General features: G+C 43.5%; 3 protein-coding genes across 4 annotated transcripts; all 3 read left to right on the forward strand.

The window, feature by feature from the left end:
* Positions 1–975: 975 nt before the first annotated feature.
* On the forward strand, positions 976–65077 carry Pgap1 (post-GPI attachment to proteins inositol deacylase 1). The gene is made up of 27 exons (XM_075956390.1): positions 976–1281; positions 7595–7748; positions 9526–9701; positions 14271–14442; positions 18445–18602; positions 21141–21193; positions 22243–22309; positions 23681–23786; positions 24407–24462; positions 25970–26053; positions 28133–28182; positions 28982–29033; positions 32909–32986; positions 34928–35003; positions 37750–37823; positions 37935–37986; positions 38543–38609; positions 39009–39117; positions 40398–40436; positions 45997–46090; positions 49213–49303; positions 50824–51021; positions 52104–52239; positions 53747–53797; positions 54367–54554; positions 58080–58184; positions 59907–65077. The coding sequence occupies exons 1-27, from the start codon at positions 1135–1137 to the stop codon at positions 60043–60045; spliced, it is 2772 nt and encodes a 923-aa protein (XP_075812505.1). The 5' UTR covers positions 976–1134; the 3' UTR covers positions 60046–65077.
* Positions 65078–75987: 10910 nt separating this feature from the next.
* Positions 75988–79218, forward strand: C22H2orf66 (chromosome 22 C2orf66 homolog). The gene is made up of 3 exons (XM_075956388.1): positions 75988–76162; positions 77345–77547; positions 79087–79218. The coding sequence occupies exons 1-2, from the start codon at positions 76040–76042 to the stop codon at positions 77522–77524; spliced, it is 303 nt and encodes a 100-aa protein (XP_075812503.1). The 5' UTR covers positions 75988–76039; the 3' UTR covers positions 77525–77547; positions 79087–79218.
* Positions 79219–83513: 4295 nt separating this feature from the next.
* On the forward strand, positions 83514–116797 carry Gtf3c3 (general transcription factor IIIC subunit 3). Of its 2 annotated transcripts, XR_012908802.1 has the most exons (19): positions 83514–83690; positions 84573–84675; positions 86259–86446; positions 91064–91187; positions 92508–92699; positions 93611–93776; positions 97188–97335; positions 97777–97849; positions 99173–99276; positions 100293–100464; positions 105251–105453; positions 106749–106850; positions 107656–107791; positions 109704–109941; positions 110738–110928; positions 111574–111698; positions 114223–114375; positions 115406–115804; positions 115905–116797. XR_012908802.1 is itself a non-coding variant. In XM_075955906.1 (18 exons), exons 1-18 carry the CDS (start codon positions 83589–83591, stop codon positions 115526–115528), a joined length of 2643 nt encoding a protein of 880 aa, XP_075812021.1. In that variant the 5' UTR covers positions 83514–83588; the 3' UTR covers positions 115529–116797. The 2 variants fall into 2 exon arrangements, 1 of the variants encoding a protein (XP_075812021.1); XM_075955906.1 differs by having other exon boundaries at positions 115406–116797.
* The last annotated feature ends 2369 nt before the right edge of the window (positions 116798–119166 follow it).

Here is a 119166-nt window from a genome sequence, read left to right on the forward strand (position 1 = left end):
AAAATTATTCTAAAATCCTGAAGTTAGCAACACACACACACACACACAGAGAGAGAGAGAGAGAGAGAGAGAGAGAGAGAGAGAGAGAGAGAGAGAGAGAGAGAGAGAGAGAGAGCGTTTTGAAGCTGTTATAGGTATTGCAAACGGGTTTGTCCTGCCTTAAAAAAAAAAAAACCCTTTGTGTAAAGACAAAGTGAAATCCTTTTAAATGAAAGCTTGGACAAAATCGCCTTCTAACGCCAATATTGAACCGATCCCCCAGAGACATGGAGGATCCAGAGAGCACCAGTTAGTGTCAACCTCGTCCAGCGTAAACCAACTGGGACGTCCATGCTGGTGGGCATTTTCGTAGTGTCTTTTAAAGACCACCCCTCACGTGACTTAGACTTCCACCAAGAACAGGGTTTCCTCTGGGTCTTGTTTTAATGAGCCGGTGCTTTCAAGTGTTATTACCTACATAGGGCCCCAAGTTGGTGGTCTAAAAGGCCGGGTGAAAGCGATTTGTCTCCTCCGGAGTCAAGCTAACTGGTCCAAGAAGGCTTGGGATGAAACAGCGGAGACCCGAGGCGGTTCGAAATCGATCAGGAAACGATTTTTTTGAACTGTTGCAGGGAATGGTGTCTGTGATGTGACAGCCACTGGACACGCTTTTAATGTGCTGCCCGCCTCCCTTGGCCAGTCAATACTGGATCATAAACATTCTCTGCACTCCGGGGCGTTATCCTTGGCCCTGGCCAAAGCCTTTGGTACCCACCCGGCCCATCCCCGCCTCCTGCCTCTGAGATCCCGCGCTCCCATCCCTCCTCCCTTCCTCCCCACCCCATTTCCCTTTTTCCTCGCCCCCTCCCGTTTCTCTCCACGCCCTCCAGCCCAGCCCACTCCGGTTTCCCACTCCATCTCCCCGGGGCGCACGTTCGCGTTCCCGCTGCAAACGTCTCCTCCGTGGGCGGCGCCGCGGGCTGGCTGTGCGCAGGCGCGCTGAGCGGGGCGGGCGAAGGGGAGGGGCTGCTGGCGGTCTCCGCGCACGCGCGCGCGCGACTGCTCTGCTGGGCACGGCTTGGCACGGGCGGCTTTTCCCTGGCTCGGTCTGGGCGGCTGGGCTTGGACGGCCGTGGAGAGGCGCTCAGCAGCACCATGTTCCTGCACTCAGTCAGCCTCTGGAACCTGGCGTTCTATGCCTTCATGGTGGCTCTGGCCACCCTGGGGGTGTGGGATGTCTTCTTCGACTTCGAGGAGAACAAGTGTAGCATGAGCTACATGTTTGAGTACCCCGAGTACCAGGTACGGCCCTCCCTCACCTGCTCCTCGCCCGCTCCCCTCGGGCTCAGCCCGAACGATCCCGGGTCGGAGCCCTCCGGGACTTGCAGCCAGTCTCCTGCCTCGTGCCGGGTAGGGCATCCTGTGCTCGCCTCCTGGGCCCCTCGCCCCCCCCCCATTCCTGCGCTCCCAGACCCGGGACCCCGACTTCTGACCCGCTGGACTGTGCATCTCTCTCATCCCCGGAGAGCCACCCCCGGTCCCTGTCCCTAAACTAATCCTCCTCCGACACTCCTTTGCTTGCATGGAGATGAATTCTCTTCACGCCCAGTGATGGACATGTCAGATTTCGCTTTTCTGGAAAGAAACCCCGCGTCTGCAGAGTTGCCAGGGCAGATCTAAAAAGAGGCTCCAGGGTTTTATCTCTAGGTGAAGTGAAAGGCTGCCCTGGTGAATAATTAAACTGGATCCTGTTTAGTTCCCTCCTGTGGAGATTTCTGCGGATCCACCTGTTCTGTAGGTTCCGAGTCCGTGGGTGTGTGTACCTGTGTTTTCGCAAGCCTCTGAACAGCCGGTGACTTGCACTATTAAGATACCTGTTACAATCAGTTGCATGCGCACTCAATTTCGTGCTATTATTTTGTTTTCTCGCTGGGTTTAACAGGCGCTGCCACCCCTCTCACCGCCCCCACCTCCTCCGTTTCAATTTGAATGCTTTCAATTAATGGCTTCATTTGTTCAGCGTAGTAGAATCTAGGATTTCATTCATGACCAGCTGTAGAAAGAGATGATGACAGATTACACAGCTGTTCGGGGGAAATTTCCCTCCGATGATATTTTTGTTAGGATTTCTAAACGAATCTCTTAATTTTGAAACATCTATTATAACTCCTATAAAATATACACAATAGGTTTTGATAACGTGCGTTCTTAGTATACTTCTAAGATCACTGAAGATTTTCCTGTAGGATGAAGAATGAACGTCAGGATTGCTCCCGTGTTTAGGTCCTTATAGAGGGGGCCTGTTTGGTTGCCTCTCTTACTTGCATTTAGAAGGTGAGGTTTAAATTGGTGGGGATCATGCTTTTCCATGGATATTTTGTAGGGCCAGCGTTCTTACCTTGATTTTGCATCTGTGGCTATGAGGGAATGGGAACATTGGATTTCAGATGCTCTTGGAGATTTTAACAAGTTAATGCTAATTCCAAAGCCAATGAACTGACGTGATGTTGGTTTCTGTGCGTTCGCCTCTTAGTAGTTAAATATATGAACTTTAGTTTTCTTAAACTGGAAGTAGATTTTATTATAATTTCATTTTATTGCCTAGCCTTTCATAATTGGGAAGCTCTCAGTGGATTGAAGTAGGCCACTTTGGTTTAGTCCTGTATTAAACACAGATTTTGGTTAAAAGGCTATCATTTTGGAACAATCACTTCCATTTATTATCGACTCTATTTTAATATTTTCAGTAGTAGGAGCGCCTTCCTTCCTGCTGGGCGCAAAGCATATGGAGCTCACAGATGTATTGCTTGCCTCGTGGAATTGACTAGAAAGAGAAAATTAGTGTCTCTCACACACAAGAGCTGTTGGGCTTTGGGTTGAGTAGTGAGTATTTAGTTCTTTTGGTTCGATTGCCTTTTCCGAGTCTGACACATTGATTTCTGAGTATAGTAATCCCAGTGGTAGAAGTTTTGGCAACATATTTTTAGCAGATGATTGTGGTTTTTTTTTCCTTTTGCTTTGAATGAGTCGGGTTATTTCACAAAACAGAATTAAGAATTACCTATAGAAATGAGCCCTTTGGCATAAATAATGAGACTTTTAAGGTAACCGAGCTCATTCGGTTAACAGCCAAATGGTTTTCATAGGAGTAAAAAGGTTCCAAGTATAGTTTATGTATCGCCAGTCGTTTATGTATTGCGGATAGTTTATATATCGGCCGTGGTTGGTAGATCGCCTTTTAAAGTAGCGTTTTCTGCACCATTCTAATTGTTCACGGTTGGTGTCCCTCGGTGGGCATGTCCTGCTCATTGCGTTTTCGTCTTCCTTGAGGCCTTTTTTGTCGTCTTTTAAAAACATTGCTCATTTGTACCTTTCTTCGTCATCGGAAAATGATCAATGGCATTCCTTCTTCAAGTGAGAGAGGAATTTGGAACTCTGCAAAAATGAACTTTCCAGTTTAACGTTGTTGATTATCTATACAGAGAAACTCTGTCTCAAAAAAGAAAAAAAATGGTTTATTTTCTTTCCTGGTCCCTTGCCTGTAATTTCCTGGATGCTCTGATTTGGAGTTAATTGATTGTTTCTCGGTCAGAGCTTGAGTCTGTCACGTCACTCAAAGCTTCCTGCCTTATAATACCAGTAGGGCCACACTGTTGCCTGGCCGCACGTAATTTTAGACTAGCGGTAGAATTTGAGAAGAAACAGCCGAGTTCTTTTTCTCTCGTGTGGATGTGGCCTAATGATGGCGCTCTGAAAGGAAATGCAGATGTGGAAAACATCACGTTCTAAAATAAAGCGTGCTGGTGTTTATTTAGACGACAGTCATTTATTGAATGCCTGGGTATACTTGGCATGAGGGAATTAGTGATAAAAGCCCCTATCCCTGTCATGTTTATATTTTAACAAAAAGAGAGATAAGAATCTAAAAACCAGTTATCATATAATAAAGCAAGAGTCTATGTACGAGACTGTTTGGAGAAGAGAGAATATCCTTGTTTGTACTGGGTTTTCGAGGCTTTGGAAAGATGAGAATTGAGGGGCTGAAGAGATGGCCCAGAGGCTAAGCACTTGTGGCTGTTGCCGAGGACTCGGGAGCAGTTCCCAGAACCCACATGGTGTCTTACAACCGTACTCATCTCCAGTTCCTGGGGATGCAGCACCCTCTTCTGGCACCATGGTACCATGCAGGCAAAACATAAAATATAAAAACTAAATGAATTGGTGGCAGGGTGTGAATTTGGACATATAGGTCATTTGGTTAGGATATAGAGGAAGGCAGGCATCAGAACATATTATCCTGTCAACATTTATAATAATAATATATAATATAATGATTTCGAAGGGAGAAAATAATCTATAAACATATTCACCTGTATGTGTCCAAAATACTTGGCAGCACACGTAAGTTGATTGACGTTGGTTGTCGTCTGGGATGGAGGAACTGGATAGCCGAAGGACATTGGGTAAGAGACATGCTTTTTAACGCATTTCCTTTCAAAATTGAAAAAAAAAATCAAATATATTAAGCCCAAATTTTAAAACATGGCCTGTGTAAGTTATAAGAATGAGGCAGATGTTGGAATCCAGTTTTAAAAGCTCCCTCCTCTGAAGGATTTATGTTTTGTGTGTACAGTATGGAAACACATGGGGTATGTGTTTGATCAAGAAATTTTGGTAGCAGTGTGGACTGGATTGGAGCGCAGAGATTCTGACGAGAAGAAAGGCCTGTCTGAAAGGTTACATTATGTGTAGGTGTTTTTGCCCATTCTATATCAAACAGGAGTCCCTGGCACTGCTCTTAGGAGTAGCCAAGGGCTTAGGAAGAGCTTCAAAGTTGCATTCATTTTGATACATACTTTTTCCTTTTTGGTTATATCATGACTATCAAACTTTTATCATTCTTCTTTACAGATGAAAGATAGGTGCATACACACACACACGCACACACACACACACGCACACACGCATACACACACACTATAAAACAAGGCCTCTGCCTCCGTAAGGCAGCATCCTTCAGCAGGTGAGGGGTTGTTAGGACGCTTGTCTTTTGGAAGGGGTGTAAGTTGGTGATGCGGACAGTTGAGGGGCAGTCAAGGCATGGCAGATGGCAGGGTCGGCACCGTGGATGAAATATGTCCCGTGAAGGTCGCTGATCTTCATTAAAGGGCCCTTGTGGGTGAGAGTCTGATTGTTTCAAACTATCCGTATAGGATAATGTATCTTGGAGCCATTTAGCAGGTTTCTCTATGCCTCCTTTTTCTCCCCTGCGTCCCTCCTGTGGGTTCACACGTCACCAGGCGTTTTAGCTGCCTTTTGTCTTCTGGACACTCTGTTCTGCCTGCTGTCATTTTGCCATTTGCCTACCGTTCTTGCCTCCCTTTCTGCCCTGCACTATTGACTCTCCATCTCCCTACCTTTCCCCCACCTGTATGTTTTTAATATATATAAAGTTAATTTTTCATGCTATTAATATTTTATAACAAAATTGCCCTCAAAATAATATGCTATGAAATATGCCAATATGTTGTTTTCCCTGCTTTTCATCTTTAATGGTTTTTTTAGATATATTTGGTAGTTTCTTGCTTTCTGAATTAATATTCAGCTTAACTCAAACTTTGTCTACTAAACTAGAAAGTCACGATCCTATTATGCATGTGGCATTGCATCAAATCGTGTCCTTGTTTGGGAGCAGTTCAGGAGTTATTTCTTTATTCTGTTAATATTTTCTTTTTGCTTGGTTTGGACTCCAGTAAATAAGATATTGCATCGTTTCGTTTTTACTTGCACTCTGCATAAATTATTGGAACTAATTTGACTTCGAGTACCAGTGTGCTTGTACAGCAGACAGCGCTGGTTTTTCTGGTTTTTGGTGTATTGGAGAGGGTAATTGGAAGTGCTCATCCCTTAAATAATAGGTACATAGCAGTCCTGTAGATGCCCCTGGAGTGTGGTTGGTCCAGATTATGGTAATATCCTTAAAGGAATAGTCTGGAATCTACACAAATGATTAGATTTTTTTTTAGAATTTTTCAGCAGTATTAACATTTACAGGTTTTAAAATTTTTATGGTAAAATATTTCATCAAGTACGTATATGTTTGACATTGCTAGATTATTAATGTATTGATACTGCTTAAATCTATGATTCAGTATAATTGTTATTTTTGAAAGTGGCACCCTTTTTTAAACTTTATTTTCATTGTACGTGCACTGGTGTTTTGCCTGCATGTCTGTGTGAGGATGACAGATCGCCTGGAGCTGTAGTTACAGACAGTTAGCAAGCTGCCATGTGGGTGCTGGGAATTGATCCTGGGTCTGCTGGAAGAGCAGTCAGTGCTCTTAACCGCGGAGCCATCTCTACAGTGCCCAATGACTTGTTGTTAATAATTTCTGTTATTAAAAAGAGAAAGAAAGGAAACACCAGGTAGGATGATGTACGCCTGTCATTCCCAACAGTCGCCAGGGAACATGGGGTGGCACAGTAGCGAGTCAAGACAGCTGAGCCTACATAGTGAGAACGGGCCTCAAAGGGTGGGGGCGGAGCAGAAGAGCTTACACTTTGTACATCTTTGATGGATCCTGGCCTTTGGGGAGGATATATGTTATACTGGAAAGAATTCTGTATACAACTTTAGGATTTGCCAAAGTAGCTTAAGACTTGCTCACAGTCTGGGTGCTGGCCCCTGGTGTGGAAGAGCTGCCAATTCAATGGTAAGAAGAATGTTCATCTCTTGATTGTCAAGTTCAGGTAATTTTGTTATTTTGTTAAACCATCATAGTTAAAGCACCGAGAGCTCAGAAGGTTTTATTGTCAAGCCAACTTTCTGGGGCTGTGGAATTAGTTTCGCAGAGGAAGGGCTTGCCTAGCCATCGTGAGGAAGGCTGGAGCTCATCCACAGAGCACAGGTACATAGCTGGACAGGGTAGTCTGTGTTTGTAATCCCAGCGCTGGGGAAGCAGAGGAAGGCCAGGCAGTCTAGCTGAATCTGCGACCTCCAGGTTCAGGTGGAGAACAGTTGAGGAAGATACCCACTGTTGGCTTCCGGCTTCCACATGCACATACACACATCTGTATATGCCTGTGCACACACGTGAACACATGTGCGTGCTCACACACACAAATGAATGTATGTGTGCACACACCACAGCTGCAGTACGTAGGGGGGCCTGAATAAAAAGGAGATACTTTAGAAAGGAGTATAAAATTACAAAAAGAATTGATTTGGTTGTGGAAAGCGTTTACCATCGTTTCAAAGTGTAATTGATAACTGACTAAATGAAATGCATTCCGGTTATGCTTATGTGAAACTTTCTGACGTGTACCAGTGACATACAGCTGTTGTCAGGCACTGTTTAGACTATTGAGCATGCGCTAGAATCTCAACTATATGTGTTTGAAGTTTACACCATTCAAGATCCACATAATATAAGAGTAATCTCCTGCTCGAAACACGGCAAGGAGAACTTGTTTTGTGCCTCAAGTGTGGTTAATATCGTTGGTGATCTTTTTCTGTTGCACGATTTCAAAGTTCTTTAGTTTACGTTTGCGTTGAATCTGAGCTGTATTAACAAAAGTGATTAAAGTGGACTTATTTATTACTTCCTTTCTGTAGAAAATCGAACTCCCGAAGAAGCTGACAAAACGCTATCCATCCTACGAGCTCTATCTGTATGGAGAAGGGTCTTATGCCGACGAGCACAGAGCTCTCCCTTTGACAGGAATTCCTGTTCTCTTCCTTCCTGGTAACGCCGGCAGCTACAAGCAAGGTAGGTGCTGGAAGAGCAGAGTTAACGCTGTGAAATTCAGACTTTGGAGGGTGTGTGTGCTGCATGAAGCGAGCAGGGATAGATAAAAAGCGTGTCCCGCTACCTCCTGGGAGAGCCACGGGAATGCCACCTCCTTCACAGGAAAACACACAGTGAAATACAAGGAAAAGACGAGATGAAGACTATTTAGGATAAGAAGAGGCAGATGCCCAGGGTAGGGGGAATAGATTAGCCAGGTATTCAGGACAAGCAGAAGGAAAGGCTGGCATTGGAAAATAAGTTAGACAGAGAGAGTGGAATCCGAAGCTTCAACAGGGAAAATAGTACCTTACGTTGTGCTGAATGGGACTAGATCAGTGTCTTTCCCTGGGTGGAGCCTGTCGCAGTGTGGAGGGGTTACAGAATGGCGGGGAGAAAGAAGTGATGTGTTCAGGCTCCAAACTCAGCGTTTGGAATGTCAGGAGTTTCTGGCCTAACAGGCAGACATCCCAATCTGTAAGTCATTACACACAGAATCTCTGTGTTGGTTCTTACAAACATTCTAGGAATTGTTAAGTAATGAACCCACAATTGTTTCAGCATGTATGGTGATTCCTTATGTTTCTTTTTGATTTTCATATACAAAACACTTGTGGCATGTTGGTCCTGAGCCAGGGAGTATTCTAGGTATTGATGGTCCCGAGTAGAACAAGACAGCAAGTCCCTCCCTCATCAAGCACATGTTCTTAAGGGAAGACAGCCACCAGTGGAGGTTTCAGTAATATTAAAAGCTACAAGAAATATATCCGTAAATCACTGAAGGGGGCAGACGGTATTTAATAGGAAAGAGACCTGTTGAGATGAGGGGGTCAGGAAAGGCCATGGCCGGGAGGTGGTGTTTGAGGGGAGCTTGAGCAGTACAGTTTGGGGACGTTCCTGATGCAAGACTATATCCGGTGCCCTGAGGACCATAGGTCACAGGACTAGAGAAAAATGAGACGAGAATGGAGAGGTCGCTATGACCTATAGATAAGATCTGGAAAGACTGAATGTTTATTTGAGAGGGATGTGAAACATGGGTGCTTTGGGTAAGAAATGATATAATCTGATTTTTGTTGCTAGCTGTCACGCTTGAAATGATACACTTTCAGTTATTACAGGGTGAACTTACAGAGAACTGAAGCCTCAGTGAAGAAGTAGAAAGTTGCCAGCACCCTGCCAACCCTGTGTGTTCCTTCATGACTAAAGCTTTCCCCCTTACACACACACACACACACACACACACACACACACACACACACACGTACATTTCCACAATCCTGGTTTTAAGGTAGCATTTTCATAAACTTTCTTTATAGTCTTAATCCCTAAGTGTGAATCCCTAGTATACTCTTTTTATTGGTTTTTAATCTTTATAATATATAGTCTGAGCTATTGAGGGGCTTTAAATAAATAACCCTATCATGAATAGAAACAACTTACTTCAGTGTGGTACACAGTAACCGTATTACCTTAGAAGCTCAGCTGCTAACTGTTAGCATTTCCTGTATGAAGACCCTGATCTCAGATCCCAGTAAACCCCCCACCCCAGAAGCTCAGCCTTCAATCCCAACAGCGGCAGGCAGATCTGAGTTCGAGGCCAGCCTGGTCTACAGAGCGAGTTCTGGGACAGTCAGGGCTACACTGAAAAACCCTGTCTCAGAGACAAAAAAACAACAAAGCAAAACAAAGCCTTTCAGAACAAAGTGGGAAAGGATTCTGGGGTGTCTTGTACAGTGAGCTCTCCTCTCCTCTCCAGTCCGCTCCATCGGCTCCATCGCGCTGAGAAAAGCGGAGGACATTGACTTCAAGTACCACTTTGACTTCTTCAGTGTGAACTTCAACGAGGAACTGGTGGCCCTGTACGGCGGGAGTCTTCGGAAGCAGACCAAGTTCGTGCACCAATGCATCAAAACAATTCTCAAACTGTACAAGGTAGGCAATAAAGATGCAGATCATCAGTGTAACCTATCAACAGTGTCGTCTTCTTTTAGGGATTGATTTTAAATAGTATATTTGTTTATATTGTGGAAGTTGAAGCAATACAAAAACGGCAGTACTTTTTTTTTTTTTAAAGTGGCATCTTCAATCCAGTGCTACTTTAAAGATCTAAGTTGAATTTACAGTTTCCTGGTCCATCGAGAGATAAGGTGGAGGGCCAGTGAGGTGACGTAGGGGGTAAAGGCACCGGTGTCCAGCATGATGGCCTCTCTTCAGTCCCTGGAGCCCACATGTTTGAAGAAGAGAAACTGCCCCCCCCCCCACATTGTCCCCTGAGTCACATGCGTGCTCATACCACACAATCAAAAACTAGAATGACTAAATTACCATCTGTTCAATACATTTTAGGGAAAGGCATTTCATCGGGGATCAGTGTAGACGCTCTAGAGACTTTGATTTTCATCCTCAGGTCCTGTCCCCACAAGAAAGACATTTCATAATTGCAAAAGGGTCGATGTATCCAGGAAACAAAGCAATCATTTGTGTGCCTCTAATCCTTCCAGATTCACAAAGCCAAATCCAGTAGAACCAAGGAAAGATATTATCATTGTTAGCACAATTAGTACGAATGATTTCACTACGAATCCGCCCAATTTTCTGATAGAAGAGTTCCGTAAAATTCTGGATTTGAACACCCTTCACCACCTCTGCTGTATGTTTATTAGTAATAATAGAGTGCTGTGCTCAACAACTATAGAAACATTCTCTTTCAGTGCACAGTGACCATGTACTAAGGTGTCCTCTGTGCCAGGCCATATATGGGTCACGGGTATTAATAATCCTCAAAGTGCTAAAACTATGCAATGCCATATATTTTCTGAAAATAGCAAAGTTAAAAGTTAAAAAAAAATGCCTAAAAAAATTCTTCTAGCCAGGTGATGGCACACAACTTTAATCCTAGTACCCAGAAGGCAAAGGCAGGGGGTTCTCTGTGAGTTTGAGGTCGGCCTGGTCTACAAAGCAAGTTCCAGGATAGCCAGGGCTGTTACACAGAGAAACCCTGTCTCGAAAAACCAAATTAAAAAGAAAAAAATTTCTATTACTGCTAGATTACCTAACATTTCAAAAAAAGTAAAATTTGAGGATACTATGTTATAAATTAAAATGAAAATACATATCAGAATTTATAACATTTTATGTGCACAAAATTGTCAAATAATAAAAAAAAGAATTTATGAGATTGGGTAATTGTTAAAAACAAATACTGCTTTTGAATGCTCATAAAGTAAGATTTCAAGTCTGTGACTGAAGGCTGCAGGCTTTGTAAGCCAGAGGGAAAAGAAAGTTACCAAAGCAGGTAGAGTAAGGAGTCATGATGAAAGTGAAAATTAAAGAAATATAAAACAGGGCTGGAGAGATGGCTTAGTGGTTAAAGAGCATGGCCTGTTCTTCCAGAGGTCCTAAATTGAATTCCCAGCAACCACATGGGATTACATACAACTGTCTGTAATGAGGTCTGGTGCCCTCTTCTGGCGTGCAGGCAGACATGCAGACAGAATAAACAAATAAAGGTAACCGTCTCAAATATATAAAACAGCAGAAAAACTCACTTCTGCCAATGGTTGATTCTTAAGAAAGATCAACTGCTTGGTAAATTTTGGCTAGACTGACTTGAAAAATGAGAAAAAGTAATGCTATCAGGAACTAGTGACGGCGTGTTTCTACACAGTCTACCCCAGCAAATAGGACAGTGAAGGAACAGGCACACTTTGATGCCTATACATAACATAAATTAAAAAGCTGACATAAGAAGAAACAGAAAGTCTGGTTAGCCCTGTATCTGTCAGGGGTGTGTGTGTAATGGAAAATCTTGCCACTAAGAAAAACCTAGGGCAAAATGACTTTCAGTGAAATTCTAGTCCTTATTTAAGATACAACAGTTATTGATCTCAAAACAACAGCAAAATCAGCTTTCAGAAGAATAGAGGAAGAAACAGACTCATTGGACGGATAAAGTACAGGTACGGAAAGACTATTCTGGGCAGAGAAAACCTCATTAATCAGAAGAGTCTAAGTAGATACAGCCATGTAGAAAACAGAAATGCGGCTGGGGTGGTTGGGGAGATTGTAAAGACACAGAGACAATTTTAATGTTTTCCCCCCTTTTATCTAGGGTGGTAAGGAAAACCACTGGGCAGTGACACGTTCTTACTTCAATTTTAGTAGGATGATTTCATTCTGGTTATTTTCGAGGATAAACTGGAGGGGCATAAGGTGGAGACAGGGAGACCAGAGAGAAGCCTGTTGCAGTCTCTCAGACAAGAGCTAATAGGGCTTTAGGTTAGGTTGGTAGCAACTGAAGTCCTGGGGTACTAGTATCGGGGCAGAGGCAGCAAACTTAGCTTGGCAGATTGCAGGTTAAAGTTCCATAGAAAGGAGAAACAAGAGTTAATGATTCCAAGTTTTTTGTTTGGCTAACTGGAGGGATTGAATTGCCTTGGACAGGAAGGAGGAAAAGGCTTGGGGGTGATAAAAGTCCAATTTAAGACAGACTGAGTGTGAGATCCATGAGAATATTCCCAGTACAGCAATTACACAAGAAGAGTTCGAGGCAAGGACTCCAGCAGAGAGATCCAGTGGAGATTAGTTGGTGGGTGGTTAACTGTAGGTAGATGTATTTACAGCCAGGGGAGTAGATGAGGTTAGTGTGGCCAATATTAGAGAGTGTGTGTGTGTGTGTGTGTGTGTGTGTGCGCGCGTGCCAGAGAGATCAAAGAACCAATCACAGGCCATTAAGGGGTCAGGAAAGTGAAGGGGCGCAGCACTAAAGACTAAAAGTGATCACCGGTGGACAAGAGAACAAGAAGTCTGGGTGCAGAGGGGGGTCGGCCCTCACCGTGATGAACGCTGGGATCCCCAAGGCCATCCCCAGGCAGGCTGGCTTGCTAGGGACGTTCACAGGACTCAGCTTGTATCAGACTTAGGGCTGTCACACAGGGAAAGCCCGTGAGGAGAAGCGCAGGGAAGAAATCGGAAGAAAGCAGGTGTGAGCTTCCAGAGGCTCTCCAGGGATGGAGGAGACGGGATGGACACGGACGCATTTGTACTTCGTTCCTCCATCTACAAATTGAGTGAGAAAGGTTACCTTGGAGGGGCGAGGGGCGCAGTTAGAGACGCAGTGCCCCAGAGTTTTATCGGGAGCTAATTCCAAATCTGCTTAACACAGACCAGAATTCTAGCCTGGAAGGCAACAGGTGTTCAGCATAGGCCGTATTGCTTGCATTGTGGGCACTGTGAACTGTCTAAAGAGTGGCAAGAGCCCTCCGAAATATAAGGTCCCAGGCTGCTCTCTGTAGCAGCCTTTCCTTTAGATCATCCTAAGGATAGCAACCCCAGGCCTTCCGGGTCAGCTCTGTTTTGCGCAGCGACCGAAGGAAAGGCACGTGTGGAGGACCAGTGTTGTGGGAGACATTTCTACAGTCTAGTAGGAAGATTAAGGAACGCGGCTGACCCAAGCTTGTTTTTGAGATGGTCCTCGCTATGTGGTTCTGGCTGGCCTCGAACTCACTAAGTTGACCAAGCTGGTCTTGAACTCACAGAGATCCGCTTGCCTCTGCCTCCTGAGTGCTTGAATTAAAGGTGTGCACCACCACACCAGATAAATAAAGATTATTATTGCTTTTTAAAAGTAATTAACTTTTGGTGTGTGGTTATTTTATCTGCTTGTATGTCTGTGTACCGTGTGTGTGCCTGGTGCCTCTGCAGGCCCGAAGAGGGCACTGGGTCCCCTGGGACTAGAATTACAGACTGCTGTCCTCATCCACCATGTGGGTGATGGCAACTGAACCCCAATTCTCTGGAGAACCAGTGAGAGTAACCTCTGACATCCACCGTGCAGGTGATGGCAACTGAACCCCAATCCTCTGAAGAATCAGTGAGAGTAACCTCTGAGACATCTCTCCAGCCCCAACAAAGATTACTTTTGAGGCGATGCTTTTTTTTTAAAGAATTACATAATGTGTGACTAAATGTTTAAGATGCTATCTTATTTTTTAAATGCCAACGCATTGTAGAGAAATGATTTAGAGATCCATATGATGGTAATTGTCTTTTAAAACTATTTCAGTTTTATTTATTTCAAGAATAAGAATATTTGAAGTAAATATATTTACATATATATTATATATAATATAATATTTTATATTAAAAATAATGTGTATTATAAAATAATATTCTATTCTATATTTAATATACTTCAGATTATATGTAACCTAGCAAATGAATACAAATGTGATTCACTAAATCAAGGATTCCAGTTTCAGTTTAGAAAATCATAACCAAAAGTATAACTGTTAAAATTAACACAACCCAAAAGAGGATTTGTTTATTGCTTAGAACTGTGTGCAGACAGATTTTTCTCTCTTTTGAGGGATATTCCCATGGTTTATCGTTGCTATTGTATTGGTCATATGCAAGCAGAAGTACTGAGTAGTTTTCCTATGATACTAAGAATCCTATCATGGTGATTTTTCCCCCTTTCTCCTTTCCTTTCTTTTCAAATAGGGTCAAGAATTCGCTCCCACAAGTGTGACGATAGTTGGTCATTCTATGGGTGGCCTCGTGGCCAGAGCATTGCTTACGCTGAAAAACTTTAAGCCAGATCTGATCAACCTTCTGGTCACCCAGGCCACTCCTCACGTGGCCCCCGTGATGCCCTTAGACCGTTTCATCACGGGTGAGTACGAGCACCTTCAAACTTCCCTCTTCCGTCCGGGTGAGGCTGGTTCCTGAGAGTTTAATCCATGGGTGAGGCTGTCCGGTTACACATCAGCATTCCCGTTCTCAGTGTCGTTCGTCTCTTTCAATCTAGGCTTACTGGGGATGGCACTGACTTCTCTTTCCAGCCGGTTAACGCGTGTTTGCTAAGCCCAAGGTTCTAGGACTCCAACTTCGTTCTTCCTGGGGACGATTCTGTCTTTTTAAGAGTTACTTGTTTATCGCAGTGGGTTTTTGATCCTACTGCACGTACTGGCTTTGAGGGAGCCTAGGCAGTTTGGATGCTCACCTTACTAGACCTGGATAGAGGTGGGCGGTCCTTGGGCTTCCCACAGGTCAGGGAACCCTGATTGCTCTTCGAGCAGATGAGGGAGGGGGACTTGATCAGGGGAGGGGGAGGGAAATGGGAGGCAGTGGCAGGGAGGAAGCAGAAATCCTTAATAAATAAATAAATTTAAAAAATATAAAAAAAAGAGTTACTTGTTTGAAACTTGCCATATCAGATTCTCACAGTAATGAAATGAAGAGATTTGTGAGTAAAATTGCTTAAATCTTTTGTGCTGCTTCTACTAATGTTGACTGAGTATTCATTTAGGGAAAGAATCAAAAACTACAAGTCAGTTTTGTTACCACCCTTTCGGTTGCATTTTGCACAGTTCATATAGATGAGCCGTGTAGTTAAGGTTAAATGATTCCAGATACACTTAAAATAATAAGTCAGCAGGAGTTAGTTTGATATGTCATTTAGCAGCAGAATAGTAGGCCGTCCCTTAGGGACTGTGGCCTATCTAGCTATCTAGCCGTAGGTTCCTAGCCCAATAATGGTTATAAAGTATGACTTTCATCTTGTGGAACAGGATTTAAATTTGAGCAAAAAGTTATTGGTTACTCCCATGGTGTCCCTGCCACTATTGGACCAGTGAGCCTGTCTTTCCGGACCCATCATCTCTATAGCTTTCAGGGTCATAGCTGGGTGTGGTTGATAATGACTTTCTCCTCTGAGAGTTTGTAGAGCATCTTGTAGCGTTATTAGAGACAGCCAGCAGGGACGAAGCTTCCAGGTATGTGTCAGCTTGATCTCACCATGTTCTGTGACTCAGTAGCGTGGCCTCTTCAGCAGTAGGACCTTTTTAAAAATTTCTTTTAAGTTCTTCTCTCATGTTTTACATCCCCTCTCCCCAGTTTCTCCGTCTCGCCTCCCCTCTCCCACAGATCCACACCTGCTCTGCCTCCCTTCAGGAAAAGGGACATCAACCAAATACCACATAACATGCTACAATAAGACCAGACACACACAATCCCATCAAGGCTGGGTGAGGCAGCCTAGGAGGAGGAAAAGGGTCCCATAAGTAGACAGAGGAGTCAGAGACAGCCATGCTTCTACTGTTAGGAATCCCACAAGAACACCAAGCTACTCAGCTATAACATATATGCAGAGGACCTAGGTTAGATCCTACGGGCTCCCCAATCTCTGCAGTGAGTCCCTGTCAGTTGATTCTGTGGGCCATGGTCTTGTGATGTCCCTGACCCCTCTGGCTCCTCCTATCCTTCCTTCCCCTCCTCCACAGGACTCCCCACCCTTTGCCTAATGTTTGGCTGTGGGATTCTACATCTGCTCCCACGAGTTGATGCTGAAGTCGCTCTGACCTCTTTGATGAGGGTTCTGCTAGGCTCTGGTCCCAGAGCACTCTGCAGGCGGTACAAACTGTAGGTCAAAGGTTTTGTTGCTGGGGTTATATTCCAAATCCTCCACTTTTGAGGTCTTGCCTGTTACAGAAGATTGCCAGGAGGCTTTGATAGGGTTACTCTTGTAGATTCCATGGAGTTTTTCATTGCATTAACTTTCCACTTTGCTCCCCAGATGCTGCCCAATTCCAGTCATTTCTCCCAGTATTTTCTACCTCTCAGCAGTAGACTCTTGAAGTCAAATGGAGCCTTGTATTTGCTTAATAAATCACACCAGCACTTGGGAAGCAGAGGCAGGTGAATCTCTGTGAGTTCAAGGCCATCCTGGTCTACAGAGCAAGTTCCAGGACAGCAGGGGCTGTTAGTAATTCTGTCTCAAAAAAAACCCCAAAACAAAACAAAACAAAACAAAAAAACCAAAAATGTAAACAAAATCAAAAGCAAGCAAGCGAACAAACAAAATCACACCTTGAACTATATCTGCATCCCCCAAAGAAGAAATGTATTTTCAATACTGTCAGGCTTGAATCATTGATAGCAATGATCACCTTTGAAAGGGATTCCTAAGCTTGGGATGCTTTTCCTGAGTTAGAGAAAGTCCGGTCTCTTTCAACTTCCTGGTTTCTTATTTCTTTAAATTAGAATGGGGAAAAAAAAGTATTTAAGTAGCGAAGGGTTTCATGTTCTTGAGAGGTACATATGACTTCCAGAAATAGAAGCCCTGTTTATACTTGGTAATGCTACCTTTAAATGCGGAAAGTGGTCCAGGGTCATCTCTGACTACACCCCTCCTCACAGGGATGGGATGCATCCACCAAACAGCCTTTCTCCTTGTGGCTCATGCTCTTATGCTCAGATCGTGATTCTGGAAACCAAATCTCCAGATTGCCCGTTTACTTTCTTTTGGAGAGTGTTGATGTAGCCCCCTTACGATCCTGATCTTCCTGTCTCCTCATGGCTGGGTTTACAAGTTTGCAGCACCATGCCCAGCTCCTGTGCCCAAGCTCTTTCCAGGGCCGGTGTGGGCCTCTTACATGTCTTTATTGTAAGAGCAGTGCACACGAACCTACAGTGAACTACGGCAAAGTGAGGCTCTGTGGTGGAGTTCGGACATTCACACAAGGTCCTTGGGATGTCAGATAGAATTAGCTTGGGAAGAGAGAGAAGGTACCACAGCAGTGGACCCGTGGTGTGCTTCTGTGTGTTCTCACAATCTAGGGCTAACTTTGAAGACTCTGAGAATCTTAACTCCATATGACGTCATCTCAATGATCCGTCAAGGAAAGCATAGAAAATACTTCATTTAGTGGTCTCATAACTGTTTTTGGTTTTAATATTTAGACTTTAATACTTAGTTTCATTGATATTTTTCCCAGGTCCTCTAGATGTCAGAGTTCAGTAGACTTGGTGGTGTCTCAGATACATACTGTTGAGATCTTTAATGAGGAGGGCTTTACATACCAAATGTATGAAGGCATGAATGGGATCTGATGGAGTTTGATGCGGAGAAAAAGAAATTAGGGCTCTGTTTCCTGATCTCAGTTTAGTGATCAACAGACTTCCTAGTTTTAGTAGATAAAGTGAAAATCTGCTAAAGTTTGCTGCTAACTTTAATGGGTAGAACCCTAAACCTGAGATTTTCTTCAGGAGTGTAATCCTAAAATTAATATGTCGCTCTTATGATAGGTTGTTTCTTAGGAGCTTACGTAGTGAGGTGTGGTGACGGTTATTCAACACAGGGTTGCTAAGCCTTGAAAGACCGGGCACTTCTGTGACCGGGAGAAGTGAATGTCTCTTTTTTTGAAGACTACTTTATTGAGGGTAATTCATAGGCAAAAATGCACGTATTTAATATATACAATATGGTGGGAGTGAACACGGCTTCTATCATGGCACTAGCGTCATGGATGTCTACAACGCCTCTTTGAAGGAACTCAAGGGTTTCTTTGTGATGGTGTGGGGTGGTGCCGGTCTTGTTGGCTGCAGAGACGTGTTTGCACGCGAACTCACTGAAAACTGGTTCCGTGTGGCCTTTCTCTTTAGTGACACCTTCGGTAACTCTCGGTATTTTACTTCAACTCATTGCCGACGTGGATTTTTGTACTCTGACTTGTATGCAAAGCTAATGATTTTTTTCTCCAAATATAGAAATGTGAATGATATTTATAGACCAAATAGCTTAAGCAAAAATTCAGATAAATATTAGTATTACAAGTATGGCTGCATGAAATGGCTTAACTTTCAGTGTTTCCTTTTCCCTTTCATTTCCTTCCAGAGTTCTATATGACTGTAAACGACTATTGGATTTTAAATGCTCAGAATATAAATCTGACTACGCTGTCCGTAGCTGGAGGATTCCGGGATTACCAAGTTCGTTCAGGACTGACTTTTCTGCCAAAATTAAGCCATCAGACCAGTGCCCTATCTGTCGTGGTAACTATCTTAAAGGTTCTATATAGTACTATAGTAGACACAGGAACGTCCGCGTGATGTAACTGTATTGCTAGTAGAATGGCCGACGCATCCCATCCTCCTAATGCTAGCTTTGAGTAAAGACTTACCAGCTGCCAGATAAAATAACGCTCTTTGATAGTTGACGAACAAATAGAAGCCCTATTAACTTGCCGATTATTAATTACCCTTCCCTGCCAGGCCATTGAGTGTTTGATCTTTAATTAGGATACTTAGACTTTGGAAAGTGAACTCAAATTTCCCTTAGAATCTCTTACCTTTAACCATGGGGACTGGGAAAATGATAAGAAGTTAAGACCGCGATTGTGTTCAATTGCTATAATATATTCCCTTGTAGATAATAGTATCATAAATACAAATGACCTTTTGCTGCGTAGATCGGTGTGTGGTTTCTGACTCAGGGACCTAGGCTGATGCCAGACACCCCATCTGCAATGCTTTATTTCCCAGATCACGTTAGTCATCACTGGATCAAACAGAGAGAGGAATCAGAACAGGGAAAGGCACCCAGGGCTTCTCTTGCCCATGGCTTCTCCCGCCCGTGGCTTCTCTCGCCCGTGGCTTCTCTCGCCCGTGGCTTCTCCCGCCCGTGGCTTCTCCCGCCCGTGGCTTCTCTCGCCCATGGCTTCTCCCTCTCGCCCATGGCTTCTCCCACCCGTGGCTTCTCTCACCCGTGGCTTCTCCCACCCATGGCTTCTCTCACCCATGGCTTCTGCTCACCGTGAAAGGAAATGCTATTATGTCTTGAAGAAGAGAGGCTGAAGGATTGAGCCATGTTGTTTGCTATAGAGCAGAACGAACGCCTTTTAGTGTACAATTAATGGTTCCATGAGCAGCCACCCTTATAACATGTCTGCATTTTTTATTAACTTCATTCTTTAACAGTTGCATAAGTGAATATTCTGACTCCTCTCACCTCTTATGGCCCTCCCACTCCTACCGACCTCCTCCTTCCCCACAAATCTCTACGCCATATTCATGCCTTGTGTGTGGCTTGTACCCCCCAAGGGCTGTCTGTGTGACCACAGTGTGGGTCTATCCATTGCAGCCCAGTGGTCTTCCTGTAGGCACACAACGGAATGCCTTGTCCAGAATCTGTCAGTAGTCAATGACTAAGCAGTAGGGCTGGGGTCCCAGCAGCTTCTCCTTCATCCATAGCTGACTGTCGGCAGGGCTGGGCTTGTTAGTAGCCACAGCTGGTGTGAGTTCACGCTTGCACTGGCTGTGTCCTGCCTAGAAGGCAGCTTTTCACAGGTGTTCCCCCTCAGTGGGGCTCCTGTGTTCTTTCTGCCCTTCTACAGTGTTCTCTGGGCCTGAGAGGGAGGAGCGGGTGGTGTTTGTGGTGCCTTTACCAAGCCAAACAAAATTGTAGGAGGGGGTCGCTAGTTTGTTCCCGGCCGCTTAGCCCCGAAATAATTACACAGAGACTGTATTAATTAAATCACTGCTTGGCTCATTAGCTCTAACTTCTTATTGGATAATTCTTACATCTTAATTTAACTTATTTCTATTAATCTGTGTATCATCACGTCGCAGTGGCTTACTGGGTAAAATTCCGTCCAGCTCTGACAGGGCTATATGGCTTCTCTCTGAATCACCTTCTTTCTCCCAGCATTCAGTTTAGTTTTCCCCACTTACCTCTCTTCTATCCTATCAGGCCAAGCCAATTTTCTTTATTCGTTAATGGTAATCACAGCATACAGAGGGGAATTCCACATCAGAAGATAAAGCACGTTTATTTACTTGATAATGGTAAATGCTACCTACCAGTGGTTGAGCTATTATTCTGCTCAGTGGCTAGTAAAATCTTAGAACCATAGAGGACTCTGGTGTCAGATTTTTTTTTTAGTAATTTATCATCAGTAGTTCCTAAATATATAAAATGCCTATAAACTCATCAATAAGAAGGGTGCAGATAAACAGGAGTTATAGAGTATGGAAATGATCAATCTCTATTATGCAAATGTGGAAATGTCGTAATCGAACTCCTTACTTTGTGTAGTTAATACATATAATAAATTTACATATAGTTAATACATATGATAAATACTACATGCTAATACATATTTCTCAGCACACCCCTGTTTATCAAGTAGGAGTTCAGTTCAAAACTAAAATCCTGAACTATCTACTGGAACATCTACAGTCATGTAAAAGTCAAAGTCTTACTTAATAACTTTATTTAATAAGATTCTTTATTAAAGGAATATTAAGCTCAACTTTTTAATTGTGCGTTTAAAATGTTAGATATTAAAACCTCAGCATAGGCTCTTCGGATATATTAATTTTTAAAGGGTAATATAAGTCTGAGAACCAGAAATAACATATACGGGGTTATGTTATGCATGGAATAATATATTAGGATCACCTTTTATAAAAATGGATCATTTTAATTATAGACATATACAGTATAGTGAAATTTTTAACACGTGTTTCTAAATATCAGTGTATGAGAGCCAGCAAATCGTCATGTACTTGAATTTTTTCTTTTCCTTTCAGAGCTCAGCAGTGCCTAAGACCTGGGTCTCAACAGACCATCTCTCCATCGTGTGGTAAGTACGTTATAACTTACGCTGCTGGTTTGTCTTATCACCATAATTAAGTCCGAGTGAAAGATTAATAGAGGTTCGCGCTCAACACTCAGCTCTTGCTTGTTGGACCTGACAACCCGTAACATCGTCTTCTGAAGCACAAGTAACGTCACTCCGAATGGCGCCAACATCAAATACTAAACTTTAGGGCTTGTCTTAGGTAGGCAGAGTCAGATGTGCCCCGAGAGGACGTTCAGAGCTCCCAGCCAATCATTGCTCTCCGATAGGGTTAGATTTGTGACGGCTGCTGTGGGGAGCGATGGGAACCAACCAGAAATCAGATCTCTACCTAATAATAGTAGAAACGTAAGAGGTTACACGTGGGTCAAGGAAAGCAAAGACTCCAGTCTCTAGCTCCTTGTGCTCTGGCTGTCAGATTCTCTTTTGTCCTTCCTCTGTCTGGACAAGCCACTGTCTTCAAGGTCCACGCAGGGCAGGCGCGTAGGGTGGCGCAGGCTTCACGTGTGCCTGGAGCTGGAAGTCACGTGGGTTGCAGAAGGCCGTTTGGCTGCCAGACATCTAGAAAGATTTTGTTTGCTTTGCTTCTATAGGTTAACCTTGATATATACACTTAGTAGGAATGACTTGTGTGCCTTCTTAGTGCACAGCATTAAAGCAATAGAACGTGCTCCATTAACTGATAGAATTGTGCATATTTGCATCAAAACTGGCGGTTGGTGGCTTCTGGGGGAGGGAGAGTCGCTTGTCTTTGGCGGTATGGTGACCTTAGGGTTCACCCGTCCTAATGCATAAGTGGATGGGACTGATTGGGTTTAGGGAGTTAAAAAACTGAATTAAATTGAAGAAGAGGACATGAGGTTGAGATGGAGAGATGATGTGGGGGTTGTGGGGAGAGCTGGGGAGGTATAAAATTCTCACAAAAGAGAGTACGATCATTTCCAACATAGATTTTTGTCTTCCGTTGTGTTGCCGCCTAAGTAACAGTTTCACACTGAGAAAGGCCAGTGTTTTACGAACATTGTATCCGTAACACTTCCTTTCCGCTCTAGGTGTAAGCAGTTACAGTTGACCACAATCCGAGCCTTCTTGGATCTCATCGACGCCGATACCAAGCAGGTAGGTGTTTTTAAACTGAAAGCTTGTTTTAGCGAAGCGAACGCTTCGGTTGGCGCTCACGGATTCCATACTAACAGAACCCTCATATCAGGTGAATTAGTTCTGAAATAGAAGTATCTTTATTCCTTCTGATGTAATGCATAGACCATTCATTCAGGAAGCGGTGAAAATAAAGACCAGAATGGCTGACTCTTCTCTCAGCACATTCTCTGCACAGGTCCGAAATTGGATGCCTCTCTCTCCAGCTCTCATTTTTAATTTAAGAGAAATATTTATGACAGACTCTAATGGGTTTTCTTAGTAACATGTGAGAGCATCATAATCTATCCTATGAGGTACTCTTGAATGCCTATTAAAAGTTATCTTTGACGTATTGGTAAGATCAGAATGCATGCTATCCTCAGTAACTCACTCACCAAAGAGTCAGCTCTGTATTGGCCCGGGTTGAGCCATTTCTGTCCTGAGATCTCTGTTCCACCGAGGTTTCCAACTTATCAGTTAGCAGAGCCTGGGAATCACTTGCTGTATCCTGTACAGGACATCATGGTTTTTTTTTTGTTTTGTTTTCAAGACAGGGTTTCTCTGTGGTTTTGGAGCCTGTCCTGGAACTAGCTCTTGTAGACCAGGCTGGTCACGAACTCACAGAGATCCGCCTGCCTCTGCCCCCCAAGTGCTGGGATTAAAGGCATGCACCACCCCCGCCCGGCTCATTATGTTTTTTTTTTTCGTCGCTTTCTTGACTGCTAGATGACCTGTCCTAGGGGCGGCTTCAGCATGATTAAGGCCTTGGGTTCAGCAGCTTCAGTTTCTGCTGTGCGCTGGGAAGAAGCTAGGGTTTCTCATCTTCAACTGCCTTCCCCTGGGTCATTTTACAGTAAATATCTGTATATAGTGTTCTGGGCACCAGATCTCATTATAGATGGGTGTGAGCCATCGTGTGGTTGCTGGGAATTGAACTCAGGACCTCTGGAACAGCAGTCAGTTCTCTTAACCTCTGAGCCCTCTCTCCAGCCCCTACAGTAAATATCTGTTCTGTGGGAATGGTTTTGAAAGCCATGGCTCTGGCTTCATCCCCCTTCTGGAGAAAACATGAGCTTTTGAGGTCTGTTTGATTGTGACAGAGCATTTTAGCCCCAAATCTTAATAACTGTGTGACTTTAGAAAAATGTCTATTTTTCTGTGCCTTAGTTTCTTACAAAAAGGCAGATACATACTATCGGAGTTTTTGTGAGGATGAGCGTTGATACCATGTTGTTTTAGGACAGTGCCTGGTCCAGAGAGAGTAAAATGCTGACTCTTTATTACTTGAAGTAATGCTTCATCAAGTCATCATGCTGTAGACGATGCAGACCGTGTTAATGTTCTTTCCAGATAACCCAGAAACCTAAGAAGAAGTTGTCGGTGTTGAATCACCACTTCATAAGACACCCAGCGAAGCAGTTTGAGGAAAACCCATCCATAATTTCTGACTTCCCAGGTTTGTGATGGTGACCTTTAATGTGGATCTCTTCACTGTTGTTTCTGATAAGTGTGCAGCTGCGCCCAGCTGTTAGTATTTGAGAAACTGGGATGCTTCAAGTATTCTGGTCCTATTTACCGATTTTCTCTGTCGTGGTACTAGCAAGTTCTTGGTTTGAAAGGGAAACATAGAGAAGCAAATTGTTAAGACACTGATCAAAGTTTGCACTGGAAATAAGTTGAGGAATAAAGGTTTTAGAATTGTGTGCCCTTGTTTGCGGATAGTCACCAAAAGCAAGAGCTGTGCTATTTATAACGTCTTTGTTTCTCGGTATCGTTTACTCCCCAGCCATCTGAGTTAACAGCACTTCATTTGCTTGGCAAATGTGCTCATGTTCTACTCACAAGGAAACCGATCCTCGTTTCCTTCTGTTGAGAGGTCAAAGACTCTGATAGGAATTGCTTATTCGTGTTAAGCACAAAGAACATGTTTCTGGATCTCATGTTTTAAAGTAGCCAATATTCAAGGAACCACGTGTTTGTTATTGTTAATGAGTATTTATCAGAATTCAAAATAGAACAACAATTTTAATATGGAAGTAATTGCATATGCAATAACTGCATTTCCTCTCCATTAAGGGTCATCCAAGTGGGTTCTAGTGAAAATGTCCAGATGGTCCTACGTGGCTCAGAATGTAGGTATTCTGTCGTCGTTTCTGTCCAGACTGATTCTTAGATTTACCTTTAAAAGTTAAGATTTTTTTTAAATTACATTTTCTCACAATTTACTAAGAATACCTTAATAATACCAAATCTGTTCACATTCCCTATTTTATCGTAAATTTGGACCCCTTCTTCTTTGTTTTTCAATTTATTTTTTATTTAGCTAAGCACCCAATGAGGCGATAGATCACTGTTTGATATTCCTCTTCAATATATTTCCCACTCCTTTATTTTCTTTGGAATTTATTAATAAAGTTTCTGTCACTTTTTATGATGGGATTTCATACTGGTTTGATTTTGCTGACTGCATTTCCGTTGTCATTCAGTATATTCCTCCCAGCCCTTCATAAGATTTAGTAATTGGATCTAAATGCTTGATATATTCCATTTTTTTTATTAGAATTGTTTTGCTTTTCCTGGGCTCGCTTCTGGAGATCTGAGCAGTTGGTAGGGGATGTCTGAATTAATTACTGTAGGAGGATACAAAGACGACGATATCCTGTTTCTCTTCCGTGTATTGATCAGGATACTGATCAGAGAAGTTTCCCTTTACTAAACTTGTCGAAAGTAAGACAAACCCCACAGGAAAGAACGATCCGTGCCTGACTTCTGGCTTCTACCTTGTGTGCGCTGGCTGTTAGACTAGCGGTCGCCCTGGTAGCATTCCTCGTGGGTGACAGTTGCTAGCACACGTATGTAAATATGCTTGCATTCGTTGTTTATTGATTCTAAGGTTGTTCTTTGCCTGACAAGCTGAAGCCATTCCAAGTGTGGCTCTTTATCTTTCAGTACAGCTACTTAGAGGCACTTTCTGTTAGTGCCCTCGTTCCCCGGTGTGGCAGAATGTTTCAGCTCAGTTTTTGCCTCTCCCCTTCTGGGGCTTGAATTTGGTGTTTATATAAGGAATTGTTTTATGTAGGAAACGATACCTGCAGACCCTGGCCTGGCTCTTGGTGACTAGGTTGTTACTTATGGACCTTTTCAGTAACCAGAATGATTGAGAATTCAAATATCGCAGCCATGCATAGAGGTGCAGACAACACTCTTAATCCCAGGGAGGAAGAGGCAGGAGAATTACTGAAAGTCTGAGGCCAGCATGATCCACATGGCAAATCCTGGACCAGCCATTGGTATAAAATTGAAACCCTGTCTCAAAAATGAGACAACAAAAACATTAAACAAAAGGTAAATCATCATCATCAACACACACACAGACACAGACACAGACACAGACACACACAGACACACACACACACACACACACACACACACACACGAATGCATTAACCCTGGTGCTTGCCTGTCAGTTCCGGACTACTGAGTTTTTACTTAACCTTTTCCCTCCTTATTCTTTACCTTCCATTCCCAACCAACTGGTTCTTAGTAATAGCAATAATATATAATTTATTCCCATTGCCATAAGTTCTTGAATGATGAAATTATTTGCTCACTATAGTTATTGTTTTCTCTCTTTTTTAGAACTCTGAAAAGAGTTATTTCGCATTTCCTCTTGCGAATCACAGGAAGAGCTACACTCATGCCTACTGCCAGAGTACCATGTTGGTAAGATGCTTGGCACTGTCTCTTTTCAATTTCCAGCTAGGAGGTGTGTTCTCTCCGTGGTCACCGTGATAAAGTACCTGAGAGAGGCATCTTAATAAGGAAGAATTTGCGTTTGCTTATGGTTTAAGTGGGTACCACCCGTCATATTAGGGAAGGTGAGGCAGCCCATGGCAGTAGAAGGTGATGAGACCCGCCCCCCATCTCAGCAGATTAGGAAGCAGAACTGGGAGCAGAAAGGAGGCTGGCCTGTAGCTCTCAATGCCTGCCCCACACATCCTACCTCTTCCAGCCAGGCCTCACCTCCTAAGATTCCACAAAATATCCAAAGACAAGCCTCTAGGGAACGGCTCATATTCCAGCCATAGCCGGAGGTCAGCATTGTATTGAGGAAAATGCTTGTCGGATTGCAGCTCATGCGTTTGAGTGGTTAGGGGGTTGTTTTCTGTATTCAGCGTCTGCGGATGTGTTAGCTTAAATGAGAATAGATTCATATATTTGAATACTCAGTCCCCGGTTGGTAGAACTGTTTGGGAAGGATGAGGGGGCGTGGCCCTGTTGGAGGAGATCTGTCATGGGGTGGACTTTGAGTTTTTAAAAACCCAAGCCATTGCCAGTTGGTGCTTTCTACCTGGGCTTGTAGATGGAGCTGCAAGCTCTTGGCTATGGCTCCAGCCTCTTGCCTGCTGCCATGGTCCCCTCCGTGGTGGTCATGGGCGCTAGCCCTCAGGAACTATGACCCCCAAATGAAATGCTTTCTTCCATAGTTGCTTTGGTCATGATGTTGTCACATCGGTAGCAAGTAACTAAGTCAGTTGAGTATTAATTACCGTAAGAGAACATGCAATTTAAATCTTTATTTCAATTTTTTTTGTAGAACTTGTAAGTCTGTATAAAAGTAGGGAGAAAATATGATAATGAATTATTTTGTAAGCAGAACACAATTTTGAACAATTACCAGTTCTGCCATTCTGACTTTATTTATTCCTGGGATTATGAACTAACTTTTACAGCTCTGGCCTGACCTCCTGCTTCAGGATCTCTCATTATTGTTCCAAGGAGCCAGAATCGCACAAGCATTTTTGCCTGCAGGGAGAAGAGAGAAATACTTAATTGTTATTTTCTCTTATTCTTAAAAAAAATCATTTTTTATTTAAACCTCATGAAATCAGATACTGACTGCCTGACTCACTGTTTTCTCTGAGACCTTAACTTTTTGGTCCTTAGAATGAAATTTATAGACGTTGGTTCCATGAAAGGATTGATTTCACCATTGCTTTGTTTGAGATTCCGAGGCAGCTTACATAGTTGTCTTGACCATGCTCCCCATCATCCTACACTCTGGTGGGATTTCAGTAGCGTCAGATTTTGGATATCATGTTTTCGTCCATAAAAGCTGGAGTAAAAATGCCAGGTGGTAGTGCTTTTTAAATAACCAAAGCTAACTGTGGCATGCTTTAAGAAAGGAAGGAAGGAAAGCAAGCAAGCAAGGCAGCACATTTTGCAGCCTCTGTTTCAGTGCTGATGCCGATGGCTACCTTCAGTGTCCAGCCTTGCAGTTGGGTTTCCGCCTAGCCACATTCCTGGTGATATAGGAGTTATGTCCTGGTAGTCCAATGAGAATGGGGATAATAAAGTAAAAAGCCAGCTTTTCAAATTAGAGGTGTTTGTTTTTTAACATCCTGGCTGTGGGTGTGTGTTTCTAGAAATGTCTATCTCTGGTTCATGCTTACTTTTGTTAGGATGTAGATTACTGCGTGTAACTACAGCATAGATACTGCGAGGCCAGACATTGGGGGCACTGGTTAGGAACACTTAGGTCATGGGCTGCACAGATGCCCGAGGCCAGTCTCGTGCTGTGGGTCAGCTGCTCATCCGCTCGACCCAAGTTAGTCGCCAACTCTTGGCCTACCCTCAACCTGTGTGTCTTTTAAAAGCACATCGGATGCTTCTTAGTCATAAACCACTACTTTGTTTTCTGTGATTCTAACCATTGATGTTCCTATATGTGATATATATATATAATCGGTGTGTATTTGAGATGCTTGTTTTATAACATTGTTTTCTATTATTAACCAACAGGATACAAATAGTTGGATTTTTGGCTGTATAAACAGCACATCATCTATGTGGTAAGTTTTTGGATCACTTGTTCATTTTTTCTTAACACAAATAGTGCTCAGAAATTACAGTTTCAGAAAAGGTATATGTGTGTATGTATACATGTGTGCATATATGTGCGCACATGTACACACACACAATATTTTTTCTCTTTGATTTTTGAGATAAGGTCCCATTCTGTAGCCTGGGATGTCCTGGAACATACTGTGTACTCTGGCTGGCCTGGAACTGAGCGTTATTCTCCTGTATCAGCTTCCCCAGTGCTGAGATTATAGACACGAATCACAACAAATGGCACTTTATATGCTCGTTATATGATCATTTTTGCTGCTGTATCAAATTGTAATTTTTATATTTTAAATTTTGATTATTGTGTGTATGTGTGCATCTATGATGTGCGTGTGTTTGTGCTCTGGGCGTGTGTGTATGCAGTGTGTGCTCATGCATGTGTATGCTGCGTGCATGTGAATATATGTGTGTTCATGCGCTCTGTGTGTGCGCATGCATGCATCTCTGTGTGTGTGTGTGCATGCATGAGTACACACGCCATGGTATATGTATAAAGTTCAGGCTGTCAAGCTTGCCCTGCAAGTGCTTCTTCCCACTGACTCACCTCCCTGGTTTGTTTTGTTTTGTTTTGTTTTGCTAAGGGAGCTTCACGAACTTGTATACAGACTCTACACTCATGGCAGCCATACAGTCTCTCACTTCCAGGGATGCAGATCTTTTTCTCTTTGCTCTGAAGTTTCTTCACAAATTATAATACTTGAACATTTGCCCTCTAATCATACCTTCATGTTTATTTCAAAGCCGGCAAGGGATTGATTTATCATGGAAAGCTGAACTGCTGCCAACAATCAAGGTAAATGTTAGCCTTAGAATTTTATATTTCGGTTAAAAAAAAAACAGTTGGTAGACCTTTTAGAATTGGCTCTTTAAAAAAGTCATAGGAGTCCTTTCTTTGGAACTGTGTTTGATGAGGCACGGCAAACAATTAATTAGCTGTGTTTTGTTTATCTTTAGAGATTAAAAACTGTAGGTTGAGAACTTGCTGAACCGGTTGTAATGTCATTTACTGAAGGAGTCAGGGACACTTTTTAAATTACTTTTTTTTTTTTTGAGCACATGCTTAAACAGTTTTTTTCTTAAACTATAAACCAGTTAGTGCATTCTATTGAGAATTCATTTGGGTGGAAGGACCTTGCAGTGGGAGGTGAGATTTCAAAGAGACACCAAATAATTCTCTAGATTACACCACATTGTGGTCAGGTGGCTGGGTAACTCTTGTATTTAGTTCTCCAGGGTGGCAAATCACAGCCTGGATTTACTTCATCGTTGTTAGTGGTTTCCTTAGGTGACTCCAGTAAGTTAGCAACTCTTTTTATTTTTCTTCTTCTTCCTCTTTAACAAATACTAATTTGTATATTCTCAAAATAAACTGCGGGAAACACAAAATAAGCCTGTAATCTGAGGATAATGTCAGTTCTAATTTACAAGCTTGTGTTTATTATAATTTACGGTCTTGTCTGGGTTTGGTGGATTCAGTTTTCACATAAATCCACACCTTAAAATAAAATACACTCTTCTGATGAGCTCAGACTTGAAACAGACGTCTGGCTGCTCCCATCCCTCTCCCATTGATTCCAATTGAGTAATTTTTTTTTCTCACAGATACTCATTTCCCTATTGAGGGAGCAGGACTAGGGACCATCCTCCAGTTGTGTCCTCTCCATCCCTGAGACACATTCTCAGCCTTTTGCTTTTTATTTTTGAGATGGGGGAGGGGTCTCGCTGAGTGTACTTGCTGACTATCTATCTATCTATCTATCTATCTATCTATCATCTATCTATCATTATCTATCTATCATCATCTATCTATCATCTATCTATCATCTATCTATCTATCATCTATCTATCATCTACCATCTATCTATCTATCATCTATCTATCTATCTATCTATCTATCTATCTATCTATCTATCTATCATCTATCTATCAATCATCTATCTATCATCTATCTGTCTGTCTGTCTATCTATCTATCTATCTATCTATCTATCTATCTATCTATATCCCACATAGGCATTGAACACATGGTCCTCCTGTCTCAGTCGCCTGAGTGGCTGGAATATTAATTTGTATAAACAGTTTACCCTGTGTTAATTGCACTATTAGAGAGAAACTTTACAAGATGAATAATGTAGGAAGAATAATCTCTTTAAAAACTTTTGGTTTTTTTTTGTGGGGGGGTTGCTTTGTTCACTCTCTGTTTATTTGGAAACAGTTAACAATGGTATTTGTAAAACGAATGTATAAAGAAGCAATTTTACTCAATAGCATCTTTAAAAAAAATCTATCCTTAGTCTTAAATTTCTATGTAAAAGCAAGACAGACAGAAGCATTAGGATAGATCTAATTGTAGAATCTTCTCTCATTCTCTTACGTTTCCAACTTGAAAATCCTATCCCTTTTATAATTTCCAAAAGCAATGGGTACCTGAAGGCCTTAAGAAACACACTCTGCCCCTGCATTTTAAATGCACCGCTCAGCTGGGTGTGGTGTGCACCTGTAACCCAGTGTCCAGCAGTGGAGGGAGGACAAGAGCCAAGAGGTAGAGGCAGCAGAGTTGCTGAGTGAGGACTTGTCTCTGTATCATGAAAACTTTTCTCATACAGTTTAGATTTTATAAGGAAATACTGTTCCTATAATTCTACAGAGACTGAAAAGTGTGTTTACCAAAGGGTAGGGCCCTTAAGTTCTTAAGTTAGGGATCCCATGTCTGGATAGCCAGAAGACAAGATGTTCCAGCCTCCTGCTCTTAACAGTGATTTCTGGAAGAGCAGATTGCCGTATTCTTCAGGCTTACGCTAACACTAAACAGAAACCAACTTTCCCATTATGCGAACAAATTTTATATAATGTGTTCGCGACTTTTAAAGAAGCCCAGTTTTCTTTTAAGCTATAAAAACGAGGGAATAAAGCAAAGTGTGGTGGCCCACGGTATGTGTGTTACACAGTAAGTTCAAGGCCAGCTTAGTACACGGAACCCTGTTTGCAAAAGCGACTGATAAATAAATAGCAAACTAGTGTAGGCCATCCTGAAGGCAAGGATACTTGCTTAAAGGAGAAAGCAGTGTTTGTTGAGACTTAACAGACCTTAAACATCCTTCTAGGTTTTTGCCCGAATACAAATGCTCTTAATGGGCTCAGGCTGCCACTGTTTGCTTAGTTTTCCCCCACGTGACCAGCCTTGTAGCCTTCGGGATCACCGTCAAGTGTGACTTTTCTCCTTGATTTAGGACAACATGACGTATTCTCACCAGGCAGTAACCTTTCTCTCCACCACGGGTGTACAAATGGAGAAGCGTGCTGAAATGATTAAGTGGGAATATTTCGTAGGAGCAGAAGTAATACCATGAGAATCATCACCCTGGGGTGCCTCTGCTGACTGTACTTTAATAAATGGGCGGAGTCCTCCAGTAAATGGCCACAGATTCTCAACGGTCGTGAGAATCCGTGTTCAGGAGCCCTTAGAGCCGACTGCCACACGGAACAACTCAGTTCTTCATGACCAATTTATCGTTCATGCGCTCTCCCCAGCGTCCGTAGCTGTAATTTACGCAGCACCTTGAACACTCTTCGGTTTCCATGAGGACTTAGGAGTTTGTTGCTTAGTTGGGCGTCTTGTCAGGCCTTTAGAGAGACGCTCTCAGGTTTTCAGCCTCTGCGCCTATGTCCGGCTGCCCACGTCGGTGTTTCTGAGAGAGAGTGAGGAAAGCCAACTCTGTAGAAACTTCTTTTTTTTAAAATATTTATTTATTTGTTATGTATACAATATTCTGTCTGCGTGTATGCCTGCAGGTCAGAAGAGGACACCAGACCTCATTACAGATGGTTGTGAACCACCATGTGGTTGCTGGGAATTGAACTCAGGATCTTTGGAAGAGTAGCCAATGCTCTTAACCTCTGGGCCATTTCTCCAGCCCCCTGTAGAAACTTCTTAATGTGCACATTTTTTATTCATTGCAATGCTCCATCCACATCCAGAAATCAAGGGTTGGAGCCTTGGCAATTGTTGGAGAGGCTAGTCTCCAACTTGTCCATTCCCCGAATGTGGACTATAAAATCTGGTCTTCATTTTTCTGTGGTAGAACCAGTTGGTTGTTATTTGGTGAGACGCATCATTAGCAGTGTGTCTTCGTCACCTACTGAACGAATTTTATTGAATGGTGTTTATGTATTTAGCCTGTGACTCTTTGCTATTTCAGCTCAGTCCGAGTCCTTGGAGATTAAGTTGCTAAGTTTTCCCTCACATTTAACACCATAAATGTAGAAATAAAACCATAACGTTCTCTGCAACAGATAGCCAAATTACAGTTAGTACACTACACTTGGAAATATTATGCAAAATCATTAGCTTTAACGTTAAACATCCTTTGTTCTATGTGAAGAGATATTCAAGGAATATTTTAGGTGATTTATATTTAATAGTAGTTCCTGTAAATTTGTCTTTTGTAGGGTTATTGATGGGGTGGATATAAACCTGATTTGTGTGTGTGTTGTGGGGGAATGCGGGGATAAGTTGAAAGCTAAATTCAGGGCCTCGTGCCTGTTAAGTGAGTGTTTTAAGAGACGATTTTTAAAATAACTCATCGAGAAATAAGTTTTTATAATTTTTCTTTGACATGCGTTTTCTGCCTCAGAAGTAAAAGACTCTATCTTCACTACTGTCTTTCAGTCTCTGACGCTAAGGCTCCAAGACTACCCGTTTCTGTCACACATTATTATCTACATCCCGTCTATCCACGGAAGCAAGGTAACAAACCTGTTAAGGGTTCTGTGGGCATGCGCGGGGTCCGTCTGTCCACGGAAGCAAGGTAACAAACCTGTTAAGGGTTCTGTGGGCATGCGCGGGGGCCGTCTATCCACGGAAGCAAGGTAACAAACCTGTTAAGGGTTCTGTGGGCATGCGCGGGGGCCGTCTGTCCACGGAAGCAAGGTAACAAACCTGTTAAGGGTTCTGTGGGCATGCGCGGGGGCCGTCTGTCCACGGAAGCAAGGTAACAAACCTGTTAAGGGTTCTGTGGGCATGTGCGGGGGCCGTCTGTCCACGGAAGCAAGGTAACAAACCTGTTAAGGGTTCTGTGGGCATGCGCGGGGGCCGTCTGTCCACGGAAGTAAGGTAACAAACCAGTTAAGGGTTCTGTGGGCATGCGCGGAGGATGCTGATGTGAAACTATTTCTTGATGATTTCTGAACAGATACAGGATTATCTACAGTGATGGCCAGAGTGCTGAGCCCCCTGGTGTTGTCATTAGAAAGTCCCCTCCCTGTGAACTACGTAGAATAAATACAGATCCTTAGCAGCTTTATGGTTTGGGAACTGCAGTGTGGAATTTAGCTGCAATTCCCTGTGATCACAAACCCATCAGCAAGCCCAGAAACCGACGTCAGATATTTTAGAGACATACCTTTGGGTTCTGCCTTTCTTGGCTCAGGAGCTGTTTCGCTACGCAAAGCTAAGAGCACAGCCACGTTTTAAAGTAATAAAAAAAGATCCTAGTATTTGAATACCTTCAGGTACAAGGTTGGAACTGCTTTTGCAAGCCACTTCACCATCTCACGATCCCCCCCAAACGTACTTTGTAAAATACGGATGATCCTGTTCACTCAGTGGTCTCTAGTCCTGGTGTGGCTGTTTTCTGTAGTGGGAGGATTTCTTGTTTGGCTTCTGAGAAGGAATGAGAGCAAAGCCCTTAGCATGGTGGTTTTGTTTCTCAGCACCACACATGTGGACAGGTCTAGTAGAAGTCTCCCCCACCTCCTGTCCAAATTCAGAAACAACCGACCATTCCTTCCGTGGGCAGAGGAATTACCATAGCGGAGACACCTAAGGTGGAGTCGTCACAAAAGCCTGGGGTGGACTCTGGTGACGACCATTCTCTTGAGACAGAAAACCGTCTTCTAACTATCATGAAGGTTATATTCATTTATTTTTCATCTCCTCCTACTGGCCAAAACAATCCTGTGGCGCTGTGATTCTTTACATCCTTGTGCCTTTCAGGAACTGTTCCTTCTGTAGAATGCCGAAACAGGCTCCCTGCACATGTCTAGAAATGTTGCTAGAAAAAGAAAATGTTGTCAAAATAAAAATTGTAGTGGCATTCCACATTCTAGGTTTCCATTTGTGGGGGGGGAAAAAGCACATGTATTCATAAGTGAGAATTCATTTTTCCCATTTTCTGTAATAACTGCCTCAACTGTAATATTCTCATAAACAGCATTAGCTATAGATGAATGTAGATGAGTGACTACAGATGCCTTTTACAACCTGATTAAAACTGTAGATTAAAATTTATAGTATTTAATAAAAAAAATCATAAGTAACAAAGTTACATTCCCCTTTTGACTAGGAAAGTACTCAGAGACATATTATCTAAACCCTTAATTAATCTTAGATTATTTTGCATCTCAGTGCTTTGATCTACTCTTTAATAAACACCGATGTTATAATAAACCTTTGCAATGACTTTGTTATGAAAATGACCTTCAGATAATTTGATATATTCGATTGAGAGATTGCTTACCTGGTCTTCTCAGCATAGCCTCTGCTTGAGGGATTCTTGCCAGAGCTACAGTGTAACCCGTGGTGCTTTCTCCAAAGCTAAGGTTTTATTTTTTTTTTCCTCACACAAACGTCAAGATTTTTTGCTAAGTTGAATTCTGTATTTTCTAATAAATTAATGTTGTATCTCAGTTTTTCCTAGACTGTGAATTCTTTAAAAAAGAAGCAAGATCCATACAGCTTCCTGTAACTCATCTTTTTTCCTTTGGTAAGTATTTCATTTTTGAAGCTTAAGCATCATTTTAGCAGTGCCAATTTATTTTGCCAGTCACAGAATATTAAATATTAGTATGTTTCAAGTATAGTTCTTAGGAAAGTATGTAGTCAGGTTAAGTGGTTGGATCCTCGCTAAATGCTAGGCCAGAAACCACATCACAACTAATTCCACCTCCAGGAGATCTGACACCTTTAGCCTCAGCAGGCACCTACATTCATGTACACATGCCTAGATATAGATACACACAGAGATAATTTAAAAAAAAAATAAAAAAGATTGTGTTAGACAAACATGGCAGAGAAGGCTCTATCCTAGCCCTCAGGAGACTGAAGCAGGAGACTTACAAGTTTTAAGGGTAGCCTGCCACATAGCAAGCCATTGTTAACAACAAAACAAAACAAAGGATTGTATTTAAGAAAGAGGTCAACATCAGGAAAAGATTGGTAAAGGATATAAAAGAAATCTGTACTCTTTCATAACAACTATGGGTCTAAAATTCTTTCATAATAAAGCTCATAGGAACATTTAGTTGGGGGGTGGAGAGATGGCTCGTGGCTAAGAGCCTGCTCTTCTAGAAGACTCAAGTCCAGTCAGTTCCCAGCAACCACACAGTAGCACACAACCACCTGTAAGTCCAGTCCCAATTCCCTCTTCTGGCCTCCACAGGTCCTGCACACACATGGTACACATATATACATACAGGCAAAAACACCCATACACATAAAAACTAATAACATATAGTCATGAGTCCTTCATAAGACAGACAGCAATCTAGATATACTATGTGTCCATGGCAGAACCAAGTGTGTGGTTTCCTATGGATAAGCAGAAAAGTCAGGATGACTGTGCTGAAGCCACAACACAAAATCAGAAAGAAATAAACGAGACTTGTTCACGCAATAAAAACCAAAGCTAGTTCTATGGAAAAAACTATAAAATGCAACCAGGTTTGGTAAAAATTTCATATAATACTCTACACATATAGAAGCGCTTGGTTACTGCAAGTTTATATAATATGGAAAAATACAGAGGTGATTTGGAATGAGAACGGCCCCTGTGGGCTCCTGTGTTCCAATACTTTGTCCCCAGTGAGAGGAACAATTTAGAAAGGATAGGAGGTGTGGCCTTGTTTGAAGAAGTATTCCACGTAGGTGGGCTTACAGGTGTCAAAAGCCTGGGCTTTGAGGTTTCAAAAGCCGGCTGTGATTTTCAGTCTCTCTCTACCTCCCTCCTTCTTTGGGATCAAGATGTGAGGTCTCGGCTGTTCCAGGCTCCAGGCCTCGGCTTTGCCATTATGTCTTCTCATTGGAGACTTTGCTTTCTAAGATGCCTTGGTCATAGTGTCTTATCACAGCAATAGAAAAGCAATGAGAAAACATACCTTCTGAGTTCACTTCTCGGGAACCCAGCTGTTCTCAGCCCCAAAATATAGTTTTGAACCTAAATTAGTATTGGTATGATATTTAAGAACCTAAGCAGGCCTTATTTATTGCCAGCTTTTGCTTCTGGTCCTCCTCTAGGGTCCTGCATTGGGTTTGATTGTGTTTCCTGTAACTCAAGTCAATTCCTCAGTCTTCCCATGACCTTTATCAATTTTAAGCATTTCAAGAGTACCTAGTGACTTGTAGAACATCCCTTCATTTGGATTTGTTTGCTATTGTGACATTTTCAGGTTGAACTTAAATATTTTTGCCAAGAACAACACAAAATTAATGTGCTTTCCTAATGTGTCAGGATGCACAATGTTAATAAATCTAATTGCTGTGGTGTTAATTTTTTACCTTTGGTTAATTAAGGTGGTGTCTACTAATTTCTATACTATGCAGTTACTGTTTTATCATTACCATTAATAAATATCTTGGAAGAAATAATTTGAAAAAATGTTCAACTAATTAATTTTAGCATACAGTGGGTCACTTAGTCTTTAGCAAGTAATTACTATTGTATTCTCCATTTATTGAAATCCTGTCTGAGATAGAGTAGCCTCATCTCTCTTATTTATTCATTTATTTTTAAGACCGTATGGATTACTGGATATATATTTTGGGTGGGGCCTAGCTCAATGGCGGAGTGCTTACTTAGCATGGATATTTTATTCAGGGTTAGATGTGCTCTTGCTTTGGTTGTTCCAGCTTTGGCTTTTAGGGGCTCTTTTAGCTTCATTACTGTACCTTTTCGTATGCTACATCCTTCACACATGTACACAGACACATGCATACACATGTGCGTGTATCCCTTTCGTGAAAGGGATAGGAAACTTCCTTTAAGGTTTTTATCCCCCTTCTCCCACCTGGGTCCCTGTTTGGAGTACAGAATGCTCAGAAAAATACAAAGGTAATGACTCTGAATTACCTGTTTCAGTTAAATGGCATGCTTTAGAAAACACATCTTCCTAAAATTGGAAATAAGTACTTGACTTAAAAAAAATACCTCCAGCATCAGAAAGTCATTATAAGTACTGTTTTATTCAGCATTTTCTGCATGAGAATTTATTTTTTGTTTCCTTTATATCAGCAGTGAAGGTCTGTTAACTTCTATTTTAGACAGTCTCCGTTGTAGCCCAGGTGGCTTCAAAAGTTCATCACCCCTGCTCACACACAACCACACCACACCACATTCTAACAAATTTTCTCCTAATTTCAAAATTCTCTTGTTAATTTTAAATGCTTTTTAAGCAATCAGTATATTTTTGAAAATTCTCCAGCTTCTAAATAATGCAGTACTTTCCATTCAACAGGATTGACTTCAAGGAAGGTCATATTAAATCTGAGTGGCCTGTACTACAATATAGAGCTTCTGAACTTTGAACAGGTAATTCTCTTGAGTAGAGCAGGAAGAATTTCATCTTCATTTGCTCATTAAATAAATTTGCTTCATTAAACAAATCAACTTTGGGTTTTTGTCTTTGTCAAACTTCATCAGATATACCAAGCTTTTAAAGTCAACGTGGTGAGCAAGTGCTCCAGAAGCAAAGGTGAGTGTGTGTGTTTCATGTGAGGAGCCAGTGAGTTGCTTCCAAGTCTCTAGAATGCTTATTTCATCTTTTTTCTTTCATATATTTTATATAGAGTAAAATTAAATATATGATCATAGGGACATGTTTCTGTTTTCAAGGAATTTATCCTAGACTCTTTCTTCATACTAAACCACATTCATGTGTTTAAAAGATATATGTATTTGGGGATGGAAGAAATGAATGATCCTTAAGAAGTACCTCTGACCTCCAACAACCATGTGCGCTCACACGCAAGCCTCATACACAAACATAATAGTAATCATATTTTTTTTTAAAAAAAGTTAAAGTACTGTAGATTTTTTTTACAGCAGCAGGTTCAGGTTTGGCTCTTGAATTTTGTTTTAGATTTTTAGTACTAATTTGCTTTAATATTTTTATGAGCCTGATATTCAGTAATTCTTCCTGTGCACCCATCTTTTTGTAAAAGGACACTTTATATACAGTAGTCTTATAGTTGGCATACAAGTTAAGGTAACACTCAAGAGTAACGCTTCTCCCCTTTGTTTCTTAACAGAAGAAAAAACCAGTATCTATAAGCTTCATATTCCCTGGTCTTACGAAGATTCTCTAACCATCGCACAGTAAGTACATGAAAGAATTTACTTAACTTCTATGTCTCAAAGTGGAGCCTGTGCTTTGTTTATTTAAGTCATATGCATTATTAAAATCCTTTTAGGACAGTGTATGTATCCTTTAATGCCATGTCCTTTAACATATATGTACAATAATCTATTGGAAGAACCGAGCACTTACGTCTTGCTTGGACATGTGTGTCTCACCTTTATTTCCACAACTCCACAAGTGCTGGGGGCGGGGGAGCCAAATAACTGTAGTGTGCATGGAGGTGCCCACACGCAATAATGCCTCTGTCGTTTCCCTTCCTCTACGTTAGTTCCTTATATTGTGCTGAGAACTGGCTGGGCCTTGGCTGTTGGCCAGCGTTTTATATTTGAGGACTGATATTTCCATAATCTCTTCAGGGTTCCATCGTCCACAGAGATTTCTCTGAAACTTCACGTTGCTCAGCCGGAAAACGACAGCCACGTGGCGTTGTTAAAAATGTACACAGTGCCAGACTGTAAATATGAGGTAAGACATACGTTTGCGTCACTAAGTATGGTTTAGTTATAGACAGACGGAGACTGTAAATATGAGGTAAGACATACGTTTGCGTCACTAAGTATGGTTTAGTTATAGACAGACGGAGACTGTAAATATGAGGTAAGATATACGTTTGCGTCACTAAGTATGGTTTAGTTATAGACAGACAGAGACTGTAAATATGAGGTAAGATATACATTTGCGTCATTAAGTATGGTTTAGTTATAGACGGACAGAGGTCTTTTTTTTTCTATTAGCTGATGTAGAAGCCCATAAATATGAGAAATGAAACTGCTAAATTTTTTCCACTTTGTTTCTTTAGTATTTCTGCAAGTAGATTGTATGAGCATGTGAGCATCATATAAAAGAAGAGGAAGGGGCTGGAGAGATGGCTCAGAGGTTAAGAGCACTGACTGCTCTTCCAGAGGTCCTGAGTTCAATTCCCAGCAACCACATGGTGGCTCACAGCCATCTGTAATGAGATCTGGTGCCCTCTTCTGGCATGTTGTATACATAATAAATAAATCTAAAAAATAAATAAATAAACATTAAAAAATAAATAAATAAAAGAAGAGGAAGCTTAGTGGTCTAAATAATTAGAATATATTTCAAACTTTAAATTTATGAAAAGGTTATTCTAAATTTCAAAGCCCAGAATCAAGAATCTTTCCTAAATTGAAGAGCTTCATTTAATTAGCCGTCATGCTATATAGTATAGTATATTATAGTTAACTATAGTAACAGTCATGGTGCCTACTGGTTTATACCAGTACTGGTTTAGTTTAAGGCTTTTGTATTTCCTAAAGATCTGTATGCTTTTCAGTGGTGGCATAATGCCACTCTGGCTTATGTGAAATATCTTATTCCTGGTTGACATACCTCAGTAATTCTGTAATGGAAGTCTCTTCTGTAGGGCGGAACAGGAGCTAGCACACTGGCGGGATCTGTCCTTCCCGCCAACTTTCAGGTGCACCTCTGTAAAGAATTCATTTGCATCTCCTGGACTTCACGGATGGTATTCTGTAGGGAAATCTGGGTTTTAAGAATTGCTAGTTTTTACCGTTGAGGAGCAAGTATATTACAAAATATACAGAATGGAAAACTGTCCTTTAGACAGTCAGTATGGTTTGGGACGTTCTGGAAGATCTCTTGTATGATTGTTCAGAAATCACCATATTTAAAGGATATGCAGATGTAGTCAATTTAATAAAACATGAAATGCGTTTGTGAAAATTAATCTCTTTTTTTAAACAATTATTTTATACTAGGTGACAATTAAGACTTCCTTTCCACAAATACTTGGACAGGTAAGAGACATTAATGTAAGCTGGTTGATTATTTATTGCTTTGTGATTTGAAAGGGATTTCAGTTTTTTCAATAAACTAGTAGTATTTTAAGTAAGACTACAGATTTTAGTCTTTATTATTAGAACTTGCAGAATTACACAATATTAAGACAGAGAAATTAATAGAAATTAATACAAAATTTATATTGGCACTCTGATTTTTTGAACTTTGTATTTTGTATCTCAGACATACTACTTTCTTGAATCATAAGATAATTAGTTAATATTGATGATTTTGTACTTGGTCATGATTGTAATTTAATCCTTTTTTGTAATCCAATTCTTAAAATTGAGTTGGAAACATTTTTGTATGCATTATCTCATTTGAACCTTACAACAACCTTTTGAGAATTAGATTTTAATTATTGTAAAGTTTGTGTGATATAATAAAATTCAGTTAATGTATAATTTTTTTATAAATCATAAAGAAACAAGCGAATTTTAGTTTGAGTTATAAAATAGCGTCATAAATACTTAAAAATTCAGAGAGTTAAAGAACCAATTAAAAATTATTTTCTGCAAAATAAAATAATTCCTGCTCTCATGTTTTCAAAGTCTGCAGAAGACTTGTCACTTGCATAGAGAGAAGGTGGATATCAGCTCTTATCCATAGCCCCATGGCCCATATTTCAGATTAGTGATGAGAAAATTCAAGTTACCAGAATATGCGATGGTCAAAGACAATTGTACCAAAAGAGGACAGCGTAATATTTATGTTTAGATACAGAAACCTTTCTGAAAAGTAAGATTGTATTAGCGTCGTAAGAGCAAAGGTGTGTGCTTTATTAAATGTCAAATAAAGAACTTGTGTTAATTAAGTCCAAAGTTACAAAATGGAAAAGCATAAATTCTTTTTTCGTCCTTGGTTGCTTGGCTTATGGATCTAGGAGAATGAGTTCCTGTGTAACATGGCTAACTCTTTGGTATATGTGTATTTTTAGATTTATTGCCTAAATTAGCACACAAAGTATGATTGGATGTCATCACGACATTTCAAACTGTTTTGGTAAATTCTTCTCCCCCATTCAACCCCCTCTGCCCTCCCCACCTTAACTCTCCCGTCTCCTTTCCATTGTTGAGGAGAGGGATCTCTGCAAACACTAGGGCCAGCAGAGGGTAGGTGGAGACTGCTTGCTCGCTTCCTCACTGCTCAGATCCGAATAACCACACAGAAACTATATTATAACATGGCTTGGCCTATTAGCTCAGGCTTCTTATTAACTAACTCTTACATCTTAAATTAACCCATTTCTATTGGCTGTGGCCTACAGGTAAAGGTAAAGGTTCTAGCGTGTCTTTCTTCAGCTACATGGTGTCTCCTTGGCTCCACCTACTCTCTTTATATCTCTGTTTGGATTTCCCACCTGGCTTTATTCTGTCCTGCCATAGACCGAAACAGCTTTATTTATTATCCAAGCAAAGCAACACATATGCATAAGGACATCCCACATCAGCAGAGTAACTCTCTCCCTGTCTCCTTCCATTGTCGGGGTTGGAGTCTCTGCAAGCATTGTGGCCAGCAGAATGAGGAGAAGGAAGTCTGGGTCACCATAACTCAGTGGACAAAAGGAAGTCTGGTTCGCCATAACTCAGTGGACAAAAGGAAGTCTGGTTCGCCATAACTCAGTGGACAAAAGGAAGTCTGGTTCGCCATAACTCAGTGGACAAAAGGAAGTCTGGTTCGCCATAACTCAGTGGACAAAAGGAAGTCTGGTTCGCCATAACTCAGTGGACAAAAGGAAGTCTGGTTCGCCATAACTCAGTGGACCAAAGGAAGTCTGGTTCGCCATAACTCAGTGGACCAAAGGAAGTCTGGTTCGCCATAACTCAGTGGACAAAAGGAAGTCTGGTTAGCCATAACTCAGTGGACAAAAGGAAGTCTGGTTCGCCATAACTCAGTGGACAGTTTGGGTTTAAATTACTAGAGTCTGACATTGGGTAGTTTATTTTACAACTATCTAAGCACAGCACAATTCGGAGAAAAGTTTCCTGTGATAAATTAACTTTTTGCGTACAACAAAAGCTTAAGACATGACTACATCAAAATTCTTGTAAGGCACAAGTAGCGTCGTCCATAAGGACAGGTTTTCTGGATTAACTGAGGAAACAGGCACAAGGTAAACAATGCTCCTGATCTGGGTCTGGGGAGGCTGGAGCTCTAGACGGACTGAGATAAACATCTGGGTCTTGGAAGGAGAGAGCTCTATATTGACTGAGATAAACATCTGGATCTGGGGGAGGAGAGAGCTCTAGATTGACTGAGATAAACGTAAGAGTGGGGGGGAGGCTAGGTCTCTAGTTTGACTAATATAAACATCCTGGTCTTGAGGAGGCAGTGTGGCCTGACGGCACAGACAGTGCAGAGGTCACCAGACCATTAACCACCTCTTTCCCAGCCTTCTGGACAGAAAGAGGTCATACATCCTCTACCCTCAACAAGACCACGCTCCACGTCTGGTGCTCATCTGTGAGCACAGTGAGCTCCGTGTCTTCTGCACATCTGCATGGCACGCGCACCCTCACACCCTCTCCCTCCTCAGCACCTGTTACTCCGTCTTGGTTTCCTTTTTCATCTTTTCCAGTTCCCAGCCATCTGTGTGCATGGATGCCTACATCACAAGCTGGGATCTACACAGGAGAAGAAATGCGCTCCTGCTTTGAATCTTTTTGAGCTTGCGTCACCTTGCTCTATCTCTAGATCCATACGTTTCCCTGCAGATTTCATAATTTCTCCTGTTTCCAGTCAGGTAGAATTCTGTTATCTATATGTAATCTATGTATGGAACATTACCCACTTATCTGTTCACGAGCTTGCTCTGCCCCGTTGTGATTGTGGGTGGAGCGGCAGTGGGCACAGGCGTGCAAGCTTGACATGATTCTTTTTCTACTTTTTTCATGAATTAAATCTGTTCTTGGGCCGTTCCTGATTACTCCCACCCCACGGTTACTTACTAACCACTCCCCATATGATGAGAGAAAAGAAATGTTGAGGAGGAATTAAGAATAACCACTTGAGAGAAATTTCAGCCTTTAGATAGATGACTTTTTTCATAGAATTATTTTTTTCTGAGAAAGAAGAGATTGCATCTTTAGTATGGTCCCCGGAGAGAGGACAAACAGCAGCCGACGAATTCCTTCAGCTGCAGTCACTACAGGAAGGAAATCCGGTGCTACCTAAAATCTCGGTTTTAAGAACTTCAAGTTTTTACCTTTGACATACACTTCCAATTCTAAGCAAACACCGTGCCAGGTAAAAAGCCAAAAGTATTAGCTCTAAAGACCAGCTTCTGATTACTGATGTTGTACCTTACGGACCAGCTAGATTCCAGCCTAGTACAGCATGCTTCTAACAATGCCCTTCGTTGTTAAAAGCAATCTTGTGTTCAGAACACACAGTAGGACTCTGTCCAGGGTTCTAGAGACAGTGAAGGATGCCTGTGACTGGTAACGATTCCTGTTTTCCATCACTTGTGTATGTCAGTTACCATTTCAAGTAGTTGCGTAGTGTGGATGCACTTAGCGAAGCCTTCGCCCCGGGCGGTCAATGCTGTTCATCTCTTGCTGATGGAGGGAGAAAGGTCAGAGAGTGTAGTAATAAGGAGCGGCGGCGGGGCTGCGTCCCCAAACACCCCAGCCGCCTGCCCTGCCCGGCTAGCTTATGCCCCGAAATAATTACACGGACACTGTATTCTTTTAAACACTGCTCTGGCCCATTTCTATCTAGCCTCTTCTAGGCTAATTCTCACATATCAATTTAGCCCATTTCTAATCATCTGTGTAGCGCCCCTAGGTGCGCTTACCGGGAAGATTCTAGCCTAAGTCCATCCTGGGGTCGGAGCTTCATAGTGTGCGTCTTCCCTGGAGCAGGTAGCATGGCGTCTCTGCTGCGTCTGCTCTGGAGAGCAGAGCTGCAGAGTCTGACCTCACTTCCTCTTCCTCCCAGCGCTCTGCTCTGTTTACTCCACCCACCTAAGGGTGGGCCTATCCAATGGGCCTAGCAGTTTCTTTATTGCTTAGCCAAAGAAATCAACAGATTGATATATGACACTCCCACATCAAGAGAGCCTTGTGCCAGGACAGACAGCCCAGTGAGACGGACAGCTGGACGTAACTGTGAGCCCTCTAGGCTGCTTAACTCCCCTGCTATACTCTCCGTGATCAAGTTCCAGGGATGCTACTGCCTCAGCCCCCTGTGTGGCCACACGCAAGCTTTCCTTCTGCTCTCTGTAACTAGAGGGTTCTTTACGTTTTCCTTTGACATTAGCTGCAGTGAATGTTGTTTAGGTTGATTGGCTGAAAAATGGCCTTTTCTACCTTCGTCATTTTTCTCTTCCTTCCACTAAAGCTATAAGCTGAGCATGGGCTATGCATCTGCATCATTTTCTGATCTCCTTTGACCCGGAAGCCTCTTCCCTATCAACATTTCTAACCGCAGAAGGCTCTTGGTCTCTGAACCTAAACCTGTTTTGCCTGCTAAGTGGGGAAGAAACTCCTTCAGAGGACCTGGGGGGCTGGGACGTGAGATGGTGCCTGTGAAATGCCTCTTCCAGTCCCGAAACACTAAACACCCAGCAAACCTGTCTTAAATAGTGCAAAAACCAGGAAGATGCTGCACTTTTTGAAGTTTTGTGCACTGTTTTGTGTTAGGCTTCAACTTCCATAGGCTGTTATCAGGTTACCAGATAGTGTGTGTTATGAAGGGACTCTGTGGAATGGAGGGAAACTCGAAGCTAAATTAATTTTAGCATTATGAGAAGTACTTAATGCGCCTGTATAAAAATATCACAACCGAGCCTCTCATTTTGCTTAGTTATCATATGCCAATGGAGCCATTTACTCAACATCATTTTTAGTACCGTCTACCGTAAGCAGGGTAATGCCCTCTTGAAGCCCTGGAACATACGGTTGTGAGCTTAGGCTACGTGAAGTTCAAGTGTCGTGGGATTTCCGCATTTAGAGAAGGTTCATAGTGGCCGCTGTGGATTTCTGATGGCTTATCTCGAGAGAGCTGGCGTTCTAACTGCTCTAACCAGGGGCTGTACCTCTATAACCACCTGTAAGCACTGGTATTGTCCCCCTTTTATTGATAAGCACACAGGTGAAATAAGTTAACCATTCAAACATTTGTAGTGGTACAAGGTACGGAGCTCCCCATACCCGAATTCTTCTGCACTTAAAATAGGGATGAAAATCACTTCCAAGGGTTGTTTTTTGAGAGCATGAGATAATGCATACAAGGTGTCAGGCGTCTTCACTGAACCCTGGGTGCTCAGTAAGGATGCCGTGAAAAGTACCGTGTGCCGTGGGAATTCATCTGTGCCTCTGCTGAGAAACTCAGCTGTTTCTATGACGCTATTCATTATTAATGTTTGTTTCCTTAGAGTTTTGATGCTCCTTACTAGAAATAAGGGATGTGGCCCAGCCAGGGAAAGTGCAAAGTAAAGAATAACCTTTTTATCCTGTGTGAAAGTTTCAGCAGCATCCATGTTCCGTCGCTGACGTTGGTCTGCCTGTTTTCCAGGTAGTTAGATTTCACGGTGGAGCTTATCCCGCCTACGTGGTGTCTAGCATCATGCTTGCTTATGGAGGACAGTTGGCTTCTCTCCTCTCAACAGGTAAAAGTCCCAACACCGTCAGAGTTAGTTTTGCTTTCGGTGTTAAAGTAGAGCCGTTGTTAGTTCTGTGGCATTTTCCCTGTGGATTTTGTTTGGTTTTGTTTTTTCCGGTACTGGAGATCAAAACTAAATCTTGTGCAGTCTAAGAACTGCCACTCGGCTTTATTATTCCCAAGGTCATATATATTTAGGTTATGCTGAATTGGACGGCACAATAAGAAAGTTCTTAGGATTAGCTGCCGCCACTGTCCTTGGAAACTCCAGGATGGTATGTGGCTTTGTGACCAGTCTTCAGGTCTTTACGGTGTTTTCAGTACCTTTGCCTTCCTCTCCTCCCCTTCCTCTCCTCTCCTCCCTCTTTTCCTCTCCTCCCCTTCCTATCCTCTCCTCCCTCCCCTTTCCTCTCCTCCTTCTTCCTTTTCTCTCCTCCCTCCCCTTCCTCTCTTCCTCTTCCTCTCCTCCCTCCCCTTCCTCTCCCTCCCTTTCCTTTTCTCCCTCCACTCCTTTCTTCTCCCTCCCCTTCCTTTCCTCTCCTCCCTCCCCTTCCTTTCCTCTCCTCCCTCCCCTTCCTCTCCTCCTCTTCCTCACCTCCCTCCCCTTCCTTTCCTCTCCTCCCTCCCCTTCCTCTCCTCCTCTTCCTCTCCTCCTCTTCCTCTCCTCCCTCCCCTTCCTTTCCTCGCCTCCCTCCCCTTCCTTTCCTCGCCTCCCTCCCCTTCCTTTCCTCTCCTTCCTCCCCTTCCTCTCCTCCTCTTCCTCTCCTCCCTCCCCTTCCTTTCCTCACCTTCCCTCCCCTCCCTCCCCTCCCTCTCCTCTCTCTCCTCCCTCCCCTCCCTCCCCTTCCTTTGCTCCCTCCCTTTCCTTTCCTCTCCTCCCTCATTCCCCTAGCCTTTTTGTCCTAAACTTTAAACCAATGCTTCATTACCAAACACTTTAAAACTCTTACACATGGCGGAAGAAGACACAAGATACAGTCACTGCTGCCTGGCCTTGCAGGGGAAGGTGGGGAGATCTTAGCCTCACTTCTTCCCTCTCTCCCATTCACTGCTGTTGCCCAGAGGCCTCCAGAGCCAGCAAAGTGAAGGACAGAGCGGCTGTGAAGAGATGCAGAATATGGTTCCCAAGAGGCTAACTCCTGGACAGTCTCAAAGGAGAGGGGAGGTGGGAGAAGAGTGAGGCCAAGCTACAGAAAGCCAGGAATCTTCCCCACCATTTGTGTGTGCCAAACCTTCTTCTGACTACTCCGTTCTTGTAAAGCCCTTCACGAAACTTCAGTGGCCTTTGCGAATTTATTGTTCATATTTAATCTGCTAACCCATATTCTGCAGAGAGGAAAGAAATGTGGTCTGCCCCAGAACCATCCATAAAAAAAAAAAAACAACTGGTGTTTTGCCTGCATGTATGTCTGTATGAGGGTGTCAGATTCCCTGGAACTGGAGTTACAGACAGGTGTGAGCTGCCATGTGGGTGCTGGGAATTGAACCCGGGTCCTCTGGAAGAGCAGCTTATGCTCCTATGACTGAGCCATCTCTCCAGCCCCAGAACCAGCCTTTTTTTAAAAAAAAAATACGATACAAAGTATTAAATACTGTAACTGATTTATATAACTGAAGTATATTATAATTGATTTTCCCCTAGTCTCCCCCTTCCATCTTTTGGGACCCCCCCTTTCGTGTCACATGACCCAGTGTAGTCTTCCCCTGCCCCCTCAGTGCCTTTTCACTCTTGGTCTCCTCTGCATTTTAGGCCCCACCCCTGTTCGCACCCACTTACACGCATGCACACACGCGTGCAAACTAGGCTCTTCATAGGGAGCACATGCAACTGCTGTCTTCCCAGTTCCAGACCTAGCCTCGTAATGGTGGAGCTAGTCTGGAAGTGTGACGTCAGCCAGGCCCTTAGGGTGCACGTTGGTCTTTGGAAAGAGACTTCGTACTGCTTTGTTGCCGCAGACTGATAATTGGTTCCGAATCGCAGAGAACTTGCCCGGGCTGTCTGTGGAGACGCTTGGACATTGGAAACTAGCTCTTCTAGAGGATTTAAATGTATGAGCAGGTCTCAAACAAACGAAGGGACCACTGTGCACCAAGTATGCAAATCCCAAGTCACCTGCAGACGGTACCCACTGCAGTGAGCCCAGTAAACGACAGTATGCTAATAAGGAAGTGGAGAGATTGCAACCGCCATGCAAATCTGTGGGAAACAGTCTGACCGTTCCTCAGCTGATGAGCAGGGTTGCCTTGTAACCCAGCACCTCTGTTCTCAGGAACACGCCAAGGAGAACTGAAAGCCTTCATTCACATAAGAACGTTCACAAGTGTCCACAGTAGTTCTATTCATAATAGCAAAGCAGTCGCTGAAAAGATGCGTTCACCAATAAAAAGAAAGAAGGGCCGAGGGTGTCGCTCAGTGGTAGGGTGCTTGCCCAATGGCTCTCACTGCGTTTGGTTCCTAACACCCCCCAAAATCAATCAATCAATCTATCTATCTATCTATCTATCTATCTATCTATCTATCTATCTATCTATCTATCTATATTAATATATTAATTTAATATATAATATTAAAATATAGTTGAATCTTGACAAGTATTGATTGAAAGAAGCTGATGACAAAGATCACATAGCCTATGATTCCATTAACATCACATGCCCAGAATACGGACGTCTTGAATGACAGCATTTAGATTAGTGACTGCCAAATGGTGGCTAATTTCAAAGCAGACATTGTCTCTAAGGTGATGAAAATGTCCCGAGACTGACTGTATGTGAGGAGGCATGACCAAATACACTAAAAGTCCTTGAACCTATGGACTGTGATGGATGGATTCTGTGGCATAGGAATTGTATCTCAATAAAGCTGTTCTTAGAGTCACCCGCTGATGTTTATAGAAACACTGTAAAGCCCTGGCCTTGACATCTCCCCTTGCTTGATGAAGGCTCACTGTGTGGGCTGCGGTGACCCTTCCCAGGAGGACTCTCTGTGGTAGGACGAGAGCCCCTGGAGTTTCCGGTGTGCAGTGCTCTTCTTTTGTTGTGTGTTACGTTGGCATTCAGAGATAACGTACATTTGTTTAATTACTGTGATTTCCTCATAGCCCACAAATGATTTTCTTTAATCCCCAGGTTATTGCTTAGAATACGCAACCATATTGGATAAAGAGGCCAAACCATACAGAGTGGACCCTTTTGTGATTATGATAAAGTTTCTGTTGGGGTAAGTTGTATTATCTGTGATAGTGATTTAATTTTGTTTGTAAGATAATTGTGTTTTTATTCCATAATGTAGTATGAATTTTTATATGTATTTGGCAATTGATTCTTTTTTATTAAACTGGAACTTTTAGGGGAAAAAAAGCCCAATGTATCTATTAACATTTATTCCCAGTAATGTGATCATTTCAAAAGTAATTGCAGACTTTTATATATAAGTAATTATATATTATATGTGTCTAAAAATCTAAAGCTTAAAGTTTAACCGGGTTAATATCTGTTACTGATTTTCTCACATTTGGTCATTTTTTACTTTTATCCTGTCATTCTAAACAGCTCTTGACTTCCTGACTTTAAACATGTAAATACTGTGTTAGTTCATGCTGCAAGCAATTGATAGGAGTAAGGTGGCTCCCAGGCCCTTGGTCTTGGATACTTAAAGGATTATGAGCCAAGGCCTGGGACGTTTGCTTGGTGGGTAAAAGTACTTACTGCAGAGAGTGTGAAAAAGCGGTTGTGGATCCCAGCACTCGGGAGGCAGAGGCAGGCAGATCTCTGTGAGTTCGAGGCCAGCCTGGTCTACAAGAGCTAGTTCCACGACAGGAACCAAAAAGCTACGGAGAAACCCTGTCTCGAAAAATCCAAAAAAAAAAAAGTGGTTGTGGCTGTGTTTGCTTGTAAAACCCCATTGTTGAGTGGCCAAGGATAGCCGGCTCCCAAGAGCTTGCTGGCTAAAATGGCAAGCCACCAGTTTGGTGACAGACCCTCTCCTAAGGGAAGAAGGCATAGAGCTGTAGAGGAAGGTGTTCAGTACCCTCCTCTGGCTACCATACACACCGCGCACACACACACACATACACACGCGTACGCACATGCACATTGCACACACATACACACACGCGTACACACCCATACACACATGCACACACATACACACACGCACACGCGTACACACACACACATACACATGCATACGCACATGCACATTGCACACACATACACACATGCACACGCATACACACCCATACACACATGCACACACATACACACGAGTACGCACATGCACATTGCACACACATACGCACACGCACACACGTACACACACACACATACACATGCGTACGCACATGCACATTGCGCACACATACACACATGCACACGCGTACACACCCATACACACATGCACACACATACACACGCGTACACACCCATACACACATGCACACACGTGGAAGGGAATGAAGTAAAAGCCATGCGTACTTGGACACACTTGTAATCTCAGCATGCAGAAGGTAGAGGCAGGAAGAGCTGTCCTTCAAAGCTAGCCTGAGCTACATAAGTGCTTATCTGAAAAACAAACGAGAAATAATTAAGATTTGTTTTCAGTATATTTTGCAAACTGTCTTGGCCCTTTAAAGCTTCTAACAGACGGGCTGAACATCTCAAATAGAAAGTCAAACACTAGTGTTGGGCATTTTGGTTTGTTTTGCTTCTATTTTTATGGTTCCTTTGTCCATTTTCCAGGTATAGATGGTTTAAGGACTTATGGGATGGACTGTTTCTACCGGAATTAGAGGCCATCGTTCTAACCAGTCAGAGTATGTGCTTCCCTCTGGTGTCCTTGATTCTCTTTCTGCTCGGAACTTGCACCGCGTACTGGAGTGGTCTACTCTCTTCTGCATCTGTGCAGCTCCTTTCCTCGCTGTGGCTAGCTCTCAAAGGGTAAGGTCGTCCTCAAAGCGTTCTTACTCCTCCTAGCGGAGAAAATATTGGGGCGGGAGTGCAGCCTGGCGGAAGAGCTTGTGCCTAGTGTATGCCAGGACCTGAACTTGGTCCTCAGCACTGAAAAGTCAGGAGGAGGAGAGAGGAGGGGCAAAGTCTGAAATCATATGTACGTACAGACATATTCCAGTAGGAAACCTTACAACCTTTAGTTGTCTCTTATTTTGTAAGGACTCTCACTTCTGTTATCAAACTTAACGGCAGAGGATGTCAGTCTTGGCCTTTACCATCTGATGGATTAAGGCCCTAAAAACAGCCTGGTTGTATTACAGGCCCAAAGTCAGTTTGAATTTAAACTTACTAGTGGCTTTTCTGATAAATTGCCAATCTAGTTCTCTTTTGACTCCGCCACGCCGGGTGACTGTGATGTGGTTTCCTGTCACACGGGAGGTCATAGATGCTGCTGCTTCCTTCACCATTCAGAGGAGGGGGGGTCTCGGGTTTCTGTTATTGAGACCCCAGGCTCACAGGAGGAAGGACTGGGCATGCCTTAATAATCGTCCTGTTCCTTTCCTGGTACGAGTTCCAGGCATAGTACAAACCGTCCTCACAGTGTGTAGAGCTGCTGTTCCCGCTCTTCTTTGCTGAGAAACATGTTATGTTTCCTTTGTGTTTGTTTTGGACACAGTTTGGGTTCATAGTTTTCTCTGTGTCCCTCGTATACTAATAACTCGGCAGCTGAGGAGCCGGTAGAGCCTTCCGTCGGAAATGCTCAGCCAGAGACGGTTCCAACTCCAGACTTTCTTAGAGTTTGAAATGTTCGCATATACGTTAGGAAGAATCTTGGGGATGGCACCGGGATCCAAGTACGATATGCATTTGTTTCACATTGCTTTGTCTACGTAACTTGAAGCTTATTTTACAGTTTCCTCAACACACCCGTGTTCTGGCTCTGGCCTGGCGTCCGCGGTCGCGACTTAGAATGCTCCTCTTGTCGCGTGTGTGGCCCTTGGCCGATACATCGTCTCCTTCTTCTGTGGGCGGTTGGATTTCAGAAGAAAACTTTGTTCCTTTTATTCTAGACCTGTTGAGCTTCCCAAAGATGTCAGGGCGACGGCCTCAGACTTGCCTTTTGCGACATGTGTCTTTCTCATCGTGAGCTGGACCACCTGTGGGGCCCTCTCTATCCTGCTGTCTTACCTGTACTATGTGTTTAAGGTACGTCGGCTCAGTAAAGCCAGAGGCCCGGGCTCAGTATCCGGCACCTATAGAAGCCCCACAGGCATTATTAATCAACATTGTGATTACTCCTGAATGCAACCCTCTAGTAAGTCAGAAAGTTGGTGTAAAGGTTTTTTTTTAATTTTAATTTTTTTTTATATCTTGGTTATTTAACTTGTATTTAGTTAAGTATAGAATTGACATAACTGGTCTGAGTTGGGGGTTTGGTTAAAACAAAGGGAGAAGATATAATCTGTTTTAGGACACTTTTTGTTCTTAAGAGCATTAAATTTTTTATTTTTTTATTTTTTTTTTTTTTTGGTTTTACGAGACAGGGTTTCTCTGTGGTTTTGGAGCCTGTCCTGGAACTAGCTCTTGTAGACCAGGCTGGTCTCGAACTCACAGAGATCCGCCTGCCTCTGCCTCCCGAGTGCTGGGATTAAAGGCGTGCGCCACCACCGCCCGGCCGAGCATTAACTTTTTAAACCCTTTTTAGCATAGATTGACTCACTCACACCTTTCACACAAGGAGGGAACGGAAAAGTTAGTTTTAATCGAGTTGTCTGTCATGTCAGCGACTGCTGACATGTGTTGCTGAAGACTCGAAGGCAATGGTAACAATCCAGTGATGATTTTATTGCATAAACTAACAGCCTCGGGGGCTGGAGAGATGGCTCGGTGGTTAAGAGCATTGCCTGCTCTTCCAAAGGTACTGAGTTCAATTCCCGGCAACCACGTGGTGGCTCACAACCATCTGTAATGACATCTGGTGCCCTCTTCTGGCCTGCAGGCATGGAGGCTGAACACTCTGTGTACAAAACAAATAAATCTTTAAAAAAAAAAAGACTCACTAGACAAAAGTCCCTCAGATATTTAACTCGAGGGAAACAATAAATTTATAAAATTTTCTCAAAGTCTTGTAGATATTTTACCACTACATATACTGGGACATTTTCATATAATATTGACTATAATTAAACTTTGATCTATGAGGCATGTAAGATTGCTATAGGAAGCCCTTATTCAAGCATAAGTTCACAGGAGTTGAAATGTCTTTGCCTATTCTGGAAGTTTGTATTGTTTCTGTTTTGTGTTTTTCTTTTTAAACCCTTAAGTTAGCATCTGTTATGAGTTATCTTTCTTAGACTACTGTTTTCAAAGGCTTAAATGAGGCCTGGTTGCTTATATTTGTTGATGTTTTCATTATTGCTTATTTTTATTTTATGCACATGAGTGTTTTGTTTGCCCTGTGTGTGCAGTGCTCATCAAGGCCAGCAGAGTGCCTCAGAACCCCTGCATGTGGAGTCCTGGTGGCTCGAGCCCTGTGGAGCCTTGGAACGAAACCCAGGTCCTATGCAAGAGCAGTTAGTGCTCTTAACCACTGAGCCATCTCTCCAGCTCCGTTTTTGTATTTTTGAAAATTTTATAATGCTTCTTAGTTTGAAAAAAGTCTATTGTTTCGTTCCAAATACATGTGAAGTTAATGCCATCTTCTCTTCCCAAGGTCGTCCATCTGCAAGCCTGCCTGACGACATATAGAAACAGCCAGCAAGTGGTGAGCTTTGTCTCCTAAGCACTGCACACTGATAGAAAAGTCCGTGAGAAAATAGATGTCTGGGATTTTATTGTTGTGTTTTGAAGTCGTGAGGGCGGGCGTTAGGATTTTACAGTGTTTAAAAAGAATTGCGAATGTAAGTAACTTTAAGCAAAGGAATAGTAAAGTAAACCTGAACTTTCCTGTTTAACTTGCTCCTGGGCTACCTTCACCTTCAGCACTTTGCTGTTAAAAAGTACATTTTGAGTTATTACTAGCAGTAGAAAGAGAAGTCAGACACGTAGCTGAGCATGGTTACATATGCACCCGGAAGCCGAAGCAAGGGGATAGCTCGAGCCAGGGCAACAAAGCAAGATCTCATCAAAAAAGCAAGATCTCATCAAAGCAAGAATAAACTGTAGTGACTATAATAATTTTAAAGTACTTCGCAGACTAACTTCAGTATTTTACTTATGGTTGGTAATAAAAGATGATGTAGTCAAGCAGTGGACCATCATTGATTCTAAGTGATATCGTGAACTTATTTTGGTTTATTCCTAACTTGACATTCTCATGTGATCGCTTCCTAGAATCCCAAGCACTCGAGGAGAAGTGAGAAGAAGTCCAACCACTACAAAGACTCGTCGGTGCAGAGTCTCCGCCTGTCTGTCGAGGATGTTGAGGACAGTCTGCGCATGCACAGCACCGTGATCAACCTCCTGACCTGGGTGGTGCTGCTCAGCCTGCCGTCCCTCATCTATTGGCTAAAGAACCTTGGGTGCGTGATTGATGGACGGATTGCTTGTGTGGTTAGACACTAGCGCTCTCTCTGTAGAACCTTTCCGAATTCCTGATTAGAAATGGTCTCTAAAAATCAGCCGAAGGAAGCGATGTGCATTTTTTTTTTTTACCAACAAAAGTTTTTTTGTTTTTTTTTTAATTTAGAAACTTGTTTTATTATGTGTGGTATACAAGATAATGAGTTTGGTTGTGACATTTTCAGACATGCCTCTTACTCAGTGGAGGTCACCTTCTCTTGTCCCAGCTTCTCTTTTCCATTGGTCCCCTCTTCTTTCCAACAGGACTGTGTACAAACAGCCTTTTTTTAAAAAAAAGTAAAAAGCTCAGTAAAATACCTAGGAATAAACCTAACCAAGGAGGCTAAATGAAGCAGCGGTAAAATTTGTCTGGAAGTGCGATGGATTCCACATAGCCAGCGTGATCCCGAGCGAAAGGATCTGTGCACAGCGGGGCTGCCTGCAGATGATCGGTTCAGCAGTGCCGGCGGCTACTAAGTTATGAACGAGCATAGATGCTAATTGACAGAAATGAATGGAGACAATGTAACATGTGTGCACACACAATGGGGTACTCTTCAGCCAGAAAGACCGAAACTGTGTTGTTTGCAGGAAAATGGATGGAATTGGAAGGGTATCCTATGAAGTGAAGTGAACTAGACTCAGAAAAGTGAATTTGTTCTCTCTAATATGTGAAATTTAAGAAACAGATATGAAAGCACAGAAGGCTCTGTAGTATCCATTGGAGTTTTCCCAGAATCAGCTTGAGTCCGTAGGCTGCTTTGTATAAGGAACGATTTTTACAGTATTCTTCCTGCTGATCCGTAGGAGGTGTTTCAGTCTCTCGGGTTCCCTCGGTTTCTGTCTTTGGTGGTTTATAGGTTTCATTGCGGAGATCTTTAGCCTCCTTGGTTAATTCCTAGGTATTTTGCTGACATTTTAAAGGCTGTTTGTACATGGTTCTGTTTTTCTGACGTCACTCTTAGTGTGTTCACTACTGACAAAGAAACAGATGTTGGTCTTGTGTCTATGACATCATTCTCAGCATGTTCACTGCTGACATAGAAACAGATGTTGGTCTTGTGTCTATGACATCATTCTCAACGTGTTCACTGCTGACATAGAAACAGACGTTGGTCTTGTGTCTATGACATCATTCTCAGCGTGTTCACTGCTGACATAGAAACAGATGTTGGTCTTGTGTCTATGACATCATTCTCAGCGTGTTCACTGCTGACATAGAAACAGACGTTGGTCTTGTGTCTGTGACGTCACTCTCAGTGTGTTCACTGCTGACACCGAAACTGACGTTGGTCTTGTGTCTATGACGTCACACTCAGCGTGCTCACTACTGACATAGAGACAGGTGTTGGTCTTGTGTCTATGACGTCACACTCAGCGTGCTCACTACTGACATAGAGACAGGTGTTGGTCTTGTGTCTATGACGTCACACTCAGCATATTCACTACTGACACAGAAGCAGACGTTGGTCTTGTGTCTATGATGTCATTCTCAGCGTACTCACTACTGACACAGAAGCAGACGTTGGTCTTGTGTCTATGACATCACACTCAGCATGTTCACTACAGACATAGAAACAGACGTTGGTCTTGTGTCTATGACGTCATTCTCAGCATATTCACTACTGACACAGAAGCAGACGTTGGTCTTCATGTCTGTTACTTTGCTGAAAGTGTTTATCATATCTAAGAGTTTCCTGCTGGAATTTTGAGGGACTTTTAAGTATAAGATCATATTTTCTACTAATAGGGATAGCTTGACTCTTTTATTTTTATCCCTTTTATTTCATCTTCTTGCCTTAATGGTCTGACTGAAACTTTGAGCATTCTGTTGAGTAAGAGCAGCAGAGTAGACATCCTGCCATTGTCCTGGTTTCAGAAGAAGCCCTGGCAGCTTTTCTCCCCTCGGTGTAAAGTTCGCTCTCGGTTGGTCATGTCTGTCCTTTACTTTGCTGACCTGTTATCTTTGTAGTCTTGGATCCTTAGGGCTTTTTTCATGAGTGGATTCTGAATTCTCTCAAGGGCTTTTTTTTTTCCCATCTAATGAGACGATCCCATGGGTTTTGTCCTTTGTTTTATCCCTGCATTAGATCATGTTGTTTTATTTGTGTGTCTCGGCATCTTTGCACCCCTGGGTGGAAACTGGCCTGATTGCATCTTTTAACTGTGTTGTTGGGTTCAGCTTACAAGTATTTTATCGAGAATTTTTGTGTTGCTTCTTCCGAGAGAGATGGTCTATAGTCTCCTTTTTGTTGGCTCCTCAAGATCCGATCAATACTGTTTTGCAGACTGACAGTGTTCCTTCTCTTTTATGGATTGATTGACGAAAACGAATGTGTGTGTTTTAAAGTGCTGATTGAACCCGTTTACTCCTAGACTTTTCTGTGTTAGTTTGGCTCAGGGTTTGTCAGTATTGCTTACCATTGCGGAGAACCTACTCTTTATTTCCTCGCTCCCCTTTATTGTCCCTTGAGTCTCTAGCTCATTATTCCTAATGCTTACTTCTGTCTTGCAAAGACCTCTGTGTGCACCACTAGGTTGTTTGAGGTCTGTTTTTTAAATGTAGGCCTTTATAGCTATAACATTCCTGTTTGAACTTTCTTTGCATTATTCCAAAACTTCTAATAAGCGATGTTTTCATTTTCATGTGATTCTATGTTTTTTAATTTCCCTTGATTAAAGAAATCAATCCCACCGATCATACGGAATTGTATTGTTTAAGTTCCACATGCTTGTATGATTTCCGTGGTTTCTTTTGTTGTTGATTTCTAGTCTTGATCTGTAGAAGGGAGCTGCGGGCTGCTTCCCGCCGCCTGGCTCCCAGCCGCCTGGCTAGCTTATGCCCCGAAATAACAACACACAGATTGTATTCTTTTAAACACTGCCTGGCCCATTATATCTAGCCTCTTCTTGGCTAACTCTCACTTCTCGACTAGCCCATTTCTAATAATCTGTGTAGCACCACGAGGCAGTAGCTTACCGGGAATGATTCTAGCCTACATCCATCTTGGGCCTGAGCTTCATTGCATCTGACCCAGAGAGGAGAGGCATGGCAATTACCTCACTTCCCTTCTTCCCAGCATTCTGTTCTGTCTACTCCACCCACCTAAGGGATGGCCTATCAAATGGGCCAAGGCAGTTTGTTTATTAACCAATGACCTTCCTTCATCATTGTTCTATTATGATTTGGTAAGGAACAAAAAATTATTTTAGTGTCTTAAAATGAAGACTTGTTTTAAGCCCTAGCATGTGATCTGTTTTGGAGAAAGTTCTGTGGGCTGCCAAGTGTAGACATTTCCCAGCTGGTGGGTAAAATATGCTGTTGGCGGCGGCTAAGTATGTTGATATTTGAAGTAGTTAAATCTGGAATTTGACGGAAGGGTATGTGACTATATTGTCTCTGAACTTTTTGAAAATTAATTAATTTGATTCTGATCCTTTTATAGCTAACAGTCCTGCCTTATTGATCTGTCTTCTTATTCTAGGTATTATTTTAAACTTCAGCCCGACCCGTGCAAACCTCTGGTGTTTCTCCTTACTCCGGCTGTAGGGATTCTCGGAAATTCTTTCACAGTGACCGTAAAGTCAAGGTACAGTGGTTTACGTTGCGTCTTCATCTACTGCTGGCCTTTATCATTTTATTTCTCGAAGTATGCTTTTTATTTGTATTTAATTCGACTCTCTAAAAGTAAAACCATGGGTGATAGTGGTTTATATGCAAGTGTAGTTCATATGCAAATATATTCTGCTTGTTTTCTTAATTGTAGGAGTTTTGTTAGGAAATGGGTCAGTTATTTTCTTTTAAAACTTAACGCTTGGGGCTGGAGAGATGGCTCAGCAGTTAAGAGCATTGCCTGCTCTTCCAAAGGTTCTGAGTTCAATTCCCAGCAACCATATGGTGGCTCACAACCATCTTTAATGAGGTCTGGTGCCCTCTTCCGGCCTGCAGGCATACATGCAGACAGAATATTGTATACATAATAAGTAAGTAAATAAATAAATCTTAACTCTTAAGTGGTACAATATCTAAGATTTGACTTCCCAAAAGTATAGAAGTCATATATGTAGATGAACTTGAGACTGAATGATGTCCATTTGAGTCATCTGGGTAACGGGCGAGGGCTTTGTGCGCTTGGGCCTTTTATGTGGATGTGTTTGAGGTGCTCGTAACAACTCTTGGTCTTCTTGGAGCCTTTGCTCTGGGAGGCGCTTGCAGCTTGCATGGGAGCAGAAGTGTTGTTGCATGCCTGGGTCTGAACGCATGGGAGGGAAAGCAGGAGGCTCTGCAGCCAGGGCCATCCTCAGCCGTTTAGAATTGGTGGGCAGCCTGGGCTACATAGGCCCATGTCTGTAGTAAGGAGGGGTGTTCAAGTTCAAGTTCAAATACACCGCATAAATAAGCAAGAGCAAATCTTGACTTGGTCGTGTCGATAAGATTTACCTCTAGCCTCAGTTTCTCCATTTTCAGTGTAAAATCTAAGGGGTTTCCCCTGGAACTAGTTTCTCTTTAAATAGTTAATGTTTTGGTTTACATAGTTCCTTTCTAAAGAAAAAGATGCATAGTCTTGTTTTGTTTCTCTCTTTTTTCATTTGATTTTGCAGCTGTAAGTAGGATTCAATTATGCATTTTGTAGCTGTGTCTTCCAGAACATTATTTTGTTAGGCTGTGTTTTTAGGGTGGAATCGTGGAATGAAATACCAACTAGTATTTTTCTGTTAAGGAACGAGTAAGGATATAGCCATTCTCTGGATAGAAGTGTGTTTCCTTTATCTGCTTAAAATATGGTTTTTGTGGAGCTTTATAAAACTATAGACAGTTTTCTTTCAGTTCATTAAAAGCAATCGCATCATTTAAAATCACCTAAAAAGCCAGGTGGTTTGGCATGCTCCTGCCGTCCCTGCGTTCCGAAGGCCCGGAGGATCGTGGGTTCAAAGCCAGCTTGGGTTATAGCATATGTCACAAAGCCTTATCTCAGAAAACCAAAACTCGGATGGCACAGGCCGCGCACAACTTAAATACCAGCACTCGGGAGGCAGGGACAGGCAGGTTTCTGTGAGCCTGAGCTGAGGTCAGCATGGTTTACAGAGCAAGTTCCAGGCCAGCTAAGTCTAAGCAGTCAGAACCCGTCAAAACAAACAAACAAAAAAACTAAGGAAAAGAGGATAATCAGGAAACCAGAAATAAATACACAGAATTAAATAATGTAAACAAAAATCACAACTGAGTTTCCAGGGCTGTATAAAAAAGGAACATATTTCTGTTGGACTCGAATGTAGCTTGTCTAACTGTGCGTTTCTCTGTCTCTTCCCAGTAAGTTACTGAAGTCGACCTCGCAGCTTCCGCTTCCCCTGGCCGTGGGCGTGATCGCTTTCGGCTCCACCCACTTGTACAGGGTCCCGAATTTCGTGGTCGTCCCTCTTCTGTACCACGCGTTTTGCAACTTCCTGTAAGGCCGGGCTGAGAGGACGATAAAAGCGCTTTTTAAGCCTCAAGGACCGGTGATACCGTGAGCGCAGCCCCACCAGCCGGCACAGCGAGGTCCTTCGGAGAAGATGCGTCTATTTTTACAGTATTGGGAATAGGAAATTAGTTTTGTAACGCGCGAGGAAAGTCGTCGGAGCATGGTTTCATTTCGTGACGTAGCGTCTGTGTTCTCGTCGTGCCTGAGGAATGAGCGAGGGGCACTCGTTGTTGTACATACCAACTAGCCATGCCGTGAACCTTCTAGAGACTTAGTAGATGCGGTGTTGTTTGTTCCTGTGGAACTTCTGCTGGCTTCACCAGACTTTATTTGAAAAGTGGGTTTTCTGTTTGCTATAACTGACATGTTCAGAGTAGGTCTTAAAAAGGTTAAAAGTCACAGCTGTTTCGCAGAAGTGAGACAGTCGTGAAGGAGGCTTTTGGTCAGTTTTTGGCAACGATGGGGAGCAAAGTTCGATCAGTCTTCTTACATCTATGAAAAGGGCCTCAGAGGGAGACTTTTTTTGTTAGCTGTTAGACATCAGGTTCAAAGCAGTGACTTTTCTTGAGCCTTTAAATACGAATCTTACTGTGCACTCTTGGTGAATATTAAAAGCAAGAAAGATCTATTATCAGAAGACGTTTCTGGTGAGTACCACATTGGCACATTCAGTTTCTGCCCCTGCTTAAGTCAGTGCCGATGGTTGCCACAGGTGCCTCTGGTAATGATAAGGTATTAAAATAGCTACATTCCAGAGTTGAAATAACTTGGCATTTGCATCATCTCTGGTATCCTGGGAAGGAGAGATGTCAACACGAGTAGAGTATTGCCCTTGATAGGGAAACAGTAGGCAGCCATTGCTCCGTGGTACTGAGAGAGAGAGCCCTGTCTGAGCCGGCTTCCGCCCTGCCGTTGCTCAGTTAACAGTGGAATCCTGGCAGGGTTCACTCCCCGGGACTACGGTTTGGCCAGTGAGGGTAACATTTTATTTCATTTCCAGTTCTCGTTCGTTCTCAGCTACAGAAAAACAGAAAGGCAGGGAGCTGAAGAACAGAGTTGCTCTCCGCCTTCTGTTAGGAGAAACTCTGGGGAGGTTGGGATTCGCGGAGCCCTTCACCTCGATGTGTGTTCTGTAAATGCCCAAAGCCTCTCCAACGAAGCCCTCGCGTGTGGGTGAAGTCACGGGTGGACTTGTGAGCGCGTGCACTTCTTAGTCCCAGGATGGCACTTCGGGAACCAGTCTCGTTTTATCCGCTGTTGCACCGGGTACCGCCCGTCAGCGCACCGGGTACCACAGCCTCTCAGCCGCCACTGCCAGCCAGAAGGCTCCTCCCACGCCAGTCACTTTGGCAACTGGCCTCATTTTCCCCTGGGAGTTCCTCCTTGAGTCTTTCCCGTTTCAGAATTAGTCAGAGAGTGATGGTATTACCACAGGGGTTTGTTAGTTTATGTGACTCCGTTGCTGTCTTGCCTGGCATCATGCTTGTTAAGGTATTCCTAGTCTCACTTACTAAGACTCCGAAAGGAAAACAGTTATATTAGATGTGGCGGACGTCTTAGTTTCTTGTCGCAGAAATGTATCAAACAGAATAAACTACGCCGTACTGTTCATTCAGTATCTGAGAGTGAGCTCATCAGCTCATACAGTTTTCTCACGGTATACCACACATACATACATACATACATACATACATATATATGGACATACCTGCTTCAATTTTGCCAGGTCTGGGCAGCCTCTATATCCATGTTCTTTTCCACTGTCAGTGACATTACAGACGTCTCAACTTAATGGTAGCTGAGCACTTTGACTTTCTGAATTAAGACATGCATCTACAAAATCTTTACAGAAATCTGGTGTGAGAGACCTTTTTACAGCCTTAGTTATTTGTGAGATCTAGCATCTCCATGGTTAGCCGGCACTACTAAGTAAGATATAGCAAGTTTGAGTTCTTACTCATGAGTGGTACGTTTGTTATCAAAGCACACTTAATTCTTGCTAGAATGGTTTTTGTCTGACAGTATTTATTCCCAATCCTCCAAGTCTTATTTATGCCAGCAAAATATCCCAGAGAATCGTGGTGTGGGTCTTTGGTCCTTTGTCACTCTACACGGTCACACAGGAACACACAAGGACATGTTCTGACGGAGTCTTCTTCCAGATACACACTCACACATGAACATACAAGGACATGCGTCGACAGAATATTCTTCAAGTACTTAGATACAGGTAGCTAGGTAGACTATCTGATGATGAAGACTGCTATCCTGTAAGAAAAGGGATTTCCTTTATCTCAGCATCTCTTGCTTTTCCCTATCATGTTTACATGTGTTTTATTACCTTAGTCCCAATACCAATGTCACTTGAATTGGCAGTTAAGTGTATCTATATACACACATGTGTGTGCAGTTGCTCACTGTGGCCAGAAGAGGGCAGTGTATCCCCTAGAGCTGGAGATAGAGGTGGTTGTGAGTTGCTGGACAGAGATGCTAGGAACCAAACTCAAATCCTCCAGAACAGCAGCTCTCTTCACCCAGCTGTTTCTCCAGCTCCAGGACCTGATAAATCTGATAGAAATTATTATTACAGTTGTGTGTGTGTGTATACATGAGCACACCAGGGACTGAGTCCAGTCCTACCTGTGTTTCCTAAGTACTTTCTCTACCTTTGAAGTATCCACAGCTAGTCTGGATTCATTTCATGCCAAAATTAAATACATTCTATTCCTTTCTTGATTACCATGTATTGAAAACTTTCAGAACTGTGATTCTAAAGAAACCGTTTATGCTGGGTTAACACTAATCTTTGAGGCTGCCTAATATGTATCAATCATGTATTGATTAGTCTTTTAAATTATTTTTATATTATAGTTATATAATTTCAACTGTTTATAAAGGATAGTTTAGTTGTTTTTCTAGACAAGGTTTCTTTGATAGCCTTGGCTGTCCTAGAACTAGTGCTGTAGCGGAGGCTAGCCTTGAATTCTCAGAGACCCACCTGCCTCTGCCTCCTGAGGACTGGGATTAAAGGCGTGTGCTGCCACTGCCCAGCAAAGGGATAACTTTTCTTGAGTGAACTATAAAATATTCTACAGTGAGGAAAAGGAAACAATCCCAGGAGGTCAGCCTGCTGCACAGTTGCTATTCCATTGTCGTGTGTATCGACATGACACATTTCCACAGTGCTCACAAATTTGTACAAGGCAGACTGTCTTATCTACTGTGAAGTCTCTGTTCTTTAAAGAAAGCTTTAGAGTTCTCACAGTGTGATGTGTCTATTTCACCGTGCTCCTTAGTACCTCTGGTGGAAGATGGTGGAGGGAATCAAGGGACGTAGAACTCGGTTTTCAGGAGCTCTTGCAGGCTGCAGGAGGAAGGTGGGACACACGCCTGGAGAGATGGCTCAGACCCTGAAGTGCCTGCTGTTGGAACATGAGGACCCAAGAGCAAATTCCCAGAACCTGCAGGAGGAACTGGCTGACCAATGTGTGTCTAGAATCCCAGGTCTGAGTGGCGGAGACAGGTAGATCCTTGCTGCTTGCCGGCCGGCCAGCCTACCCACACTGGCCTGCTTTGAGGTCAGTAAAAAGACCCTGCCTCAAAAATGAAGGTGGAGAGTCATTGAGGAAGGCTCCTGGCATTCTGTGTCCCTGTGCCCCCCCCCTGCACCTCTTTCTGCACATACACAAACATGTACACACATGAAAACAGAAAACATTTAAGAGGTACCGTGAGGTAAGCTAGAGCTGCTGGTTCCGGAATCATGGGGTAATCAGGTGGCCTGTATTTCTCTCCCCAGACATCAGGTCTGAATTAATGCAGGCCTTGTGTTTTTCAGGTCGATCGAGGCAGGATTTTAGGATGTTGCCCTTCGACATTTAGTAAGTGGTCTCTAAAAAAAAAAAATCCTTTGGGAGAATTCCAACAATAGGCTGAGGCTTTGGGTCACTAGTTGGTTTTCATCCGTGTGGACAGTTTGTGAGTTTGGATATCGTAGAACAGAGTTTGTGAAGTTCATCGAGGGTCACAATCCATTTGGGGAGATTGACACTTGGCAGGAATAAAGGGAGCAACGGAAGGTTCTGTGTTTGCGACATTAGTTCCTCCCAAAAAAGCAGGTCAAGAAAATATAGGACTAGCCGTGAGGTTGAGAGCTGGAATTTTATCATTGCCAATCCTTTTGAACAAGAACCATTTATGATTCCATGATTCTCTACTCTTTCAACGTGAGGCTTGCTGAGGCATGGGGAAATAGGAAAACCCCGGGGACCTCACGTTCCCAACTTTTCATAGGACTGTGGGAAATGGGAGTCAGAGCAGTTCAAAGATGCACCATAAATGCATAAAGGTCTTCATTTTTACAACACATTGTGAATAAAGAAAAACAGAATTGTACGTGGTAGTAACATCTGAGGACGGAATAGACTCCGGAGACAGTGGAAACAGGCCTGTTACTCTGTTAGCACGAGGAACGTAACCGCGGCTGGGTCATGGTGTGATTCAGAGCTACCAGGGTCTGAGCCACAGCTTGGTCAAACCGTCTGTGACCAGTCATTATAAACCAAGAATCATTTCCTTTACATGTTTGGCATGGGACGCTGCCCAGACCCACCTGAAGCCCTAGGAAACCAGCCCATTTCTGACGACTTTGTGTAAAATTGGTATTTTCTTGTGTCAGAAGTAATCTATAATCCTCCTGTACATGGCCAGTTTGAACGCCAGTGAGAAACTCTATCTGTTGCTGTTTGATCCGTTTAGTGTACAGTTATCTATACCCTACTCTTCGTCTCGGAAACCTACGGGGAGCCGTTTTGTGAACTGCACGTTTCAAATGCTCTTTGGATTTTTAGTGTTCGTAAGGTAGCAGTGTTACTCTGGCAAAAGTTTCTAGATCTGTGTATCCCTCCTGACAGCTCCAGAGCCTAGTGGCCGGTGTGTTTGTATTTCACGTGGTTTGTGCTGTTTCATTTTGGACTATTTACATCCCTTTATTAGCAAAATAAAGATACATTTGAATTCTTTTCAGCATCATCTGCTTTGGAATTTGTGAGTACCTCCGTGGGTAGCAGAACATACTTTGCCACCAAAGCGAAACGAAACTGTAAAATACCTCCGGATATCTGTGCCAAGGAACTTCTCTTAGGATGTTGGGGTTAAAACAAGAGTCATCTTTTCCAGTATTTTTCATCTAGACCTGCAATAAATGTGTACACCGTGAAAACGTACGCCACACTGTAGTTTTCTCTGAAGCTGTTCAGAGCTTTAGAACCGTGTGCTCGCTTCTGTCTGCTTTCCTGATACTGTTGGGTGGAAACTGAATTCACTGGGTCGTCTTTCAGCTTCTTTAATTGAAGAAGTCATCCGCTGTGGTCTTACTTTGTGCTGCGAAAAGTGAATTTTGTTCAGTCCATTTTTTTTTTTTTTGGTCTATGTGTCCTCTTTATATACCCGAATGCTTGCCCTGCGGGCTCTCTTTTGTTCTCTGTTTCTGTTCAATCCCAAGTGTTTGTCCACTAGACCCTAACGTAGTCCATTGAAGCAAACCTTTGAGCAGGGCACACCTTGTACCAAGTACTGTGGAAAGCCAGATACCGACATTACTTGGTCTTGGTGGAGTAATGGTTATCTAACTGTGAGGGACTGTGGATAGAAAGGTGGTTTATGATGAGAGCTGGCTACAGGGTGCGTGTGTCCCCTGGAAGGGGTTTGTCCCGTGTGCCATGGCCTTAGCCTAAGTAGGAGAGGCCTGTCCTTAGCATAAGCTGGCTCTGTGTGTGGAGAAACACGTGTTTGTCAGAATTCTCATGCCAATCCCCCCCTCCCCGATGTGTGGTTGGGAGAGAGATCTTCATTTTTTATTGTGTATAAACTAGGAAGTTGTGTTACATACTTAGATTTTTTCAAAATGGGAACTAAGATGTATCGTTGTGAAGCCATACTGTGGTTTCTTCAACCTAGGACTAATTGTAAATGTAACAACGTGCCCAAGATAAACCAGACCAAAAATGAATATATATATCATCACTGTGACCTTGAACTTATTTGGGATAAAACAGACTGTGCCTTAAAAAATGACGAAGCAACGTCCTGAGATTTTTGTATCTCGATATTTCACTGTGGGCGGCCTTCTCAAATTCATCTCAAATCCTTTTCTTTCAAGCAGCTGAAATTATAAATCTTCAGTATAAATTGGCCCACACCTCCTTTAGGGTCTGCACAGCCGTTATTCTTGAGACCTCCTTTAATTTCCAGAGCTGCTTTTTGTTGTTCTATTTTTTTTTAAAAAAAAAATTGATTTAGTCTTAATATAGCTGGGAAATTAGATTTGACTGCAGTTTCTGGGGGAGATGCTTTAAGGGAGGGTAACAGCCCTCCTGTTTCTAAACTTACTGAATATATAAAAATTAATCATTGAAATGTATTTTTGTCTTATTGGTAATGATCTTATCAAACATGTGAGTTCCTCCTAAGACTTGTGCCTCGTGTTGTAGCAGATTGAGACTTGTGTTTGTTTTCTCAAGGAAGGGATTTCAACCCAGTAATGATTTTGCAGTGGCTGAACTCAGATCAATGTCGTTTTTTAAAAACGTTACCATTTCCCTCTCATTTTATTTTTCCTGCCTAATTATTTTATGGCGTCACGGGAGAATTAGCTCCTCTGTTTTTAATTTAATGTAAAGTCTAGCGTTTATATTGTGTTTATTTAAAACAAGGAGTATGATTTTCATTAAAGTCCAAATTACTCGATTGATCATATAATCACGCTGTTTTCCAAAGGCATCCGGATCCCCGTCTACTGTTTGCTCTTCCACGTGACTTTTGGGCATAAACTCAGTGTATTTCTCTTGTCCTGTCTCACCTTCACTACTCCTTTACTATGTTCAAGTTTTTATTTAAATAAGAGTCTCTCAAAAACTTGTAGAAATGACCGTGTGTCTTTCCTGAAAGCCTGGTAAGACTGACAACGAGGCTGTTTAGACAAGGGTGTGCGTAATCAAGGTCTCTCAGCTGACATCAGTGTTTACCCTTACAGCTAAACCTTTAGAGCGCAGATGACTCATGGCTGCCGACGGAGACTCAGTGGAGTTAGCGTTTATTTGCACGCCGATTTTGTGCTCATCCGTAAACTCTAGTGTGTAGTAACAAGGCTTAGTGCAAGAAGCCTGTCCTAAAGTGTGTACTGAAAACGATGACCGCCGTGCAGATCTTCCCGTCCAAACATGCATGCTCCTCCCCCAGTGCGTCCCGCAGCGTGTAGTGCACCGAACACGCGTGCGTGTTCTCTTCTGTGTGTTTCTGGTACGGTATAATTAACGCTGTTACGTTGAACCAGTTGTGGTTTGGGGGGAAAGTGCTGCTCCTGTGATTTGTAGAGTTTTGTAAACGTTTTTAACCTCTGTTCCCACGTTACGATGTAGTTTTATTAGGTGAGCATTTGCCTTCCGTCTCCGCTCAGGTATTAACGTGTAGCAATCTGGGGTGCTTTGTTTTTAATTTGTCATATTCTGGTGTTCTGAACGTCCCAAAAATAAATTTGGTGAACAAGCACATTTGGTACAAAGATTTCTTACTGCTTTGCATCGTCTAAAATATTGTCCGTGGAAGAAGCGTTAAACAGGCTTCTTTGCAAGTCTGGGACCTTCATAAGCAGAGTACCTGCTGGGCACAGGATATGGCTCAGCACAGTCAAGTCCCAGGAGCAGGAAAAGCTGACGTTCTGCAACTTGATATCTTATAGGTTTTCACATACGTTTCTATGGCCACTTCATAGGTCACAGGGTCTGTGTGACCTTTCAGAAATTGTATATGTTTCCACCAGAGACAATCTTTTCCCCCTTGCCACTGCCCCACTGGATATAATCCTCGGTGCTCAGTTTCTCAGCGTAAGAAGAATGAGAAGGGTTTAGACATTACACAGATTTATAGATCACTTTACAGTTACACAGTTGGCTTTTGAGAGTAGAAGCCCAGAGTTCTAGTTAGCAAGTTACCCAGAAGTAATTATTAAGTTTAGACAATAAAATTAACTTCCTAGGGCATCTAGAAGCAACCAGAGATTTAGAATTCCAAGTTGCCAGATGGCACTAGATAATTTGAGAATTTACCATAAACTCAAACACTGTTATAGAATTGGATAGAAAGAGTCAAATAAGATGGTATATTTCTTGGGATCAGGGGTAGGGACAGGCATATTTCTTGTATTATTAACCAGCATCATCAAATATGTAAGTAGACATTCCTTATCTGTCTATACAAGTATTGTGTGTATTATTACACAGACCAGAAAAGGTCTGGTTTTAAGCATGAGAGCCAGAATGTTGAGATTATTCAGTGGGTGAGGTGCCTGACTTACAAGTGTGAAGACTGGGATTTAAACAAAGACACACACACACACACACACACACACACACACACACACACACACACAGCACCTGTGATGCTAGGCACTGCAATGCATGTCTGTAACCCCAGTGCTGGCAGGTAGGAGACAAAGATGGGGTCCACAGAGCCTGTTGGCCAGCCAACCTACCAAATCAGTGAGATCCAAGTTCAGTGAGAGACCTGAGTCTCCAAATATAAGATAGAGACCCAGTGGGATGTCTCAGAGGGTAGAGAGAGGGACTAGCCGCCAGGCCTGACAACCTGAGATCCATCCCCCAGAACCCACATGGTACAAGGAGAAAAACAAGTCCCTCAGGTTATCCACATATATACACGGTGACAAGATCCTTACACGCAAACACACAAGCAGTAAACACACACACACACACACACAGAGAGAGAGAGAGAGAGAGAGAGAGAGAGAGAGAGAGAGAGAGAGAGAGAGAGAGATACTGTGTAGCCCCTGACTGTCCTGGGACTCACTCTGTAGACCAGGCTGGCCTAGAAATCGCAGAGATTTGCTGCCTTCTGCCTTGTTAAGTGGTTAAAGGTGTGACCCACCATGCCCGGCAAGATAGTTTTTGAAAATAAATGCGTGAATAAATAAAAATATTGTGGGGAAGAGTTGAAGAAGATACCAGCCATTAGCTTCTGGTCTGCACCCCGGTGTAGGGATGCCTGCGTGGATGCAAAACTTGAGGACAGTAGTAATATCAATTCAGTTTTTAAATCTTAATTCTTTTCAGCGGCGAGAGAGGAGATAATCTCTCACTGCTTTCATTTTAGTCCAGCTGACAGAGAAATAGATGTGAATATTCTGGGCTTCGTGCAGATATTACTATCGTTTTTAACTTGCAGCTTCGTGGATGGAGTGTTTTGAAGGTGCCTCCGTTCTACAATGGTTAAGTTAATTCAAACAAAGTATAGTGTATTTAGTAATGTGGTCCGTAGATGCCTTCACCATCCCGCATACACTACAATGTCGCCTTCACTGCAGGCGACTTAAATTCTGAAAGTGAATAAGCGCGTGGACCAGCTACAGGAGTCCCCTGCAAGCCTCTTTACATGGCAGAACTTTCGATCTCCTCCCCGAGTCCACCCTTGTACTGCTCAGCCAACTGTGATACCAAGGAGTGCTTCCGGGCATAAATGTCCAGCTATGTATAAACGCATGCTCCTGCCCCCACATCCCGAGGAAGTGGTGTTCCCACGTTACAGTCTTCCAGAGCGTGAGTCGACGGCACTGGGGTCTCTTGTCAAATGTCACCACTGTTCTGGAGAAGTCCATTAAAAGAGCTGTGGGTCACTGAGCTATAGGCGCTGGTTTCCTCTGTGCCAGAAGCCAAGCCGCATGGAAACTTGGTCAGGGTCCCCACTTTTGGCCAGCCTCCGAGATGCTGCCTCTCTGCACCCTGCATTCCTGTTGGGGACGTCTGAGGACCAGATGTTTTGGCATCCTCTCTGAGTAGGCCAGCACTGTCGGGACCTCCGCTGTGATCTGCTGGGTAAGGGAGGCAGAAACGAGAATGGCGAGCTGCCTTTTCAAGTTCTTGTGATACGAAAGCCGGTGTGTGTGATACGTTTGACCTGGAACCTGGCCTGATTTCCGGGGTGTGGAGAGCTCACAAACACGGCTCAAATCTCTTTCGGCGCGGCCGGCAGAAGCCTAGTTTATTTTCCAGACTCCCCGAGGTCCTACATACAAGAGAGGGAATGGAGTTTCTTCCGTCTTGGTGCTGCGTGCCACAGCTTTAAGTTAACATTTCAAAGGGAGGTTAATTCAGTGGGTCGGGGTGACCCTGAAATGCCGCACCTGAAATCCTAGAAGCTGAGAGAAACATCCAGAGTTTAAGGCCGCCAGGCTACCCAGGGAGACGCTCTTGCAGGGGCGGGGGCGGGAAAGCAGATACTGGAGGAGGAGGGAAAAGAGAAAGGTAAATTAATTTTCATGAGACTGTAATGGAGTAGGGGAGCGCTTTGGTACCAAGTGCTACTACCAGCTGGCCTCCTCCATCAGTGCCTCGGTTTGCAGGAAGAGGAAGGAAATCACAAGAAAGCTAAATAGTGAAAGGGAAGCCATTTTAGCAAAAGCTCCTCTACTACTACGGTGTCTCTTCAGATTTCTTGCATAGCCGTTTGAGTTTCTTTTGGGCTAGAATTCCTGCCGGATACATTCAGCTTCTTGTTCGATTTTTAAAAAGGAAAGAAAGGAAGCTAAAAGTGTTGGTGAGGGACCTTGTAAGAAAGGAAGTGGGCACAGAGAAATTAAACAATTTGCATGTAGTAGAGCCCAGACAATGCTACCTTTGATTACCCAAGAAAAACGCCCTCGACTTCAGGCTGGTGGTGTCTAATAAGTTGAATTCACATTCTCCACTGAGATCCTTTTTGGCCACACCCATTATTTCTTTTTCACTGGAAAAAGTGTTTCCAATGTTCCACCCAGAGATCTCCTTCTGCTCTCTCTGTTTTAGAGATAACATCCAAGCCTGGCTTTAGTATAATGTTCCTGGCAGATGACTAACCAGGCCAGACAGACTTGTTCACGCAATAAAGGACTGAGTCAGCGTAGTTCATTTAGCTCAAGTCTGTCCTCACCTAAAGACTCCAGCTAGAAATAACTGCTCCCATCCCGGGGTGAGCGTTTAATCTTGCCATAATGCATCTGGCACAAAGGATGCTCTAGGTAGAAGGTTTTTCTCTTCCAGCCCTCTATTGTCTGCTGCTCTGTTCCGTGACGACTCCAGAGACGGGTGCCGCATGGCAGCTCAGTTTTCAGTCGGGACAAATGTGGTTCTTGAACCTTCTACCTCAACGAACAGCTTCCGGAAATAGATCGCCCCCAGCGAAGACCCTCACCCATGCATATGAACTATTTTGTTTGCTTTGTATTTCCCCTCAGTACTGTGTTCTATCTCACTGTGTGTGTGTGTGAAAGAGAGAGAGAGAGAGAGAGAGAGAGAGAGAGAAGACAGAGAGAGGGGAGAGAGAGAGGAGAGAGAGGGAGAAAGAGAGAGAGAGGAGAGAGAGACAGAGAGAGAGAAGAGAGAGAGGAGAGGAGAGAGAGGGAGGGGAGAGAGACAGAAGAGAGAGAGAGGAGAGGAGAGAGGGGGAGAGAGAGACAGAGAGAGAAGAGAGAGAGGAGAGAGGAGAGAGGGGGAGAGACAGAGAGAGAAGAGAAAGAGAGAGAGAGAGAGAGGGGAGAGAGGGGGGTTAATGGGAACAAAGGGAAAATGTGGCAAGAACAGGTCCTAATGTTCTGTGGAGCATGAGATAACTGACTGTCTAATTCAAGAGAGAAGAGTGTTTCCGACACAAATGATAGTGTCATGTCTTGGGGTCTGCCTGTGTCTGCTGCCAGCTCAGACTTGGCGTCACCTGCTGCCGCCTCTTACCATGTTAACTCCTCGGGCTGACGGAGCAGTAGATGGAGTCCTGGTTGATGGCAGCAGGGAGGCTGTCCCTTAGAAAGGAATCCGATGCTGTTGAGGTAGGTTTCCCAGGGACGGCATGTGAGGGACAGGGCTCACCTCAGTCCTCACATTACCCAGCACCCCACATATGACTTCACAGTGCCTGAAGCCGCAGCACCCCAGCCTTACTTTCTCTCCTGCCTTAGCCTGACTGGAGGAAGCACAAGGAAGCCAGAGGGAGCCACTCTCCAGGACTCACAGGTCTGCTTTTGTGACTGTGTCCCTTCCCTGTAGATGGAGGCTGCTTCTTTTTTCTGGCCACCCAGACCCGAAATAACCACCCAGAAACTGTACTAATTAAAACACTGCTTGGCCAATTAAGTGTATTGCTAGCTAGCTCTTATATCTTAAATTAACCCAGTTCTATTATTTTATATTTTACCATTAGGCTTGTGGTTTACCAGGAAGGTGCAAGGTCCTGGTGTGTCTGTCTCCTGCAGCGGCTACATGGCCTCTTTTTGGACTCTGCCTACTGTCTCTATGTATCTTTTCCAGCCTGGCTATATTCTGTTAAGCCATTGGCTGAAAGAAGCTTCTTCATCAACCAATGGCAATAAAACATGTTTACAACTTACAGAAGAGAATCCCACATCATCTCCCCTTTTCTGTCGAAATAAAAAGGAAGGTTTTAACTTTAACACAGCAAGATTACATATAACCAAACAGGTATCAAGCAAGAATTACAGTTACAATATTTACATCTACTTTATCTTTTATCATAACTGAGGAAAACTATAACTATCTATTCTTCAACTCCATCAAAGACTCCAGAAGGATATAATATCACTCAAGTAAACAGGAAGTCCATTGTAAGCAACTTCCAAAACTCTAGAATTGACAGAGACATCTCGCTACCTGGGCAGTCACCCAAAGTTCTTTTGTAACATTGGGGTACCCATCTTCAGCCTACAGGCCCATATCCAGCAGACTTTTCCATGAAGCAGGAAATTTGAAAGACTGTTTTGCCTCTATTGGCAGTTTGTCTGTCATTTTCTTCTGTATCCTGCAGAAAGTGTCTGGCAGACTCTTTCATGAAGCAGGAACCCTGAAGGACGGTCTCACCTTTAGTCAAGTCATTGAACACTGTGGACACGTACTGAAGCATCCCAGAGTGCTTCTTACAAAAGCAGGGATGATTTCTGTGTCAGTTAAAATATCTTAAATACTGGCCAGCTGGTGATGGTGCACACCTTTAACCCCAACCCTCAGGAAGCAGAGACAGGTGAATCTCTAAGAGTTTGAGGCCAGCCTGGTCTACACAGCCAGTTTCAGGACAGGCTTCAAAGCTACACAGATATACCCTGTCTCAACTCCCCATATATGTGTGTGTGTATGTATATATACATATGTAGATATAGATAGATAGATAGATAGATAGATAGATAGATAGATAGATAGATATGTATGTATCTTAAATATTTCAAAAAATCTTAATAACAAATCGGAAGTTTCCTCTAGATTACACAGATGTCAAATTTTAAAAACAGCAGCAGGCACTATTAGAAGAAATATAGAATATCCCTAAGGCCATCTAGGCACATATTAATGTAAGATTCAGGTGACATTATCTCTGTGAGAGAGATTTCTTGTGGACTTTCTCAGAAGCAGACTGGATTTTTGAAAGAGAAGTACATGTTGGCCCTTTGTTCTCTTTGGTTTGCACACTCAGGATGCTGTGGATTCATTAGCACTTGGGAAGGGCTGTTTTGGGATTTGGTCGACTCTTTCCCTTAGGACAAAGGCTCACTGGTTATGTCTCAGCGCTCACAATCCATGAGCACCACAAAGAGACCCATTTGCGCAATTATTCCCCACTCTATCCAAAGAAATAACTGTCTGAACTTGTCCTCATTTTTTTTCCTTCTCTGAAATGACTCTTTTCATCTTTTAAAATATATACTTGGAAATCTGCGGTTCTATTTTAAAATGCTATCTATCCCCAAATACTTAAATAGCTCTACTAATGGGTTAAAATATATGGCCCATTACAAAACTATGACTCATGAATGAGGTCTCGTGTAATTTGGTAGCCTGATATCATCTGTTTTGTATTTTTTTAAAAAAAAAACTTTAAAAAGTACAGGTTTGCCCATGCCTCTACTCCTTGCCTGGTTGCCCCATCTACACTTCCTGCCTGGCTACTGGCCAATCAGCATTTTATTAAAATACTGAGCCTCACACATGGTAAAGGCTCAGTAACATGAGCCAGGTGTGGTGGTTCACAGTGTATTTACTGCACCCACGAGACTGAAGCAGAAAGATTGCCTGTTCGAGGCTGTCCTATCTCAGAAGAAAGAAAGAGAGCAGGGGAGGAGGGAGGGAAGGAGAGAGGGAGAGGGAGAGAGAGAGAAGAAAAGAAAAAGACATCTTCTGATTGAACAAAAAATGAACAGAAGTGTCAAAATTTGCTCAAAGTCAAGGTCGCAAAGCTGAAACAATTTCAGTTTTTTGTGTGTATTTGAGACAGCATCTCATATATTCAAGGCTGGTCTCAAATAAAGATGTAGCCTGGGCTGTCCTTAAATGGCTGAACATCCTATTCCTATGTGCCAAGTCCTGAGATGACAGGCATGCACCCCCTCGACAAACCCCGGCAATTACTGTAATTTACAACTCCCGTTACTGGACTTCTGAACAATGAGTTTGTCCTGAGTTCTGTTCAGAATCCTTAGAGCCCCAGCAAATTCATCAGCCGTCGAGTCCAATTTCTCTGCCGTACCATTTCCTCCAGATGGCTCTTATTTGACAAGGGCATGCGGTAGGTACAGTCATTTTTCATCTTCCTGTGAAGGATATGCTATCTGGTGGCTTCATCTTGAATGGGCTATTATAGCAAACCATGCCACTATTTCTAAGAAGAAGATACCACGTGGAGGTCAAAAAGAGCAATTTTGTCATTTGCAATAGAGTTTCTTGTTTAAAAAAAATGCTGTTAATCTGAAAACTGATGTCTCTCAAAGTACATCTTATTCGGTGAGGTAGTCATCGCCGTCCCTGGCCTGAACATGAGAAAAGTGAGAGCTTTTGCTGTGTGGAGGTGGTGCGTGTGTTTTATAAAATTCATGTAATACGGCCAGTGGTTCATGAGGCAGCTGATGCACTTAAAAGATAAATAGGTCACCCCTGAAGATGCCGAGCAATCTGTTTCTCAAGGGTCTTTGTGCCACGGATGAAAACGGAATCGTTATTTTTGAATCGCCTCTGCTCACGTCAGTGACTCCCTCTTCCAGCCTGTCCCCTGGTTATAAGAGCCCGGGAACTGCTGGCAGATCATAGGCAGGGCCAGGCGAAGCCCTTTCCAGCATCCTGGTAAGCTTTATTGCCTCTGTCTGTGCTTCAGCTTCTATGCCCCACCTTGAGACGGAAACAGTCTCAACTTATGCTGCTGTGGGATGTGTCTGTCTGTCTGTCTGAGATATGTTTGCTGGGAACATTTCTCAGTTGAGGGTACTTTAAATATTCTTTCTGGTTGCTGTTTTCAATTCTTCCTTCTCCTCCTCCTCCTAATTCTCCTCCTCTTCCTCATTTTCTCTCGCCCTCTCTCTGTATCTGTCTTTCTCTCTCCCTTTTTATAGTACCAGGGATTGAACCCAGGACTTTGTGAATGCTAAACCATCACTCTACCACAGAGGTATATCTGTCCGCAGCCAAAGTACTTTCTATTTCTCTGCCATTTCATGTTCATAAAAGAAAAAAAAATCTGCCGACTTAAGACAAGATTTTTAGACTTAAGATTTATTTTTTAATTTTAAATCTTGTACTGTTTTGGATATTAAACTATCTATCCACTCTGTATGTATGTATGTGTGTATATATATATATATATTATATATATATATATATATATATATATATATATATATATATATATATATATATATATAATGCAGATTGCATACCCAGGCTTTCTAGGGACAGTCCCATCGCTTTGCTCAGCACATTACTGTGTTTTAAGCTAGTCCACTGGATTTCAAGAGTCTCATTTGCAGCCGCCCCCCAAAAATGGTAATAAAACTTAGGCGAGCCAATATGCTCTTTCTTCTCCTTTATCTGCCTGGATTCTTGTGTTTCTTTCTCTTCCCTCTGACTGTCTTCGTGACCATAGTCCCCCCTGTTTCACACAGCACCATGTCTAAAGCACCCCTCCTGCTGCTCTGGGCTGCCCTGGTACTGAGCAGCCATGCACACGGAGCTGTGCTGAGAAAGGAAGACACGTGGAAGCCACTGAGCAACCCCAGAAACAGAGAACTGGTAAGAATACGCCTGGGGAGCAAGGGCTGAGGGATGCAGCCAGCACCTCCCGAGAATCATATGGTGGCAGCCAAGGCTTGAGAAGACTCTCATCAGGACAGGACTAGATGTTGCTCTGCTAGTAGCGGGCACCCTAATGTTTCTCTAGATGATTTACATTTGTTTCCATATGGAGAAACAAGTGTATATTAGAAGTCGGTTTATAATACACAGCGTATCGCATTTGTCAGTGATCTTATCTATACCCCAGGATCAGAGCATTGGTTTCTAATGTGCATACAGTATGAAAAGAGGATTGCATCTTAGCTTGGGGTTGGGAAGCTTGCCTAGCATGCACAAGGAACCTGGGTTTGGTCCCCGGAACAGCAGGAAAAGGGGAGAGCAAGAGAGAATTGCTTTTTGTAAGGCATACACGGCATAGAAGACATATATGGTGGAACAATTTGCCCCACGGCAGCATTTCAAAGCTTGTTTGCAGAAACTGGACGTGGACCCTGGGCAGCTATCAGTTTCGAGCATACAGGTATCTAGAAAACAGAATTCAGAAGATCAGAAGAAAATACTCTTTTAAAAGGATGCCCAGCTCGGCAAGCGTGTTGATATGACTATTTCAAATGTAGTTTCAAGCTGCTAGCACAGCCTCTAGCCATACCTTTGCTGAAGGGTATCTGAAAACAGACACAGTAATCCAGGGCAGTAACTGGGGTCTCCTCAGGTGGAGAAAGTGGGGTTTGGTTTCATCGCTGACCTTGCTGGTTGGAGAAGGTTCACTATAAATCTCTGCCAGGCTGGGTGGTGGTGGCGCACGCCTTTAATCCCAGTACTCAGGTGGCAGAGGCAGGCGGATCTCTGTGAGTTCGAGACCAGCCTGGTCTACAAGAGCTAGTTCCAGGACAGGAACCAAAAGCTACAGAGAAACCCTGTCTCGAAAAAAAAAAAAATCTCTGCCCGAAGTGTGGCTTCATGGATTCATGCCTTCCCCGGGTTGCCACCAAGAATGCTGAATTGCCCTGTGAGGGCTGAAATGCCAGAAAGAGGGCAGAAGCTTCAAGCCTCTCTACACTGTCAACTTCCCGCTTCTCTGGCTAGTGCTCAGGGAGGAGGAAGGCGGGAAACAAACACGGGGCTCTGGGCGTTAGGGTGTTCCGTCTATAAGGCACTGAGCGTTTTCTCTGTCTTTAGTTTTTCAGAAGCCTCCAGGCCTATTTTAAGGGCCGAGGACTCGATCTTGGGAGCCTTCCAAATGCCTTCCCCATGGATGAGGACCCCAGACCTCTCCCTTTCCAGGAGGAGCGTATCGCTTCTGCATTTGCAGACTACGAAGAGCAGAAAAGCTCCCTCCCTAGGTCCCACAAGGGCTGAAAGCTCTTTACCTCTGAGCCCAGGTAATGCCGTCCCTTCTGTCCCAGGGTCTGTCCAGGCATGCAGTCATGCAGGAGACATTTTGACAGCTTCCATTGTACCCATCACTGTTAAACAATGAGATTTGGCTCAGGCATTTCGTAGTCTGTTTTTTAAAAAATAAATGATAGTAATGTCACTGCCCATTCAAATCATAGAATTGTCAGTCTTAGGAGGATTTTCAAATTGATGGGTAGCACATAGTCTTACTTCTGCATTTTTTCCCGACCTGGCCACATAGGTAAGTTACATGGGAAATTCCATGTAAAGAACTTGGACTGCGTGGTAAAGATACAAGCGCAGCTCTTTTGAGGAAAAGCGTCGTGCATATCTTTGATCTTGAACTTCCTCACCTAGAAAAACAAATCGCAATATTAACAAAGCCAGCATTTTTCTTGTAGGAAAACATTTAAAATATATTTATAAGATTTATAAGATTTGAATTTCATTTTTTGCACTCTTATCAAACAAATAGGTATGGTTTTAGAAGCAATAGGCATGCTATATTCAAAATATTATTATTCTAGCTTGCTTAGCTGACCAATGAAGGCAATGGTATCATAATTAAAATCTTTCCCCATTCCTCCAAAAGTACACGGATTTCTTGTGAGTTTGCAATCACTGTTCTTTTCTTTCCATGATTATTTCTCTTAAATGTAGCAGGGAATGATTGGTGATTATAAAAAGATGGGATTGAACCTGTGGAACATGCACTTGAATGCGGCACTAAAAATGAGGAAACAGACAAACAATGACATAAAGAGCCTTATAAAGTGATGAGACAAAAATGATAAAGCTGATAATGTTTACAGTTGACATTCCATAAATCCCATCTAAATTAGAGATCCTCTCATTTAATGGTTCCATTTTCAAACTGTCTAGCATTTTGTCATACAGAGACACAAATCCCTCCATTATAAGACACCCCCCATTTTTAATGTGGGAAAACTCTCTCTTTTAACTAATTCCTCCCTTTAAGAATTCCAAATTGTCTTATCGATTCCACCAGCGATATTGATGAAGATGTGGGGCTTATTGCTGCTGCATAGAACAGTAAGAGTCTGATTGGATTTCAAGGCAGCTGCCTATTTTGGCAGCATCCCAAGAAGGGGGTTCAGGGAGAGCCTGCATCACACAGTGGAGAGCGAGAGCGAGAGCGAGAGCGAGAGCGAGAGCGAGAGAGAGAGCGAGAGAGAGAGAGAGAGAGAGAGAGAGAGAGAGAGAGAGAGAAGCTGGTTATCTGAAAAATGCACAGGGAATTGTTTGGAAAAAGCATGTGTGTTGTGGGGGGCTGAGCTTCATGAAGGCTACAACAGAAAGGTTCCAAACTTGCCCAGAGGCTTGGGGACAAAAGAAGAGAAAACTCATATGTGTGGGATACATGCAGCACCAGCCTGTGCTGGTGGCTTTTTCATGAATTCGTACCCCAAATGTTGGGTGCCAAATGTAGCATGAATAATAAAAACCCAGAGACAGATAGTGTTTTTCTTGTCTTGGACTGTAACTCTCTCTTACTTTTTCAGGTGTCACTGTGTTGAAGCTGCAGAAAAGCTTTTCAGTAGAAAAATTCAACTGTGTCTGAAGTCTTGTGTGTGTGTTTTCCCTTCCATGTTAGCCAATTTATAGCAATTTTATTATACATTTCCAGATTATACATCGAAACAGTTGGGCTTTTGCAACATATGATACTGACATGCATATTTCAGGACTATTTCCCCTTTGTGATCATAATTATCGAGTGGAAGATTGCATGTATTTAAGGAGTCATAAAAATACAACAAATGAAATAAAATAATTTTCCAAATCAGATATTTTCTTGAAGCCTGATTTAAAACTGTCTTTTTCTATTTATTACCTATTATTAATCAATATTTTTATTTAAACAAGGTGTTTACTTTTTACTACAGTGTATTGTACCTAATAGGGACTCAGACCTGTTTACTATCGTTTATAATATATAATAGAGGTTCAGACTTAGGATTTTTTTCCTTCTAAAAAATGATAAGTCCCACTTTTAGCGTGTGCTCTTGAAAGATCTCATCACCTACTGGGTGAGGGTGATGCGTATCCCAGTGAAATAGGAAATAAACAGGATTCTAGTTGCTGCAAGGTCTCTGGGAGATGCTTTCATGCTGCCTTTGAAGCTAAAAACTGCCACATGTCAAATATTCCACCTTGACCCTAACTTTACTTTAAATCTGAGTCACTCAACAAGGGAGAGCAGCAAAAGGTGAATTTCCTGTTCCTCCAACCAAGTCACTCTCCTACTGAGCCATTCGGGGTCCACATTTTCGTTTGATATGGCTACTTTCCTTGTGTTTTTATGAACACTGGCAGTGTTTTCTGTATGATCATTGTCCCTGAACTTACACAGCAATGCTCTGGTATCATTTGTCTGTGTATTTCAAAACGTTCCACTGTAGCTTTTTGAGAACTGTCGATGCTCAATATTGATATGGGATTCTCCTCTGTGTGCTGTGATTACCACTGATTAATAAAGAAACTGCTTTGGACCTACAGCAAGGCAGAACTTAGGTAGGCGGGGAAAACTCAACTGTATGCGGGGAGAAAGAAGGTGGGGTAAAAGGAAGCCATGTAGTCCCGCCAGAGACAGATGCTGGAACTTTACCTGGTAAGCCACAGCCACCTGGTGATACATAGATTATTACATATGGGCTAGCCAATAAGAAGCTAGAGCTAATGGGCCAAGCAGTGATTTAATTAATACAGTTTCTGTATGATTATTTCGGGGCTGAGCAGTTGGGAACAAACAAGCGGGACCCTTACTACAGAATATGTAGAATAAAGTACTTGTGCACCAACAAGTTCTGAGTCTAGCTCAGTGCGTTCTACTGCGGTTAGTGACTTAAGTGCTTGTCTCTGGAGGGTTGTGAGATGTTTGTGAGCAGCAACCATTATGTGACTCATTCGTTGCTCTCCAGAACCTAGCCCAGTGTCTGCTGGGTAGTAGTTGTTTAATGAATACTTGTTAAATTCAAGTGTGCCTTGACATCCTTCACACAGTCCTAAACATAAAGCAGAGGACACTGTAGTTAACAAGATTGTTTTTCCACCATTTAAAAAGATAAGCGATTACTATTGTGTTACTCCTCATTCAAGTATAGCAACTTTTTCAGGTAAATGGCTGGGTGAGGTGTTCTCCTCGCTTCTGTGGAGTTCCTGAGTGGAACCAGAGGCCATTTTCCCTTCCTCGACACCATTTCTCATCCAGGCGAGGGTCAATTAATTTCAGAGACCTTGAAACTGATGGGCACTCACAGGAGACTCTCTAGGTATGAGCTTGTGAATCGCAGGGCAGAGGTATGTGGCCTTCAGCTTAAAAATTCCTCCCCAGAGTATCTGTGTGTCCCATACTGGATACCCAAGAGGTCCCGAGTTGAAGGGTTTCCTCTGTTGGAAGCGAATGCACTTCAAGTGTTATAGACTGTCAAGAGTCCCATGGTGCATTTCTGTATAGGTCTATGGCAATCTTTCCCCTCTGGGTTTGCTCTTCTTCAGCGAGGATTCCATTTCCAGGATATGGCCCATTATCCCCTGTTCTGGATCTGGCACGATCAAGAGCTTCTGAGAGTTGAGACTGTTATCCTACTTGCAAAATATTATCCTTCTATATTTTCCTCCATCCTGGCAGGCAATGGCCCCCTGAACTGAGACAATTGGTCCAGTGACTCAGGTGTGGCAGGGAGCCTGACTCATACTCTCACTTGGTTCTGATTTATTGAAGGAGGCGAGTGAACACGGGGCCCAGAGGTATACTAGACATAGGTGTGTCTCCACCAAAGCTGAAGAGCTCAAAATGTAGGAAAATCTCTCATTATGAGCTTGCTATGGGGGGAAAGGTCCAACTTTTGCCTCAGAGGGAAATAGGATCTTTATCACAGTAATTAGAAAAGATATCTAGGCTGGGCATGATTTCACACACCTTTAAACCTTTAAACTCAGGAGGCAGAGGCAGGTGAATCTCTTTGAGTTCAAGGGCAGCCTGGTCTACACAGAGAGTTCCTGTGTTACTGCAGGGAGTATACACATAGTACACACACACACACACACACACACACTCATGCAGAGAGAGAGAGAGAGAGAGAGAGAGAGAGAGAGAGAGAGAGAGAGAGAGAGAGAGAGAGACCCACCCTGTCTGAAAAAGAGAAAAATGTTTGCTCCCTGTCCCAGAATGAGACGTCTACTTTCATGGTGTTTGATCTACAAAGATGAATGCAGGAAGAAAAAAAGATCCACAAACTTTTGCAGAAGAGTGAGATGCCCATGGGAAAATGATTCTCTCAGAAGCATCACAGCTTTTCCTGTGTCCTCCCTAACAAGAGAAAGAACAGAGTTGCCTCTCTGTCCTCTTTAATTCAATTGCCATGGCATAAATTCAGTGTTCTGCTTCCTTTAGAGCTTTCCATTTTGAGCCTCAAAAATCCGTCTGAAAGACCCAATTGTTTCTTGATATTTTCATTACTGTTATAACAGTTCAGCTCCATCTCTTGGTAATGTGACTGCCTCTGACTCACTCATGGACAAATTACTAAATGGAAGTAGAAAAAGAAAATCGAGCTAAATGTGAAGACATTCTGACCTCGAAAACACTTCTATGTCCCGAAGGTGGTCCTGCGCAGAACCTATCTCTTCCCAGCTCTGTCCACAGCCCCCTTTCTCTTTGCTATGCACCTGCTTTATTTGTGTGTCCTTCTCATGTCCCAGTCAACAGGAGCCAACCTAAGCATTTATGTGTTGCATGGTTAGCTACCGGGTGACCACCCCTTTTCACTTTCTGTCTCTTTCCCTTTTGGAGTCAGTCCTGGTGACAGTCCTAACTTCTTAGACACAGTTCCCCAACTTCCTGAAGACTTCAGGGGAGTAATCCTCACAGCAGTTTCTGGGGATTACATTAACACGCTCCATCTGCTCCTGGATGTTTTCATGTCTGTGTAGGACACTGAGGATCCTCAAGGACTCCTGAGATGGTTTTCTGTCTTCTGTTGGTCCTGCTCTTGCTGGTCCTGCCCTCGGATTCTGTCATTTTGTTACGGAGCACCTTCACCTGGATGGTCATAAAGATACTCAGAGACAGGTTCCCTGTAGCCTTTCTCTCAAGTCCGGAGTGGGCTGCACTCAACTCCTTTACCCAAAGTTCCAAAGGTTCTTTTAGTTTCGTCCAACTTGATTCACAAATCTGTTTGAGCACATGTTATCAGGTTAGTCAGGTTTATAACGGCACATAGACTAATGTTCTCATGGACGGTAGGTAGTGCCCTTAGAACAGGACAAAGAAATAGCTGTAAGAGGCAAAACAGAGGAGCTCCTATAAGATGAAAATGTCCGCCCCGCCACCCCCGTGCCCGTGCCTGTGTGTGTGTGCATGTACATATGTTTATAGGTAGAGTCTCTAGAGTAGGACAAAGAAATACAAGAGAAGATGCAAAACTCGGGAGCTCATAGGAATTGAAAAGAATGCCCCCCTCCCCCTCCCCATTTGACCCTCACCTCCTCCACCCCTTCCTCTCTTTGGTGATCCCTCCCCCAAATCTTTCCACCTCAGGTGTTGTCCTCCCTTTCATATCGCATGTGTTTTATGACCCTCCCCACACCTCTCCATTACATCGCTTTTCTTCTCTCATAGGTTTCAAAGGATTATTTTGGGAGCTGTATGTAACAGGCAAATGAGTAGTCACCCTAGGCGAGGGATCTCATTCCCTTTAAAAGTCTGAGTGTTCGGGACAGAAAAGTGATTGACGTTAGAGCTAGAAACCCAAGCGAACGCGCTGGCCTGTGCTGCACCCCAGATTAAGTCTCCTTCTGCCGGTAGCTCAAGGAAAAGCCGGCCTTTCTGATCTCTGCCTGCCGGAAGAGGCCTAGGGCCGAGAGCGCCGGCGGAACCCGAGTGCGCGGCCGCGGCGCGAGCCGGGAAGTTTTCTGCGGCGGACGCGTCTTTCCTTAGCGCCCAGTGTAGCCCGGGTGTTCCCGCTTTCCCGGTCCGCTACCTAGCGTCTACCCCGCCGACATGTCGGGGTTCAGCCCGGAGCTTATCGACTACCTGGAAGGCAAAATCTCCTTCGAAGAGTTCGAAAGGCGGAGAGAAGAGAGAAAAACCCGGGAGAAGAAAGTGAGTCGCTGGGCCCCCGGGGCTCCTCGGTCTGGTTTCCCCGAAGCGGCGGGCGTGCGGAGCACGGGGTGGGCGGGGGACTCGGGCTGGTTCCTCCTCTCCCAGAAATTCCGATTTTCATCCCGCACCCCCGAACTCAGCGCCTCCCAAGACATCCCCCAGCTCACAAGCTGGCCTCGGTGGGCGCCAGGCTCCCGACTCCTTAGTGTTGTTCGGTGATAGCTGGAGGAGTCTGAAGCCACGGCGGTCTTGACTGGTCCTAAACCTGGTCTTGCCACTAGGTTGTCACCGTGGAGGGGGAACGAACGCGCCACTGTTCTCTAGGAACCGGACCCTTTGTTTTTGTCATACGTACAGTGGTCTTGGGGGCCAAACCTCAAGGCTTCCAGCTTGCTGAACAACCCCTCCCCCCATTGAGCTACATCCCAGGTGTGCCCGTTTTAGATGGGTCTCGGTGGTGCAGTTTTATCCTGGACATAAAAGTGAAGTTAATTGCCTGACAGCAAGAACATCTTTTTACTTTGCTTTTCAAATTTTAGTAAATATCTGAACTTAAAAAATTGTTCTCACTTTTTTGAAGACCAGTCTGTTGACTTTTGAAGTTAGCCCGTGGTTTCTTACTGATTCGTGGCCGCCTAAGCACCCTATGTTTTATTTAAGTGTTAGATTAATGAAATTCAAGTATTTTAAACTATCCTGTACATATTTGCAAATGACTTACGTAAGGTTAAGACTTAAGTACTTTGAAATACGCTGAAAGTATTCAAATTCAGATTCCACATCCCACAAGTGGAAGTTCAAGTTTTATAAATGCCCAGTCCCAGGCCGGGAGAGTTAAATCCGGGTAAGTTTTTAAACGGTTAAACTAATATTCAATCGCAGAGCGTTCCAGAAAAAGGAAAACCATCACCCCAAGAAAACCCGGAAGTCCCATCTTCATCAGGAATCGACTCTGCCAAATCCCAGGACAAAGATGCCAATGAAGGTGGGTGGACTGCGTTTGCAGCCAGCTTTAAATGCTAAGAGCCCTTAGCCAAAATGATGCAGTAAAACCACTTGCTTTCGCTGTAAAAATAGCCTGCCTGTGTTACCTGGTTTATCAGTGTTTGGCACATAGTAGCTGCTCAATATTTATTTTTTAAACGGTTGTATGTCATGATGGATGTTTTGGTATAGTTCCAGTGTTGTGGGGTTTAAAATTGATGCCAGCGTTTGTTCAGGGCCTTTTTATTGTCATTTGCTAAGTTGACCTCAAGTGGGAGAGTTCTTGCGGACTGTAGCAGATCGTGCCGCTGTGCAGACTCCCGTCTTAGATGGCATGTGTCCGTGTGCATGCGTGCCTGTGTGTGGAGGCCGGAGATGGACATTGAATGTCTCCCTTTAGCCCACTCCAGCATGATTTTTGACATAGGTTTCTCACTGTCTCAGTCATTGCTCTATTGCTGTGAAGAGACGCCACGACTACAGCAACTTGTACAAAGGAAAGCATTTAATTGGTGCTTGCTGAGTTTCAGGGTTTAGTCCATTATTGTCATGTCAGCAGGCGTGGTGACAGGTGGGGTGCTGGAGAAGTAGCGAGGAGCTGCATCCTGATCCAGGGAGGGAGGGAGGGAAGGAGGAAGAAAGAGGGAAGGAGAGAGAGGGAGGGAGGGAAGGAAGGAGGGAGGCTGTTGAGACTAATGGGTCCTGGCTTTCAGCTGCTCTTCCCTCCTAGAACCTTCTAATTAAAGTTACTAGAAGCTGTGCCTAGCTTAGAGGATCAGAGGATGGGATTTTCACCTGTTGGCCATTGACTGCAGGGTATTTAAGCCTACATGGTGCTAATAAAGAGGGGCTTTGGTATCAGTGTTTGAAGGTCTGTGTGTCGGTCTGTCTCTGCGTCTGTGTTCTCAACCTCCAGCCCCTTGCCTGAAGCTCATGAACTGAGGTCTAGTGCAGGCCGCGGTGCTTGGCAGGAGGGGCTGGGCCTAGGTGGGCTTTTGAAACTTCAAAGTCTACCCGCCCCCCATCCTACCTCCCAAAAGGCCACACCTACTTCAACAAAGCCACCCCTCCTAATCCTTGGCACATAGTGCCACTTCCTGGTAACTAGCATTCAAGTCTATGAGCCTGTGGAGGCCATTCTTATTTCAACCCCTGCACTCCTTAAACCTGGAGCTCACCGATTGGCTAGATGAGTTGGCTGACAAGCTCCCATCCTGTGCTCAGTCTCAGGCCTCTCAGGTTTCAGTTGCAGGCAACCGTGTGTCACTGGGCTCCCCTAGGTCCTAACTGTGCCTTGTGACGGATGCTGTCTCCCTTCTCTGCTTGTCCCTGTTACTGTGTGTGCTTTTGCTTGCACGTCTGGATGAGGCACAGAGGGGGAACCAGCCTTTCCTGCAGAGTGAAAGACGTGGCTTTGCAATAGCTTTCTTTTCTCTTTAGGGGGTAGGGAGGATGTTCATTTGCCATTACTTTCAGGTTTGTTGTTGCTGAGGTTAGGAACTTGTTCTCCATGAACAGGCAATTTTTTTTTAAAGTTGTTTTACTGATTTCCTACCCCCATAACTTCAGTGTACCATTCCTTAGGAGAAACATCCGATGGAGTGAGTAAGTCAGTTCACAAAGTGTTTGCTTCTATGCTTGGAGAGACTGAAGATGATGAAGAAGAAGAGGAAGAAGAAGAGGAGGAGGAGGAAACTCCTGAGCAACCCACCGCAGGCGATGTGTTTGTGTTGGAGATGGTTCTCAACCGTGAAACCAAAAAAATGATGAAAGTAAGTTGTTAATTATTTAGTTCTTATAAAAATATAAGAAAGTAGCCGGGCGGTGGTGGCGCACGCCTTTAATCCCAGCACGCGGGAGGCAGAGGCAGGCAGATCTCTGTGAGTTCGAGACCAGCCTGGTCTACAAGAGCTAGTTCCAGGACAGGCTCCAAAACCACAGAGAAACCCTGTCTCGAAAAACCAAAAAAAAAAAAAAAAAAGAAAGTGATATGGTCATTGAGCAGGAAGCTTTCAGTTATACTTGGGAAATAGTTCAACAGTAAGAACAAAAACTGGGAGAAAACTGCCTGTTACTCATTTCTTTTTAAAATTTAACTTTTATTTCATATATGTGGGTAGTTTCTGCCCACCAGTAGCTCCCAAATAAATACACTGAGGCTTATATTAATTAAAAATGCTCGGTCAGTAGCTCATGCTTATTACTAACTAGCTCTTACAACTTAAATTAACCCATTTCTGTTAATTGTTGTGTTGCTACGTGGCTTGTGGCTTTACCTGTCCTCCAGCTGTCTTGCTCCCTGTGTCTCCTGGTGACTCTATTGACTCCACCCTTTATCCTCCTAGCATTCTTAGCTTAGCTATCCTGCCTATACTTCCTGCCTGGCTACCGGCCAGTCAGTTCTTTGTTAACCAATGAATGTGATATATATGGACAGTATACAGAAGGACTCTTCTACAGCATGTGTGTATTGTATTTACATCATTTCCCTTGTGCCCCCTCTAAAGTCACAGTCTCTCATTATTCTTGTTACGTGTGTGTTTGTGTGTGAGAGAGAGAGAGAGAATAAATATATTAGTACAACTTGCTGTGTTCATGTAATGTTGCTCTTATGTCTATGTGTTTAGGGCTGACTGCTCGGGAGCAGTAACCTGTCAGGGTTACTAATCTGATTCTCCCTCCCTTTCTCAGCAGCACTGATTGCTGTAGCTCTTCATCTAGGGCTGGGGCCCTGTGAGATCCCCTCCCCCCATCCACACTGGCCTGTCAATTGGCACTGTTATTTTTGAGGTTTTACTTAGGTAACCATACACTGCCATATGTAGAAGACACTGTTTCTCAGCTCTGGCTTTTAAAACTTCCCACTCCCTGTCTGCAGTGTTCCCCAAGCCTTAGCTGTAGGAGCTGTGCTGTAGACTGCCGTTTTGACCAGCTGTGGCTTTCTGTCACTGTTCCATGTGCTGCAGAAAGAAGCTTTGTTGAGGGTGAGAGCTGTTCTAACCTGTGGATGTAAGGAGGAATATTTAGAACCTGAAGTAGTGCTGGTTTAGGAAAGTAAGCTCTTCTAGATTCCATGGCTCCACCAGTCATGAGGAGCTGCCCAAGTTACAGAACCAGGCATGCATTCCCTCTGGTTGGATGGGATTAGTCCAGTAAGGTGGCTGCTGGTTACCCCAGAATATATAGGCGTCATTATTGCACTTTCCAGAGTATTGTGCTGTTCTGGTCATAGTCATGGTTTGTAGGTTGCACACTGAATATGACCGGTTATTGGATATTATGAGAGCTTGTCTCCATCTGTTGGAAGTGTGGTTTGTCTTCAGCAAGAGAGTCTTACTTTCAATTTCTTGTAGGCAATCAAGGGCCAAGGAAAAAGCCTGTATTGTTTTGTAGGGGTGGCGTGGGGGTGGGGCCTTTTGTATTTTTCTGACCAAGGACTCAAAAGGACACTTCTATACCTGGCATTGGGGTTCTTGTTAGATAAACTATCACTCTTGGGGGGGGGGTAGCATTATCACCCTTAGTGGCATAACTTCATTAAATACACACACACACACACGTTTTAAGTAAACATATCACTGTGAATCGTATGGCTTTTTAAAGCATCTTTTGTGCCACCTACCCCTCTTCCCTGGTGAGTCTTCCTTACCTGCTTTTCCTGTTTCCCTTTCATAGCACCTGCGCCCCGCTATTCCCTTCGCTAGGCATAGTGCCCTTCTCTCCTGCCAGGTAAATTTCACGTGTCCGAGTTACTCCACGCTGTAGCACGTCTGTAGACTTGGAGCTGGGATCCGTAAATAAGAGAGAACACGTGGCGTCGGTTTTTCTGGGTCTGGGCTACTGCTCAGCACAATATCTTCTTGTTTCATCCACTTACCTGCACATGACATGATTTCAGTGTTCCATAGTGCGCATACACCGCATTCTGATTATTAATCCACCTGTTCCAGGCCATTCGCATTATTTCTTACCTGTTGTGAATAGAGCGTCAGGTACCACGGTGAGGGATTACCTGTGGAGTAGGGTCCCTGGGGTATATGCCGAGGCGTGGTCCAGCTGAGTTATATGCTAGATGTGTTTTTAGCTTTCTGAGGAGTCTCCACACTGCTTGTGGAGTGGCTAGTCCAGCTTAGTTCCCACCAACAGCGGCTCCTCCCTGCCCTTGCTCCTCCCCCAACCTTGACATTTGCTGTTTTGTTAACCTGTGATAAAGTTTCAAATTGTCTTTATTTGCATTTTTCTAGTAGATAAGGATGATAAACACTAATTGAGATATTTCTTAGCCACTTTTATTCCTTTTGAGAACAGATTTCAAACCTATTTCTTTTAATTAAGTCATTTGTTTTCTTGACTTTTTTTGAGTTCTTTATATATCTGGTTCTTAATCCTCTGTCAGATGAGTATTTGACAGTCTCTCCCACTCCATGGGATTCCTTTTCACTGGGTTGATGATTTCCTGTACTACGGCCTTTGAGTTTTATGAGGCCCTTGTTTCCTGTACATAAAGGCCTGGTTTCATGAGGTCCCTGTTTCCTGTATTAAGGCCTTCTGGTTTTATGAGGTCCCACTTGTCAGTTGCTGGTCTTAATTCCTTGAAAAGTGGATCCTGTTTGAGGAAGTCTTTCTCACACCTGCCATGTTTCTTCCGGCAGTCTCAGTTGAGGTCTGTGATCATCTGGAGTTAGTTTTGCCTGGGTGGTAGATTTGGGGTTAATTTTATTGTATGTGTGGACATCCAGTTTTCTCAGCATCTTTGTTATAGTCAGGCAGCTGTAGTTCTGCGTACTCATGTTTGGGTGTTGTGTTTGATCAGTTGGTCTGCATGTCTTCTGTAGACTCATGTTTGGGTGTTGTGTTTGATCAGTTGGTCTGCATGTCTGTCTGTGTCATACTGTTCTTGTTGTTATAACTCTATAATATGTCTTGAAATATAGCAGGGTAATCCCTTCAGCATTGGCTTTTTTTTCCTCAGAATTGCTTTGGCTATCCAGGGCTTTTTGTGTTCCATGTAAGGATGTGGTGGTGTTGATATTTCCCCCTATTTCTGTGACGAACCATTAGGGTATTTCGATTGGGATAGCATTGAATCTATAAAATTGCCTTTGGTAGAATGGTTATTTTTACAATATTCTGCCAATCCATAAATTGGAGGCCCTTCAATCTTCTAGTGTCTTCCTTAATCTCTTCAGAGGTCAAAGTGTCATTGTAGAGGTCTTTTACTACCTTAGTTAGGTGTATTTCTAGAGATTTTCTTTTTTTTTGAGGCTACTGTGAATTGTCATTTATTTCTTATGCTACATTTTGGAGAAATTTTATGTAAAACTATTCTTATGTCAAATGTTTTGTAGTTTTGCTACTGAAAAACCTATAACTCAGTGGGTTTTTGTTGTTGTTTACTGAGTTTTGTTTCTGATGAATTTCCAAGAAGGACTTTCTAGTAAGTGTTCTGTATGGAATGACACGGATCTAGTAAGTGTTCTGTATGGAATGACATGGGATCTATGTAGTAAGTGTTCTCGTATGGAATGACACGGGATCTATGTAGTAAATGTTCTCGTATGGAATGACACAGGAGCTAGTAAGTGTTCTGTATGGAATGACACGGGATCTATGTAGTAAGTGTTGTGTATGGAATGACACGGGATCTATGTAGTAAGTGTTCTGTATGGAATGACACGGGATCTAGTAAGTGTTCTCGTATGGAATGACGGGATCTAGTAAGTGTTCTCGAATGGAATGACGGGATCTAGTAAGTGTTCTCGTATGGAATGACGGGATCTAGTAAGTGTTCTCGTATGGAATGACGGGATCTAGTAAGTGTTCTGTATGGAATGACACGGGATCTATGTAGTAAGTGTTCTGTATGGAATGACACGGGATCTAGTAAGTGTTCTCGTATGGAATGACGGGATCTAGTAAGTGTTCTCGTATGGAATGACGGGATCTAGTAAGTGTTCTAGTACGGAATGACAGGGGATCTAGTAAGTGCTCTCGTATGGAATGACATGGGATCCATTTTGTTACATGATGATACTGTTGTATTGGTCAGCAGCTCAGTAATTCCTGGCCATTTGACAGTTTGTATTTAATTGTACTATGGACTTTCAACTGTAAGAAGGTTTTTGTTTTCTTTTTGGTTTTTATTTACTTATTTTTGGTATTCCTCTTTGGAGAATATCAAAATAATGTTGAACTTTCCTGCGTTTGAATTTTAGCTTGTTTTGTTTAATTAGATATAAAATTAAGGCATTAGAATTATGACTGAGTGCCTTGTTCTGAGCTTAGAAGATTTAGAAGTTTTAGAGGGAAGTTCCCATTATGTTTTCTGTGTGGATTTGGATTGAACTCTGAGCTTTATCTTAATCTCCATGTTGTTTTCCTCTGAACAGGAGAAGAGGCCTCGGAGTAAACTTCCCAGAGCCCTGAGAGGTCTCATGGGCGAAGCCAATATTCGCTTTGCTCGAGGAGAACATGAAGAGGCGATATTGATGTGCATGGAAATCATAAGACAAGGTGTTTTCTGCAGGACTTTATTGATAATAGATAATTGATTGATGTTTTTAGCAAGTGGGGATGCATTTGATTGTGCAATTTATGACAATCCATCCAGAAGTGAGGGGTGGCTGTGGTAATAGGAGCCCGCCACTTTTCACATGGATAGGAGTTACTGGGAAACGGAAGCCTCGGTGTGATCCAGTGAAGATCAGTAATGTCTTCTAAATCTTTCTGGCCCCTCCCTCCTTTCAGCTTTTCATTTTAGGTTTTTAGCCTTTTATAGCATCATCATTATTATTATTATTATTGTTTTTTCGAGACAGGGTTTCTCTGTGGTTTTGGAGCCTGTCCTGGAACTAGCTCTTGTAGACCAGGCTGACCTTGAACTCACAGAGATCTGCCTGCCTCTGCCTCCCAAGTGCTGGGATTAAAGGCGTGTGCCACCACAGCCCAGCTTATTTATTTCATTTTATAACTGTTTATTTTGGAAAACACTTTGACTTTACTCTGCAGCAGTTGTTGAGATCTTTTTTTTTTCATGAATAATATTTTAGGAATATAGATTACCCAGCTCATTTGACACCCAAGACTGAGGTGCTGTCTGGTCCTCTGTGTGCAGATGCCCTGTGTGCAGATCCCCCGTGTGCAGATCCCCTGTGTGCAGATCGCCTGTGTGCAGATCGCCTGTGTGCAGATCCCCTGTGTGCAGATCCCCTGTGTGCAGCTCCCCTGTGTGCAGGTCCCCTGTGTGCAGGTCCCCTGTGTGCAGGTCCCCCGTGTGCAGCTCCCCGTGTGCATTCTTTCTCATGGTTGAGTTTGCACCAGTGGACGTGCTGATGCTTCCTGGGTAAAACACCCAAGTTTTTAGGCCATATTTGGCCTTGATAAAAAGAGATTTTCCCAAGGAAGGTGTCGCAGAAAGGAGAGTTTTCTTGAAATTGTGTTTTGTTAAAAGAAAATAATGCTTTAAAAATGATGCTGGGTCTGATGGCGCTTGCTCTTAGTGTCCAGAACTAGGGAGGCTGGCAGGGTTCTCAGGTGACCACCCTGAGCCAGGTAGTGACTCTGAGGACAGCCTGAGCCAGGTAGTGACTCTGAGGACAGCCTGAGCCAGGTAGCAGGAGCCCACCTCGAATACAGACGAAGGCTGAGCGTGTTTGAAAGCAAAGTGTAGTATAGCTCTGTGTTATCGAAGTTGTGGTGAATCGTTTTTAGAGTTCTGTTGGAATGATCAGAGCTTAGATAGCGGAAAAAGTCTCCAGTTTGAACGGTAGTGTCCGTACCAGCTTAAGCCTCTTCCGTTAGCCAATGAAATTTGTTTTATTTTTATTCTTTTAGCTCCTTTGGCTTACGAGCCGTTCTCTACGCTTGCCATGATATACGAGGACCAAGGTGACATGGAGAAGTCGCTGCAGTTTGAGTTGATTGCTGCACATTTAAACCCCAGTGACACAGAAGAGTGGGTTAGGCTGGCAGAAATGTCTCTGGAACAAGACAATATTAAGCAGGCTATTTTTTGCTATACAAAAGGTAATGCCATTTTTCTTGTGTAGATGGAAAGAAATTATTTTTCTTGTTTTGTTTCATTTGTTGTTATATGCATTTATTCTCTTGTTATATTGTTATATGAGAACTGCATCTGCCTTCCCTCTTCCCTCCAGTTCCCCTCATGCCGCCCTCCAAATTCATGCTCAGATCTCTGAGAGGGAGCATGTGTATACATAAATGTATAAATACATAAATCCTGCTAAGTCCATTTAGCTTTGCTTACATGGCCATGTGTTCAGGGCTAACCACTTGGGATAGGAAAATACCTCCCTCCTCCCTCAGCACCCATTGATCCCCTGTAGATCTTTTAGGGGCGGGGCTGTGTGGAATTTTCCTGAGCCATGTGGGCGTATCAGCTGCTGCCATTATGCTGGTCTTGTTCAGGAAACCGTATTGTTGAGGCTCATGGGTGCATTTTCCATGTGGTATCTGGGGTACCGTCTCACAGCAGACACCCTGCCCTCTCATCTGTGATTTCCCCCGAGGCTTGGGTGTGCAGGCTGTGCTGCCAGAACTGTTAGTGAGTAAGTTGTTTCTTTCATTTGTTGAACAATGTTCCATGACCAAATGGATTTGTTCCTCATAGTCTGTTACAGCATCTCCCTGGTTCTCATGCTTATTTGTGACTTGCTTTGTATTGCATTGACTATAGCACAGAATTTCAGGTTTCCCACTGAGGTCGGTGCTGCCTTCAGGCTGTTAGCGTTTATGGTTTGAGTGACCAGATTACTGTAGAAAGCCAAGTCTGGCCTTAGACCAAGCCTGTTCAGGAATTCTTGTGAAGATAGTTTTATTCCAGAATAATTTTATTATTATGTTTATTAAATTTTTGAGGTAAGTCACACTTCTTTTGATAAATATGTAACTTTTTTATTCCTCTTCTTTTTTTATAGCTCTTAAATATGAACCTACTAATGTCCGTTACCTGTGGGAGAGATCAAGCCTGTACGAGCAGATGGGTGATCATAAAATGGCCATGGATGGCTATAGGCGTATTTTAAATCTTCTGTCTCCGTCTGATGGAGAACGCTTTATGCAGTTGGCCAGAGATATGGCAAAGTAAGTCTGAAGTGAAATGTATATACATGTATGTCTTTATTAGTTGTTTGCAAATCAAGGCTATTTGAAATAGAATATATTTTACATTGAGGTCCAAAGAAAACATTTGTCTTCCGTGCTTTATATTTGCCCAGTTATAGTGTTTTTTTATTTAGTGCTTTTTGTTTTCCAAGTTGACTGTGTGATTGCTTAGAAAATTTCATATGTGAGATTGCATTTCCAGGGCTCAGACTCTGAAAAGTGAGGTGTATCTGCACGGGGCTCAGACGCTGGAAAGTGAGGTGTATCTATCTGCACGGGGCTCAGACTCTGAAAAGTGAGGTGTATCTGCACGGGGCTCAGACTCTGGAAAGTGAGGTGTATCTATCTGCACGGGGCTCAGACACTGAAAAGTGAGGTGTATCTGCACGGGGCTCAGACACTGAAAAGTGAGGTGTATCTGCACAGGGCTCAGACGCTGGAAAGTGGGGTGTATCTGCACGGGGCTCAGACGCTGGAAAGTGAGGTGTATCTATCTGCACGGGGCTCAGACTCTGGAAAGTGAGGTGTATCTATCTGCACGGGGCTCAGACTCTGGAAAGTGAGGTGTATCTATCTGCACGGGGCTCAGACTCTGGAAAGTGAGGTGTATCTGCACGGGGCTCAGACGCTGGAAAGTGAGGTGTATCTGCACAGGGCTCAGACTCTGGAAAGTGAGGTGTATCTATCTGCACGGGGCTCAGATGCTGGAAAGTGAGGTGTATCTGCACGGGGCTCAGACGCTGGAAAGTGAGGTGTATCTGCAAGGGGCTCCTACGCTGGAAAGTGAGGTGTATCTGCAAGGGGCTCCTACGCTGGAAAGTGAGGTGTATCTGCAAGGGGCTCCTACGCTGGAAAGTGAGGTGTATCTGCACGGGGCTCAGATGCTGGAAAGTGAGGTGTATCTGCAAGGGGCTCCTACGCTGGAAAGTGAGGTGTATCTGCACAGGGCTCAGATGCTGGAAAGTGAGGTGTATCTGCACAGGGCTCAGACGCTGGAAAGTGAGGTGTATCTGCAAGGGGCTCCTACGCTGGAAAGTGAGGTGTATCTGCACGGGGCTCAGATGCTGGAAAGTGAGGTATATCTGCACGGGGCTCAGACTCTAGAAAGCGAGGTGTATCTGCAAGGGGATTAGACTCACAGGGTTCTGTGACTTAGTTGAAGTTGTATGTGTTTGCGATTTTTTTTACAGATTTTTTTATTGCAATGTGTCAATGAAATCTTTCTGGTCTGCACTGTCTCTAATCCTCTTGAGTCAGTACTAGAACAGAATGTCTCGTGTTGACCGTTCCTGTCACAGGCTCTTTCTTTAGAATACTCGTACAGCACGTACTTCTCCCACTGTATTGTGAAGCAGACAAAGCAGGAGCCATGTGGCTAAGTGACATCTCCTGCTGTCCTTCTGTTTGAAGACCATGGTGTGGCATTTTATCCTGGGGTTCACTGTCTTGATTTTGGTATTAGGATTATCCCGTTAGCTCTGGGCCGCCCCTCCCTCCTCCAGGGCAGTAGACAGACATTTCCATGTTAGTCAGGGAAGCAGCTCTGAACTGATGGCTGATGGTATGTCTGTCGTGAGCACAGAGGGTCTGCCCAGATGACCTGCCGCTAAGTTTGCAGCAACTGCAGGGCGTGGTCTAGTAGACCCGAGGAGTTCTCAGGTGGCTTGTGATGATCCCCTTGTTTTGGATGTGTATTGTATGTGCAGAGGGACAATGGCCAGTTGATTGATTAGGCTTTGCTATGGTCCTCAGTTACTCTCCAGAAACATTCATCGACTGTATCTTCCATAGGCATTGAACAACTATGAAAAGTTCTCTGCCCTCATACAGTCTATAGTCCTGTGAGGGGAGATAGGCAGTAATCAGATAACAGCCGGATATTACTATATCACGTGATAGGTGAGGACGAAAGCAGGGAGAGGGGATAGGAGTACAGGGTATGGAGTGTGCTGTCATGAACAGTGTGGGCGAAGGACTCGGCCCCCACCGAAGGGAGCTGCTGCTGAGGGAGGAGGCTCCAGCGCGCTGGGGAACAAGAGGGAGGGCAGTGCCTTAGGGTAAGCACAGCAGCACAGCAGAGAAGTCTCAGGAGTGAAGCAGCCGGCCCTTGTGGGCTCTGGGAGGGACTGTGCCTTTTACTCTAAATGAGTTTCGAAGTCACTGAAGGGTCTGAGTAGAAAATGATGATTTGACTTAAGTTTTAAGTGCATCAGTTTTGGTTGCTCTTTTGAGCAAAACTTGAAGAGTGGTAAGGGCAGAGACAGGACAACAGACAATTATGGAAATGATGCTTGGGAGGGAAAGTCATAGCTTAATAAGGACAGAAACAGCAGAAGGCATAAGAGGTGATGAGATTCTCGATGAAACTTAAGAGTTCAGCTAAAGATACAGGGTGTGTGCGTGGGCTCATGTGTACTGGAGGGAAGGAAGATGGGGATATCGGGTGTGTGTGCGTGTGTGCGTGTGCACAGGCTTGTGTGTGTGGGCTCATGTGTACTGGAGGAAAGGAAGATGGGGATCTAGGGTGTGTGTGCATGGGCCTCATGTGTACTGGAGGGAAGGAAGATGGGGATCTAGGGTGTGCGTGTGCTCATGTATATTGGAGGGAAGGAAGATGGGGATCTAGGGTGTGTGTGTGCTCATGTATACTGGAGGGAAGGAAGATGGGGATCTAGGGTGTGCGTGTGCTCATGTATACTGGAGGGAAGGAAGATGGGGATCTAGGGTGTGTGTGTGCATGTGCACAGGCTTGTGTGTGTGTGATCACGTTTACAGGAGGAAAGGAGAAGATGGTAAAGAAAGCTCTGAGGAAGGACTAACTCTGAGTTATTCCAGCATTTAGACATCAGGGAAAAGAGAACTTAGCCAGCAGATGAAAAGACAATACCCAGTGCAGGGAAGAAGGGAAGAAGGTGACATTCCAGACTCACTGAAGAGACATGTCAGTGAGGGGTGTGGGTGTCCTTGTGAAATAAGGAAGACAGGTTCCAAGGAGCGAAGACTGGGGTTTGGCGCTCAGGGTTAGCTACCTGGAGATCTTTGGCAGAATGGTAGTGTCTGCACAGCGGGGCCTGCATCAGGTGTTTCTAACTTCTTAGTCTCCAATCCAAAGAACTGAAAGAGTCCAGAGTGGCAAGGAAACTTTATTCAAAAGAAAAAAAAAAAATGTGCAGATCAGAAAGAAACTCTGCAGGCCACATGAGTGAGAAAGTATCTATAATTGCCCAGGTTTTTCCCTTTGGGATTCAGGAGGAGGAGTTTGGTTGTTTAAAGTGCTTTCTCCCCTAAGTTTTAAGAAACTGAAGTCACTTAATTGTTGAAGGTCCTAAGCAAGAGTTGAGTTTTATAGTCAGAGTTAAGCATTCATTGACTTGCCCCTCACTGTTTTAGGAGTTACTACGAAGCCAACGACAGCACTTCAGCTATAAACATAATTGAAGAAGCTTTCTCAAAACACCAAGGCTTAGTCTCCATGGAGGATGTGAACATAGCAGCTGAACTGTATATTTCCAACAAGCAGTATGACAAGGCTTTGGAGGTAGGAACGTTCTCGTGCATCTCTTCTAGGTTTAAAACTGTGCTTATGTTGCAGAAATGCTTTGAAATTAGCATCTTGTCATTTTAATTATTTACTAAAGTATGCATTTAAACTAAGTGGATTATGTGTGAAGTATAAAATGTAATTATATGGTAAGTGCTATTGCCGCTGTAAAGCCCAAGGTGTCTGCACTCAGTGGTAGCGGGACTCAGCGGAGCAACTCCTGCTGGAGAAAGCAGGTCAGTTTGCTGTCGAACTGATGCATCTTTGGTTGTAGTCGGTGTGATATGATGATGTCAGTGTTCTACAGCTAGGATTTCTCATTTTAAAAAGGTTCTTCTTCTTAATACCATTTTATGTTGTAAGAACTACTTGAAATAAATATTCACAAAAAGGTTTTTTATATATAACTTTTATTTCTCTTTTTTAAAATTTCTTTAGGTAATTACAGATTTTTCTGGAATTATCCTAGAAAAGGAAACTTTGGAAGAAGGCACCTCAGAAGAGAATAAAGGTTGTAGTTAATTTCACGTAGGACATGAGCATAGCTCTCTTATTAGGTGTGGGTCTCCTTGGTTATGTTCTCAGAGAGTGTGCACGGCAGGATTCGGTTTTCTTATATTGGCTTTTATGGAATCTTTTCCCCCTTTTTGCAATGCTAAGGCTCAAGCCCAGAGCCTTGTGCATGAAGGGCAAGCATTCTGCACTGACATATACTGCTAGCCCTTCGTTTGCAAGCCATTTAAAAAATGTTTTGAAGGTTTTTATTAATAGGTTCACTTGAACTTGACATTTCGTTTGTTTGGTTTTTTGGCTCTTTTTTGCTTCGGATCTTACTCTGTAGCCTAACATGAAACTTACCATGTAGTCCTGGCTGGCCTCAAACTCATGGCAATCCTCCTGCCTCAGTCTTCAGATGCTGGGCGTTGTGCATCACCATATTCAGCTCCTATTTATCATTAGAAGAAAAAGAGTTTACAGTCATTCTTAATCTTTTTCCTTCCTTCCTTCTCCCTTTTTCCTTTATTTTCTTTTTTCTGTCTTTATTTATATAAGACAGGTTCTTGCTATGTAGCTCTTGCTAGCCTCAAACTCCAGGTACCAGAATTGTGTCACCATGCCTAGATCAGCCATGCTTTTTGGTTTATACTTTCTTTCTTCTAAAAATTATATTTTGGGGGCTAGGTATGATGTTGCTTACCCATAACTACAGTCTCACAGTGAAACCATGTTCCTATGACTGGACTGGGTAACTCAGACTATTAATTAATGGCAAATTCTGTAAAACAGATGAGATTACTTAATTTGCCAGTAACTTACATTTGAGCCTACTATTAATTAGTATGCAGTTTAGGAAATGGAAGCAAACTGACTTGTAATTTGAAGTAAATATGAAACAAATATAGATTAGAAGTCCTTTAATTTCCTGGAACTTTAAAAGTTGTCTTGCTATAATAAAGTTTTAGAAAGCAGAAAAGTGACCCTTTTTATAACCTCTCTAGAGTAAAGTCTAAAGTGAAGCTTTTGAACTCAATTTAAAAAGAGAGGTTTCATACATCCTGGTCATTTTTTATCTTTTAATCCTCTGGAGTCTGGTAAAAGGTATGGGAATTTTTATGTCTGGGCTAAGTCGATACCAGGAAGAAGGCGGGATGAGTACAGACACAGACATCTGGAAGAGGTAAGAAGCCGCTGACCGTGCTGTTGAGAGTGAGCACTGACTGGGTCTCCCCTAGAGCTGTGGAAACGGCATCTTGTGTACAGGCTGAAGCTGCCTTAGGTGGCTTTGCATGCGAGCTTGCAGGTAGGAATGAGTGCCTTGTCTGTTGGTCCCCAGCTGCTGAGACCGTCACCTGTTCTATCCCTGAGAGTGTGCCCATAGACATCACGGTGAAGCTGATGGTCTGCCTGGTGCATCTCAACATCCTCGAGCCGCTCAACGTAAGTAGCACGGGGGCCACACCCTCCGCAGAGCGCTGTAAGATCCTTCCTGTCGAGCCCACGGTCTCCGTCAGATGACTAGAAATTACAACGAGACCTTAGATTTTCACATTTCTTAGTGACGGGGAGGGCACGGTAAATGTCACATTACTTCCATAGGAAGAACTCATAAAAGCAGAGCGTTTTGGAATTGGACTTGGAATAATTTTATTTTTTTTAAATTTTTTATGATTTATTTATCTTTATATTATGTACATTGGTCTGAAGGTGTCAGATCCCCTGGAACTGGATTTTCAGACAATTGTGAGCTGCCATGTGGGTGCTGGGAATTGACCTCAGGTCCTCTAGAAGAGCAGTCAGTGCTCTTAACAGCTGAGCCATTTCTCCAGCCCTGGAATAATTTTCTTTTAAAATGAGAACAAGATTAGAAGTTGTGGTTAGCCCCTAGGCAGTCTATAATTGCCATATCTGCTCTCTGTTTCTGACTTTAGAACAAGTATTTCATTGAATAAAAAATGTATTGAGCATCTGCTTTGTTGACCTTTGGATAAGGTATTAAGTAAAACAAACCTTCCCTTCTCTGGTAGATCATTTGTTATAAGAGATTAAATACATTCATAAAATATGTAAGTTATCGGGTGGTGAAAAGTGTTCTAAAGAAAAAGAAATCTACAGAATGGAGGAATGGGAGAAGGCCGTAGGGATCCCCTGAGAAGGTGCTGAGTAGGAGCCGAGGGAGTGGCTCTTCAGACTCCCGAAATTGCAGGGAGCCCAAGGCACAGACTTGATGGGCTGTTTAGAGAACGCACTCCCCAGTGAGCTCACTTCCTGGCCGCTGGCCCTTTAATAGGCCCATGCAGGGATGAGTGAGGAGTCTGGATCTTTTTAACAAAAACAGAGAAATGAGCAGTAAGCTGTTTTTGTTAGTCCTCGCTGCTTTTTTGGCTTATGTCATGTAGCTGATAACGTGGTTATTTACAATGAGTGTTTAACCTCTGGTTTTATTTGGCGTTTAGCCTCTCTTGACAACACTGGTGGAACAGAATCCTGAAGATATGGGTGACCTCTATCTGGATGTGGCTGAAGCTTTTCTGGACGTGGGTGAATACAATTCTGCACTTCCCCTGCTCAGCGCGCTGGTCTGCTCCGAAAGATACAACCTTGCAGTGGTTTGGCTTCGGCATGCAGGTAACACTTCAGCTGTGGAGGAAGCTGCTTCAGCCTCCATTCCCAGCACGGTACATTATAACGTAGAATATCCATGCCTGTAGTTCCGAGTTTGTGTAGCTGGGAGACTGGTTTGTACTGCGGTCGTCTTGCTAGATTACCAAGTGTCAGCACCCTTGAGCCACCGCTCCTGACGTGGGTGACATCAAAGCCACAGTGTTCTCTCTAGAGGACAGTAAATTTGCCTAGTGACGTTGACTTTACGGGAAATCCGAGGGTGATAACGTAAGAAAGCTGACATGCCCCTTAAACACCTGTCCTTCACTTGCCGTAATCACGAATTATAGAACTGTATTATCAGATAGGAACAACTGTAGTAATAGGGTGGCGGCGGGGCTGCGTCCCCCAACACCCCAGCCGCCAGCTCGGCTAGCTTAAGCCCCGAAATAATTACACAGACACTGTATTCATTTAAACACTGCTTTGACCCATTCCTATCTAGCCTCTTCTAGGCTAATTCTCACATATTAATTTAGCCCATTTCTAATCATCTGTGTAGCGCCTCTAGGTGCGCTTACCGGGAAGATTCTAGCCTAAGTCCATCCTGGGTCGGAGCTTCATAGCGTGCATCTTCCCTGGAGCAGGTAGCATGGCGTCTCTCCTGCGTCTGCTCTGGAGAGGAGAGCTGTCGAGTCTGAGCTCACTTCCTCTTCCTCCCGGCATTCTGTTCTGTTTACTCCACCCACCTAAGGGTGGGCCTATCCAATGGGCCTAGCAGTTTCTTTATTGCTTAACCAATGAAATCAACAGATTGATATATGACACTCCCCCATCACTTCCCCTTTTTCTGTTTAAACAAAAAAGAAAGGCTTTAACTTTAACATAGCAAAATTACATATAGCAAAACAGTTATCAAGTAAAAATTACAATAATCTTTATCATAACTAAGGAAAACTATAACTATAACTAACTATTCTTAACTCCATCAAAGACTCCAGAAAGATACAATACTACATAAACAAACAAGAAAAAAGCAACTTTTAAAACTCTAGAAATGACAGAGACATCTCGCTGCCTGGACAATCACCCAAAGTTCCTCTGTACCGTTGGGGCATCCATCTTCAGCCTTCAGGCCCATGGTATCCAGCAGACATTTCCATAAAGCAGGAAAATTCAAAGTCAGTTCAGTCACTATCTGTTGTGTCCTGCAGAATGTCTTGCAGACTCTTTCATGAATCAGGAACCCCGAAAGATCATCTCACCTTTAGGCAAGTTCAGCAGTCCTCTCTCTGCGGGTTCTCTGTGTCCAGTTTATGCAATAGTCCAGGCAAGAGCAGTTTCTTGCCCAAATGGCTATCAAACTCCATAAGGATCCTCTTCGATGCCCATCTTCTTCTTGAAGTAGATTGGTGCTGCCAGGAGCAGAGTGTCTCATTGTCATGAAAAGTCCTCAGTAATTAAAACATTAAATGTCCTATTCTGTAATCTTTGAGAGACATGAAGAATGTCTATCCAAAATATATCTATATATATCTAGAAAATCTAACATGACTACAAGCTTTACTAATTTCGATGATTATCCATTAGTAACCTCTATTTCCTATTATACATTACATTTTAAAAATGAACTACACAATCACAACACCTTATTCAAGATCAGAAATACATATACATATAACAAAATTGACTGTAAAATCCATACCAATGCAAATTATTCATACCTATATCATTTCCCCCTTTAAATGTAAAAGAACGTTTTATAAACCATATTTGGGAACATGGGCGCAGTTTTTTCTCTCCAAACTGCTTCCTGCTGAATGGGGGCGTCGTTAATTAGGTCTTTCATGGTATAACCTGTGTGCTAGTTTCATCTCAGTTGGCAGTTGAGCAAAGCAATTTTCTGAAGATGTTCACAGCAAACCTTCAGGAGGACGTGGTCCATCATACCAAATCGGAATAGAAGAAATGAACAGGGTCTCATCCTCTGTGAAAACAAAATAAGAAACTCCTTTCCAAAGCATCATGTCCTTAGATCCAAATTTCAAAATCGTAATACCCTTATATCCATTCTGTTTCCACTTGGCAGCCCATATAATGAAATGTCTCTCTGTACTTAGCTCCTTCACAGTCAAAAATTTTAAAGAAAACACAATGTACATAATCCAGACTCTCTGTGAATTTTCCATCTTTACGCGGCTTATTTTTATTTATATCTATAACTATCTGTACTCTGTCTCTTTAAAGACTTTACTTTTACTTTTTTCTTTTTAAACCATTAACTTTATTCTCTATATTCTTTTTCTTCTCTCTCCCAAGCCTACGTACATTCATCCAACAGTGTGACTCATTTAGTGGTCTGAATCTGTCCTATTGTGAATCTGCAATTTTTTACTATCCAGGAGCACTTTTGATTTGTGCCTTTAAATCACTAGGCGCTTAAGAATCTAAGATGTGACATTCCTAGGTTAACTTTTTGCTTTTTGAGCGTATATCTGTAGACCAGGCTGTCTTTGAACTCTCAGAGATCCGCCTGTCTCTGCCTCCCAGGCATTCTGTTCTGTTTACTCCACCCACCTAAGGGTGGGCCTATCCAATGGGCCTAGCAGTTTCTTTATTGCTTAACCAATGAAATCAACAGATTGATATATGACACTCCCCCATCAAACAACATTATTTTTAGTTTTTATAAATGTATGTTTAATGTTATTCGGAGAGAAAATAGTTGATGTGCTTTTCCATGCTATTTGAGCCCCCGTACTCAAGATTAACCTATTAATCATTTTATTTTATTGTGATTAAATCCATAATAGTCCGAAAATAAGTTATTCAGAGTAGAGAAAACCACTTAAGAAAGCAACCAGATCTCCTAGACATACAAAAATAGAAGATAATCTGCTAGGATGTCCTAAGTAAAAAAGATTAAAGGCTGGGGAACAAAGGCAGGCGGACTTCTCTGCGTTTGAGGCCAGCCTGGTCTACATCGTGAGACCCTGTCTCAAACAAACAGACAAGCAAAACAAAACCCCAAAAGAAAAACAAACAAAAAGACATCAACAGAACAGTTTTCATTTAATGTTTGAAAGCTGTAACAAGTATTGAGAGAAGCAAGTCCTCTGTAACTAGAGAAGAAATAGTTGGCCTCTAAGAACACAGCTTATATCACAGGTGGAATCTAGGAAAAATCTCATTATTAAGAGAACATTTTTTCGCCAAGTGGTGGTGGCACATGCCTCTTAATCCCAGCACTTGGGAGGCAGAGGCAGGCAGATCTCTGTGAGTTCGAGGCCAGCCTGGTCTACAAGAGCTAGTTCCAGGACAGGCTCCAAAGCTACAGAGAAACCTTGTCTCTAAAACCAAAAACAAACAAGCAAAAAGGAGAACATTTTTCTATTTTGAAGAGTAGACATGAATGTGATAATTCCTTTAAACCAAGCCACCGTTGTGGGGTTTGTAAAGGAGCCGTGGTGCACTGGGGCTGCCCCGTGATCAGCAGTAGGCGCTTGGAAATCTTCTCTCATCCTGATCATGTTGATCACTGCTTTTTCCATTTTGAAGCCATGCAGCTTGAAGTTAGTGAATTGTGTCAGTCAGCTGAGTTGCAGTGGGAATTAAAGCTTTGGTCATCTAAACATCAGGGAAGCCCATTGAAGGATTTGATAGCTGTGGTGTCGCGTGAGCTAACTGCGACGACAAGCAGGAGATGCCGTCATGACGGTCCATTCATGCTTCCGTTCTAGTTGGTTCTCGAGAGTTAGCCGGCCGCAGTGGCCAGGAGACATTTGAGGAGGACACTTTGGAGGTCATCTGAGGAGATGTGGTGGAGCTGCTAGAACAGAGAGGACAGGAGAGAAGAAAGACTTCTCAGAGCGTGCCTCCGAGTCCAGATGACGGAGCGGGGTGGATGGTGAGGGATTTCCTGCTGAGGACTCCTGTTGAGTGGAATGGGAAAGTGGGAGGTGGTTGATATTGGGGGTCTCCAAAACTAGGGAACCCAGTAACAGTGTGAGTGAACTGGTTATGGGGGAGCAGAGAGAGGTGAGGATTGGGGAGTCACCTCTCCATGGGCTCATGATGCCGTGTGAGAGGAGGGAGCTAGCTTACTGTTGCCAGTACCCTGGATTTTATAAAATCCTAATCTAAGATAATAGACAGTTAATGCTGTCAGCAGTCACTGTGCCGTAACAAGCAAGTCGGCATGTTAAGATGTTTCCTGTGGTATGACCGGCGTGTTTGTTACTATATAACATTCAAAATGCCAGTGAGGACATGGGGATTGCTAAAAACAGCACCCAGTCAGGAAAGACTCATCAAGTTGAATCTAGACTCTGACTACATCCTTGAGGCAGTTTAGTTCTGAGGCCAGGCCTGGCGTTTAGCTCACTCCATAGAGTGCTTGCCTTGTATGCATAAGGCTCTGGCTTTGATCTTTACCACCAGGGAAGAGATCAGTAGAATGGCCAGTTGATCGATCAGTTAACAGAGTAGGAGGGAGGCTATAGTCGTGGTATACCGTTTATAATAAATAAATTATAATAATAAATTTTTAGACAAGGAAAAATAAGTACAAATAATATATATTCATATTATAGTTTTCTTCTGTTGCTCTAACAGTTCTTTTGTGAATGGGTACTCAGGCTCGGAGGCTGGGGCGAGAAGGTTGCAAATTTGAGATCAGTCTATACTACATAGTGAGACTCTGTCTCAGAAAGTAAAATAAAAGAAAATAAATTACTAATTAAATTTGAAAAGCAATAGTTTTGTCCAGTTTACAACTTGAGAATTAAACATCTTTATTTTACCATCCTAGAATGTTTGAAGGCCTTGGGCTACATGGAGCGTGCTGCCGAGAGCTATAGCAAAGTGGTTGATCTGGCCCCACTCCACTTGGATGCAAGAATCTCACTTTCCATCCTCCAGCAGCAGCTGGGTCGTCCTGAGAAAGCCCTGGAAGCTCTGGAGCCGATGTATGACCCGGACACGTTAGCCCAGGATGCGAATGCCGCACAGCAGGTCGGTCACGCCTCTGGGCTTTCTGCTCGGTTCGCTCAGCTCAAGAGCCTCTGCCTCGGTTTTTACAGCTATTGTTTAGTGTGTTCATTTAGTGGGATTTGTTTGTTTTGACATGTGTGTTGTATGTACTAGTAGCATGAGTGTGTGTCTGCTTGGAGGTCAGGCAGATGACATGTGTTGTATGTAGTAGTGTGGATGCGTGTTTGGAGGTCAGGCAGATGACACGTGTGTTGTATGTAGTAGTGTGTGCGTGTTTGGAGGTCAGAGGCAGATGACGTGTGTTGTATGTAGTAGTGTGGATGTGCGTGTTTGGAGGTCAGAGGCAGATGACGTGTGTTGTATGTAATAGTGTGAATGTGCGTGTTTGGAGGTCAGAGGCAGATGACGTGTGTTGTATGTAGTAGTGTGAATGTGTGTGTTTGGAGGTCAGAGGCAGATGACGTGTGTTGTATGTAGTAGTGTGAATGTGCGTGTTTGGAGGTCAGAGGCAGATGACGTGTGTTGTATGTAGTAGTGTGGATGTGCGTGTTTGGAGGTCAGAGGCAGATGACGTGTGTTGTATGTAGTAGTGTGGATGTGCGTGTTTGGAGGTCAGAGGCAGATGACGTGTGTTGTATGTAGTAGTGTGGATGTGCGTGTTTGGAGGTCAGAGGCAGATGACGTGTGTTGTATGTAGTAGTGTGGATGTGCGTGTTTGGAGGTCAGAGGCAGATGACGTGTGTTGTATGTAGTAGTGTGGATGTGCGTGTTTGGAGGTCAGAGGCAGATGACGTGTGTTGTATGTAGTAGTGTGGATGTGCGTGTTTGGAGGTCAGAGGCAGATGACATGTGTGTTGTATGTAGTAGTGTGGATGTGCGTGTTTGGAGGTCAGGCAGATGACATGTGTGTTGTATGTAGTAGTGTGGATGTGCGTGTTTGGAGGTCAGAGGCAGATGTCAGGTATCTTTCCTAGGTCTCCCCACATACGTGTGTGTGTTGACACAGTCTCACTAAACGTGAAGCTCTCATTGCTATGGCTGGCCAGCGAGCTTCTGCCTCTGTGCCCCGTGCTGGGTTCTGGGGTCTCCATTTCCCTAGCCTCCAAACTGAGTGGTTTTGAAAAACAGTTTAGCCTTACGTTTTAGTCATTTTTATTAAGTATAAATTATAGCTTCTAACGTAATAGGTTTTGATTTTATCATAAAACAAATGTTCGTAGAGTCTAGTTTCTAAAAAAAACAACCTTATTTCTTCAAATAAAACCATTTTCGTCAGCTTCATCTCAGCAGTCCCTGTCGTGTGCTTGCTTCTCTAGGAACTGAAGCTGCTGCTTCACCGGTCTACGCTGTTATTCTCTCAAGGGAAAATGTACGGTTACCTGGACACCTTACTAACCATGCTGGCCATGCTTCTGAAGGTGGGGAACATTCAGAATGCTCACTTTAAAAATGTTTAAACAGAATGACAGCTTTGTAATCGTCCCTCTGTATTAAACAGTTTAAAGGGAAAAGCTGGTGAATACAAAACTTAGAAATTAGTGATATAAGACTAGAAATTCTTTTATAACAGGGATTTACTCCAGAGCCTTGCATGTGTTAGGTAAGTACTCTCCTATTGAGCCATATCCAGCCCCAAGATTGGTAATATAAGCTTGATTGTAGAAAGACTGAAAAAACCTTTAAGTTAACTTATCTTGAAATAAGGGAACTCAAGAATTACCGATTATTAATTAGCCCCATAGACAGTAGTATGTATGCATGTATGTATGTATGTACTAAAATGGGTCATTTTGTGAAAATGTTGTGTATGTTTGCACATCCATTCTGGGTCTTTTTTTTTGTTGTCGTTGTTGTTTTTGAGACAGGGTTTCTCCGTGTAGCTTTGGAGCCTGTCCTGGAACTTGCTCTGTAGACCAGGCTGGCCTTGAACTCTTGCCTCTGCCTCCCAAGTGCTGGGATTTAAGGTGTTGTGAGTCTTTTTTCGCAGGGAAGCGACATGCATTTCCTCTCCCTCTCCTGCTCTGCACGTCATAGTGAACTGACAGTGTCCCCTGATAATGTTTCTGTACTGACAGAAATTCCTTTGATAAGAAAAATAGATCAATTCATTCTACTTGTAGGCATTTAAAATGTGGAGTCATTTGCTGGCGTGCTTTCAGCCTGGTTTGTGGTACTTGTGGGTCGTCAATCTTACTAAGAAGCAGCTCATCATCTTTTATTCAGGTCGCAATGAACAGAGCCCAAGTTTGTTTGATATCCAGTTCCAAATCTGGAGAAAGGCATCTCTACCTTATTAAAGTGTCAAGAGATAAAATATCAGACAACAATGAGCAGGAAACATCAAATTATGATGCAAAAGGTAATTGCTTCATTTGTTTTACATAAAACTTGACTGAATTGAAAAAGACTGAGGTAAAGCCTGATAACCACCTAGAGGAAATGAAAATTGTAATCTCAGTCTGCCAGGAATAACCAACTCATTGTTAGAAGACAACTGCAGATACTTTTAAATATTAAAAGCAAAATATCCACTGGATGCTTCTCTGAAAAACATAAAGTGAAACAGTTTGGACCTTTTACGAAGAAAATTATCCTGTGAAGATTAGATGTCCCGTGACTGTGATCACATTGCTTCTGTTGTGTTAAATCCTTTTATGACAAAGGTAGCGATCACAGGAACTCTCTGCAGGTGAATGTCAGCGTCCCTCCAAGTCACGGGACTTTAAAGACATACAGTGCTGGGGTGTTGAGTGCAGTGGTTACGCAGAGAAAGACCGTTAGAGACCGGAGACGGCAGTCTGGGGCGACTGCATTTTAGCTAACACAGCATTGACTAACTGTTAGGACCAGCACTGGAGTCCAAGAAGATGGAGTCAGGAGCGCTCAGATGCCCACGACCTAGGCTCTAGCTGCTTGTGAGCCCTGCTGTCTCCTCAGTTCGTGGATTCTGGGTTTATTCCAGAAGCTTCTCGTGGCATGTAGTTTGGACATGTTTCCCTAAATTATTTTTCTGCATGTAAAACCTAGCTTTTTCCTTCCTCATTTCAGGTCTGCTGGCTTTTCTTAGTTTGGTAAGATTACTAATTTCATCTTAGTGGTGATGGCATCTGACTGGATGTCTTTATGTAACATGCAGCTGTGTAGGGCTGGGGTCAACCCGGGCCTTGCACATGCTGGGCAGGTTCTACCAAAGGTCCTCTCATCCTGCATGCAGCTCTGCACTCTGTATTTTCACATAGAATTTTCATAGGTTAGTTTGCTCTCTCTGTAGCTGGTGTGGAGAATGCACACTAGTCCACTGGATAGCAGTCTATACTGTATCAGGTTATTTCTTTATATTCTGGTGTATGGATAGTACTGTAGAGTAAGCATCTTCATATATAGATCTGTCCATGTTTTCATTGTTTAACAGATTACCAGAAGAATAGTTGGTAGCTCAGACAATACAAATCTTTTTGCCTTTCTTTTCCTCTCCCCCTCCATCCGTTTTTCTTTTTCAGTGTTAGGGATTGAACTGAGGGACCAACACATGCTAGGCAAGCCCTCTGCTACTGAGCTGCGTTCACCATCCCAAGTCCTTTGTCCCCTCTTCTCCCCTCCCCCACTCTTCTCTTCTTCCCTCTTACTCTCTTTTTTTCTTTCTCTGTTTGCCTTTCCTCCTTCCTCCCTGCTCTCCCTCCTTGTAAATTGCTTTGGCTTGTCTTAAACTTGCCACGCAGCTCAGGCTGGCCTTAAACTCTTAGCGCCCTCCCACTTCATCATCCTGAGTGCTGAGACTTACAGGTGTGCGCTACCGTGTCTGCCTTGCTATTTTTTAATGTAATTTTTTAAAGGAGACTAATATAAATGGACAAATGAAAAAGATGTTAAAGGCAAAGTGAAATTTTAAGGCAGAGAAAATTGAGATTTGAAAAAGACCAAGAAAACCCAAATCTGTACAGTGTGGCAGTCACTTTCCAAAGATCAGAAGGCTGTGTGCACTCTGTTTACTTAGAAGACCGTGGGCATCCACGGAGAAGATGCTCATTCCCCCAAGGGCAGCGTGCATCTGAGCTGAGACCAGCAACGGCATGTGGGGTTAGTGACTGCAGTCATGAGAGTTGACTGCCATGCTAGGTTGTTGGTCATTCAGAACCGAGGGACACAGGACTGAAGGAGTCTACACAAGCAGCCATTCTTCTCGTCTTTGTCGGGTTATCAGCAGGTTAGGACTCAGGACTGCTGTTTCTGCAGCTGACATGTCCTGATTGGTTTCCCTTGTCTCGTTCTAGCAATATTTGCTGTGCTCACGAGTGTCTTGCCCAAAGATGACTGGTGGAACCTTCTCTTGAAGGCCATCTACACCTTGAGTGACTTAGCCCGGTTCCAGGAAGCCGAACTGCTCGTGGACTCCTCACTGGAGTACTACTCCTTCTATGATGACAGGCAGAAGCGGAAGGAGCTGGAGTACTTCGGTCTATCTGCTGCTATTCTGGACAAAAATTTCAGAAAGGCGTATGACTATATCAGGTGACTTTCCAGTCTTAAATCATATTTCAGAAATATTCATGTGTATGTGTGTGTGCCTGAGTGTATGTCTGTGCACCACTGTGCAGGAGCTCATGGAGCTCAGAAGAGGGCACCAGATCCCCTGGAACTGGAGTTACACATGGCTGGCAGCCAGCATGTGGGTGCTGGGAACTTGATTCTCTGCCAAAGCTGATGGTGCGCTTAACCACTGAGCTATCTCCACCCCTCCGTCGTATTTTAAGTCTGTTTTCCGACACCACCTGTGTACTTACTTGACTTAGGCTCCTGCATCAGAAATTAATAAGCTGTTTTGTTCCCAATGCTCCTGTGGCCCGTGGCTCAGTTCACTGCTCATTCTTAGATGAACTTTACAGCTGGAGTTCTCAGGTTCGGGGCCCCCTGACATTTCCTGGTTTGTGACATTAGGCTAGTGGTTTAACATCTCCTTCCAGGATCCCATTTATAAAAGGGCATCCTACTGTCGTTAGGGTTAAATGGCTTATCGTATCTAAAGCCTTTCACAGTGCCTGGAGCGCTGTGTTTATCAGTTACTGCTTATGGTTCTCTAGCGACAGGAAGCTGGAAGGCAGGTACAGCAAGCTGCTAGACGTTTTACATTAAGAGATGTTTTTAACATCAAAAACAAGATAAATGCTCCCTTAAGCAGTATTTTCTAGGGAACAAGATCTCTCATAAGAAGCTTTGCTTTTCCTTACTGGTGGACAGCAGCTAAGGTTTGTATTAAACTTGCTGATTTCTACATTCTTTCCCTCTTGTTTCCGTGCTGCTGTTGCAGGGTGATGGTGATGGAAAATGTCAACAAACCCCAGCTATGGAATATCTTCAATCAAGTCACCATGCACTCCCAAGACGTAAGACATCATCGCTTCTGCCTCCGTCTGATGCTGAAAAACCCAGAAAATCATGCTCTGTGCGTTCTAAATGGACACAACGCATTTGTATCTGGGAGCTTCAAACATGCACTTGGTAAGTGTGCTGACACCTGATTGTCGGCATGGGGTCAAGGGCCAGGCTTCTGCTCTGGAGCAGAGCTGTCTGGGTTTCAAATCAAATAGCCTCTTTCCCATGCAGAGCAGTCCTTAGACGTAAGAACCTATCGTAGAGATTATTTTGGACATTCAGTGAATTAATATAAAAAGAAATCTTTAAAACAAAGTCTGCTATGTAAGAGTGCTTCTAAGTACAAATAGTAATCATGAGAACGTTTTGTTATTTTTCTTTAGAGGTCAGGTAGGTCTAAGGTCAGCAGGTATTCCTGCTTAGGGTTAGAAGTCATCACCTGGCAACCGTGTGCACACATGCGCATGCCCACATGAACACCGTCACACACCACACACATTCTCCCTTTACTTTGAAAACAGATTTAAGGTCATAGATTATCATACTGCTAAATTATTTTAGAAGTATTATTCTATGTAGAAATGTCTATCTTGGCTCAAGTTACTCTATCATCAAGATATACTTACGAGGATACTTCTAATAGTGGTGTACATTGCTGTAAGGTTTAAGCTGATGATGTTAGGGTCTGCATACATTTAAAAACATGTGAGCGATGAGGAAGTGGGAGCTCTGTTGTCACCATGTCATGGTCTGACCTCACTCTCACTCCAGGGCAGTATGTGCAAGCCTTCCGTGCCTATCCCAGCGAGCCTCTGTACAACCTCTGCATCGGCCTCACCTTCATTCACATGGCGTCTCAGAAGTATGTGCTCAAGAGACACGCTCTGACTGTGCAGGTAACTCAGTAGACTCCCGCACGAGTGCATGTGTGTAATGCCTTTCGGAAAACCTATTTCAAAAGTAATGCCTGCTTGATAAAAGTGTTGGGAACGCTCAGTACTGATTCCTGTGCCCTGGACTCATGGGACTCAGTATAATGTCACACTGAGGATGAAGGCTGATTTCCAGCAGGTAGTGAGCATGTGCAGTAAGATCGCTACAGCTGTAGGAGAATCTGCAGGATTTAGGGTAGTGACCGTGTGCAGTAAGATCGCTGCAGCTGTAGGAGAATCTGCAGGATTTAGGGTAGTGACCATGTGCAGTAAGATCACAGTGGCTATAGTACAATCTACAGGATTTTGAATTGGGTCCTTTTATGCTCTCTGGAGGCTCCTGTCTGAGGTCCTAAGGACTCATTTGATTAGTTTTGTGTGCCTGCTCACATCTGTGCAGGTGAAGCCACACACACGCGTGTGCGTGTGTGTGTGTGTGTGTGTGTGTGTGTGTTGTAGAAGCCAGCGGTTAAATTGGAGAACTTACAGTCTTTCACCTTGCCCTTCCACAATGTTCCCTGAACCTTGGTAGTGTTTTCACTGGGACTGGGCTCCACTCTGCATTTTAATTGGTGGAGGTTTTTCCTAGTGGTCTCTGTCTGTTGCAAAGAAAATGCTCCTTGACGAAGCGGGAAGACGACTCATCTGGTTAGGAATCGTGCTGGCTTACTAAAGGAGTGGTTGTAGATCCTCCTCTAATAGCAATGAGTAGCTGGCTAGGTTTCCAGTACCGGGCATGGCTTTCCTCTTGTCAGGTAGAGAGCGGGGAGTGACGACCGAGGTGTGCCCCTTCAGGGTTCTCAAGCCTTGGTGGACATTAATATGATTCGTAACATCATAGCCGTAGGAATGGTGGTTGCCTCTCTCCTTTGGAAGCTTGCATGGTGCCTTCTGGTGCCATGAAACCCAGTCCTCAGGGAGGGGACAGTGGTCTTCCAGCTCAGGGTGTCAAGGCCTGTTTCTCAAGTACATGGTGTCTTTACCAATAGGGACTGTCCTTCCATTTTGGGGTCAACCGCGGGCAGCAGCAATAGGCTGTATGCTTTGGGACTCTCCTGAGTAGTCTGGGCCGACAGCTCAAAGGAGGACTTCTTATCTGGTTATCGGGGTTTTTAGTCTTTGGCCCTTTGAAGGCAGACCAGATAAGTCCATTAAAATTCTATATAGAGAGAATTACATGCATTACAGTTGTTTTAAAAGGCAGATGGTAGTGTGTTTTCTTGTGGCTCTTTCACCGGTGCCCTGTTGGTCCTCTCCCCTCCTGTATCTCCCTGGTCAGATCGCCGGTGCCCTGTGGTCCTCTCCCCTCCTGTATCTCCCTGGTCAGATCGCCGGTGCCCTGTGGTCCTCTTTCCTCTCCCCTCCTGTATCTCCCTGGTCAGATCGCCGGTGCCCTGTTGGTCCTCTCCCCTCTCCCCTCCTGTATCTCCCTGGTCAGATCGCCGGTGCCCTGTGGTCCTCTCCCCTCTCCCCTCCTGTATCTCCCTGGTCAGATCGCCGGTGCCCTGTGGTCCTCTTTCCTCTCCCCTCCTGTATCTCCCTGGTCAGATCGCCGGTGCCCTGTTGGTCCTCTCCCCTCTCCCCTCCTGTATCTCCCTGGTCAGATCGCCGGTGCCCTGTTGGTCTCTTCCCTCTCCCCTCCTGTATCTCCCTGGTCAGATCGCCGGTGCCCTGTGGTCCTCTCCCCTCCTGTATCTCCCTGGTCAGATCGCCGGTGCCCTGCCGTTTATCCCTCCTCTCTTCTCACCGCCGTCCCCTCGTCTAGCAGTGGCCTCACTTTATTTCCCAATTTCTGTAGTTGCTCCAGGATGTGGAGTTAGGAGCCTCCAGTACGAGAGAACACGCGGTGCTTGTCTTTGGGTCTGGGTTACCTCACTAAGATCCTTTCTGGGTCCATACACTGACCTGCAGAGGTCCCGGTTCCATTTTCTTTACAGCCGAGTAGCATTCTATCGTGTATGTGTCATTTCTTCATCACTTGTCGTCGTAGGGCGTTTAGGTTGTGCCCATCCCCAGCTTTTCTGAGCAGCAGTCATCTGTGGAGCAGTAGCTAGAGCGCATGGGAGGTTTTATTTTTAGCTTGAGACTTCTACACACTGATTTCCATAGCGGATGCGCAAGTTTCCAGTCCTCCAGTAGTGAATGGAGGGTCTCTTTTTTTCTTACATCCTCTCATTTTTTGTGATGGGTTATCTCTTGGCCATTCTTCTTTTCTTTTGAGAACTCTCTGTTCAGGTCCTAGACTCAGGTTTTGAATGGGTGATGTGTGTCTTTTGACTTTCTTTTTTGTATATTCTAGATGTTACTCTTCCGTCAGATGTACAGCTATGCAGAGGCTTTTCAGTTTTATGAGGTCCCCCTTGTCTGTAGCATGATTCCCTGCGTCAACGGCACGTTGGTGGTGTATAACCAGACTCTGACATGCGCGGACTTCTTCAGTGTGCTGCCCTTGGGTGAACGTGCTCAACCGTCCTTTCCTTTTCGGTAGGGCTTCTCCTTCCTTAATCGATACCTCAGCATACGTGGGCCTTGCCAGGAATCCTTCTACAATTTGGGCCGTGGCCTTCATCAGCTGGGACTGACTCACCTTGCAATCCACTATTACCAGAAGGCTCTGGCGCTCCCCCCGCTCGTGGTAGAGGTAACGTGCACATGGCTTCCTTCCACACTCTGCTCTGTAATCTGCAGGTCTAGACAGTGTATATAGTACAATTTATGTTTGGGGTCAGGTGTAGTGATACATATCAACAGTCTCATGGGAAATCAAACAAGATCTCAAGCCAAAGGCCATCTCGGGCCACAGAAATATCTTGTCTCAAGTTTTTTTTTCTGTAATGTATTTATATTTAGGCTTAGCAGCAGGAGACTGTGGCATCCTGGCCTTGTGGTCTGATCAACAACCGTCTGACCCTGTGCACATGCGGTTGTGACCTTTGGCACCCTTTTCAGTTATGCAGAGGTAGTTCCTGTGTCTTCCGGTAGGAGCTGCCGGTTGTGAATCCCGAGTATCAGTGTATACTGTTCAATTCTGAGTTCCACAACAACCCGTTTCATGAGAACAACCAAACAACCCTTTTTTGTATGTGGGGGTTCATGTGATTGCAAGCGCATGTATACCAAAGCGTGTGTGTGGAGTCCCGAGACCAGCCTCGCGTTGGGCCTTGCCATCTGTCTGTTGTGGGCCGCTGTGCACTGCAGAGGCGAGTCCTGGAGGTCTGACCTCGGGCTGCCATGCTTGCCCAGCCTCCTCACACAGACAGAGGCCACTGTCAACATAGTTTTTAAAGTTTGACACACACACTGTGAGCAGCAGCATTTATTTTGGCCTCCATCAGTGAAAGTGAACTTTGAATACCGCAAGGGAACTGCCCAAGTTTTCAGACCCCTGCTAGGAACTCTTGACAAGCTCTCAGTGGGGCTCCCGACCGCTTGTGGTGCCATTTACTGACTCAGAATTGGTCTGTTCTACTGTGACTGGTAAGACTTTTCAGTTGCTTAGACATTTGACAAAACCGTGACTATACTCCTGAATCAGTGTAGGTCTGTAGGTCCAAGGTATTCTGTTTTTAGTATTATATGATTTTAAGTCATTTTGGAAAATTACAGAAGCTTGTCATAATACTGTCATGGTTGACAGATGGAAATGAAATACTCATTGTCTTTTCTCCTAGGGCATAGAAGCTGACCAGTTAGACCTTCGGAGAGACATTGCCTACAACATGTCTCTCATTTACCAGAGCAGCGGGAACACGGCCATGGCGCAGAGGCTTCTGTACACCTACTGTGTCATATAAGCCGCGGACCAGATGGTGCTGTCACCACTGCCACTGTCCTCACAGCCGTAGCGTTGAGGCTGGAGTGGGGGGCTCAGCTGTAGAGTGCCTGATTACTGTATGCACAAGGCCCCAGATTCGAGCCACAAGCCTTTAGAAACCAAAACACTGCTCTCATCTCTGGAATATTTGCAGTGTTACCATTCCCTTCAGCGTTCTACAGAAAATTATTCCCAGTGCTGAAACGGACAGAGTCTCTGAGACAGTGTCTGCTAAGCTCCTGTGTGGGAGACAGATGTGTTGTCCTCGAGGAGATAGACAGATGCTGTAGTATGTGATTACTACTCAGATGTTGTCCTCGAGGAGATAGATGCTGTAGTATGTGATTACTACTCAGATGTTGTCCTCGAGGCATTGCAGAGTCCACTGCTGAGAATCAGCACGAGAAGACCTGTTTTATCTACTTATTTTCTTGTGCAGTCTATCGAACCCAGGTCTGGTACCATGCTAAGCAAGCAAGTGCTCTACCAATGAGCTATATCCTCAGCCTTACAGTTCAAGTATGAACATACGTGAACATACAGTCTCTGCAGGGAATGGTTCCTGCATTTCTGGACAGTGTCATTGCTGTCCAAATACACAGTAAAGGAGGGAGCTTACTAAAGGAGAAGCAGATTTGTATTCTTACAGTGATGTAATTACTTACAGCCAACACCTAACACAACTAATTAAGATGCTTTTATGGTAGGAAGACAATGAGTCGATTCATTTCACATTCATTTGTGAGTATGTTAGTTTTAGAGTGTGAGCCTTGGGCCTGCGCTTAATTCAAAGCCCAGCACTCCAAGGAAAAAGAGTCAGTGCATCTGGCTTCCCAGTGGAGAGAAGCGGTCATCTTATCATGTTCACACAGTAACATGTGCATCCCAGTGTAGGGCACTCCCAGACAACTCCAGATTGCGGAAGCTGGACATTTGAAATAAAGGGTTGATAAAGTTTCAAGATATTTTACGTCATTGCATGTTGTTGAATCTCAGATCAAAACATTTGCTAGATATACTGTTTCAATAAAAAGAGCTTTTGTGGAAATGCTGTAACGTATGATTGATTCTAGAACTAGTCCAGTGTTGAGATTGAAAGGTTAAAATACAACGGAGACTTTTTTAGGAGTTCTTACCCCTCTTTATACTGCATATTCAACTTTCTGAGAAGCAGAATTTGTATATAATTAGGAAATGCATCTTGTATTCTGTATATATCTATATATAAATAAATCCTTTTTAAAATTTTGTTTGTGTGTGTGTTCGCTGGTGTTTTGCCTGCAGGTGTGTCTGTGTGAGGGTGTCAGGTCCTCTAGAACTGGGGTTACAGACAGTTGTGAGCTGCCATGCGGGTGCTGGGAATTGAACCTGGGACACTGGAAGAACAGACAATGCTCTTAACTGTGGAGCCGTCTCTCCAGCCCCATACATTCTATTCTAACAACTGAGATTTTACCTTCTAAAAAATTTCATTTCATGCCACTGAGTAATAATGATGAGGCTAACTATTGATGACTGATAAATTTAGGTCTCGGAATCCTACTGTGCATTCTGTATGTCGTCTCTCTATGAACCACCACGTATAGACTCGGAATCCTACTGTGCATTCTGTATGTCGTTTCTCTATGAACCACCACGTATAGATCTCGGAATCCTATCTATGCATTCTGTATGTCGTCTCTCTATGAACCACCACGTATAGATCTCGGAATCCTACTGTGCATTCTGTATGTCGTCTCTCTATGAACCACCACGTATAGATCTCGGAATCCTACTGTGCATTCTGTATGTCGTCTCTCTATGAACCACCACGTATAGACTCGGAATCCTACTGTGCATTCTGTATGTCGTTTCTCTATGAACCACCACGTATAGATCTCGGAATCCTATCTATGCATTCTGTATGTCGTCTCTCTATGAACCACCACGTATAGATCTCGGAATCCTACTGTGCATTCTGTATGTCGTCTCTCTATGAACCACCACGTATAGATCTCGGAATCCTACTGTGCATTCTGTATGTCGTCTCTCTATGAACCACCACGTATAGATCTCGGAATCCTACTGTGCATTCTGTATGTCGTCTCTCTATGAACCACCACGTATAGATCTCGGAATCCTATCTGTGCATTCTGTATGTCGTCTCTCTATGAACCACCACGTATAGATCTCGGAATCCTACTGTGCATTCTGTATGTCGTCTCTCTATGAACCACCACGTATAGATCTCGGAATCCTATCTGTGCATTCTGTATGTCGTCTCTCTATGAACCACCACGTATAGATCTCGGAATCCTACTGTGCATTCTGTATTTAGTCTCTCTATGAACCACCACGTATAGATCTCGGAATCCTACTGTGCATTCTGTATGTCGTCTCTCTATGAACCACCACGTATAGATCTCGGAATCCTACTGTGCATTCTGTATGTCGTCTCTCTATGAACCACCACGTATAGACTCGGAATACTACTGTGCATTCTGTATGTCGTCTCTCTATGAACCACCACGTATAGATCTCGGAATCCTACTGTGCATTCTGTATGTCGTCTCTCTATGAACCACCACGTATAGATCTCGGAATCCTACTGTGCATTCTGTATGTCGTCTCTCTATGAACCACCACGTATAGACTCGGAATACTACTGTGCATTCTGTATGTCGTCTCTCTATGAACCACCACGTATAGATCTCGGAATCCTACTGTGCATTCTGTATGTCGTCTCTCTATGAACCACCACGTATAGATCTCGGAATCCTATCTGTGCATTCTGTATGTCGTCTCTATGAACCACCACGTATAGATCTCGGAATCCTACTGTGCATTCTGTATGTCGTCTCTCTATGAACCACCACATACAGAGTTCTCTGAACAGCAAACTGGAGGACAGAGACTGGGGTTCTGTGTCGGAAGTTACTTCAGTCAGCATCTAACAGAATTAGACATATTGGGTAAGCTGGTGCTGGATCTCCGCGGATGGCGTGCCTACCTCGTGTGCACAGAGTTCAGAACCAGGTGTGGTGGGCACCATGTGCAATTCTGGCCCGTGGAGGTAGAGGAGTAGTCCAGGGTCGTGCTTGGCGGCAACACGGTAAGTTCAAAGGCAGCTGGGTTCCGTGAGACACTTGTCCTAAAGGAAACAAAGCAATTGTTGGTTGGAACACAAGCAACTGACGTAACCTTTTACTTTTCACTTCTCCTGTTTCTCGAGCTACACAGACTAAATGCCTGGTTTCTCAAATCTGCTAAACAGTATTGGCGGGACAAGGAACAAGTTTCCAAGAAAAAATTCTGTGTGTGTGTTTATTTAACACTTACAGTCATGGCTAGTGAAGGCCACAAGCAAAGCCCTCAAAGCCTGGTGATGGTGTTTGTGCTACAGCGATGAGGAAGTCAGGGATGAGAATAGGAGCTTGTGGGCCAGAGAGCAACCAGAGAGACTCTGCCCCAACAATGTGGACAGTGAGAACTAATTCCCAAAAGTTGTTGTCTGACCTACCCGTGTGCCCTCACACACACACACACACACACACACACACACACACACACTGAATGCTACAGTCCTACTGTCTGCTAAGCATCCTTGAGATGCATGGCTTCTGATTTTGTGGAAGGCGG

The sequence above is a fragment of the Microtus pennsylvanicus genome, chromosome 22 (genome assembly GCF_037038515.1).
Source record: "Microtus pennsylvanicus isolate mMicPen1 chromosome 22, mMicPen1.hap1, whole genome shotgun sequence".
In the NCBI taxonomy this organism is placed as follows: Eukaryota; Metazoa; Chordata; class Mammalia; order Rodentia; family Cricetidae; genus Microtus; species Microtus pennsylvanicus.

What these genes read in the sequence shown, in the direction of transcription:
- Gtf3c3 (XM_075955906.1), top strand. Translation starts at nt 83,589, where the DNA reads ATGTCGGGGTTCAGCCCGGAGCTTATCGACTACCTGGAAGGCAAAATC. An exon ending in ATGCGAATGCCGCACAGCAG is followed by an intron (nt 105,454 to 106,748) that starts GTCGGTCACGCC and finishes TTGCTTCTCTAG; the next exon opens with GAACTGAAGCTGCTGCTTCA. An exon ending in GAGCTTCAAACATGCACTTG is followed by an intron (nt 110,929 to 111,573) that starts GTAAGTGTGCTG and finishes CTCTCACTCCAG; the next exon opens with GGCAGTATGTGCAAGCCTTC.
- C22H2orf66 (XM_075956388.1), top strand. Translation starts at nt 76,040, where the DNA reads ATGTCTAAAGCACCCCTCCTGCTGCTCTGGGCTGCCCTGGTACTGAGC. An exon ending in ACCCCAGAAACAGAGAACTG is followed by an intron (nt 76,163 to 77,344) that starts GTAAGAATACGC and finishes CTCTGTCTTTAG; the next exon opens with TTTTTCAGAAGCCTCCAGGC.
- Pgap1 (XM_075956390.1), top strand. Translation starts at nt 1,135, where the DNA reads ATGTTCCTGCACTCAGTCAGCCTCTGGAACCTGGCGTTCTATGCCTTC. An exon ending in CTTAGACCGTTTCATCACGG is followed by an intron (nt 14,443 to 18,444) that starts GTGAGTACGAGC and finishes ATTTCCTTCCAG; the next exon opens with AGTTCTATATGACTGTAAAC. An exon ending in TTCCACAAATACTTGGACAG is followed by an intron (nt 40,437 to 45,996) that starts GTAAGAGACATT and finishes CCTGTTTTCCAG; the next exon opens with GTAGTTAGATTTCACGGTGG.